The 125,024-nt window shown below is 45.8% G+C and overlaps 4 protein-coding genes and 1 long non-coding RNA gene across 11 annotated transcripts; 2 read left to right on the forward strand and 3 right to left on the reverse strand.

The window, feature by feature from the left end:
• The first annotated feature begins 38,628 nt into the window (after positions 1-38,628).
• NRGN (neurogranin) lies at positions 38,629-45,597 on the forward strand. The gene is made up of 4 exons (XM_044258115.1): positions 38,629-38,815; positions 43,877-44,103; positions 44,361-44,378; positions 44,781-45,597. Exons 1-2 carry the CDS (start codon positions 38,801-38,803, stop codon positions 44,096-44,098), a joined length of 237 nt encoding a protein of 78 aa, XP_044114050.1. The 5' UTR covers positions 38,629-38,800; the 3' UTR covers positions 44,099-44,103; positions 44,361-44,378; positions 44,781-45,597.
• A 263-nt stretch (positions 45,598-45,860) lies between these two features.
• On the reverse strand, positions 45,861-51,732 carry VSIG2 (V-set and immunoglobulin domain containing 2). Its single transcript, XM_044258114.1, is given in 8 exon segments — positions 45,861-46,046; positions 46,919-47,063; positions 47,179-47,298; positions 48,220-48,378; positions 49,181-49,388; positions 49,985-50,148; positions 50,704-50,988; positions 50,991-51,732. Coding segments are annotated over 8 exon segments (1,332 nt in total). The 5' UTR covers positions 51,109-51,732; the 3' UTR covers positions 45,861-45,913.
• Positions 51,733-51,944: 212 nt separating this feature from the next.
• Positions 51,945-60,367, reverse strand: ESAM (endothelial cell adhesion molecule). The gene is made up of 7 exons (XM_044258116.1): positions 60,239-60,367; positions 56,482-56,669; positions 55,243-55,444; positions 54,891-55,046; positions 53,378-53,500; positions 52,995-53,121; positions 51,945-52,756 (listed from the first exon to the last, which is right to left on the reverse strand). The coding sequence occupies exons 1-7, from the start codon at positions 60,306-60,308 to the stop codon at positions 52,441-52,443; spliced, it is 1,182 nt and encodes a 393-aa protein (XP_044114051.1). The 5' UTR covers positions 60,309-60,367; the 3' UTR covers positions 51,945-52,440.
• Positions 60,368-64,629: 4,262 nt separating this feature from the next.
• MSANTD2 (Myb/SANT DNA binding domain containing 2) lies at positions 64,630-97,011 on the reverse strand. 7 transcript variants are annotated; one of them, XM_044258119.1, is made up of 4 exons: positions 96,314-97,011; positions 73,001-73,256; positions 71,346-71,406; positions 64,630-66,163 (listed from the first exon to the last, which is right to left on the reverse strand). In XM_044258119.1, exons 1-4 carry the CDS (start codon positions 96,821-96,823, stop codon positions 65,311-65,313), a joined length of 1,680 nt encoding a protein of 559 aa, XP_044114054.1. In that variant the 5' UTR covers positions 96,824-97,011; the 3' UTR covers positions 64,630-65,310. The 7 variants fall into 7 exon arrangements, with proteins under 7 accessions (XP_044114054.1, XP_044114055.1, XP_044114056.1 ...); XM_044258120.1 differs by having other exon boundaries at positions 73,001-73,100; positions 96,314-96,850; XM_044258121.1 differs by lacking the exon at positions 96,314-97,011 and adding an exon at positions 75,791-77,994 and having other exon boundaries at positions 73,001-73,100.
• Positions 97,012-98,647: 1,636 nt separating this feature from the next.
• LOC122912402 lies at positions 98,648-113,453 on the forward strand. Its single transcript, XR_006385615.1, has 3 exons — positions 98,648-98,808; positions 100,799-100,857; positions 113,071-113,453. It is a non-coding gene; the product is annotated as an uncharacterized LOC122912402 (long non-coding RNA).
• Positions 113,454-125,024: the final 11,571 nt, after the last annotated feature.

Here is a 125,024-nt window from a genome sequence, read left to right on the forward strand (position 1 = left end):
TTCTCGTGGCAGTCACAGAAGCACAAGCAGGAAAAGCCAACGCATAATATCTCAAGCTTTTGCCCATATTACTTCCCCTGACATCCCACTGACCAAAGAAAACCACTTGACTGAGCCCAAAGTCAAGAGGTGAGAAAATACACTGCTCACCACGCAACCGTAGCAAAGTCCTTATATATGCATAACACCACTACAGGGTAATGAAGAACTATGAAGGATCAATAATTTAATCTACCACAGTCTGCTCTCTTGGTTATAACTATTCACATCCCTTTCAAATATACACAAAATGATTCACTCCTATTCCCAAGACCTTTAAAAGATCCATCAAATTCTTGAAATTCTAGACCTATAACAGGTCCAGATATGCCTGTTCTTGAGCCTATGGATTAAAAAAGCAAGTTTCTTCTTCTCATACACCCAGCATGCAACAAATGATGGACAGAGACAATATAACCACAAAAATATACTCTTAGTCAAAAAATAAGACAATGGGAGTGAAGAGGAGTCACTGGTCCATAACAATTATGAAATCCCATTGAGTGAAGATTGTTAGGTTCCTATATTTGGGAAAAGGTGATAATTTTCCATGATTAAGCACAGGTTCTCCTCTTCAAGTATAACTTTCCAGTCTATTCACCTAACTCTTGGTTCTTCAGTCTAGAAAATTATCCTTTTCCCATCATCTTCCTTAGTCACTGGTAAAGGGCATTGGCAAAACGTCTTTCTTTTTTTTTTTTTTTAAAGATTTATTTATTTATTTGAGAGAGAGAGACAGTGAGAGAGAGCATGAGCGAGGAGAAGGTCAGAGAGCGAAGCAGACTCCCCATGGAGCTGGGAGCCTGATGTGGGACTCGATCCCGGGACTCCAGGATCACGGCCTGAGCCGAAGGCAGTCGTCCAACCAACTGAGCCACCCAGGCGTCCCGGCAAAACGTCTTTCTTGGTGAATAAGTGAATTTCTTTTCTTTTTTTTTCCCCAAGATTTTGTTTATCTATTTGACAGACAAATCACAAATAGGCAGAGAAGCAGGCAGAGAGAGAGGAGGAAGCAGGCTCCCTGCTGAGCAGAGAGCCTAATGTGGGGCTCGATCCCAGGACCCTGGGATCATGACCTGAGCCAAAAGCAGAGGCTTTAACCCACTGAGCCACCCAGGCACCCCGATAAGTGAATTTCTGAACCTGATTCCTGCTTGTAGAAAATTGAGAACCCAAATTTTTTTTTCCAATTTATTTATTTTCAGAAAGAACCCAAATTTTTGTTCACATCTTGCACATCGTTATCTCCCTTAGTTGTTGGAAATACTTTTGCCAATAGACTTTTCTTAAAAACTTTTTGCAAGTTTTTTGTGCTTGACTCTAATCAACTTCAGAAGCCAAAAGCTGAACCTATCATTTCTTTCAAGATATGCCTCCCCCGCTCTAGATTTAATTATATTAAAAGGAATGCAGAATTGGAACCAATATATCAATATACTAAAGCCTCATTACTGTCACAACCATTAGTCTCCCTACTTCCACCATTTTCCCTTTTCAACACAACAGCCAGAATGTCCTATCGTAGTTTAAGTCATACCTTGTCATGCCTCTGCTTGAAATTTCCAATTACTTCTCATCTCACTCAGAGTAAAAGCTAAAGTATCCATAAGAGTCTATGAAGTTGTTATTGTTATTGTTTTTTAAGATTTTATTTATTTATTTGACAGAGAGAGAGAGATCACAAGTAGGCAGAGAGGCAAAAGAAGGTTCCCTGCTGACCAGAGAGCCCGATGCGGGGCTCGATCCCAGGACCGACCCCAAGATCATGACCTGAGCTGAAGGCAGAGGCTTAACCCACTGAGCCACCCAGACACCCCAGTCTACAAATTTTTACACAGATCTTGCCACCCGTTATCTCTCTACTCCTTTCCCTTATCAACTTTTCTCCATGTTTCTGAACATCATCTAATGAATATATCTTGTGTACTGCCCTCTTCCTCCTACTAAAATGTATGTTCCATGAGGACAGAGGTTTGCCTCGTTCCTCTATTACATGCAGCAGGAAAGAGTGAAATGTTTCTAGTGGCTCACACAGAAGTGGGAGGAGAAAGAAGAGATATTTATCTTCTTCCATCAAATTAGCTCTGATTGGGTAATACACCCATCCCTGGATAAACCACTGAGACCAGGGAAAAAAGGATATGCTAATTGGCTCATCAGAACCTGCTCCTGGGAGTAGAGGGTCAATTTTGCCCAAAAAAACCTGGTTGAAGTTCAGGGAAGCTTGAAGTGCCTTCTAGGAGATAGAGTAATATTGTCAGGAAGAAGGGATAAGGGAAGCTGGGCAAGCAACCAACAAATAGCCACCAGGATGATTTAATCACCACATGGCTTCACATTACACTGTGCTGTACAGTCAATTATTTGCCAAAACACTAGGAAAGTATCAAAAATGACAGGGAAAACTTAAAAACAACAGATGAGGGGCTAACAAACATGGAGGGAATCTGAGCCACCCAGGCGCCCCTCATAAAACAGTCTTAAGAACACCATACCTAATTTAAAAAAATAATAACAAATAATAATAATTAAAATTAAAAAAAAAAAAACACTGTACCTATTTAAAAGGAGTTTCTGGGGGCGCCTGGGTGGCTCAGTGGGTTAAGCCTCTGCCTTCGGCTTGGGTCATGATCTCAGGGTCCTGGGATCGAGCCCCACATCGGGCTCTCTGCTCAGTGGGGAGCCTGCTTCCCCCTCTCTCTGCCTGCCTCTCTGCCTGCTTGTGATCTCTGTCTGTCAAATAAATAAATAAAATCTTTAAATAAATAAATAAATATAAATAAATAAAAGGAGTTTTTGTCAAGATCATCAGCCGGTCCGTTTTAGTAAACATAAGTCCAGCATAAGAATCTGGAGGGGGGTACCTGGGTGGCTCAGTGGGTTAAAGCCTCTGCCTTCGGCTCAGGTCATGGTCCCAGGGTCCTGGGATCGAGCCCCATGTCGGGCTCTCTGCTCCGCGGGAGCCTGCTTCCTCCTCTCTCTCTGCCTACCTCTCTGCCTACTTGTGATCTCTGTCTGTCAAATAAATTTAAAAAATTAAAAAAAAAAAAAAAAAAAGAATCTGGAGGGACGGGCTCCCTGTTGCACTGTAATATGGAGCTCAGTCAGTGTCTGTGAGTGAGAGATGAGGCCGAGATAAGAGCCTGAATCGTTGCTGCTGTTCTGTCTCTAAACAGGACACCATCCCCCTCTTTTTTTTTTTTTCTAAGATTTTATTTATTTATTTGACCGACAGAGATCACAAGTGGGCAGAGAGGCAGGCAGAGAGAGAGGAGGAAGCAGGCTCCCTGCTGAGCAGAGAGCCCTAGGCGGGGCTTGATCCCAGGACCCTGGGACCATGACCCGAGCTGAAGGCAGAGGTTTTAACCCACTGAGCCACCCAGGTGCCCCCACCATCCACTTTTGTTGCTGGTCTTAGAGCAAACAACAGTGACTTCCCTAATTTCTCAGTAAAAGTAACCCAGTAGTTTCTCTATACCTCAAGCTAACTTGAGTTTTCTAATATATGGAAGCATTTCAGCAGGTATCATATTTTCTCCAAACTGGGTTTTGTCCTATGAAATTATTTCCATGTTCTTGTTTTATGGGAGAGAAGGGAGGTTATAAGAACCAGTACTAATTTTCTACATGGAGCTCTCTTGGCCTGAAGATATTTCTAAAGAGCAGGGTAAAATATATGACTAGGACTTTGGCTCTTTGCTTTTAGTCCTATTTTCCCTCTCCCATCTGCAATGAACATATCTGTAATGAACATATAATGACCCATTTTATATGAATTTATGATGGGGACAAACTTCTATCCAATCGGAAGAGCTTTTTACAAACATAGCTACTGGGGTTGACAATCACTTACATCTGTGAAGCTCTCAGAAAAGAGTGGACATGAAAAATGCGATACTTCAGAACATAAAAAATATTTTTGTGAGTGAAATATGCTTGGGAGTACACAATCCCTGTTGTATAGAGACAACATATAAAAGTCTGCTGGATGGTGATGTTATTGTAACAAAAATCACAAAAGCTTCCACATTCATTACCAAATACCTTGGCACAGGATTGTCAGCACTCCACAATCAAGAGATCACCACAGGAAGGAATATGCTATCCCCGGGGGATCAGAGATCATGGAAAAGGTACGAAAGTCTGCTGTCCTTCTATCCCTGAAAACACCTGTCTCAGAGGCTTCAACCAAAAACTAAAGCATTTTATTCCACTGAAATTATAGTATTAAGAAGCAAGGCTCAGTTTGATAAACCAGGCATTAAGCCAATTTTGGAAGCTGCCAGAAAGACTTGTTTTTGAAATCCTCGAGATAATTGAAAACATGCTTGCCTGGAGACGTAAGCAATTAGAAGGGGAACATGATCAGTGACTGCTATCCCCTCGATGAGTTTAGAGGTACCTGCTTTTAGATTGTTCGAGTCTTGTAGTGAAGGCTGTGGTTTGCTGCCCACGCTTCCCCCTCCCTCACCACAGGTTTTCAGGACTAAAGGCTACTTCCGTTCTAGAAAACACTGTCAGCATTAGGGAGCTGTTTCCTGCTTGGTCGCACCCTCCCTGGAGACAGTTTGCATCTAACGACTACAGCAGTCCAGGGACATGGCCCCTTGCCTCCGAGTGAGACCTCTGTGCAGGGCACGCCCAGGTCTCAGCCATACCATTGGCTGAGCCTCTGTTGCAACTTTAGCCCAGTTCAACATCCTCTTCCATCCGGTCCTGCTTCCTAACAATCCTTACAGCTATTGTTCAGTAAACCACCTCTGCTCAAACTCTCAAAACCATCAGTCTCAGAAACCATTTCCAAGGAACCTGACCGTTAACTCAAAAGTCTCTGACATACTGGCACGTATATAAACTCTTGACTTCCTCTACTGTCATCTGTATGAAAATTCAATGATGGGCATACTAGCTGATCAGGGGCTAATCTATAATGGAAAAATATGCATTTCTACTTCTTCTCTAAATGAATTATAATTACCAAACTTCCAAATAATGATACTATAATACGGAACTATGTTTCCTCCAAAATTCGTGTGTGGAGGCCCTAACCATCAATGTGATTGTATGAGATATGAGACCTTTGGGAGATACTTCGGTTTAGATAAAGTAATGAAAGCAGGGTCTTCATGGTGAAATTAGTGCCCTAATAAGAGGAGACCTCAGAGCTATCTCTCTCTCTCTGCTCCCCACCCCCACCTTCTATCCATTATAATGGAAGTGATAATGAGGGCTTAGGACTTATTGATTAATTATCAGGTATTATAATGGGAAAATATGGCAATGGTCATTTAACTGCCACTTTGTGCCTCATATCAGATTTTTCTGGGGTCAGCCTTTTCTTGACTATCAAGTATCACCTCTACCTTCCCATTAGCACCTAGCTTTTCTCTTTGATTTCTGCCCTTCACCAACATGGACAAAAAGTTGAACCATCTCTAGAGGTAAGTCCAGATTGGCTTAAGCCAAGTAGCACCTTCTATGATTGTTTCAGACCAGACACATGATTTAGGCCCATCGGATTAGGTGAGCAGCTATCAACTGGGGGTGATCTCACCCTCCAGGAGACTTCTAGCAATGTCTGGACCCATCTTGCTTGTCCCAGTCCAAGGTGGAGAGGAATGATACTGATATCTAACAGGTAGAAGCCAGAGATGCTTCTTACATCCTACAATGCTCAAGATAGACGCCCTCCTCAACAAAGAATTATAGCCCAAATGTCACTGAGAAAGGCATAAAAACTCGTTAGCTGTAACGAGAATAAACTTTAGAATAAAGCTGACAGGGGTGCCTGAGTGGCTCAGTGGGTTAAAGCCTCTGCCTTCGGCTCGGGTCATGGTCTCAGGGTCCTGGGATCGATCCCCGTGTCAGGCTCTCTGCTCGGCGGGGAACCTACGTCCCCCTCTCTCTCTGCCTACTTGTGATTTCTGTCTGTCAAATAAATAAAATCTTTAAAAAAGAATAAAGCTGACATAGTAGGAAGTAGGTCAAAAAGACAGAAAGATACTGTATCTGGTCACTGACCTACTCGATGATCTGCTGAAGTTCAAGGCTTCAGCCTTGTATGATCCTATTAATCCCCTTTATTTATTTTTTTTAACTTTTTAGTAATCCCCTTTATTTCTAATAATTTTTGGCTATAACTGATATTCTTCTAAACGCATCACTCTTGCCTAAAAGAATAGGAAGGAGAAATGCAGACATGAAGATAAAGGGAAAAAGAGCGAAGAACTCAAGATAGGGACTGAAGAGATCAGCTGCGAGAGCCAGATAGGCAGAGAAACACAATATGCTGCTGTCCATCAGCTAGGGCTGATGACCCACCAGTTGGGATTTACTGGAATTAATACTGTAGAGGATGAAAGTACATAAATCATGATCCTTTCTTCAAGGGAACATAGAGATTTATCAAAAAGATAAGACCTACAAAGAATACAGGAAAGATAGAAGGATTTTTAGAATGTAACACAAAAAGCACACCCCATAAAAGAAACATCTGATAAATATGATCACATTAAAATTTAAACTTTCATATATCAAAAAACACCATAAGCAAAGTGAAAAACACAGCACAGAATGAGAGGAGATATTTGCAATTCAAAATGCATAAAATTAACAAAGGGTTAGTATCCAGAATATAACTTCTACTCAATATAAAAACTTTGCATGGGAATGGCACACTGAATTCCTGATAGTGATTATTGTGGAGAATGGAAGAGAATAGGATTGAAGAAGGGGGTCAAAACGATCTCAAGTATATACATGCTTTATTTCTTAAAAACAAAACAAAACAAAACCAAACCTAGAGTAAGACAATGAATGAATACAAATAAGATAATTTAATAAAGCTCGGTAGTAGGAACATGCATGTTTTTTATATTAGCTTCTATTCTTACCTCTATGTTTCAGATACATTTGCCGAAAAAGTTAAGAGTTCCTGCAAATCATTAAGGAAAAAAATTAGGGAAATGGGCAAATATATGAACAGAAAAGGAAATCCAGTTCGAGTAAACATATGAAAAAAAGATGCACCTCCCCCTCACTAAGGGAAATGCAGATTAAACAATGGTCAGATGCAATTTCTCATTCAGAGGTTGGCAAAACTTAAAAGTAGATGATGTACAAGCACTTGAACTCATCCTGCTTTTGGGAATGCACGCACATTGGACCATTAGCAAATCAACTTGTTGACACTAAGCCTACTTGTTAATGTTTATGGAGGTTGGTATTTGATACACCATGTTTCTCCTTTGCCAGCTGATCTCTTTTAAGCTCTGACAATAAGGCCCATTCAGGAGAAACTTCAAGGCTAGTGGAGGAGGATGGCACATGTCTCCTTTCTTTCTTTCTTTCTTCTTTCTTCTTTCTTTCTTTCTTTTTTCTTTTTTCTTTTTTTTTTTTTTAAAGATTTTATTTATTTATTTGACAGAGACAGATCACAAGTAGGAAGAGAGGCAGGCAGAGAGAGAGGGAAGCAGGCTCCCTTCTGAGCAGAGAGCCCGATGTGGGACTTGATCCCAGGACCCTGAGATCATGACCTGAGCCGAAGGCAGCGGCCCAACCCACTGAGCCACCCAGGTGCCCCTCTTTCTTTCTTTTTTCAAGATATTACTGATTTATTTGGGAGAGAGACACAAGCACAAGTGGGGGGAGGGGTGGAGGGAGAGGGAAGAGCAGATTACCCGCAGAGCAGGGAACCCAACACGGAGCTCCATTTCTGGACCCCAAGATCATGACCTGAGCCAGAGGCAGATACTTAACCAACTGAGCCACCCAGGTGCCCTGGCATGTGTTCTTTTCAGTTTAACTTCTCCTTGGCTTCTGTGCCTGTTGCTATCCTTCAAGGCTGCTGCTTCCTCCCCCCAGGGCAAAAGTTCTGAAGCAACTGAATGGAGCTTTCCAGGACTCCTAGCTGGCCTCACCGTGTGGGCTCAGAGACACCCGCTCCAGCCAAGTGTTCTTCCTCAGATGCCTGAGTTTCAGCTCCGGGAGGCCTTTCATTAAGTTTCTAACTTGTAGTCATTCTGACTTCCTCTCTTTGTTCTGCAGGCCTAAGAGCGGTAGCTGCTTCCCACAATTTCTATTCCCCTAACAGATAAGTTTTCTATTCTAGCTTTTTAGGTAACAATTCTTTATACTTCATTAACAATTCTTTATATTAAATTCTATTAAAATAAGTATAGTAGTTTTTAATCCCCTAATTAAATTGTGACTAATTTGGATGGGAAGAAAAATATCAGATTTTTTTTGCACTTAGAATGGTGGATTGGAGACTTCTGGATTAAGATGGAAGACTGAACACATGCATCCAATTCTATGTCATCCAGAAACTCCATTAAAGCAACAGCAAATGAATTTTTTGTTTTGTTTTGTTTTTCCTAATTTTTTTAAAAGATTTTATTTATTTATTTGACATAGAGAGAGAGAGAGACAACGAGAGAGGGAACACAAGCAGGGGGAGTGGGAGAGGAAGGAGCAGGCTCCCCACTGGGCAGAGAACTTGATGTGGGGCTGGATCCCAGGACCCCAGGATCATGACCTGAGCCGAAAGCAGATGCCCAACAACTGAGCCACCCAGGTGCACTCCTAATTTTATTTTTTAGTTTTATAGCATTGCCATTGTTTTTTAAAATCTTTTGTTTTTTAAAAATCTTTTATTTTTTATTAACATATAATGTACCCCAGGCCCCAGGGGTACAGGTCTGTGAATTGCCAGGTTTACAAACTTCACTGCAGCAAATGAATTTTTTTAATGAAAACATAGTGCATTGGGAACTGAGACAAAATTAACAAGTTTTGGAAACTGGAAACCAGATTCAGAAGAACTGAAAGAGCCAAATCCCAAACCCAATGTGAGGAAGACTGAGAATTAAGACAATTTGCACCACAAAATTCATAAAAGTCACAGAAATTGGCAGTACCAATTAAGTTAGCACAGGATCTAGAGGTGAAAGGGAAAAGGCTAAATAAAACCGAGTAAAAGCTATTTGAGAAGAAACTAGATCCTCAGGTTCTTTTTCCCACTCCATGCCACTAGGAACCTACCCCAACCCCTATTCTAGCCGAAACCTAGAGGTTTACAGTTCAGAGAGAATAGAACAGCCTCCAGACCAGAAGCTACCAGGACCACTGGAGGACAGAGACACTATGCCCAAAGAGGACTATAAGGTGACCATGTGCATACTGAATTGTGAATCCAGAGATTTCCAGCCTTCTTTCCCGATCATTCCACCCCCAGCCCAGAAAACATGTAGAAAGATCCTATCCTTCCACAGGAGATTGGAAGGTCCTTCTCTGAAGACTCTGACTGAAATAATTGACATTAGGAGTTCTCAACAAACAACCCATCAAATCACTTTGACACTCATAGACTATCCACATGAAAGAGAGTATGATCCAACCAGTTTTCCAGTTCCTCATTCTTGACTAAAACCATTCTTGATCAGCCAAGGATTATGAGACATAGAGGGTAGGCAAAGCCTCTAACATAGAAACAGACTTTTAAAATTAAATTAAATTAACTTTTCCAACAGACTATACAGGGAGAAGAAATCTCAAAAAATAGATATATCATGATATTCTCAGGGAGGAAGATATTACATTCCATTTTTACATTCCATTTTTAAAAAGAAGAAGCATTCAGATAATTTTTTTTAAAGATTTTATTTATTTATTTGACAGACAGAGATCACAAGTAGGCAGAGAGGCAGTCAGAGATAGAGAGGAGGAAACTGGCTCCCCGCTGAGCAGAGAGCCTGACAGTGGGGCTCGATCCCAGAACCGCGGGATCATGACCTGAGCTGAAGGCAGAGGCTATAACCCACTGAGCCACCCAGGCGCCCCACATTCAGATAATTTTAATGAGATGCTTAGAAATATCAAATTTGGGGCACATGGGTGGCTCAGTGGGTTAAAACCTCTGCCTTCAGCTCGGGTCATGGTCCCAGGGTCCTGGGATCAAGCCCCGCCTAGGGCTCTCTGCTCAGCGGGGAGCTTGCTCCCCCTCTCTTTCTCTGCCTGCCTCTCTGCCTTCTTGTGACCTCTCTCTCTCTCTCTCTCTCTCTCTCTGTCAAATAAATAAAATCTTTTTAAAAAAAAAAGAAATATCAAATTTGGTGGTAGAATTTCAAAACTCAATGAAGTTTGGCACTTCCTCAAAAACTTAAACATAGAATTGCCATATGACCCAGCAACTCCATCTCTAGGTACATAGCCAAAAGACTTAAAAACATATGTCTTCACCAAAACTTGTACATAAATGTCCACAGCATTATGCAGAGTAGCCCAACAGTGGAAATGACCCAAATGTCCAACAACCAATTGGTGGGTAAAGAAGATGTGGTATATCCATACAACAGTATATTATTCTGTCATAAAAAGGAATGAAGTATTAGGGTGCCTCAGTGGCTCAGTTGGTTAAGCGTCTGAATCTTAATTTCAGCTCAGGTCATGATCTCAGGAGCCATGGGATCAAGCCCTGCATCAGGCTCTATGCTCCAGGGGGAGACTACTTGAGATTCTCTCCCTCTCCCTCTACCCCACCCCGCTCATTCTCTCTCTCTCTCCCTCTCTCTCTCTCCTCTAATAAATAAATCTTTAAAACAAAGAGGAATAAAATTGTATTACTAAATGCTAAAACATGGATGAGACTTAAAAGAAAATAACTATGCTAATTGAAAGAAGCCAGACACAAAAGGCCACGTGTTGTATAATTCCATTTTTATGAAATGTCCAGAATAGGTAAATTTATAAAAATAGAGACTAGGTTAATGATTTCCAAAGGATGGGAGTAGGAGGGAATTGGGATTAACTGCTAAGAGGTACACCAAATGTTAGAAATGTCCTAATCGGGCGCCTGGGTGGCTCAGTGGGTTAAAGCCTCTACCTTCGGCTCAGGTCATGATCCCAGGGTCCTGGGATCAAGCCCCACATCAGGCTCTCTGCTCAGCAGGGAGCCTGCTTCCCTCTCTCTCTCTCTACTTGCCTCTCTGCCTACTTGTGATCTCTGTCTGTCAAATAAAGAAATAAAATCTTAAAAAAAAAAAAAAAAGAAAAAGAAATGTCTTGATCTTGGGATGTTAGAAATGTCCTGGAATTTGATAGTGGTGATTGTTATACAACATAGTGTATATACTAAGAATCACTGAAGCATGCACTTTAAAGTAGTGAATCATATATTTTGAGAGGCATATCTCAATTTTAAATAGTATTAAAATAAAATTCAACAGAAGGATTGAAGGAAAAGTTTGGGGAAATCTCTGAGAAAGACAAAGATGGAAAATAGGAGAAAATTAGAAATTTAGGGGAAAAGGGAGGAGGGTAGCTCTGGCAGCTAGAGGAGCTATGCTGATTCTCACTGTAGGTCTATAGAATAGTTGGACCAACTCTGTTCCACATGTCTCTCATCCTCCTTGGGCTAGTATATATATACTTCTGTCATGGTGATGAAAGAAGCTCATAAGAATATACAAAAACAGGGGCACCTGGGTGGCTCAGTGGGTTAAGCCTCTGCCTTCGGCTCAGGTCATGATCTCAGGGTCTTGGGATCAAGCCCCACATCAGGCTCTCTGCTCAACGGGGAGCCTGCTTCCCCCTCCCCCACCCCGCCACCTGCCTCTCTGCCTACTTGTGATCTTTCTCTCTGTCAAATACAAAAATAAAACCTTAAAAAAAAAAAAAAAAAGAATATACAAAAACAAGTAGGAGGTGCCAGGGTGGCTCAGCCGGTTAAGCATCTGCTTCAGCCCAGGTCATGATCTCGGGGTCCTGGGATAGAACCCTACATCAGGCTCCCTGCTCAGCAGGGAGTCTGTTTCTCCCTCTCCCTCTGCTCCTCCCCCTCCTCATGCACATGCATGTGCTCTCTCACTCTCTCTCTCAAATAAATAAATAAATTTTTTAAACCCCAAAAATGGGGTCACCTGGGTGGCTCAGTGGGTTAAAGCCTCTGCCTTCGGCTCAGGTCATGATCCCAGGGTCCTGGGATCAAGCCCCACATCAGGCTCTCTGCTCAGCAGGGAGCCTGCTTCCCTCTCTCTCTCTCTACTTGCCTCTCTGCCTACTTGTGATCTCTGTCTGTCAAATAAAGAAATAAAATCTTAAAAAAAAAAAGTGTGATTCCTCTTAAGGCCTAAGCTTGGAGCTGGCATCCTCACTTCCACTCACATGTCATTGACCAAAAAGTCACATGAGTCCAAAGACAGGAGGCAAGGAAGTACGCTCCACCCCTAATGAGGACCCAAAGGGTATGGACAGAGATAGGGATGAAGAATTGAGCTGTACTCAATCTAGCATCCCCACACTAAGCTTTTTAATAGTCACTTTATTAAACCCACCTCAGTGACATGTGAGTATGCCACATGTTTCCTGCTAGGCTCTAAACTGATGTAAGAATAGATATCAGGAAGGACCCAGAAAACATCTCCCCAAACCAGAATTCTGATATCCTATTGCTCTTGTCGTTGTAAAGCACAGGACTAACCTCCCTACCAGGAGAAAATGGAATACTGGTAATCTATTCTAATAATGGCATCCAGTGGCATCACAGTGACTCAACTTAGCCTACAAGGTGGTGAGGAATGAAGTGCAGGTGGAGGACAATGGAAATCAAGTCACCGTGGCACTTAGTCTCCATGGTGACAATCGTGATTATAAAGAGGGTGGTGTTGGCTGGCTGCTTCCGATGACTCCCCCGAGAGTAAACAATGAAAAGGACATACTGAAAGCCTCTTAATACCCAACTCAGAACCAGGTAGACGATCAGAAAGTGTGTATGGTAGCTCTAAAGGACTCCATCTCTTGTAATCTCTGAATTGATACGGGTGAAGACCAAGTCTAGAAAATAATTATAGAGGTTACAGAGTTGCAACCCAATTAAATACTCAAATCCTTCAGTTTCAGTCTCGTAGACTAAGCTGAGGGTGCTGATGGGAAGCAAGTGGAGCCCCAAGACAAGGGATGGACACATTTATGTAGACATGATGACAAGATGGGACTAAGATCTTGGCTGTTCAAAACTCGCTAAACCTCCCTGAATGTCCTGCAGTCCTTTCCCCATGAATAAAAACTTTTCAATGACGGCACCAAGGAAATTCAGTTCCCCTCGGGACTCCCCTCCTCTACCCTCATGGCTTCCAGATCCTTGAGGAAAGTTAAAGAACAGCACCTTTCAGACTGTAAAGTACCAGCCCTAGGCCCTGAGGGAAGAGACCATACACCAAAAGAGCTGCAGGACTTCGGGAGTCTGAGGAGCATGTATTTAAGGGGATTCTAAGTTTGTTAGACCAAGGAGAACACACCTTAACTTGATTACCTAAATTTTTGAAAATGAATGCACAACTGGGAATGAAGATTTAGCATTAAGGTTTGAGCACTTGGGAAGTGGCATTACTAGACAAGTAAGTTGGCCAATCTCAACTATAAGCTACAGCCAGTAAGATCAAAATGTCAGAACTTCCCTGGCATATACAGATGGAGGAAGAAGTCTAAATGCTACAGAATATGAGAATGTTAAGATGAATATGTTCTATGCAACCTGTTCACCACCCCCTATCCTATTCCCCCAGAGGATACTCTATTCTTCAGAGCATTAAGAAATAGCTGAATTAAATTAATCCTAAAACCTGAAATACCCTCTTATATCACTAACCAGAGCGTGTTTATGAAAGTCGGGTAAAAGATGGAGTTTTTGTCCAAGTCCAGCGAGACCATAGATCGAGGTCAGGTTCTAGGTCTTAGAAGGTATATTTTGAAAAGATATACTCAGTAACTGGAAGAATCTTCATCATGGTTCCCTGACCCCTAGAGGCTGAGGTCTATTACGACCAGAAGGGAAAACCAAGTAGAAGGCCCTAGAACTGCCCTACCTCAACCCACTTCCCCCCCTGCCACAACAGTAATCCAAAAGCAAATCCAGCATCCTGAAAGAATTACAGAGTTAGAGCCACCATTAAAATTTGAAAGAGGCAGAGGTGTGATTCCAATCACATCTCCATTTAACTTCCTCACTGGCTCTTGCAAAAGCCAGATGGTCCTGGAGAATAGCTATAGATTATCACACACTTAATCAGTGCTGCCATTTACAGCCAGCTCTGCATGTGGTTACTTTGTTGGAATAACACAACAGAGCCCTTGGAAGCTGGTATACAGATACTAAATTAGCAAATTCTCCCCCACTCTCCATTCCTATCACCAAAACTAATCAGAAGCAATTTGACTTCATGTGGCAAGGACAACAATATACTTTCACTGTTAATGTTCCTGCTCTTTGTCATGGTCTTGGAGACACCTCAATTAAACATCATACTAATCCCTTACACTCTTACCATATTCAAGGGTTTACCACATCAGTGAAGTTCCTAAGGATTTAGTGGTCTAGCGCATGTCAAGATATACTCTCTAAAGGAAAAGACAGGGGCGCCTGGGTGGCTCAGTGGGTTGAAGCCTCTGCCTTCTGCTGGGGTCATGATCCCAGAGTACTGGGATTGAGCCCCGCATTGGGCTCCCTGCTCGGCGGGGAGCCTGCTTCCTCCTCTCTCTCTGCCTGCTTCTCTGCCTACTTGTGGTCTCCGTCTCTCAAATAAATAAATAAAATCTTTTAAAAAGTATATAAATAAAGGAAAAGACAATTGATTGCATTTACCCATTAAAAAAGAGGCACACTGGGCACCTGGTTTGCTCAGCCATTAGGCATCTGCCTATGGCTCAGTTCCTGATCTCAGGATCCTGGGATGGAGCCCTGCATCTCGCTCCTGCTCAGCAGGAAGCCTGCTTCTCCCTCTTCCGATCCCCCTGCTTGTGTTCTCTCTCTTGCTGTCCTTCTCTCTGTGTCAAATAAGAAGATAAAATCTTTAAAAAATAAAAAACAAAAATAATAGGAAATTTTAAAAAGAGGCACAATATTCAGCAGGACTCTCGATTTTAGCAGCAACCTATAGTACCTATGAGTGGGTTTCTCCTACTCATTTATCAGGAAACTCCAAATAAGGCTGTCGGTTTTGAACTAGGTCTAAACAAGGAAAGACTTTGCAATAGGTTGCTGAACAAAATACTTCCACTTTTAATTAATTGTATAGGGCAATGCTGAATACCGGTAAGAGAATGGGGCCCATGGGGCACCCTCCACACAGATTACTTCGCACAGCTATGGTCAAGGATGGTTTCTTCAGGGAAGAAGAGGTATGGGATCATATGTTGGAGAAGCATGAGTCCATTTCAGTCATGGAAAACAGCTAAAAGGCTTGTGTATTTCCATTTAGCTTTGTTTCAGAAAACCCAGTCTCTGGAAGAAGTATCATTTCTACATTGGAGAGGTCACATGAAGTTCAGAGTTTCCTATCCTCTGGTGACACAGTCAGGATTAGGAATCATGGGCTTGCTTCTACCCAAGTTCCTTGAAACCCCAGTGTAATAGTACGAGTGTTTTAAAGTAAGTCTCTGCCCTTGGTGCGGGGACACCATCTCTGTTGATATGCCCAACACCGGGAGGTGACCCAAAATGGGGGAAATGAGTGCAATACCCCTGGGTAAATCTTCACCAAGATAGTGGCTACGGCCTCTCCTACCCGATATATTTATTCAAGGATGATTTTTTAAAATTGTTTTCCATTCTATATCGACCACAGTCCGTAGAAGGACAGACTCCTTCCTGGAACCAGCCCGAGGCTGTCTTAGAGGTGGTTTCTCTCTGGAACTTTTCCTTAAGGGTCCCCAAATCGGCCGTGAGGCCGGAGGGAAGGGGAGGAGCAGGATGGGTGCCCTGTCTGGTTCTGCCTTCCCTCTGGCGTTGGCGGGGTTGGAAATCAGCTGCACAGTGCCCGCAGCGCCCTGACCCTCGGACTCCAGGGGAGGCCAGGGAGCAGCCAGAGAATCATGGGTCTCATTGGCGAGGCCAGCAAAAAGGAATCTTGAGACCCCAGCTGCCGCCCATGCCCGGCACCGATGTGCCCACGCCCCCGTCTCTCGGGGAGAGAAACTATGTCAGAAGCAGGCGTCTGCCACTCAGTCCTGTGATGGCTGAGGAGGCGGGCCAGGGCGTAGTAAATATCTGGCAGCCCCAGCAGCTTCATCCAGTGGGGATGAAGAAGCGAAGGATGCAGAGAGCATCATGGAGGCCCAGGCAGGCCCGAGCATAGTTCTCGCTCCTGCTCCCGGGGAGAAAGAAACAGGCCGCAGAACACCTGCCTGCCGCCGGCGCAGCTCCCCTCCTCCCGCGGCAGGCGTGCAGCCCCGCGCCGGGGGCCCGGCACCCGCGACGAGCGCAGCGCCGAGGCGTGGGGACAGCTGGGGGTGGCGGCGGCGCGCCCACTCGGGCGGCGGCGCCCTTGGTGCGGGGAGCCGAGATGCTGCCGGGGGAGTGGCAGGCGGCGTCATGATTTGTTGCTCCCCAACCGCACGGTTGTTAGCGGTGGTGTTTTCATTGCCGCGGTTTAGCGCTTGCCAGCGCCTCGCCGCCCCCGGCGGTGCTCGCGGGCTCTCGGGCCCCGAGAACCTCGGCCCCCCCGGCTGGCCTCCCGCTTCCTCCTCCTCTCCCTTCGCGTCCCCCGCGCCGGTCTCCGTCCCCGGGAGCGTGCCCCCGACGAGGGGGCTGGCTTCAGGCTAAGGTACTAATTGTATTAGCGAAAATGGCAAATACACATTCTTCCCATCTGGCAGCACAAAAGGAGAGGCTGTGGGAATGCAATTACCCACTACAGGAGAGAGTAAAATATTTGTCAGGTTTAGCAATGAAATTAATATCCCCAATTACTAGAACTTCACTAATGAGATGAATAAGAATTGCCTTTCCTAGTTGCAAAAGGAAGAACCTGTCGCATAAAACCCTGTGTGCAGGGTGGGTTTTTTTTTTTCCTTTTCTTCTTTTCTTTTCTTTTCTTTTTTTTTTTTTTTTTTTTCCCCTCTTGCAGGAAATCTCTTGCCATTGAGACAGGCTTTCTCCCTGGCTGAGGATTCAGGGTTGTGAAGCTGGAGATGATGTTCTGATTGTTGGTGACGCACACCCTGACATTACAAACTGGGGTTGTGTGTAGGGGGGTACGTCCATCTGGAGCCTGTGCTCCCGGGACTCCAGAGGGCTCTGGACAAGTCCCAGACCTGCATGACAAGATGGCCAAGCCCCCCACGCATTCCGGGCCCACCCAGTCACTTTGGCATGCCACCTGTGCGCCTTCCAGGTCGGCTGCAACAAATGGTTGTAGCCAGATATTTCTGTAATTTCCGACATTTTTTTTCCTTCATGAAATTTGTATATAGCAAAAGCTGGGTTTGCTTTAGGCAGAACATATGCTTCATATTTATTGGAATAAGTTTTCTGGTTCCTTAGCATTCTGTTCACTGATATTCCGTATGTTAAAAATATCTCCACTTTTTCCCCTGATACTCAGTAGTAGGCAGCCACAGTTTTCCTCTATAGTTTTTCTTGGTAGAAACCAGAATCTGTTCTCCACCGCCCGGGGGAGTATTCTATACCTTAGGACAGGGATGACCTGATTTCCCACCCATGAAGAGAAATACGATTTTCTTACTCTCGGCCAGTCTCACGGATAAGGATATCAGGCAGCTTGGTTCCGGGGAGCGAAGAGCCTGATTTTAGAAAGGAAAAAGCTAAGACCAAACTCTTTGCCTGTCACTTAGGGGTTCTGGAATTCTGATTCCTCTCGCAGGTCTGTAGGGTGTTCCGTGTAGGAAGCTCAAAGAAGAGGATATGAACACTTCAAGGAGTGGGGGACTCAAGGAGATTGCAAATAAACTCAGCAGGGGCACCCTTCCCGGGAGGAGTGGGCTATCATCCCTTTGGGACCTCACACGCTGAGCCCATGGCTGTAACCAACTCTGTGATTTCCCAGAGGTCCAATGGGGAGGCCATCTTCCTCTCTGAGTCCCTGGGAGCCACAGGGAACTACCATTTCTGCAATGGTAAATTACAGCGGTGGTAAATTTCAGCAATGGGAAATTGATTTTTATGACAACTCCAGCAATAAGTGAATAAGTGAATAAGCCAGAACTATCCTCACTTGAAAAAAAACACTTTTTGGAGTTAAGATGGTAAAATCAATATCCAAACTCATGTGTGTGTGTGTGTATACACACACATAATATACACATTATATACACACACATAATGTGTGTGTGTGTTTGAGAGAGGGGGAGAGAGAAACAGAGAAAAAGACAGCCAGAGAGACAGACAGAGAGACAGACAGAGATGCAGAGAGAGACAGAGACGGAGAGAATGAGATGGTTGGGTGGGGTTGGGGGAAGAGGGAAGAACAAACCATTCCTTAGAGCAGCCCGAGTTGAATATGTCTCTCATGTGCTGAGAGAATGGATAGAGGATGGAGTTGTCAAGGCCAAGGCTATTCATCTACTGGCCCCAACAGCCCCTCGGACACCTCTTGGGAAGACCCTCTCCCTCAAAACCCATTCACACGGATGCCTGCAACTTGTTGCCTTGTATGAGCCAGGAAGCTGTCCAGGGCTGTCCAGAGCTACATGTCATTGGCTTCGTAGGCCCACTAGCAAATTAGGTGCCCAACCCGGACCCTGACCTCTCTTCTCTGGGCCCAGCCTCAAAAAGATTCTATAAGCAGACCAGACTCACAAACTCATTATGTTTCTAATATTCTTTTGTAAGCTGATGCTCTTTCATTTAAAATGCCTTTTCTAAAATAAACAGCATATTCGTTCACTCACCCAACACCTGTTTGCTGAGTCCCTGCTCTACCAGTTGCTGGAGACACAATGGGGACATAGAGTCACAACCTCAGATCAATCCGTAAAAACCGGTTCAATCCATAATATAGGCAAACTAATTTTTGCATGTGGGAGAACTACATCCCGAGCTCCATCTTGGACTACCTGGAAAATAGCATTCCTTGCCTTGGCAATAGCAGTTGGAACTCCCACCTGGTCCCTAAGCAACTGCAACCGTAAGTAAGAAGTGCAGAAGCCAGTATGTGCTGCATCCCGACTGTATGTCTGGCTGCGCTAACACTTTACATACGTCTACGGGATATGGCTCTCTGAGACAGACACAATTGCTCTCATTTTACCAATAAAGCATCCAACTCTCAGGAGCCAAGTGAAGTTGCTTAAGGTCATACAGTTAATGACTAAGCTGGAATTCGAGCCCAGGCTGCTGCCACCAAAGCCCATGTTCCTTCTTCTGGTCATCAGCAGACTGCCTCAGTTCGGCTTTTGGCCCAGAAAGGTAGGGCAGCTTGGAAAGGTGTGGCCGGAAGGTACCCTTCCAGGGCTCTGACCACGGAGGGCCACGGGGCCACGGGGCCATGGGGAAGTAGAGCGTACAGATGTATACATGATTTCTCTATCGAAATCAAGCTCTGACAACACCAGCCACCTTCCCTGGCATGGCTTGTCACTGTTATGTGCCCAGCCACCTATCCTGGAATCCTCCAGACTGACGATACATGCAAGTTCCCAAGACTCAGCTGGAACTAAGAACCCTTTCCTTCCACGATGTTTTCTGAGGGGGATGCTGCTGAAGACAGGCAGGAGGAAGCCAGAGACTGAGTAATGGAAGAGTTGCTTATGTAATACGAAACCACCCAGTCTGGGCCACATGGACCTCTCTGGGAGTCAGGGAGCCCGAATTCCAGAGTTCTGTTCCAAGATCTACAGAGCATGGACCTGTCCCCTTGAGCAAATCGCCCACACCTTCCCCCATTTTCCACCACGTAACCTTGATGTGGGGGGTGAAGGGGAAGGAATGCTCTTCCTCCCATTTCCCACTGAGAGGCCCCCAGGAATGCCTGCAGCACTGGGAGCTGTGTGGCAATTTGAGAGACATCCTTTTCTCTCTAACCCCCAGCCAAAGCCTCTTGCCTCCAGATGCTAACTTTTCCACCGTACTCCCCAGCGGGCATGGCCCCATTTGTCTCTCAAATGTCTTTAGATTTATTTGACACACCTAAGATGCCTTCTCCCCCAGGGCCCCCGTCAGGGTGATCGTGGCTTCTAATTATCAAGCTGTGTGCAAAGGAACACCAACAGCAGTTTCGACTTAAAATGGAATGAGTCTCGGCCTGGATACCTGTTTTCTCATCATCCCTTCTACCACTAATGAGATCTCTGTCTTGGGAAAGTCACGTACGTGTCTGGAAGTCAGTTTCTTCATTTGTAACAGAAGAGGATCAAGTTGGCTGTCTCTAAGAGTCTTGGTAGTTTCCTGGCTTTGATCCCCTTACCTAGGAATCGCAATCATCTTCTACAGGTTATCCTCCACGTCCTGAAAGTTCACCTTACGTCACTCTGCTTTTACGAAAGATGTACAATAACGACACCTGTCTTCACTCACTGAAAGAAATCCAGAGGGGATTTCCGCTTTTATGACAGAAGGTGAAAAGTGAAAATAGTGTTCGGGGTGTGTTTGTCCCAAAGAGGCAATGTGCACACCCGCTCCCCCAAACAGTGAGAACGGCCCCACCAGAGCTTTGACCTGTGACTGTGAGCACCTGTGCTTGATCTTGTTTTATTTCGTGCATCCAAGAGGCACCCTAAGATATCAGAAAGGCCTGAGAAAGTTTATTTTGAGCGTCTGCAACTGTTAAAAAATTTTCCATATAAATTGATGGTAATCGGTTCTTCACTTTATATCATTTTGATTTAGGAACGATTTCAGAGGAATGCTCCACTTTTGGGTAGCAGGGGAAACCTTACTTCCTTTGATTTCATAACCTTAGGAGTGACAAGACTCCATGGGTTGATTAAAATGGACACATAGGAACATGCCCACAAATCGAGGCCCTTCCCCAGTCATGTGCCTACTTGGTCCCCTAGTGTCAGGTTCTGAGAAGCACCATTCCAACCACTGCCATCATATGTCTTCACTCCAACTGCCGCCCATCCCACCCTGGCACCTGCTCCCCAGAACCTTTGCCCCCATCCACTTCCTGGAGAGTTTCTTCTGCATGGCAGGTGGCTGCCCACCAGACAGCCGCTGTCTGAAGTTAGAGGGCCGAGCTGGAAGAGGACACTCGCTCCTTGCCCAGCCACCGCATCCCAGCTTCAGGACAGCTTTGCTCTGCTCCACACGCCCTGCGTGGGTTCGCTCCTGTTGCTAGGAGAACCTGACCATTTGCATTTCCTGCTGTTTTTATTTTAGATTAGCAGCCGCACTGCTGCAAGAACACAGGGTATTTTAAGAAAGACAGAAAAGGGAAGGGTGAGGGAACACCTAGCAAGGGACCTCCTTCCCCAAGGGGGCCGAGGCACTCAGACCAAGGGGACACCCATCCCAGACCCCGGCCCCACCCAGGCCTTTGGCTTCCTCCCCCCTGGACAGCAAAACCTCCCCGTCCTGACACCATCACGAGCACCTACCTGCCAGCCATACAGGAACAAAACAACAGCCTTCTTCCAGCACGAGATTGAGCCGTGTACTCAACCGAATGCACACAGAGCACCGGTCTCGCCATCTTTAAACAAACAGCCATACAGGAACAAAACAACAGCCTTCTTCCAGCGCGAGATTGAGCCGTGTACTCAACAGAATGCACACAGAGCACCGGTCTCGCCATCTTTAAACAAACAGGTAAAAACACTTCTAGATTCCCATAGGGATTTCCAACTCTGTCAAAATACCTCATCTCCAAAGAGGGCACACGTTTCTTCCTTTCCCTTGCCCCTTCTCCCCAGGCCTGCCTTAAAGACGGAGGCTTGGCTTTTCCTTCAAGGCCTCCCAGAAATCAGTGTTACCCCTCTCCTTTAGGGTTCCTGACCCCAATTCCAATGGTGGGGGTTGAAGAGCAGGCCCACACACGCTACACCAAGTAATTCTCAGAGAGGCTGCTGGTGTCTGAGAATTCAATTCTGACACCAACTACCTAGAGATAACATCAGGTTATCCTGTGGTTAAAGGTTCAGTCCTACAAGATGCTCCCCATCCCCCCACTTCAGATGTGAGTCACAAGCCCGAGGCTGACACCTTTGCTTCTGACCAACCAGCTACAGATTGGAGGCTCTAACAACCTCCTCCTTAGACTTAATGAATATGCTAGAACAGCTCACAGAACTCCTGGAAACGCTCACTTACATTTACCAGTGTATAAAAGGGTGTGACAAAGGATGTAAATCAGCAGCCAAATGAAGAGATGCATAGCGTGAGTGAGTTCGTGAACAAAGGAGTTCTGTCCTCCTGGAGTTTAGGGCCCCACTCGGCTGCATGTAGGGGCATTCTGGTTCCCCAAGTATGGAAGCTTCCCTAAAAAGAACCCAAATACTGTCCTCTTGGTTTTAATGGAGGCTTTATTACACAGTCATAATTGGCTAAGCATTGCCTATTGTCCAATTCAACCTCCAGCCCCTTTCCCCAGAAGTTGGGGGAAGGAGTCTGAAAGTTCCAATCACAAGGTTGGTCCTTCTGGCAACCAGCCCCCAAACTTGGGTGGGGTCCAAAAGTCAGCTGTATTAGTAATAAAATACCCATTATACCCATTTCACCTTCATGGCTCTGAAATGTTTTCAGAAACTGTACATGAAGAACAAATATATCTGATGAATACATTTTGGTCATCTGAATTATATATATATATATCTTATAAATTATATTGAATCTTCCAAGATCCCCTGTTGTTTAATTAATCTCTCCCTCCCCCTTCTAAAAATAACCTGCATCTTCTCACCCTTACTTTTGTTTCAGATCAGGAATCTATTCTCCTGTCTTACCCTCTAGACTGTTGAACTCCCAGAAGCCAGTATCTTTGCAATTTGTTTAATCCCCTTCTTAATTCTAAATTATCTGTTCGCAATAGATGTTCATTAACACTTTCAAAATGTGTTCATCCCCGTCAAACAGGTATCAAGCCCTACTAGGACTTGCAACATCCTAAGTAATCATGAAGCATTCTCTATCATTTAGGAGCTCTTGGCCTAATGGAGGAAAACAAGTCAACAATTTTAAACAAGGTGATGAATGATGTAATAAAGATAGGTCCAGGGGGCGCCTGGGTGGCTCAGTGGGTTAAAGCCTCTGCCTTCGGCTCAGGTCATGATCCCAGGGTCCTGGGATCGAGCCCCGCATCGGGCTCTCTGCTTAGCAGGGAGCCTGCTTCCTCTTCCCTCTCTCTCTGCCTACTTGTGATCTCTATCTGTCAAATAAAATAAATAAAATCTTTAAAAAAAAAAAAAAAAAAAAGATAGGTCCAGAACTGCAACGAGTTTCCTGAGGCGGGGGTGAGGGTCGGATATGGGCAAGGGGAGTCAGGAACGGTTTCATGGAGCTTACTCTTGAAGAGGGATCAACGTTCATCATGGAAAGACCACTTCCATTAGGAAGAGCATGTACAAAGGTTCAAAGACTAAAATAAATAAATAGGATTGAATTGAATATACAAACCAGGTACTCAACAAATGGAATCTCTCACTGGCCCAGTTCACTTCTCTGACACTCGTGTCCCAGACTCATCCCTTTTGGCGTCTTCCCTCAAAAAGTAAGAACTTTGGGGGACCTCAGTGGCTCAGTGGGTTAAGCCTCTGCCTTCAGCTCAGGTCATGATCTCAGGGTCCTGGGATTGAGTGCCGCATAGGGCTCTCTGCTCAGCAGCGAGTCTGCTTCTCCCCTCTCTCTCTGCCTGCCTCTCTGCCTACTTGTGATCTCTCTTTCTGTATTAAATAAATAAATAGAGTCTTTAAAAAAAGAAAAAGAAAAGAAAAGAAAAGTAACAATGTCTTCCTTCTCCTCAGCCACCTATTCCAGGTTGTGGGGAACAAAGTGCTGCCAGAAAGAAGATAATTACGAGAGACCAAACAAAGCTGTTCCTAGACACATACCACAAAGCCTCCAGTGAGCCACATTCTTCAGGGGAACAAGAACCGGGGTAGTTAGCTTCCTTTCAAATAGCCATCCTTATCGGAGGCTGATCCTGCCCACCTCATGTGGGACCACCGGCCACTGAAGATCCAGCTGTCCACTCTGGAGTGGCTGAGGGGACTCCATCTGAACAAAGGAGGCACCTGGATTTTCAGTCTGTTTCTATAAGCATCTTTGTCTGGGCAGTGGGCATGGAACCCTTGGCCAGATGGCAACATCTCCTCCCCCAAAGCTGAGATTCTTGACCTTTTGTGAGACAGAGCCTGCTGCAGAAATTTCTAGGGGTCTGCCACTCTCTCCTTTTTCTTATTAACAGAAACACTAATTTTATATGGAGCTGCAACATGGTCAGTTAAAAGACCGTATTTCCCAGCCTCTCCTGCAGGTGGGTGTGGCCAGTAAATTGGAGGTGAACTTCTGGGATAGCTTACTAATAGGGGGACAGAAGACTGGAGCGGATCTTTTCTGACCTCTCTGCCCACCCCAGCTTTCTCCTGCTCCCTATCCAGAAGATAGATGCTCAGCTAAGGCTCTAGCAGCCATCTTGAGCTTTGAGGTGACCTCAAAGGCAGATACCACACACTGAGGATGACTCTGTTGAACATCACACCAGCCCTGATGGAAATTCACTACTGCCCCGCAAAAGCCTTTTACGCATGCACACATAGTTTTGCAACTATGCAAAACACCTGCATTTTCAGGGTTTTGTGAACCCTGTAACCAATGCATGGACCCCAGGACCCTTGCTTTAGACTCCTGGGGAGAGCCAGCTCTACCACAGTTGTTAGATCATGATTGTTAAAGTAGGGGGAGCCTAGGAGGGTGTTGTGACCACGTCCTCTGTAACCTGCAAGCCCTCTACTTCCTTCTCCAATTCCAGCACCAATACCTCAGCTGCCTCATTCCTCTTACCAGCTCTAAGGCAGGCCTCCCCACACCCCCCCGCATCGCCCCCTCCTCCCCTCATTCCCTCCCCACCTATTCTGCCTGGGCTCCCAATCCCACTGCAAAGTCTCGGTATACCAGCAAGGAAATGAGCATTTGTGTTGGGATAAAAAGCGACACTGCTCCGCTCTCCCTGTCATTCTGCTTTTAATTAATATTTAACCTCTGAGACTGTGCCGCAGACAGAAGTGGCGGGAGAACACAGCCTGGGCTGATTCTCCCTCTCAGCACTGCCTCCCCGACTCCCAGCCTCACTCCCCGCATCTCAGGGCCCAGAGGGTCCAACAGGAAGTGACGACGACAAGGCGCACCAGGGGACACCCCCGGAGGATACCCTCGATGATATTATATGGATTTGCTCCCTCGGATCTCCCATCCAAACAACACTTCTGCGACTGGAACTCGGAACTGCTCCCTGGTGCCCGGAGCTAGACCCAGGCGTGGCCTGCCCAGAAGGATGAAGAGACAGGCAAGGGGGAAAGAAAAGCAATGCAAATGTGCCCCTCAACAGATTATATTTAATGCACTATTTTTAGTTGCCTTCAATCCCTCGGGGCTGTCAGGGCGGTTGCAGCCCCACTCCCCCGGGGAGAGGAAATGACAGGCATTATTACCCAGCCCAGAACACTGGTGCAGTGCGTGGTGGGTGGGGGAGGTGCTGCCTTGCCAGCTCCAAAATTTGGGAACTTTACTTCCAACGGGAAATTGAGGACACCCAGAGAGATCAGGCTCCACACAGAAGGGCCCACAGGACCCCCTCCTCCGTCTCCAGCCAGATGCCAGACCATCCCCAAATACGCGTCCACTGGGCCCGGACCAGGAGTGTGGGAGTCTCCTCAGTCCTCAAGTGTCTCGAAAACTAGGTTATACAACATCCCTCACTGCCAAGTTCTTCCTTCTCTCTAATCTTAGCCCTGCCTTCGGTCTAAGCCCATTTCCCCTTGCTCTGCATGCAGAGGCAAAGGAGGACAGCTGGTCGCCATCCCCCACCGGGGAGCCCTTCTTTGTCTTGAAGAAAATGATTCAGTTTCCTCTCGGCCTTCTCCTCTCCAACCTGAGTCATCTCCAGCGCCTTTAACCTTTCCGCACATGTCATGTTTTTTCGCTGATCTCCTAGTCACTCTTCTAACCCTGCTCTGGTTACATATCCAGCTTCCTCCTTGGAACCTGAACAGAGGCTGGGCCTTCGCCAGGGAGCACCTGAAGGTCAACTTCAATGGAAGAACTTAGCGCATACTGTCTCCGAGAAGTTGTCTGATTGTCCTCGTTATCGTGCCTCTCCACAAGACCAAACCCCGCTTACAGGTTTCACCCTTTCCTTCTGGAACCTCCCTCTCCCTCCTCTGCACCCAGCCAAGTCCAAAGCTCGTAAGAAGCGACACATACATTTTCATTGTGGTTTAGGTCTAAATGAGATGCACATATAACATTTTTTTGGCCAAGGAGTTATCCTTTGCTTTGTAAATTACCCAGGGGCATCTAAGTGATAGCTTTTACTGTTGTTGTGTGTGCCAGACCCCTGGAAAATGCTTGCTTTTTTAGCCGTAGCAATGCAAACCACAGCATTGTCTTATAATCATTCAACCCACAAACACTGACCGAGTTCCTGCTGTATTTCAGGCACCATGCTAGATCCTGAGATGTCAAAACGAAAGGCCAAATTCTGGCTCTACAGGCCTTTGCAGCCTAGTGAGGAAGACAAAACATGAGCAATTCCCAGGCTGTGTGGCAGCCACTAAAAAAACCATTACATAGGGTGCCTTGGTGGCTCAGTGGGTTAAGCCGCTGCCTTCAGCTCAGGTCATGATCTCAGGGTCCTGGGATCGAGTCCCGCATCGGGCTCTCTGCTCAGCAGGGAGCCTGCTCCCTCCTCTCTCTCTCTGCCTGCCTCTCTGCCTACTTATAATCTCTCTCTGTCAAATAAATAAATAAAATCTTTAAAAAAACAAAAACAAAAACAAAAACATTACATATCCTCCAGGCACAGAGAAGGAGGGACTGACCACAATTCTTTGCTGTCTATGATTACACCTTGTTAGGTTTTGGTGTGACCGTGCTTGTGACTGCCAGCACCCCGGCCAAAGGTTGGCTGAGTTTGTGTTGTCCACAAGTATTGGTCAGCAACATGGGCACATACCCAAGAAGGACTGTGCAGAATACCTGCACAAAATTTGCTATGTGTATGCAGAGGAGGAAAAGGTCTCTCTTTCTTTTGTTGTTTCTGACCTGTCTGCAGCCTTCTCACCAATCTGAGGGTAAAGATAACACAGAGAAACTCTGAGGGAACCATGGTTGGAAAATGGAAAGGATAACAGTAACCTACAATAGGATTCCAAGCCCCTGGGTCCAGACATGACAACCCAGTCAAGCGGCCCACTAATTCCTTATTTTTGTTTCAGCTAGGAACTCCAAAGGAAGCAGAAGCCTGAAAAGAGCCCGCAGTACAAAGATGGAGTCTCCTGGAGTGGAGCTGAGGGGTAGAAGGTCGTTGCCCAGTGTGCAGATTTGGGGTAATTTTTCCTGATGGCTCCATGACTCTAATAGGTCAAGGAGAAACTCATCTAGGGAAGAGAGGTGGCCAGGCAATGGCGTAGCTTTGGAGTGAAGCGATCTCCAGTAGAATCGTAGCTCTTCTGCCCACCAGCTGTGTGACCTTGTTCCAGTTGCTTCACCTCTCTTTCCCCACAAGTTCCTTGACTATAAAACATGGATAATTGTAATTGCTTCCCTGGAGTATTACTAGCATGACCTGACTTCATGTACTGAATTGGGCCTACACTCCTCGGTCAGCCTGGTCAAGAACAACTCCTTTTCTTTGGTGGAAATGTTCTTCCCTACTCTAACCAAATGGTTCTGGAGGGGACGTCAATCATAGAATCCAGCTGGCCACCTGGTTGTGCAACAGCTGGGTCAGTTTTAGTTCGTCCTCCCAACCACAGGGATTGGGGTAGGGATGAGCATGTGGCCCGAGCGAGTCTGGTTCATCAGACACTTCTCCCAGGAATGTTTAAGTTATTATTAATGAAATTGGGATTGAAGAATGATATTTCCCTTTAATTTCAAGACTGTAATGGTTTAAGTTCAGATCTGCCTGCAGCCACAGTTCCAGTATGATGAGGAGGGCAGCATTATGCAGAATGAAGCAAAGACAAGAAATTAAAAGGCAAGAGGAGAATCTTTTTAATATTTTATATTCCTGGAATGGTGTTCCTGAAGCTCCCCCTCTGTCCTTGCAGTGAACTTATGCTCATGCTAATGGAAACTGGGTTTCTATCCCTTACAACCAAAAGAGTCTTGATCAGTACAATATGTGATGCCCTTGGTATAAAGCAGATGGCACATAATAAATGCTCAAAATAAATATTTGGCACAGAAAATGCTCCAGGAAAATGATTTGAGACCTTTCAGACTTATGACATGTCTACTTTACTTTCAGGCAAATTCAAAAGTTCTTGCAGGGGCGTCTGGGTGGCTCAGTGGGTTAAAGCCTCTGCTATCGGCTCAGGTCATGATCCCGGGGTCCTGGGATCGAGCCCCGCATCGGGCTCTCTGCTCAACAGGGAGCCTGCTTCCTCCTCTCTCTCTGCCTGTCTCTCAGCCTACTTGTGATCTCTGTCAAATAAGTAAATAAAATCTTTAAAAAAAAAATTCTCGGGGTGCCTGGGTGGCTCAGTGGGTTAAAGCTTCTGCTATCGGCTCAGGTCATGATCTCAGGGTCCTGGGATCGAGCCCCCACATCGGGCTCTCTGCTCAGCAGGGAGCCTGCTTCCTCCTCTCTCTCTGCCTGCCTCTCTGCCTGCTTGTGATCTCTCTGTCAAATAAATAAGTAAAATCTTTAAAAAAAAAAAAGTTCTTGCATATAGGTACTGGTTTATAATAATCATAATAAGTGCCCTCACAGTGTGCCCAAGGTTTCTGCTTCTAGGGGCAAAGCATCCCCTTGTAGTGGTTAAAAGTAATCCCACTTTTATTTTTTTTTTTTTAGATTTTTTTATTTATTTACTTGACAGACAGAGATCACAAGTAGGCAGAGAGGCAGGCAGAGGAGGAGGGGGAAGCAGGCTCCCTGTGGAGCAGGGAGCCCGACGCAGAACTCGATTCCAGGACCCTGGGATCATGACCTGAGCCAAAGGCAGAGGCTTTAACCCACTGAGCCACCCAGGTGCCAAAAGTAATGCCCACTTTTAAGGAGACATGCCTTCATTAGCCGAAGAACTGGTAGAGAACCTTCATCCTCAGGATATCTAATTAGCCCTTCAGAATATCAGCTCGACTAGACAGGCCCCTCCATGCGGACCACACGGACTGTGCAGCGAGGATGGAGGAGAGCAGAGGAGAGAAGTACGCTCTGAAAGAGCTCTGAAGGCTGCACAAACAGAGATTCTGGATGAATATCTGCTCTGCCTTGAATCTTTCTCTTTCCAGCTCTAACCTTGGAAGGTTTTATTTTTACCAAAAGTGGGGGGACCTCGCTTCGCTGTATGGTCTGATAAGGTTAATCCTAAGTCCCTTGAATAAACTCATATGTTAACGACTTCTCCCTACCAAACCAAACCAGTGGCCTGTCGGGTGGACGAAGGCCAGCCTGTTGCTGCCATTTATGAGGAATCGAGGGTCTAACCTGGAACTTTTTAAAAACCAGCACAGATCATCCATCTCGCTAGAGATAAAATGCCTGAACCCATCCAGTCCTCATCTGTCTCTGGGTTCTTGTCTCTGTCTTAAAGGAATTTTCCTTAATTGTCAGTAATTCTAATTATAGCAAACCCACACACCAGTCATGGGACAACTGAGAGGTTTGATGTGGTAGCAATGCCGTGAGGCCAGGGACAAAGGCTTTGAGCGTGACTACAGGAACTATAAATGGTCACTTAGAATCCTACAACGGTTCCTTTAATTAAGCAGAGCCAATCCAGGACAACCGATTAGGAAGTCAAGCTGCACGAGATCACGTACACTTGTGCCTGAATTACTAGCTATTTTAACTTAGAATTTTCAGGTCTGTCATCAAAGAATCCCTGGAAATAACCTGCGCATGCAGTCTTCCTCTTGTCAACGACAGGTGCCCTGATCTGCACTTGAACCTCTCTTTATTATGATGTCATCTTAGGGATTCATTTGTGTAAATCACAGACAGTTTGAATGACAATGGCTTGAATATAAAGGAAGTACTTTTCCTCGTGATTTCAGTATTTGACTTGCTGCATGGTCGAAAGCTAGCGGATACCGCTCTGTATTTAAGGTCTGTATTTAAGGCAGAAAGAAGGGGGCTGGTGGTGCCAGCTGCATCTGCCTCCTCCTCTCGGGAAAGCAAAAGCTTTCCCAGAAGATTTCTCAGCAGAAATTTGCTTATATCTCATTGGCCATATCTGCCTCTTGTGACCAGCCCTAGCTGTCATAAAAGCTGAAGTAGAAACAGGCTGAGACTGATTATGGCACAAAGTCAGGTCCGGACCCATGACTGCTCCCAACAAAACTGCCGTTCTGTTAGCAAGCAAGAAGGGGGAAATGCGTAGATATTGGCTAGGAAATCAACAGCGTCTGCCATGATGGTTTTAGTAAGATCTATACACATCCTCACATAGTATCCCAAATGTGGAACTTTCCTACTGTTATGATCTGACATATGTTTAACAAATCATAACATAGCATAGCTCCGTGACGCTCTTCCCAGTAGAAAAAAAAAAGCGCTCTCTCTTTTTTAAGGACTAGGCTTTATACTCTTTTGCTTCTGAGGAATAGCTACGTCATAGGATTGTGTCTACGGTATAGAACTTGGGCTCTGTCTTCGAAGTATTTGTGAACACTGAACACCTGTAGAAAGACTACTTAAAGACCTTAAGGCTTCAGGGTCAAAAGGACAGGATGGTTTTACCTGGCATGCCTTCTGTCTAAGCAACAGGAACATTTCCACTAACAACCCAGTCCCAAAACAGCTCATGTTCCAGCACTCCCCACTCACCCCACTCCAACACACAATCCCACGGCAGGCAAAGCAAAAATAACAAAAGTGTACCAACCCCAAATAACTACCAGTGCTTACCTCGTTAAACTTAAATGCTCCGCCCAAATTACAGAATAACAAAAGCTTGTAGTTAATAATCCTTTACTTTCAGTGCTTCGATCTGGCCAAAGAGAAAAAAAAATTCAAGCAAAGCAACATCACTGTCCAACGTTAGAGACAGGGTTAAGCTAAGTAGAGCTACTCTCATTTTTACATTAGGAAAGACATTTGAACCAACGACAAAATTCCTGTGTTATCTAATTTCAGGGGTATGTGACATGTCTTTCATGTTGGGTGATGCCTTTGAGGAAGCTTTCTCCTGCAGATGGTCTGCCACCCAGGCTTTTCAATGGCTGAATTCTAATATCTGCTCCCCCATATCTTGGCCCCAACAGATGACAGTCTGCTAGGGAAATTCTGTCAATGTCTCCATCCTTTGGAAGTTTATGGTTAAGAGACCTTTCCATACTAACACTTACTGTTCTCACAGGAGCTCAAATGGAGATTCAGTAGAAGATGATCTTTGGTAACAGCATCTCTAGCCACGTGGCTGATCTGTACTGGCTTAAGGAAAGTGAAGGTGGTAGGCCCTTAATTCCTTATAAATGGGAGTGGCTGGCTGGTCTTCATCTACCTATCAGACCCCTGGATTGGCCTGGGAGGCAGGAAACATTAACATATAAACTTACTCAAGAGAATTGGGATCAACCATGGTCTGACCACTCAACAAAAGAAACATCCCCCTTAAAAAAAATAATAACAGGGGCACCTGGGTGGCTCAGTGGGTTAAAGCCTCTGCCTTCGGCTCAGGTCATGATCTCAGGGTCCTGGGATCAAGCCCCGCATCGGGCTCTCTGCTCAGCAGGGAGTCTGCTTCCTCCTCTCTCTCTGCCTGCCTCTTCACCTACTTGTGATCTCTGTCTGTGAAATAAATAAATAAAATCTTTAAAAATAATAATAATAACAAAACTCTCTAAGGTTATCAATGGGAAGAGAATCTCTCCATGGAACAGAGCAACAAGACCACACAGTTGGACTCTCACCTGCTGAGGGACATTTCCTTGTAAGATACCCCACAAACAGCGGCTGCCACCAAGTTGGCTCTTCCACCTTGGCCTCCCCTGAGACTGTGGATAGACCTCTTCCTTAAATATCCCCTTTCATAGCTCAGACAAGGTTGAAATGCTTAACCAAGATAAAGGAAAGAAATAATAAAACAGAAATAGAAACACAAAACTCAATAAACTGCTTTACAGGCATGGCTCCTTCCCAAGCTCTTAGGCCCTTCTCATGCTCCATCTCTCATGCTGTTCCCATAAAATGGCCACCTCAGCATGGACTTCTGAGGAGCACAGGGGTCTATGTCTCAGCTCCTCAGAATGGAAGGCCTAACACTGAATCTCAGAGAAGTGAAGAGTTGCCTCCCTCTTTAAGGCCCGCCCACTGAGTGCTTGCTGAAAACACACGTGGCCTCTAAGAAATTTGATCATGCCTGATCACAGAAATATGCACTTTTTTCTTTTCCACTTATTTCCTTTTTTTTTTTTTTAATTTTATTTATTCATTTGAGAGAGAGAGAGTGAGAGCATGGCAGGGGGAGGGGCAGAGGGAAAGGGAGAAGCAGGCTCCCTGCCAAGGAAGGAGCCTGATGCAGGGCTGGATCCCAGGACCCCAGGATCACAACCTGAGCCAAAAGCAGACGTCCAAGCAACTGAGCCACCAGGCCCTCCCCACCTTTTTTCCCTGTGATGGTATGATTCATTCAGCCTTTCCTCATTCAATCATTCAAACAATGTTTACTGGGTATCCACTATGTCCCAGACACTGCATGAAGGCTACAGTGGTAAAGAAAACAGTCTCGTCCCTTTCCTTAGGGGGCTTCCAGGCTAATGGACATACACTTTAAAAATAAGTATTAAAGTGTTTGTATGTTTCAAGGACACATACTTAAATGTTTATAAACGAAATGGTAATAGGGGAAATCATAAGGAATACAGGTTATATGAGTTCAGTGACATGCTGGGAATTATTGAACGTGGGTAATGGGTACAGCAGGGTTCACTATGTATTACTTAATTTCTGCAAGAGTTTCAAGTTCCTAAAATAAGACAAAGGTTAAAAAAAAAAAAAAGTACATTGCTAGATGCCAGATGAATGAGAGCCCTGGCCAGCGGATCCAGATCAAAACCAGCCCTCCAGGCTCTCGGATTAAACAGTGTGAACATGAAGAAAGGGAAGGCTAGGATCCTCGCCTCATACACAGGCTCCAAGAGATGCGCATTCTGAATGATTTTAGAGGGTCTCCATCTCCAGGATGAGAGTTTATTCTTTCTGCCCTGAGGTAGACAATGACAAGGAGAATGGCCTCAGCCTCCCTTGACGCATATTGCTAGTGGAATCAAGAATGTCTTTTATCTGAATATCTGGCTGAACCACAAAAATAAGGGTCCATAAATGGACTAAAATATTAGGTGAGAATTACACCTCATCTAAGTCTTTTTATAAAAACTAATTCAAACAGACATTTTTCTGGACCCAAATTGGGGTAGTTATCAGGTTTATGCTGGAGTTTGTCATTAAAATATTATCAAGACGGTTGTTCCCTTGTTGTAAGAATGGTTGTGTTGGTCCAATGTTTACAGATGGCATGTGTAGGCCCAGAAGGTACACACACCATCACTAGCTGTGATTCATAAGGAAAGGTGGGGAAGCAAACTGAGGAAAGGGAAGTGGAGTGGAACAAAACAAGTAGACAATTGGGGCAATTGAGGAACAGGGAGAAAACCACATCCGGGACTTTGAACCACAATAGCCCGGAGAACAAGGGGGTGGAGGTGAAAAAAGCAGCCTCCGGCCACAGCAGGAGGAGCATGGCCTTGAGCAGGAACACGCACACATTTACAGCATACCTACAGGTCCTGGAGGGTTTCAAGATGTTGCCATAGGTAAAATCAGGACGCTGAGCTTCAAACATAAAACCTCGCTGGGGTAGGGGTCCCTGGGTGGCTCAGTCAGTTAAGCCTCCTACTCTTGATCTCAGCTCAGGTCTTGATCTCAGAATCCTGAGTTCATGCCTGCATGGGGCGTTGATCCTACTAAAAACAAAACAAAAAACATCCTTGTGAGTGGCAGGGAGGAGATGGGGATTGCTGTCCTCAGCGCCTTTCTGGACCAGGATAGCTTAAGCACAGAGACACTAAATGCAGTGCATGGCTCACATTTACTCCTGCCTAAGATGTCCTTCTGCCCATCTCTATCCCCCTCATCCAGAAATCCTTCCTGGATCATCCCAATTCTCAATCATTTCTCCCACACCTCAACTCCCATAACGCTTACTCTGCATCATTCATTTGGCATCTACTATTTATTACTTAAATTTATCTCATATATATACACAAGTAGACACATATACACGTCTATATCTATATATACATGCACACATATACATATGTACTTTCATCATCAGACTGTTGGAGCCAAGAGAGAAGAGACTATGTCTGATTTGCTAACCACTAGAGCGCCCACTCCCAGGAGCCCACTGCAAGGTCTAGGTGTTGCACAGAGCAGCTTAGAGGTCAAAACACAGAATTCAAAGTTAGAACTCCTGCGTTTTAGCCCTCGTTCTGCAATTCACCTGAGGGCTAATTCTAGATAAGTCATTTAGCCTCTCTAGGTCTTACTTTGTCCTCAGGAGAAGGGGTTTAATATACCAATACTTTCCCATGCAGTTCTCATGAGCACCAAATTAAATCGTGAATTTGGTAGCACTTTGGAAAGCTCTATTCCAATGTAGAATAATATTATTATTCTGCTCTGAGTTTTGATCTAGAGTTTTCCCTTGAATGACGATATAAGCTTGGGCAAGTTCTTCAGCCTTTTTGCTCCTTCCTCTGTAAATAGGAAACATATGGCCAAAGTCACAAGTTTGTTGTAAGAATGAAATGGAAGCGCAGAGCTGATGTGGTGAACACAACACAGGACCCTCAGGAGTGCTGGATCCTTCCGCTGTCTTTCCAAGTATCTTAAACCCTCTCTGTTGTGTCCCTAGGAGTCCCCCACACACAACAGAAGTTTTAAGAAGTATTTTCTCTTCTGGGTAGTGCTACTTATGATCGTGATACTGCTGATGATTGCTACCAACTCTAGGTGAGGAGCACTCAAGGGTCAGCGAATGCCCAGCAACCCCGATTTGAATGCACCCCTTGAGCCATCCACGGTGCTTTCTTCTCCCCTCCTTTAGGATGGGTGGGGTAACGGTGGGAGGAGGCCTCCAGTCTGGCAGAGGCCCCTTTAAAAATGTACCCGGGCTCCTCCTCTGCCAACCAAGTTGCTAAAAATACTACTACAGCAAAAGCTGAAATATTTGCAGAGAAAACTGAATTTCCTGCTACCCCCACCCCCTCCATTCAAATGGGTGAAATCCTGACCTAAGAAACCCCCAGATCAGCTCCACCAGAGGCATCGGCCTCCGACTTTCCACCCCCATCTTATCATGGAGTCCCTCTGTGGGCTTGAGCTGGGATGTTATGTTCAGAAAATGCCCACTCCAAGGAAGGGAAGCCGCAAGTATTGGCAAATAGCTTGCCATGTGCCTTGGCTTTTCTCTCTGCTTACGAGGACCAACTCTCTCCAAATCCCCCACCATCTGTCCCCAGATAGAACCGTATCGGACCCCAGAATCTTCCCACTAATCCATCCTTTATCTTTTTTTTTTTTTTTTTTTTGTCTCAAATCTCTTCCTCTGCTGGCCTTGGCTTTGGCTTTGTGCCCCTCCCCTGCCATGCTCCCTGATGGATGCAGCCCCCCTCCCCTACATGACCAGGTTCCCTCTCTAACCTGGCCCTCCAGAGTTCACCTCCTTTCCAGGCTGCCAGTTCCTCTCCTTCAGTAACTGTGGGGGCCGCAGAGTTTATGAAATTCGAAGAAGCACGGAGGACAGCTACAGGGCTCAAGTCCAGCTGGTTAAAGGTGACCCTCCAAAAGATGACCTTGGCACCCAGGTCCTCAGCCAGGCAGATAGTCTAGTCCCTCAAGGGGAGTGTCATCTGGTACTCCTCTGCCAAGCTCCTGAGCTTTGCAGAGTGAGGCAGCCTGCTCCTTAAAGCAACCAGACCCAGACATTCCACACAGCTCCTGTCCCTTCTCCTTGCTCATCTATTTGAGCAGGGGCTCAGAATTCCACCCAGCCCAACTTGCTGGCGAACCCTCAGCACCTAGTCCAAAAGAGGAGGTCCTCGCCAAGAAAGCCTCAAGCATGCCCTTGATACATGATGGCAAAGGGGTCCACTGTCATGCATATCTTTGGATATCAGTGGGTGGCAACGAGCCCACAGTTTGTGTCTCTGTGGATATGTGAGCAGGGCTTGTTTATGTGCCTCTGGGTCCGCGCGTGTGTCATTTAAATGAGGCTGTACATGTAGCTGCTTCTTCCTCTGGATTATTTGAGTTGTGTCTGTCTTCTGATTCCCATCTCTGTTTTCCTGTCCGTCTACCTTTTCCTTACCTTGGAGACTGCCCATCCCCCACGGCAAGCTCAGTGGCCAGTTCTGCGTGGGCGCCTCAAGTGGGCTGTTGCTGAAATGCTTGTTTTGAGGATAGAACTGACAGTTGCCATTTCTGCTCTCCCATGGGCCCGCCAGGGTTCAGAGACGCCCTCACCCCACACAAGGGTGGCTTTTAGGAAGAGGGAAGGACTGTGCTGCCTGTGTGGGAGTTTAGGGGTGCATGTTGTAAAGAGAACCCCCCCTTCAGCTCTGACCAGCAGGAAGAAGGGCCCAGAGGCAGCGCAGCCTGCAGAGGGATGTTGCCTAGCAACTTGGGAGACTTTACTGCAAACTCGCTAAATCCCGAATTCCTCAGCTCTAATTTGGGAAGAGAAAAGCAGAGTCCAGGCCTGATATCCATTCTGTCCCCAATTTCCTCCTTCCTTTTCGCCTCTGGATTCTAGATTTGAAGTCCAACAGGAACTGGCATAAGCTAAGGCCCCAGGATGTGCCCATCATTTAGGCAAGGGGCTGAGTTCCCAGGACATCCTGCCATTTGGTGGAGGTGGGGGGATAGAGCATGTGCCAGAGACAGATTGGGGAACAGATTTTCAGTTACAAGGGTGGGTGGGTCCCAAACATGCTGGGAGAGACACCCCGATACCCCAAGCCCTGGAATCCCAGCCAGCATCCAACCCAATTTGGGGTACCAAGCTGACTAACCCTGTTCCCACCATGAGTGGCCACCAGAATTTCCCTCCCACTCATTTTCCCTTTGCCAAGCAAAGCCTGTAGCCCAGTCAGGTAGGAAGCATGCAACAGCCATGCTGTGACTGGCCAGGGGCTGTGGCTTCACTGCAGTGCTCTTTCAGGATCCCCTGTCCCAAGCAGAGCCACAGGACACTGTCCCCTCCTTGCTCTGTTTCTGCTCTGCTCCTCCTTGCTCAGCCTGCCTGAGCAGCCTTCCCTCTTCTGGGACCTTAGCTGACAGAGACTCTATTTTCCTCAGATGTGGCCTACCCTATCCACTTAACACAGCATGCAGCCAGCTCTTACACCCTGACGGGCTGGGGGGCCCTGGTCACCACAGATGCTGCTGCTCCACCATGCCTGTCCCATATCTCCCTTTTCCAGCCTCTCACAAAGCCCACATCCTTCCTCCACCATGGACCCCAAAAGACAACGATTTTTTTGTATTTCCCAATACTAGGGTTTCAGGTATTTTTCTTCTTCCCAGGGACAAGGTAAGAGTGGCCAGTTTTATGTTTTATTTTGAAGCAATGGATCAAGGTTAGGGAGGGTTGCCTGGGTGGCTCAGCAGGTTGAGCAAGAGACTCTTAGTTTTGGCTCAGGTCATGAACTCGGGGTGATGGGATCAGCCCCTCATCGTGGCCCCACCCCGCTCTTAGCAAGCAGTAGGCTTGTCCCTCTCCCTCTGCTCCTCCCCACCCTTGCTCTCTCTCTCTCTCTCTTTTTGTCTCTCTCTATATCTAAAATAAATTAATTTTTTAAAAGACATTAGGGAGATTCTGGTCTGCGGAGTGGGAGGGAAGAGTATCTCTCCCAAGTTAGTATCTATGCATAAATACATACATTAGATAGATGGTAGATAGATAGTTAGATAATAGGTAATGGGGACATCGCAGGTAGGGTGATTACCCACCTGTGTAGGCGGCGCACTGTCTGCATTTATCTGCACAGCGTGTGTACAAGGTCTATACAGTTATTTTTTTCAGGTCGTATCTGTAGAGTCTGGATGTAGCAGTGCGCGGTTTAGCCAGCCGGGCAGGGCCACCTATGCATATGTGGGGCTTGTGAGCTTTTGTGTTTAATGTGTACTCACCCTCAGGTTCTGTACTGACAGCTTTCTTGATTCCCTAGCAGAGCGAGGATGGGACTTCTTAAACGCACGTCTTAGGGGGCTTTTCTTTGAGGACTGGCGGGGGTGAGGGGGGGAGGAGTTAGAGGGAGCCATATTTGGGACTCTAAGTTGTGGAAATGTGGGGAGATGGGTGAGGGGTGCGTGGTTTTCCACATATGGGTGGGAGGGGTGTTGTGCCCAGATGTGAGTGTGTTTGTGCCCGGGATGTCGGGGCCTCCTTCTGCCTGCGGCGGCGTACATCTGCCTGGCAGTCTGCCGCCTCAGCAAACAAGGGGGTTGAATTTGGGAGGCTGGGGTGTGTAGGAGGAATGGATGGAAGTGTGTAGGCGGAGGGGTTGGGGCAGGAGCGGGAGCGAGGCGGAGGGAGCAGGGAGGGGGCGTGGTCCTCCCTGCAGAATCCCCGCCCGCCCTGCCCGAGGCTTCTCCTGATTGGCTTCTCCACCGAAGGGCTCAGGTTACATTCGCGAGCGGAGCGGAGCGCGGGAGAGAGGACCCGAGAGCAGAGCGGCTGCTTCGGCGCTGGTCAGCGGGCACCCCAAGGCCCCAGAGTCCCCACCCAGCACCACACAGACCCCACCCCCGCCCTGCGCCAGCCTGTACCCCAGCCAAGGACCCCCAACACCAGCATGGACTGCTGCACCGTAAGTTAGAGGGCCGGGGGGACCGGCACTCAGCTTGATCTGGGGCAAGGGGCTCCCAAGAACCCCCTGGAGGGAGAGTAAGGGATGGAAGTGCATTTGAGGGTGCTGAAGACCGAGGAGCAATAAGGGGTGCCTGCTGAGACGTGGGTGGTGGGTGGTGGAAGGTACCCGCCTGACTTGGAAGCCCTAGGAAAAATGCTCCCTAACTCGCGGGGGCGTCTGGACGCCCATCCGCCAGGCAGTCCAGGTTGGACCGGGGACTCTGCAGGGCTCCGCAGCTGCGAAGCTGCAGGTTAGACGAGAAGAGGAACTTCCCCCAGAGAGACGCTGTAAACTGTAGCGAAGCTGCGGCGACTCCTTTCGGTCTCCTTTCCCCTAGCTTTCGCCTTCACCCATTCCCCATCCCACTGCCGCCGCCGTGGGTGGGCAGACAGCATGATCTCCGTGACCCTCGTGCACTGTACAGCGCAAGGCCGGAGGTTGGGGGGACAGTCAGTTCATATTGGTTAGCTTAGGACTGATGATGGGCAGCAGAGAGCCTAGTCAGTGTGGTTCTGGGGAGGGCTTGGCCCGTCCCCCAACGCCTTCTAGCCCCGGAGGGGGCTGGGTGAAGTGACCGCGAGAGAGCCCTGCTGGCGAGGCAAGGAAGTGTCTGCAATTTGTCAGCGCCCACACGGAGACCTGGATGCTGCGAGTGCCTGATGCCAAAGTAGGTTGCTGTTAAGGTGACTTGGGTATGAGAGCGCCTGGCCCAGGACCTGGCTCCTTGCACACTAGAGGAGTACAGTGATCATACATATATCAAATGTGTTTATTTTTAATTTTAATTACTATTTATTTATAGCCCCTACATATGAAGAAAGGCTACTCCAAAGTCCTTGCATTCTTTGTCATTCAGTCAACCAGGCTAAAGATACCAGAGGTTATGACTTTACCTGCTCCCCACCCTCCACCTTATGGCTTACAAAAGAAAAAAAAAAAAAAAAAAGGTGAGGGGGCGCCTGGGTGGCTCAGTGGGTTAAGCCTCTGCCTTTGGCTCAGGTCATGATCTCAGGATCCTGGGATCGAGCCCCACATAGGGCTCTTTGCTCAGCAGGGAGCCTGCTCCCCCCACCTCTCTGTCTGCCTCTCTGCCTACTTGTGATCTCTCTCTGTCAAATAAATAAATAAAATCTTAAAAAAAAAAAAAGTGGGGTTTGGAAGGAAAGAATAACCCAGTTTATAAGAGGTGAAACTTCCGGGGTGCCTGGGTGGCTCAGTGGGTTAAAGCGTCTGCCTTCGGCTCAGGTCATGATCCCAGGGTCCTGGGATTGAGCCCCGCATCGGGCTTTCTGCTCAGCGGGAAGCCTGCCTCCTCCTCTCTCTCCACCTGCCTCTCTGCCTACTTGTGATCTCTGTCTGTCAAATAAATAAATAAAATCTTAAAAAAAAAATAAGAGGTGAAACTTCCCTATGTCTGGGTACCAAGAGGCAGAAAGAACTTAGAGGTGAATCATTGTGGTTGTTATTATGATTTTGATTCATTAACATCAATAATATTGGTCAATTTGTGATTGTTTACCATGTGTCTGACTTTATATTTAATCATCAAAACAACCCTGTGAGACCATGTCCCAGATCTGCAGGGCTAAAGGACTAAGCAAGAGACAGCACCATGGTCAGATTGTGTGGGGCGGGGGAGATAAGAAAAAAGAGAAGAGGTGCAGGGGCAGATGGCCCCGGGCAGAGAGCTGGTACAAGGCTGGGACTGAGCATCTTCCTACCCCATCCCCATTCTGTGGAGGTGCACTGAGAGCTGGAAGGGACCTGGGACACGCAGAGAACAGAGTGCATCTGGGGTCTAGAGGCAGGACTGTCTTTTTTCTTTTTTTTTTTAAAGTAAGCTCTATGCCCAACCCCCTCAATGTCAACCCCCTCTTGCATGAGCCAGCCGGTTACCCCAAGGCAGAGCCCTCTTTATCTTTCATTCTGGGGCTCTCCTTGCTGACCATCTGACCTGGTATATGGTAAACACTTACTCCTGCCTTATTTCCTTCTTTCCCCTTGGTAAGGAGGCTCAAACAGAAATGGGAAGAAAACAGTTTTTTGTTGTTGTTGTTTTTTAAGACGCAGAGCTGCTGATTCAAATGTACCAGTTGCTGATTTACACAGTCACATATATATGACTTCCCTCCATTCACTTAATATGAAAAGCAAAGAGACATTTTTTTGGATCCCAATCCTTTCTTTTACTTAGTCTGGTTGACTTGGTCTAACTGAACTCCTAGAAATAATTACCTGCCCTGAGGCTTCTGAATCCCATCCCAATTAGTTAGCTCTGTGGCCTTGGTTAAGTTACAAAATGTCTCTGAGGCTGTTTTTGATCTCTGAAGTGGGGATTAAGTGAGGTAATGTGTGCAAAGCACAGGGCCTAGCCATATAGTAAGCAATAGGCAGGGATAATTTTCTTAAAAGATTTTATTTATTTATTTATTTATTTGAGAGAGAGATAATGCAAGAATGAGGTGAGGAGCAGAGGGAGAAGCAGACTCCCCACTGAGCAATGAGCCCTATGCAGGTCTCAGTCCTGGGACGTCAGGATCATGACCTAAGCCAAAGGCAGATGCTTAACTGACCGAGCCACGAGCCATGCAGGCACCCAGACAGGGATAATTCTTAAGGCCTTTAGGATTGGGGACCTAAAGGATTTATCCCTCTAGGCCAAGTTCCAGTTGCAGCTGAAGAAATTGAGACACCCCCCCCCCCCCGGTGAAGTGGTATGCCCACTTGGGACCAGAAGTCATGGTTCCTGTTTGACCCTCTAGAGCACATTCCCACCTCTGGTTCATACGGAGCTCTCAGGCTTTGCAAGGCACCAGCCCAGAGCCGTGACCCTGCCTGGATTCCATTTAATCTCTCTCTGGCTCTGCCTGTGGACAGGCCACTTAGCAGCTCTGCCCTGAGAATTAAGCTGGAGGGAGAAGAAGCTGCTCTGGGGGAGGAGCAGTGTGTTGGGTAGCTCTGCCTGTTGTTCCAGGTTTCCATTCTGGATCTGGCTGAGGTGGGTAGAGATAGCAGGTTGGCCACAGCATGGTTGGGGAAGAGACCCCTTCCTCCATAGCTGCTGGCCAAGGATAGGTGGGTCAGGGATGGGTTGGTTGGTTGGTTTTAAATCACTGTTCCCTAAGGATATTCCAAGAGAGACGTGAGCTCTGAGAATCAAGGAACTCGAAAGAGCTGTTTCTGATTACAGATGGAGAATAAGAGGTCAGAGAGAGAGAGAGAGAGAGAGAGCTAGACCTGCAGAAGACAAAAAGAATACCAATCCCGTCTACAACCATATTGGCTCTTAATAACTCTGTTTAACTGCATTTAAATCAGTTGTGGGCATCTTGAGCACAAATGGCAGAACTGTGAAGTTTAGCATTGTGAAGTATGATTTTTAAAGAAGTAGAAGTCCTTGGGTGGGGGTGGGGGGGATAAAGACAATGCCCAGAAACCAGAGGGTCAGATCAAAAGAGAAATACCTTTTTAACTCCAGTAACCATCTACATCCCAACCCACATTAGTGCTTTGCATAATATTAAACAAGAAAGGGGCTCAGAGACTGAGGCCCTCTCCATTCCAGAGCCTTACCTCTAAAATCAATACCATCAAGTCCCTAACCTTTGCTTATCTCAGCTAGGGTAGGCTGTGGGAGACAGAAACCTGAAGCCTGGGGGTGGATATGATTATTATAGGCTTATCCATATGAAATTGAATTTTGGGGGTTTTTTTGGCCAACAGAAACAACTATTTCATATCAACTTATTGATTAAAAGAATCATCATAATCGCTACCATTTATTGAGCAACTAGATTGTGCCAGACAGTGGATGTATATCATGCTGTTTATTCTTCCTCACAACCCATAGAGTAGATACGATGATTTTGATTGCAAGTGAAGGAGCTGAGACAAGAAAGCATTAGGTAACAAGAGGAAGAGCTTGGCTCATTTTCTTGACTGCCTTTGCTTATCCTACTGAATAGGGGTTGAAGATATACTCTAGACTCTGACACGCAAGGGTAAGAATCTTAGGTCCACTATTAACTATCTGTATGACTTCATGCAAGGTTTATAAACACTTGAATCATCAGTTTTATTAGAGGTAAGCTAGGATGACAATAAAAGGTGCGTCATAGCTTTGCCGGGACTAAATAAAATAATGTCTGTAAAACATTGTGTTACTGTGCCTGGAACAAGAGAAGTACTTAATGGATAGCTATTGTCATAACGCCTTTCTTCTGGAGCACACAACACCAAGGGCTTCTTGCTCCTCCTTATCTTTCCTTTGTCCTTTTTTGGAGTGAAGCCTTTTCTCTGTAGCTTCTCCCAGACCACCTCCTCTCTGCTGTTTTGAGTACCTCCAGGGGAGCACTGGAAAAGGAAGAATCACTGGCAAAGCAGTCTCTGGGCCCCTAACCCTAGGTGGAGGGAGGCTGATTTACCAGGGGTTAGCCCCACCTTCACCCTAATTCCAGCTTTGATCCCTGTTGTGATCTTACTTAGGGAAGGGACTGGCCTGATCCTTCTACACCCTGTCCCAGGGAATCCTGGACTCAGAAGGGGCCCTTCTGAGCTGGAGGCACCCTCTGAGGACGTGGGAGGAGCAGCCACGTCCAGGAGTCCCTGCCGCTGTTTACTTTGTTCCTCCCAGCCCACCCAACATCAGCTCCGCTGCTCTCCAGCTCAGCGGATGGTGATGGACCCTTCCCTCACTTAGGGCTATTTGGCTGTCTTGTACCCCATTCCACCGTGCACGACTCTTTCCCGAGCTGGAAACCCAGCTGTTCACCTGACCCTGACCCTGACCCTAACTTTTTGCTTGCCTCTCTCCAGAAGGGACACACACACACACACACAGAGCAGCGTGCACGGCCCTTGCTCAGCTATTAATCCACGCCCGTAGCTCCCCTCTCTGCGCTTCCCACTCGCGCGAGGGGGGGTCCCCCTCATCCCGGGCCCCCCACGGCTCTACTCCTATCCCACTCTCGAGGGGTCTCAGCCCAGTCACCCCACGAGTACCCCCTGCCCCGCCCCCAGGAGAGCGCGTGCTCCAAGCCGGACGACGACATCCTAGACATCCCGCTGGACGATCCTGGCGCCAACGCAGCCGCTGCCAAAATCCAGGCGAGTTTCCGGGGCCACATGGCGCGGAAGAAGATAAAGAGTGGAGAGCGCGGCCGGAAGGGCCCGGGCCACGGGGGAACGGGCGGAGCTGGGGGCGCCCGGGGAGGCGCGGGCGGCGGCCCCAGCGGAGACTAGACCAGGTGAGGCGGGCAGGGAGCGGCGGGCGGCAGGTTCCCCCCTTCCCAAGCCTGGGGCCTGCTGAGAGCGGCCCCGGCTCCCCCCACGAAGGAACCCGAAGACTCCGAGCGGGCTGCGGGGTGGAGAGAAAGCTAAGGGTGGGCGACTCACATCCGAGACCTGGGGTGGGTGGCCGGGAGGAGGCTGAGGGCGCTGCGGGTCCCGAGAGCTCACCTGTTCCTTTCTCTCCTCCCTCCCTTCTGCCCCGCCCTGGACGAAGAACTGAGCATTTTCAAAGGTAATGAATACGACTCGGAAGCGGGTGGGAGGCCTGAGGTTGGGGGGGAGAGGAAAGGACCAAATCCCCCACCCTTCCCTCTGTCCGCCCTCACCCCCTCCCAGCCTGCGGGTTTTCTGATACATCAGGACGCCTGAGGCTGCGACAGGGACACACCTGGACCAACACAGAAACGCAGCCACCCGCGTTTGTCTGCACAAACCCGGCCTGAGGCTATAAACACAGTGCGGCGCACACACGCACTGGCCGCGGGCTTGTTTTGGCTCAGTGGCTCGCGTGGGGGTTCTGGGTGACCAGGGCCCCCTGGCGCTCGCCGCCCCGGTGTCCTGGTTCAGGAAGGGAGAAGGAAGGGGGAGAGGAAGTCCCGGGGAGGGCAGGTGCTCAGACCTTCTCTGTCCTCAGTTGCCGAGGAGAGATGGATGCCGCGTCCCCTTCGCAGTGACGAGACTTCCCTGCAGTGTTTGTGATCCTCTCCTTCCCACCAGCCTGCCAGCTTCAGGAGCCCTCCCTGCGTCCCCAGAGACCCCCTCTCCCAGGCAGGCTCCGTCGAGGAGTCGCTAAGTCCGTGCCCTTTTAGTTAGCCCTCCAGTCTAATATGGTCCCTATTCGCCCTTCCTTCCCACCCAAGCCCCAAACCCCGCGCTCTCATATCTTCCTTCTTTTGCTTCTCGCCCACCTCTGACCGCACCCCGCATGCAGCTCTGCCTCCGCAGCCTCCGTGCACTTCCCTGCGCGCACTGCGGAGGGCGCCCTAAGCGTCGCCCAAGTACACTCTTAAAAAAAAAAAAAAAGAAAGAAAGAAAGAAAAGTCCTTTCGTTCTGTACTCAGATAAAGGGGGCGCTCTGCGTGTTCGTGCTGTTCGCGCCCCAGCCTAGCCCCAGAACTTTGGCTCTGGGGTGAGGAGAGAGGGAAAGAGGGTTTTTATGGTGTTAAATACCTCCTGTTCCGATCGTGAGGGAAAGTACCAAGTAACCTATTTCGCACCCCAGCCCACGTCTGCCTGTAATCTGCTTCCCCTCTCCAGCTCTCCTGTTGTTTATGCAAACGCCAATCGCCTGGGAGGCTCGGTAGGAGGAGTCTTCCGCGGCCCCGCCCCCGCCCCGCTAGCCCCGCCCCCCGCCGGGCTCCTGGGGCTGTGGCCCGAAGGATTTTTATCTCCGTGTGTGCATGTGACCGTGCTGGGTTGGAATGTGAACAATAAAGAGGAATGTCCAAGTATTCAGAGGGTGCCGGAGGGAAGGGAGTTTGGGTGCACAAGGCCATCACCTGAAGCTTGAGCAAATTTCACTTGAAATTTGAGGCGAGGAGGGGGAGAATAGGGGAAGAGGACCTTGTTAGAACCTACTTTCTTGGAGCCAACCAGACTTCCCACCTACAGCACCTCCTCTAGGACTCCAAGCCCATTCCATCTTCTACTGGTGATATTCTTTGTGCCGCCTAGAGGAATTTGCTATGCCGGCAGAAAGAAGAGCGAGACAATATGGTGCCCAAAGGCTTTAATTCTTGATACTCCCCCGCAAGGATGAGGGGGTGATCAGACAACCATAGGGAGCTTGGACTTGGTGGTCGTCACACTGTTGGCAGAGGGGGGCCTCTCCAGGAGCCCTTTGCTAGAATCCGCTCTCACGGATGTTTGCTCAGAAATCCCAGGCGCAGTGGCATCCTCCCTGATAGATAGAAGAAAATTTTTTAGTGAAGGCTGGGGGTATCCCTCAAGGGACCCCCACCAATTCTCTATCCTAAAGACTTGAGATTTTTTTTAAAGATTTTATTTATTTATTTGACAGAGAGATCACAAGTAGGCAGAGAGAGGAGGAAGCAGGCTCCCTGCTGAGCAGAGAGCCCGATGTGGGACTCGATCCCAGGACCCTGAGATCATGACCTGAGCCGAAGGCAGAGGCTTAACCCACTGAGCCACCCAGGTGCCCAAGACTTGAGATTTTTACTGTGCGTGACAATCATCTGTGGAATTTGGGTTGAAATGAAGATTCCATGCCCCATCACGTGTGCGCGGGAACACACACACACACACACACACTGCTTCAGGAGGGATATAGGAAGTAGCCAGAATCTGAATGTTTAAGAAGCCCCTGGTGTTTTTTGTTCAGATAATCTGAAGACCACACGTGGTGAAATATTGCTCTGAGCCCTCTTCTGGACCCCACGACTGACCGCTCACATGGGTGACCAAGGCAGCTTTTCCCACACAGAACTAAACTCAGTTGAAGTCTCAGGACAAATGCAACTCTTGTATATCTATACGAAAAGGCCTTAAAAACTGAAAATTCTTTTAAGTATGAGGAGGGTGAGGGAAGCCATGAACCAAGTCCTCCACCCTGTGCCTTGCTCACACGCAAGTGCACTTGCTGTACCTGCCACCCCCACCACCAAATCCCAGAGCTGAGCAGCACTCCTTACCCCCAAACAACTTGAAAGATGTCAGAGTTTGAGGGCTGAAGTCACCTACTCATAACCCAAGCCCTTTTCTCCTTTTCCCCTTTTCTGTGACACCCCTCCCCCGCCCAACCCTCCTGCTCACCGAATGTCACTACCCCCATATGTCTCCTTGGGTTTCTTCCTCCTCTCTTTCTGGAACTTTATCAGGCAGAACACAGCGACTGACAGGAACAGCACACCCAGGAGCACCCCAATCACAGCCCCAGCCATTCGGCCTTTGGATGGGTCTAAAGGGCACACAAGGAACTCAGAGGAGCAGACCTTCCTTGCCCCTGCTCAGATGTCTCATGCAGCCTTCCCAGCCTGGGCCTGCCAGCCAGACCTCTGCCCAGCATAGCCTACCAGTCACAGAGAGGGTCAGCTCACAGGACGCACTGCCCATCTGGTTGGTGGCCACACAGCGGTAGGTTCCAGAATTGGTCAGGGAGAGATTGGTGAGAATGAGCTGGCCAGACACCTCATCTGGAGGGTAAAGAGGAAGGGTTCCATCATTCATTCAACTCACAGGGAGCGCCTACTATGATGAAAGCATATTTCATTTCATCCTTACCACAATCCTGTCAGGAAGGGACTAATCTCCTTTATTAGGGGGGACGGTGGCTCTGAGAAGGAAAGTAATCATTTGAGGCGACCCAGAAAGGAAGTGCCAAAGCCACTGCCACTTCTGTGCTCTTTCCACCCTGCAACGCTGCCTTTTCAGGGGAGAGGGAGAGGGCACATTCACAGAATCGGAGTGAGATGCTTACTGGCTGATAGCAGGTTCCTGACTGGGATGGAGGGAAGGCTTGATTGCTAGAAATGGTATCTTCTGGGGTGACCCAAAGCTCCCCCAAATGTTTCACTAAGCTGCTTACCCTCCCTTTAGAAGGCAGAACACACACCAGATGATCTGGGGGGCTCTCTGTATTGATAAAGGAGTGTGCTGGAGCTGGGGTAAGGGACAGGGCACTGGAACAAGCATGAGAAGGCTGAGAATCCAAGGCTCTTACCCATTTCTCTGGTTCCTCCCAAGACACTGACTAAATGATTCAAGCCCCTCCTCGCTACTCTGTCTCAGCTTCCTCTCTGGGAAGCTTGGAAGTGATCCACGACCCTTAAGAAATCCTCAAAAGTGGGAATCATAAAAGACCCCCCTCATCTTCCACTGTCTTCCAACATCCCAGGAGTGCATGTAACGAGAAATCCTTCCAGGAGCACAGAGCTACAGATGGCAGGAAGACAGATAGGAGGGAACAATACAGACACCAGGAAAGAAGAGGGAAAGGTATAGCCGTCTGTCTCGGACCCACAGGCACAGAACTGAGAAGTGAGGGGACATGGAGTTTAGAGAGCAGATTTGCCCAGGACCTCAGACCCCTCTTGCCGGGTGCCCCAGGCCCTTACCTTGCACCATGCCGCCAGGAGAAGGTGTAGGGGAAGATCCAAGGTGTACCCAGTTGTACACTGGCCGGGGGGCTCCCTGGGAAGAGCTGCATTTCAGTGCAGCAGAGCCCCCCACAGAGGTCTGACCACTCTTACTGCACAAGGGACTACTAGGGGGCACTGCAAAAATCAAAGAAAGTACCTTAGCCATCTTTTAGCTCTGCCCTGCCTCCCCATTAAGTGCTAGATTTCCTGCTCTGGCACTCCCACCAAATAGTAGTCCACTTCTGTCCACATTCCACATTTCCCCAGGAAATGATTGCCACTACTGGAAATTCTGATTGCTAGAAAATTTTTCTTCATGTTGAGCCATAATCTGTGTTAATATAATATCTACCCATTTGGTCCCAATTTCTGCTCACAAAGAGAAATGAAAACTCTCTCCTCCATAGGACAAGCCTTCAGATACTTGAAAGCAGTTTTAACACACCTCCTAAGTTCTCACTTTTCCATCTAGACATCCCCAGACTCTTTAGTAGTTCCTGTCTGCTCATCTCTGAGCAGGTTCTGGGTTGGAGTGAGCTGGAAACTCTGCACAGAAGGTTGGTGCCTAGTAACAGGGGCCCTTTTTCCTTTCATGGCCACTCCCTTTCTCTGCCACTGACCTAAGGAGAGACAGAATCTGAGCTACAAATGGGACGTCCCCCCCAAAGATAGGGTTATTGGGGGGCATAACTCAGATCTATATATGGGAAAGGCTTTCTCTTGAATCTTTTGTGACTAGGAACTGAGGGAGGAGTCTTCTTCCTCCATCTTTGTGGAGGATGGAGTACTTTGGGAAGGATGTATTTCCCCTTGGGGTCCCCAGTGCAGTGTGTGCTTGGGGTAGAAATAGGGGGTCTGGGGGGCAGGGAGGATTTAGCCGGACCAGTGCAATCTTTCAGGGTACACGGGTGGCTGCTGGGTCCCCAGCCTGCCTTACCAAGCACAGTAAGGTTGATTAGCCCCAACCCATTGGTGTAGAAATCTGGAGGGTTGTTAACTTGGCAGAGGTAAGTTCCGGTGTCTGAGGGGTCGACATCAGTCAGTTTCAGGGTGGCCACCCCTCCTGTGGGGGGGTTCTGAAGTAGGCTGGCCCTCTTTGCCTTAGAACCAGTTGGATACAGATGGCCATTGGTAAAGTACAGAATCTGGGGAGAAGCAGAAGACACACATACGTGTTTTTTTCTGCCTGGTGTCAACTCTACAGTCCTTTTTCGAAAGCAGGTATAAGAAGGTATTAGGGGCCCCTCTTTTTATACCAGACAGGGAAGCTAATGCTCTGAAGCCAGAACAAGCAAGGTCTATCTGTTCCCAAATACCGTCCCTTTCCCAAGTGCTAAATGAACTAGTTTTACTGCTTTCAGCTAAGCATGGGTCTCAATTTGCAGGGATTGGGGGGCCAGGGGAGTGGATTAACGCAAACACTCCTGGAAGGGACATCATTTGATCTTACTAACAATCACCAAAGCTGAGTGTCAGTGGGCTTATTAACTGAAACAGAGATAGGAGAGTTGCTTGTAGGAGTTAGGGGAGAGAGGGAGAGAGCTTGGATATACAGAGCCATATATGGGGTTTGGAGTCATGCAGACTGTGGTCCTAAGAACATCTAGAAAGAGACCACTCATTTTTTTCATCCAAGCATCCTGGGTTTGCTGATCCCCAAACCCAGCCTCTCTGACCAGCACCCTCATCCTGGGAGGGCCCTCTGTTCCAGCCTCTCCCAGCCACCCCCACTCCAGCTCACGGGATGGGACTCCGAGATGGGCTTCCCAGCCTGCACAAAGCTCCACTCCAGGGCGAAGTTGTCTCCCACCGACGTGCTGTAGCTGCAGATCAGCTCTGCGGTCTTGCCCGCGGGGGTGCTCAGGGGTTCGGCCGGGACCTTCACCTCCACGGCTAGCCCGGGGCCTGCGGGACGAAGAGGGACGGGAGGCCGGCGGGAGAAGCGCTCGCGCGGCGCCAGGCCCGGGGCTGGGGTGGAGTGGAGGCCCGGCCCCAAATCCCGGTGGGGGTGTGGGGGTCTGGCCCAACATGCGGCTTCCAAGGCCCAGGGTTGGGTAGGGGGCCTCCCTCCCTCCTCCTGAGCTCAGCTCCCGGCCCTCAATCACTCCCTTCTCGAAACCTGAGGTTTCCGGAGGGAGGAGCACACGTCTAGGCAGGGTTTTTGTGGGTAAAAGGACCGAGACTGGGCCAGGTATGAGGGTGTGTTTGTCAGGGAAAGGAAAACAATAGTCCGGTGGTGGTTAAACCCTGCCGGGGAGGCCGCACTTGCCCACAGGTTTTCGTGACTGTGTCTTTCACCCGCCCGCCCGGCCTTCGACGCCCTCTCCCCATCCCGCCCGCAGCACCCCTGCCCCCCCCCCCCGCGGGACTGAGCCCGCTCCCCACCCGCAGCCGGGAGGCCAGGCCTCTGCCCCCAGCTCACCACCCCCACCCCACCACCCCCGCCCCCTGCCTCCTCACCGCCCAGGCAGACGAAGCCCAGCAGGGCTCCGCAGAGGATGGGCCCCAGAAGCCGGGCCATGTCCGAGTCCAGCTGCCTGGGGGTCGGTCTGGGCATCTGGATCTGGGCGAGGGAAGGCAGCACCCAAAGGGCAGCCTCCTTGTGCAGGGCAGCAGCGAGACTGGCTATCTCAGAGCAAACAAGGGGAGAGGCCGCTGCCCTCAGGTAAGGAAATGCTCCTCCCTCCTCCAGCCCCAATACTGGAATCATCCTAGCCTCACTCCCTTCTTCCTTCCTCTTCCCCCGTTTCTGAAACTGTCAGGTCCTGAGGAAAAGAGCAGGGCTTGGGTGGGCACCTCATGGGAAAGGATCAGATCTGGAGTGATCTGTAAACAAAGAGTGGCCCCGGAAGAAGAGGGAGGCATTTTAATAACCTGAGTTGGCAAGTGGACATCACTACTTTGGTGTTCCAGAGCATGAGCCCAGGCAGAAGACCCTTTCTGACCCCTTCAGAGAGTCTTATTCTTCCTAGCCCTTCTTTTGTCTGAGATCCTTCTTTGGCACCTTTATCAGGCTTGCTGAGGTAGGAGTCTCCCATGGAAACCACAGCCCCCTCCCCACTCTCTGTCTCGGCACTCCTTGTCTGGGCAGAGAAACTGAGTCTTGGAGGAGACCCCACCCTTGACAGGACAGGGGTGGCAGAATTGGAGCACGGGCCTACATCCTGTCCTATGTCCAACTTTCCCTCACTGCACTGGAGGGCAGGATGTGTATGTTAAGGACTCAGTGGTCTGGGAGAGGGAGGAACAAGTCAGGTTTCACCCTCCTACCCTTAAGAGGAAGCTGGAGATTAAGAGCACCGACACCCCAAGTCTGTGAGCACCCTTAGCAGGAAAGGCACCAGGTTTCAACCCTTTCCTGCTCCGAGTGGGTTAGGGTCTTCCTGGCCCCAGACTTTTTGGGCCCTCCCCATGATACCTGAGAGCTAATGACCCTTTTATTTATTTTTAAGATTTATTTATTTTAGATAGAGAACGAGCAGGAGGGGCAGAGGGAGAGGAAGAGAAAATCCCTGGCAGACTCTGGAGCTCGATCTCAGGACCCTGAGATCACAACCCTGAGATCAGGATCTGAGCCTCAACCAGTGGCACCACCCAGGCGCCCCCACAAATGACCCTTTTATTGACTCTAGAAGAGCTGTTCCAGGAAGTTGTGTGGAAAAGCCCTCCAGGGTTTGAAAAGGCAAATGACTGACTAGTACTTTTCATACAAACACAATGCATCTTTATTGAAATTTGCAAAATAAAAACAAAAACACACATTTCAAGTTAGTTTAAAAAAATACTTTCCCTATCCCCTGTCCCAACAAAACCCAACCAAGACAGCAGGACAGGTTATAGGAATGCAGGGAGCTGAAGTGGGAGTGACTGTGCTGTTAGATAGGGAGGAGTACAGATGGAGGGGGCCTGGAGGACTCACTGGACAGCAGTCCTCACCCAGACCAGCGTTCCCTGCCGTCATAGGGAGGACTGGGGAAGGGGGTGGGCGCGCTTCCTAACCTGAGGTCCACTTCCTCTTCTTCTACCTCCTGACGTTTGGATCTTAACTGAGACTCAGTTTTCCCATAGTAGAGAAAGATGTGGGTGGAGGACTGGGCGTCTGGAAGGTGGTCCCCCAAGACTCAGGCCTCTGAGCTAGGGCTGACCCTTACAGGAAGGAGAGAAACCAGATGGCTTGGGCAATAAGTGGCTGGACCATCACACCAGAGACCCAGCCTGACTCTGGGCGGGCACCATTACAGGGACAGCACCCATGCGGCTCAGAGCGGAGGAAGAGACTCCACCGGGGCTGGGGGATATTGGCTGAGGTTGGGCCCCATCTGTCCTGGGCAACCTGGGTGAGGGCAGGACCTGACTGGAGAGGCTGAGCGTGGGGGTCAGTGCACCAGGCCTGGGAGGACCTTGGGGCTGCCGGAGGGCTCGTGCTGAGGTGACAGAGGAAAGGGTCCCGTTCTTGGAGATTGTGTCTGAGCCCTTGGGCCAAGGCAGGGTCCGGGGAGCAGTGGCATCCTCCCTAGTGATCAAAGAAGTGATTAAGAGGTCAGAAGCTGGAGTGGGGAAGAAGGGAGGATTTCTACCTGCTTTGTCTTATTCCCTGCTCAGACACCGTTTCACTCTCCCCTCCCTTAAAGTTCCCCCAATGGAATGAAGTTTCAGTCACTGCCCACCTTTCCCTTAGATGACAGCGGCCTGAACACCCAGCCAAGGGAAGCTTGGAGAACTCCACTGGGGCAAAGACCAGATACACTTACTTGATATCATTGGCCGGCTCCTCTAGGGCCTTGCTTCGGCGTTGGTACAAGAGGACCAGCCCAGCCAGCAGCCCCAGTCCAACCAGAGTGCCCACAACAGCTCCAGCAACAACCGTAGGCCCTGGCCCTGGAAAAGCCTTGGTGTCAGGGGCAGACATCCAGGGGAGACACTGGTCCCCACCCCCTCCAATCCCTCTACCCCACTGCAGCCATAAACATTTTTTTCTTCTTCCTGTCAAGCAGAAAATGCAGTGACCAGACATTTGTAGAAACATTTGTCCTGTTAACAGTGAGAGGCCTCAGCAGGAGGCCTCCTCTCCTCTTGCAACCCCACCCCCACCGTTGTCCAATCTTCTCCTTAACCACACTTACCCCTCACTGACCTGTGCTCACTTCCAAGGTCACATTGCACTGGGCACTGCCCACCTCATTGTGGGCCCTGCAGATATAGACTCCAGACATGGGACTGGAAAGGTTTCTGAGGCTTAAGGATCCACGGATGGCATCTGCGGACACAATTGGGCCATCAGTCCAGGGACCCTTTTTCCCACTGGAAAAAATTCTGTCCCTTCTGGAATGTCCTCTCTGACTCTCTGGGAGACTCATCTGTCTGTTCCCTCACAGTGGTAAAAGTTGTGACAACCATCATGCTGCTAACTCGATGACCCTCCCCATTTCCACAGGTCAGTGTCCCTGATTGAGATCTAAAAAGATTCCAAGAGGAACTGGTGCCCAGAAAAACCCAAGCACCATGTTTGCTTTTATTTCCGATTGGTGGTGTGGTGAGAAAGAACACACACAGTAGGCTAGGAATCAGAAAACCTGACGTCCAGAATAGGACATGTGACTTTAAACAGGTTACTTGCTATCCCTGGGTCCCAACTTTTTGATCTGTAAAAGGGGTAATATGACCTCCTTGATGGTGTTGAAAGGATTATATGAAATAATATTTATTACAGTTAAAGTTTATTGGCCACTTACTCTATGTCAGAGACTAAGTTCCTTACCTGAACTAACTTGCGAAAATTTCACAACAAACCTATGAGCTTGAGCACTATTTAAAAAATACAAATGATTTTTGTGGCACCTGGGTGGCTCAGTTAGTCATGCAGCTGCCTTCGGCTCAGGCCATGATCCCAAGGGTCTGGGATCTAGTCCCTCATGGGGCTCCCTGCTTAGCAGAGAGTCTGCTTCTCCCTCTCCCTCTCCCTGCTCCTCTGCCTACTTGTGCTCTTTATCTCTCTGTCAAATAAATAAATAAAATCTTTTAAAAAATACAAATAATTTTTATTATAAAAATGGTCAAATGAAAAGTAGAAAGAGGGACAAAATGAAATTCCACATACCCATGTAGTTTGCCAACATTTTGCTATACTTACTTCATTTCCCTCTTTTTGTGAGACACTTAAAAATAAATGCTCACCATAAGTCCCCAAAAAATAAGGGCATCGACTACATAACTATAATACCACGGCCACATCTGCTAAGTTAATAATCCTTTAACGGAATTATCTAATACCTAATAATAATTATCTAATTATCCATATTGAAAATGTCCCAGTTGTCCCAAAACATTTTTTATAATTAGTGGGTTCAAATCAGGGCTATGACACCCCGTTTTACAAATGGAAGCACAGAGCCAAGTACAGCTAGTACACGACAGAGCTGGAATTTTAATGCAGATTATCTAGCTCAAGAGCCTCTTCAGTGACACAAGTATACAGCGTGTGAAAGCCCCCAACACAGAGCCTGCACCTGCTGGGTCCTCTTTTTCCATCCCTTCTCCCCACTCCCTTCTTCAGCCCAGAATTTTGCAGCACGACCTCCCCTTTCACCCCAGTCCCTCTGGTGCCTCTCATCTTTCCCTCCCCCAGCCACAGTCTCAAGTTCCCTCACCTAAAGCTGGTGCAAAGAAAACCTGGGCGGATGGGGGTGCCCTCTCCCACTGGTACTGGGCAGCTGGCTTACTCCTCGGGGACTGGCAGCTCAGGGTCACATTGGTCCCCACACGGGGCACACCCAGGAGACCACAGGATGGAGGAGCTGGAGGAACTGAAGCAGGGAGACAGGTTAAAAGCTCAACCCCAGGGAACAAACATATCCCTCCCACCCACCCCAACACACCCTCCCCACTTCTGTCACTCTGTCTGCCTCCTCTAACGTTTACACTCAGCCCTTTGGGAGACAGACCTGCTTGGGCTCCCATGGGGCTGGGGAAGGTGTTGCCAAGTGTGTGCTTTTCACTCACCCAGCACACTGAGTTCTAAAGTTTTGCTGCTATGGCTCCTTTTGATGCCTTGGTGGTCTTGAACATTCACAGAGCAGCGGTAGGACCCAGAGTCTTTCTCCTGGAGGTCCTGCAGCCGCAGTGACACGTTCTGGGAAGGCATGGAGTAGACCAGGGATACCCCATTTTTGCTTGACGTGGTCCCACTGATGTATGCCAGCACCTGGTGTGGGACACAATGCCTCCCCGTTATTTCGTGTGTGCCCTGTGCCCACAGGTTCAGCTAATCCCCCCTCCCCCAAACTGGCAGTCTTCAAGTGCTTCTCCCCTGCACTCACCTCCTCTGACCCGTCCCAGCTCCCCATTCCCCCACTGTCTCCCTCCCCTCTCTCTCCCTGCCCCTGGGTCCTCTTCCCCAGGACAGTTCTTGATCCCGTATGCTTAGTCTCTTCATTTCCCTCTTGGGGTGTTTAGAAAGGTGGTACGATGGGTGAGGGATAATGTAAACAGAAGGTATTTATGAAAGAAACTTAGATTACAGGGGGTAGGTCAAAGATTTTTTTTTAATCTTTTTATAATCTTCTTCTTGAAGATGTCCCCCCTTCCCCATTTATAAATTCAGGCTCTGTGAAACCCTGGATGTACCCCTGCAATCTAGATTTCTCTCATATGTACTCCTATTTATCAAATGACCTCTAGAAAATACTTTCCAGAGCCTTGGGAGAGCCCAAGCAAATAAGGGGCTCTGAAAATGAAGTTTCATTGGCTTCCGGGTAAATAACCTCTGAGAAGAAATCTGATATCAGGAAAGAGGGTAGATGTGAGGTTGGGAAAGGAGACTGCCCCTGTAGGGGCAGTGGGACGGATTCAGGAAAAGAAGTGGACTGTGACAGCGCCCGGAAGCACAAAGAAGGTGAAAATAGGAAGATGCTCAGCTTTTTCAAGTTGTGAGAAACTTGCCTTAACCCTTCCCTGGTCCTCAAACCCCAATCCTCGCTGCCCCTCCCCCGAAGCAAAGCAAAATGCCTTTCCACTTTCCTGTTTTTTGTGTCCTGGATTTCTAGGGTAAGTTGGGGAAAAGAAAATTCTTTGGGGGCCTCCAAGGTCAGAGCAAAAATTGAGCTGGTGAGGAGGACCTTACTTTTTCCCGAATATTCCTTCCCCATCCCCCACCCCTGGCCAACCCTCCCGCTCTGGCCACTTCTTCCCCACGCTCAGCCACAGCGTGTAGCCTCCAGTTGAGATGCAGCCCTCCCTCACCTGGTTCAGATCCTTCCCTTCTTGCTCCAAGAACCACATCACCGTGAGCAACTCCCACCGCTGGGACGAAGATACCTGTCCTTGCACAGTGTACCACGCTGGGAGCACCACTTCTGATCCTTCCACTGCCTTCAACCTGGTGAGGCCAGAGGGCACGTGCAGCTCCAGCTGGGCCTGTGAGGGGGACGCTGGGGACAAGAGCACAGAGGCATGAGCTCGGAGGACTGGCTCCTGGCTCCTCCGCCTCCGCATCTTGCCCAGCGCAGCGGGAGGATCTCTGCCCCAGCAGAGAGATGGGGGAGTTGGGGATAGAATGCTGAAGGAAGACTCCGGCAGAGTCCCACCTCTGTAGGCCTCGAGGCCCAGGGACTGCTGACCTAGTGTCCTGCTTTCATCAGAACGTATTCTCCGTAATCTCTGCCTGCCTGTGGGTTCCTAACAGAGGTAGGGACCCATTTCTGTGCATTTATTTGTACCCAGAGGAGCAGATTTCAGAGCACCAAGAAGAGGGGGCTGATTTCCACAGCGAGGGGAGAGGAAGATCTCTAAGAGGAAGGGCGTGTTGAATACTTTTAATCTTCACTTCATGTAGCCCACTTGCTCCCTCAATTTCACCCGGGAGGGAGCCAAGAGGACGTAGCGACGCTGGTCAGGATCGCAAGCGTTCCCCGCTCCGGCTTCTCAACCCGACGGGTGGAGGGGGTTGGGAGGCCGCCAGATTAGCGATTAACCCGCGGCTCCTTCTGAACTAACAGCTCCGAGAGAGAGACCAGAGCCGCTCAGCGCTCCAGCTGACCGACTGACCGCCGCGCTCCCCCGCCTCTCGCTCCGTCCCGACCCAGGCCTGCCCTGGGAAAGCAGAGAGTAGAGGCCCAGAAAGGGGCCCTTTGGGGGTCCAGGCGATCTAGGAGGGTCCTATGATGTCGTAGGAAATCCCGGGCAGAACTGGAACACGAACGAGGGCCCCCTGGCAGTCAAGTACAAATCTGCGTGTGTTTGGCATTCAGGAGGTGGACCGGGGTGTCGGTTTCGAGAAGAGGACAGTGGAACCAGTGCTTGCTGATGACGTCCAGAAACATTCACTTTTTGCCCTTCTGAGAGGCAATGGAGCAGCGGAATCCTAAGCCCTTGGGAGGAATAACCTTGGGCTTGTACCGGCCAGGCCCCAGGAGGCTAGCCACCGTAGCCCCTGGCCTCCGCACTCTGAGTCCGAGACGCCATCTCCGCGTGATGACCAGGCGACCAAGGCGCGGACAGAGGCCGCACGCAGGCCGGGCTTTCCGCCCTCCTGGAGCCGGGCTGCAGGCCCCTAAGGGTCCCGGCGCGGATCCGGCCAGGATGCGAGCCACCCCCACGGCTTTCCGCCTGCGCGTCTTTCCAGAACCCCCACCCCTATTCCTTGGCTTTCGCAGCACCCCCCTATCCATTTCCTGGCGGGTCCCTGCGGGCTGGGCAGGAAACTTGTGCCCGGTGATAAGCCAGAAGACAATGACCGGGGCGCCGCTGGACCGGAGGTTCTACAGGAGAAAACAAACTCTGCCTCAAGGAGTCCGACTCCCCCCTGGGGACCCACACGGACCCGGCCCGCACGCGGGTCTCGGGAGGCCAGGACTACAGGAGGCCTGCGGGCGGTGCCGGATCTCCCCCGGCCTTTCTGCAGCGCACTCCCGAGAGACCGCAAACAGTTCCCGTCGGGAAACCTGCCTGGGGCCCCGGAGACGCTCGAGCTTCCTTCGCCGCAGGTGCCCCCAGCGACCTCCCCCAGGTCCTGCATTGACCTTTTTTCACTGCGAAAGGTGGCGGCGGTAAAAGAGCTAGTGATGGACACACTGGGGTCTAGGCAAAGGCTCCCTGTCCTACGCCCCAGTGGGAAATTAAGAGCTGAAACTAGGGCACCGTCAGGCCTGGGTGTCCACGGCAGCAGAAGCCCCTTTTCGCTGGCAGGGTCCGCGGTACCACAGGCAGAGGACAACCGAGTGGTTGGGTCCTAGTGAAGGACACAGGAACAGGCCAAGAAAGGGACCCTTCTGGCCCACTCCGAGACCAGAGTGATGGAGCCGGCAAGGCCCAAAGAAGCACAAAAAATGGGCCTGCTCCCCGAGGCTACTATTTTTAGTCTCCTTTTCTCTGAGAAACTCCCCCTGCGGGCTTCTCACGCCCCAGGGGCAGCAGCCAGCACAGAGCCACCGAGGATCGAGGAGCGTGGAGCTGCCGGGCCTCCCTGACAGCCCAGTGCCTCCCTGACAGCCCAGTGCCTCGGAGTCCAGCAGAGCTGGTGCCTGCCCCCGGGCCCTGGGCCCTAGTGCCAGTTAACTCTTGAGTGGCTGGTGGAGGTCAGCAACCCCCTGGGCCGCCTGGTAGGGAGGTTGGGCCTGGGCTGTCCTTGAGAAAACTAAGGGCCAGAGTTAGGATAGGAAAAGGAGAAGTTGCAGGAGGGTGCAGACACTGCCCAATCAAGGAACTGGGACTTGTCTCCCTTGCTTGGCAAAAGCCCCAGCAGAGAGATGGGGGAGTTGGGGATAGAATGCAGAAGGGAAAGGGGTGCTGAGGTTGCCGTTGGGAGAAGGCAGCCAAGAAGTGAAGGGATCTGGAGCAGGCCCACTGAGCCTACAGGGACAGAAAACTGTCCAGGCTTTGGTGTAGCGGGTGCGCTGCTCGGAGTCCTCTGTCTAGGGACCCTAATCACTTCATGCCCCAACACTCTTGCAGCACAAATCAGGCTAAAGGGGGCATGGGTGAGAGTTAGCTGGTCCCTGTCTCTGTCCCCATCACTGTGGATGAATTTCACTCTGTCTCTCTGTATCTGTGACTTCCAACCTGAGTGAAATGAGTTAAATTTGACCTTGACAAACTCACCCTTCACCCTTCTGGAGATCCTTGAAAAGAGATGGCAAGACAGCCCCAGAGGAAGACGCTTACAATGGGTTTAGTTCTTGCTGGGCCCTTACTCTTCAGATGTCACAATGGACCATCCCCAGCTCCCGAGAGCTCCTGGAGACTTCAGCACTCCTTGAACACTTGCTCCAAGGAAGCGCCCTTCTTCTCTGACTCTTTGAGGAAACTTCTATTTCCTTTGTCCGGTTAGCTCTGGGAACCAATGGGGGTGGTGGACCTCATGGGGGGGGTCACAATTCTGCTCCTTTAGGCATTCAAACCCCTCCCCCGTTTCCTGTGTCCCAAGTGACCTCACGGTCAAACTTTTGGGGCACCTCCCTTTATTCCCAGGGCAGGAAGCTGGAGGGGGGAGAGTGAGGATCTGGACTGGGGAATTGATGTGAAGTGCGTTTGCCAAGCCTGGGATCCAGGGGATTCCTGGGGTTCTTACATATCAGCTCCTGTGTGGGGTGGGGGACATAAGGGGGCTGGAGTTAAGTCCTTAAGCTCTTTAGCCTGTGTCTCATCTAGCCGCTCAGCTCATCTGGCCCTGCTGGGTGGAGGTGGGAGGTGCTGGTGAGAAATGGTTCGCACAACTCCCAGAGAGGTCTACCCACACAGATGCCCTGACCCTCTCTCCAACCCGGCAGAGTCCACACCCAAAGTGGTAGTTGTCGGGACACAGCGGAGATAGAAGTCAACCCCAGCCAGTGATGCCCTGGGTGGGTAGAGGGGGGAGGGAGTGTGGGGGAGGAGGGCAAGAGTCAGAGGGGGGTGGCCCCATCCATCCATTTCCTTCATCAGTGCCCAAGACCACCTCCCTCAGGGTCAGATTCATCCCATTTCCCGTCTCAAGCTCCCTCCCGGAGCACGTTTCACTCACCGAGGGTACTCAGCCCCAGGAACAAAAACCGCAGCAAGCTGGTCGCAGGGGGCCTGGGCAGGGAAACCATGGCACTCCCTGGCCCCGACGGAGTAAGGGGCGCCGGCTCCGGGACACACCGAGCGACAGGTGCTGAGGCGGGTAGGCAGCTGGGGCGGACGCAGGAGTCGGGCCACTGACACCGAGGGCGGCTCTAGCCAGAATCTGTGCGCGTGTGTCCCGCCGGCAGGGTGGGGACCGACGGGGACGGCGGGGCGGGGCGTTCGAGGGGGCGGAGAGGTCGCGGTCTTCCCGGGCGGGGCGTGCGGGTGACCCGCCACCAGGGGGTGGGGGGGGGCGGCTCCCGCGCTCCGACGGCCGGATCTCGCGGCCTCCACCCTGGCAGGACGCAGGGTGGGGTCCGGTAAGTCTCGGTGCCCCCACAGCCGGCCGGGGGGCCAGGGGAAAAGGGAAGGGGCTTGAACTCCCACACTGGGGTCATACCCTTCCCCCTCCGCCGCGGGGGTGGGGGGGAAGACGGGGAACCGAGGGAGGTTTGGGGAACTCTCCGACGTCCAGGAGCCGCCCGCACCCCTGACACCTGAGCCGGCCGAGAGTCTGGCCACCGCTCCGAGCTTGGGGGTACCGCGCCCTCCGCCTAAGCGGGGTGGTCTTCCTGATGGAGGAAGAGAGGGGCTGCGTTGTCCCGGAGCCACTGGGCTTCCGCAGGCTGTGGGGCGGAGCGGCGGGAGGGGGCCCGGTTCTCCGGAACCGGACGGGGAAGAGATGCGGCCCAGCCCGCCTCCGCCCAGCCCCCCAGGGGCCCCCACTGTCTGCTCCGGGGAAGGCCCAGAGCCGCGCCGGCCGGGGCGTGCGGGGACCGTCTGCACCTGCGGGCGGCGGAGAGGGGCTCTCAGCACGTCCTCGGAAACTCCCTAAAACCCAGGCCCCAGGTCACTGGGTCTTGTGTCTCAGCTCCCGAGCAGGGAAAGGACCGGCTTAAGAAAGCCTTAGGAGCTAAGCAGGAAACTGAGGCAACAGGAGCCCGGCTCCCAGCGAAAAGAATGGGTTATGGGCCTTATGCTGATTGGGGAGGTGGGGGCGGCTGTGGGAAGAAAGACCCGACAAAGCCCCCCGTTTCTTTATCCCCGTATCTTCGCTGCCCCCCATCCGTCGTCAGGCCGGCTCTGATCCTTTAATTCCCGGGACCAGCTCTCGTTCGCTGTGAATTTAATTTAACCGTCTCCCCCGCACCCCCCCAACCTCCTGTTGGTCCAAAGGCACCTCTGCGCCCTCTGGCGGCCGCAGCTGCGCCACAGCCGGGCTTGCACCTGTTCTTGCTTCTCAGTCCAACAGCCCAAATACAGTTTCTTCAAACATTGGGGCACAGCTTAACCACCGAGCAAAGGTCACCTGCGGCAAAAAGCATAACAACCAATTCTTGGCGCTGCCTGCTCTGGGTGGCAGTTGACAGGGAAGAAAAGCAGCCAGGCCTCCGATTCCATTTATTCCACACAGTCCCGCTCTGTTTTAACACCGGGTGTGGTCCGGGCGCCTGCGTGGAACGTCTTTTTCTACAGAGTTGCCCCACACACCCTGTAGGATGCCTCTGCCTCGTGTGACTTGCCTGACTGCTCTTCAAATACCTGCCATGCAGTGGCTTCCGAGAAATGCCTATGCAAACACTAGACCGCTCATGCAACCCTGGAATCCAGTACTTGGCAGCTGAGAGGCAGCAAAGGCAACAGAAAGAGATAACTGCGAATCTCATACCCTTATGAAGGGCCTGCAAACTTGGATTGTCAAGGAGAGAGAGAGGGTGTGTGTGTGTGTGTGTGTACTTGGGGGCTGTTGGTTTAGTTTTTCTATTCTGTCACACTCAAATTTTCCTTTAGTTTATGCTGCAAACCACCTCCTGTAAACATTCCTCCTTCATTTCCAGACTAGGGTTAAGTTACACCAAATCAGTAACTCCTTCCAAGAAAGGTAGTACCAAGTCTATTGGTTGTATCCCAAGAACGCCGAAGCATCTAATTACATGGGCTGTGCTCACTCCTACCAAGTGCTATATATTCACTCTCTGTACATACACACACACACACACACACACACATTTTCTCACTCTCTCTAGCTAACTTCTTTGGAAAGTAGATCCCAAATAATATCTTCTCCATGTAACACAGGGGCCATCCTGTTAGGACTCTTTCAATGCCCTCGCCCCAACCAAAAGATCTTCCATTCTAACTCCTATTCCAATCACTTCTTTCCACTGACCCTGGGTCAGTCAAAGTGACAGAAATTAGCAGAGTGGCTCCGTTCCTTTCTGAAAGTTTTGCCAGGATGCCTTTTAGGATGAACACGGCTGTCTACCCTTGTGTAAAATGAGAATGTTAGCAGATAACCCATGAGTGGCCTGGGGACTGCTTCCATAAACGGATTGAATGAGAGAGCTAAGTTCATGGTTTCCTATGTTAGGAGACATGCAGGTCACTAGTGTTTCTTCCAATCGTACTTCATCTCATTTCTCAAAGCATGAACATAGTGTCTCCATCCCCCTTGACTCAGTTCTAAGGCTTCATTAAGGTCATTAAGGTTCATGTTTTTTTTTTTTATCTTTAATAATGCTCAAATTAGTTAAATGATACCCTCCTACCCTCTCCTCAAGATTGTTCTGGCCAGAGAAACTGGATATTCAGTTATCAGCAAGCTTTCCATTTCCAAGCTTTCCTTTCCTTTCCAAGCTTCCATTTCCCAGTCTATTTTGTCCTCTTGCCCCTACTCTCACTCATCCCATGCTGAGTGGTAAAAACACACTGATTCTTGGATCCAGCCAGCCTTGGTCCTCTTCTCCATGCTGCCCATGGTGCTCTAGTAATGCCCCCTTCTCAGTAATGTTGGGTAGATCTGAAATACCCTCACAAAATGGTCCCCCAGCTTAAGTAACTCAACAGCAACAGAAAGCGGGATAGAAAAAAATGCACGAAGCATGTTGGTTTTGGGTTTGGTTGGCGGCAAGGTTTGGGGGGGATGCCGTATGCTACTCCTGGTAATGCTTTTTCCTGCAGCATTTAGCATTGAGTGTTAAGAAATTACTGCTAAAAGATGGTCTGTAATTCCAAGTTCCAAAGAAGAGCAAAGTCAGGAGAATTTCCTAAGGCCCATACATGTCAACTGTGCCCAGAGAGAAGAGGTGCTACACTTAAATTCCAAGAATATTTATATTCTCCCTGAACTAGCATCCACTTATATTTTTGTTTGTTTGTTTTATTAAGTAAGCTCTACACCCAATGTGGAACGTGAACTCACAACCCTGAGATCAAGAGTCACATGCTCTACCAAGTGAGCCAGCCAGGGGCCCCAACTAGCATCCGTTTTTAGCAACAGTCAACTCCTTAGACTAAAATACATTAAATAAGACATTAATAAAATCATCCCATTGATTATAAGCTTTCTAGCCATCAGAATATAAGCGTCAGCCAACCAAGAGGTATCAGGATGAGAAAATCACTGATTTAAGGCTATTCAGGTTGTAGGAAGAAGACTTTTTTTTTTATCAATATGCAATTTTAAAGACTTTTTATTTATTTATTTGAGAGAGAGAGAGAGTGAGAGAGAGCATGAGCGAGGAGAAGGTCAGAGAGCGAAGCAGACTCCCCATGGAGCTGGGAGCCTGATGCGGGACTCGATCCCGGGACTCCAGGATCACGCCCTGAGCCGAAGGCAGTCGTCCAACCAACTGAGCCACCCAGGCGTCCCGCAATTTTATATTTAATAGTATAAAAAAAGATGGGCGAAATTATAGCTCTTACCTGGATTTGCAGTCCATCTAAAGGAGAGCACCTGAGACACGTTGGGGGAATCATTGAAGATACACCATCAAGCTAACAAGTCCCGGCCATGAGACCAAAGTGATCTTTGCCTGCCCTTCCAGTAAACTAGCTGTTAGCCAAAAGCGCTAACCTCTAAGTGGAGTGTTCGTTAGTTGATGCCAAGAAATCCCTGAGCAAGGAAGCTGCCTTCCTAATGGGCAGATAGGAAGCTTTATTGTGGATCACTTAAAAAAAAAATGTTTCTGTTATATTTTCTGTTTTATAAACAGCATGATGACAATAATTCCCCACGTACACTCTTTGAGAGAGTGGCCCCTGCTGACTGAGCATTAAAATGAAGAAGGAGAATCTCTTGCAAATTCACGTACGTAGGGTCAGAAGGAATATCCCATTTTTCAAAAAGAAATATAAAATGCAACATCCAGTGACTTTGGTGCTCTGACAAATAATGACATTGGTCAGCGGGGTGCAGAGAGTGAAGATATCCTGCTCCCTTTGTTCTGTATGTTGTGAGCAGCGAAGTCTGCATAGGTCATACCACCGGTGTGCCTACGCCCTGCTACAAAAAAGCTCAAACAGTGCTCCAAGAGGCCAAGAATTACTTTAATAATTTTTTTTTAAAAAGTTCAAATGGCAACACAACCGTAAAGTTGGTACATCACAGAAACAAAGGTCTTTGCAGGCAACACTGATTGGGAATAGCAAAACACTTGGCTGGTGAAAAAAATGAAACTCTAAATTATATACAATAGTAGCTAAGGGTGATATTGAAAAACAGTCTTATTTACTGTGACTCGCGATTTAACTTGCCATTATCTATTGCTTATTTATTCAGGGTTGTAAATAATACTTATATAGAGACATAGAGATGTGTAAAAATGAAACATTGTGAAAAAAATACAATTTTTCAATTTCATATGAAACTCAAAGTATAAGTTTTGTCCAATATGGAATGTACCTACATTTGTTTATATTAGGGCTCTAAAATCCATTTAAAAATTGTCTTTTTGTTTTTAAAAAAAGAACAGCTGACCCACCATGCAAGTTCGCTGTGTATCTTGTTTGCTCAAAATGAGCATTTTCAGGTGAGGTCTGTTTTTTCTGCCCAAAGTCTGGTATAATTCAGTTGCAGTTGTACTGGCCCAACTGTGGAAAGAGTTTCCGTGAAGAGTCTGATGGCAGCATCTGGATAAGGGGGCAGTCTCGGGAATGCAGAGTAGAGAAGAGGGAGGTAAGAGCCCAAATCCTTATGAAGGATGATGTTCAGTTGTTAAATTTTAAGGGATATCCAATGGCTTTTTCCAGGCACTCAACTAAAGAGCCGGCGGAAAGAAAATCCCTCTCTACTTCTACGAATTTGATATAGATAGATTTGGGGGAGACTCCGGGATCCACAATACAGTTCTGGGACAAAAACCCATTAATACCAACCCAATCTTTGCTGAAGGTTTTGGTATTTGCTTGGAAATGTAAAAATAAGCATTGCTGGAGAGTCCTAACCTCAGCAATCCCGAGGTAGCAATAGATTATTCGGGTGGGTTCAATTTCCACCTGTAACGAGGCTTGCGCCGAGAGGGTCTCCAAGTCAACCCGGCCCTCCTTTCCCGGGTCCAGAGAATGTCGCTCCAGGTGTGGAGACGGGGGCCTCTCCATACATTCTTCATAGCCAATGGCATAAAGGCCTGGACTTTTAGGAATGCCTCCCGGTAATAAATACTGAACCACGTTCCCCCCAGTTGGTTTGGAATGGGCAATGGGTATCCAGTCAATTTCCATGTGCAGCTCCAAGCACCGAGCTTCACTAATGGTGATCTCTAAAAACTTGTAGTAAACATTTTTCCAGTTCATTTTCTGCACACGGGTCATAATGATCCGTCCCTCGGGCTTCTCGGAGTTGAAGTATTCCCGCAGTCGCTTGCCGAGGGGCACCTGGGAGCTGATCTCAGCATAATGGTAACGAATATCCTCTTTCCAACGGGTGTTATAACCGATTCCAAAAATGGCCAGTTTGTTAGAAAGATGAAGCCTTGAAAAGTCCGTCCAGCTCTGAAACAGTTCCCATTTCAATTGTACTGATTCCAAAATCTGGACGATATTTTGCATGATGTCTCTCTTCCTAGAAAGGGAAATACAAAGTCAGATTCTTCAGGTGTCTAGCTCAGCACGGCGCACCAGCACTTTCTGCAGTGATGCAAATGTTCTAATCTGTGCTGTCCAATATGGTGGCCATTAGCACTTAAGATGTGATCAGTGTGAGTGACATATGAAATTTTTAGTTATAATTTAAAATTATGTTTAAATAGACATGTTGGGGCGCGTGGGTGGCTCAGGCATTAAGCACCTGCCTTCGGCTCAGGTCACAATCCCAGAGTTCTGGGAACGAGCCCCGTATTGGGCTCCCTGCTCAGCAGGAAACCTGCTTCTCTCTCTGCTCACTCCCCGTTCTGGTGCTCCCTCTATTGCAGTCTCTTTCTCTGTCAAATAAATAAATAAAATCTTAAGAATAAATAAATAAATAAATAAATAGCCACATGTGACTAGGGGCTACCATACTGGACAGTGCAGGCCAAGATGAGCATAGTATTAAAATCTGAGAAACACTCTTTCCTAGGAAATTTCTAGCAATTAATGATAAAGTGCTTTCCATTACTTCTATAGTCTGGCTATATTAAACTTAGTAAAATTGATATGTAAGTCCCTGGGGTTTTAGAAACCCAAATCAAGAATTTAGAATTTTTTAACTTATTAATCAATTCCAGTACAGTCAACACACATTGTTATATTGGTTTCAGACGAACCATCCTGGAACTCAAGACCTCCACACGAGCTCCTAATGACTGGTGCACTCCTCCATCCCTGGCCCCCATTTCCCCCTCTGGGAGTCATCAGTTTGTTCTCTATAGTTAAAGAGTCTATTTCTTGCTTTGTCTCTCTCTTTTCCCTTTGCTTGTTTTGATTCTTAAATTCTACAGATGAGTGAAATCATATGGTATCTCTCTTTCTTTCTTTTTTTTTTTTTTTTAAAGATTTTATTTATTTATTTGAGAGAGAGACAGTGAGAAAGAGCATGAGCGAGGAGAAGGTCAGAGAGTGAAGCAGACTCCCCATGGAGCTGGGAGCCTGATGTGGGACTCGATCCCGGGACTCCAGGATCACGCCCTGAGCCGAAGGCAGTCGTCCAACCAACTGCGCCACCCAGGCGTCCCGGTATCTCTCTTTCTCTGGCTGGTTTATAAAGTGGCTATTTCTATGCATAGACTGGCTTTCCAATCTAAGTACCAAAGGCAGGAGAAGGGTGCTCTATTCAAAATGGCATCCTGCATCACTTAAAATAATGAAGAGCTTAATTTCTAACCCGGAAGTTTTTAGAGTTCAGTAATTTTGGCCCATATGTGTTTGCTGTAGGAAATGCACAACCAATTATGTCTAATGGCCTGATGCAGAAACAAAATGATATCTTCTTCCGGTTGTCTGAAACTCATACTACTCCCAAATGTCAAAGAATTGTCAGTTAATCACAGAATTAAGATCTGAGAATTCAGATGGAAAAAGTCTACATCAAACTTAGAAGGGAAAATGAATGGGGACTATTGCTCAAGGGGAGCAAAAGTATAGAAATTATTTCAATTTGGATTTGGAGAGTTAACAGAGTAAGGCTGAACGTGCTGGGAAGTTTTTGTTTCAGATGCTGCTTAACTCCTAAAACCAGAACTGATACTTTACGATAATTCATGCACTATATATGAGCACATGTAATTACAAGTTTGTTTCTCAGGTATGGCAAAGACTTTGACATTGAAAGATGGAAGTCTGTTAAATGTTAATTTAGTAACAATCTATTACAGTCTACATGGTCATAGGTTTAAGCTACAAAAATACTCAATGACCACCCTTATGTACGATCGAACGCAGGCAAAGAGAAGAGAGTGTACAACTTCTTGGAAGGAGACAATGCTTGAAAGTTTCCTATTAAATCCTTGTATCTTCTAGGGGAAGAGTCTGGGGAACAAACTGGGGAACCTCCCACGTACTCATTCTCCGTCTGTCCTCTTACTCTCTTTGGCGTTCTCTGCAAGATGACAAAATGCTAAGATTTTGTCGCCTGCTGCTTCTCGAAGCCAGAGACTGCCCTAGACTTATCTTCCACTCTTTAGTTTGTCATGGAAATTCTCAGGTATTGGAGTGGCCAACTCGATAAAATCACTGCATTCCTTGAGAACTGTTCCTTCTCAGAGTACACAAAGGCACTCCGTGATCATTCATATTCAGCTTGGTGCTCGGAAGGTAAAGATAGAGGACTGTGTGTCTGCATGAATGCTGAAAGAAAACCTCTCTTATACAGCCACCATCCTTCCTTGTCCTCCTTTGAAATGCTACAGTGATCTCAAGGACCAGGCTAAGGAGCTGGGATGGTGGAGGGCAGAGATTTTCGTCGATTCTGCTCACTGATCAACATCCCAGTGCCTGCCATGAAGTAGGCTCTTGGCAAATATCTGTCAACTAAATGAGCAGTTAGGTGACTCTACTTTATGGATGAAGGATGGCGCATATATATATATATATATTTTAGATTTAATTTATTTATTTGACAGAGAGAGATCATAAGTAGGCAGAGAGGCAGGCAGAGAGAGAGAGAGGAGGAAGCAGGCTCCCTGCCGAGCAGAGAGCCGGATGCGGGACTCAATCCCAGGACCCTGAGATCATGACCTGAGCCGAAGGCAGCGGCTTAACCCACTGAGCCACCAGGCGCCCCGATTTTTTCTTTAAGAGAGGTTTTTTTTTTTTTTAAGATTATTTATGACACAGAGAGAGACAGAGAGAAAGCCCAAGCAAGGGGAGCAGCAGGCACAGGGAGAGGGAGAAGCAGGCTCCCCAAGGATCAGGGAGCCTGACACAGGGCTCGATCCCAGGAACCCAGGATCATGACCTGAGCCGAAGGCAGTTGCTTAATCAACTGAGCCAGCCAGGCACCCTGAAGGTTGGTATGTTTTAACTACACACTATGTCCACTATCTTGGGCTCATCCCACTTATACTTGGAGAAAAACATATCCAATGCCCAGATGAAGTTATTTTACTCAGCATTGTCTTAGCCTTAAATCGTCCATAAGGAATAGTTCTGAGGAAACTTGCACTGGAAAATAAATGGCCTATTAGGAACCACTTTAAAGCTTCTCACTGTGTGAGCTAAAACCTGGAGCAGAGGCAGCAAAGTGGTCCATTTCTACAGAACCTGCTGATCTGATGTCTGGAGATCCCTGGGCCTAAGACTCATCACATATTCAAAACTACGGAACACAGTAAAAATGAGACCCAGTTATTTAAATGGCTCCAGAGAAGGGTCTATTTTAGTTCCTGATTTCTGAAATTCCAACCACGGGAAAAGTGCAGATGGTAGGGACACCCATTCTGTGAGGTCTGAGTTCATCACCAGTTAGGTCACCTGGGCCTCTCCTCAAGGTCCCAAGCAGTTGAAAGGGAGAGATGGGACATTTTAGTAAAGGAGAGACAATGGCCTTTTTGGAGACTCAGGGCCTGAAGGGATGAACTAGTAAAATGCATTTTTAAAAAATATTCAACATCAAAGTTTCCCTTCCTTTGGGACATTCTGATGTCCCAACTGGAAAACAGACCTACTTCCCAACAAGAAACAGCCTCAAGCTTACTGACTTGAGTCATAAACTTCTTTGTTGAGGCGTGGGGAGTGGTTATAATTTTGAGAAATAATTCTTTTTTTTTTTTTTTTAAGATTTTATTTATTTATTTGACAGACAGAGATCACAAGTAGGCAGAGAGGCAGGCAGAGAGAGAGGAAGGGAAGCAGGCTCCCCACTGAGCAGAGAGCCCGATGCGGGGCTGGATCCCAGGACTCTGGGATCATGACCTGAGCTGAAGGCAGAGGCTCCAACCCACTGAGCCACCCAGGCGCCCTGAGGAATAATTCTTGATCCCTAAACTTTCACCCTTTCCCCTGACAGGGGAGCAACTGATACTGGGAATTCTTTTGTTCTACAGATACTCTGAAAAAGACAGAAGCATTTGCAAAGTGGGTGGTGGTGGTGGTGGTTAGCTCTGTGAAAACAAGTTTCCTTTTTATATTGCTTGTTGCTTATCACAGCTCTTTCCATCTCACCTATTCCCCCTTTGTCCACCGTCCCCTCAAACACCAAGTTCACATGTGCACAATGAAGTACAGAAGGAAAAAAATGGGTGCTATCAGGGTTTCTGGATGACCAGATTGAAAAAAAAAAAAATGGCATTCCTCTACTTTCCCCCTAAATTGATCTTTTAATATATTTATTTCATAGACTTAGTGAGGGACTTCCTTAAAGTTAATTTAAAGAACCACAGGGGGCGCCTGGGTGGCTCAGTGGGTTAAGCCGCTGCCTTCGGCTCGGGTCATGATCTCGGGGTCCTGGGATCGAGTCCCGTGTCGGGCTCTTTGCTCGGCGGGGAGCCTGCTTCCTCCTCTCTCTCTCTCTGCCTGCCTCTCTGCCTACCTGTGATCTCTCTCTGTCAAAAAAAAAATCTTAAAAAAAAAAAAATAATAAAGAACCACAGGGACGCCTGGGTGGCTCAGCCATTAAGCGTCTGCCTTCGGCTCAGGTCATGATCCCAGGGTTCTGGGATCGAGCCCCACATTGGGCTGCTTGCTCAGCACGAAGCCTGCTTCTCCCTTTCCCACTCCCCTTGCTTGTGTTCCCTCTCTTGCTGTCTCTCTGTCAAATAAATAAATAAAATCTTTAAAAATAAATAAATAAAAGAACTACAAACATAGCATCACCGAAACTCAGAGTCCTGTGGTCTCCTAACAGAAGACAGAACTGAACTGACGTAGCCAGCAGAAGGACCCCTGCCCGGGATTCCATCTTTCGTCTGTCAATGTCTAGGAGCTTGCTTCTTGATCCCCACAGTGTAATATCATAAGGCATGCAAGTGCCCCTCTGGCCTTTCTGGCATCACAGCCGACCCCAGATTAACTCAGGGCCCTGCAAGTCATCTCTGTACCGTAATGAAACACCTACCTACATAGCCACATTCGAGTACAGGCAAACACCATCGACACACTTGTTTTTGTGCTAACACATTTATTTCTTCATGTCGTATACAAAATTCTCAGTGTAGATTAACTACTGGCAAACGTAAGCTAAACAGATGAGACACTGTGAATACAACTGCTCCCTCAATGGTATGGCTGTATTTTCCATACATGTCTAATGACAGCAGTGACTTTCTATGTCTTCCCAACGGTCATTAAATTTAGGTTAATATACTTTGTAGAAAGAAGCATCTACTTACTGTGCCTCTTCAGAAGACTCTTGTTTTATTTTTAATGTTCTCTTTGTGACAGGTATTTCATCTGAAAAGCAAGGTTTTTGAAACAAATTATATTTTTCCAAGTAGCATACATTTAGGTAGAGAAGTAACCGTGTTTACTGTTCATTTCATACTTTGAATGCAAGGCTGTAATTCCAGTGTCAAACACTGTCCAATGCCAGATTTATAAATATAACTCTTATATAATGAGATGCATACATTTATATGCAAGATCAGAAACCAGCTCTACAAGTATAAAATTCTTCAAGGTCACCAGTGGATTTCTAGCTAGGAGCTTAAAGCTTAATTTCACGGCAAACATGATTTTTAAAGAAACGAGAATGAAAAATGATTCTCTTCTACTCAGATTTTCTATGTAGATTTTACAAAGCAATTATTCTTCCAATATCACGATCAATATACTCTGCATGTTATTTTTTCTCAAAGGTTTGGGTGGAACTTAACTCTCTAGGGCAAAACCCGAGTAATGGGATGCCAAAGCTATTTAGACCTTATTACCGTTTAGAAATTAAAGGGTGGCGATAACTTGGCATCGGCCCTTTTTAGTCTCCCAATCTTTAAGTTTCTCGCATTGTGTTAATCTTATAGTTTTATAGCCTCTTTCTTCTCTCCTTTTCCCTTCCAATATTTGAGAGATTAAAAAATATAGCATTTGTAAGAGATAATAGCATTTAATCCTTTTTCTTTTGAAATTAGCATTTCTCTATCATCAGGAATTCTGTAACACCGGGCCTGTGGACTTTTATCGTGAGCTAAGGAGGCACATTTACAATGCCAATCCTACTTACGCTTCCTTAGAGGCTACCTGAGCAGCTCACTGGGTAGTCAGAACGTTTACTTAGAAGTGAACACTCATCACATAACTTGTTACTGAACCACACTGCCTGCACCAGAAACTGGGTTCGGACTTCCAAATTATGAAAGCCCAAACTGGAGCAATTGTTGCAAAAACAACTACATATACCTCTTTTTCAATGAGGCCATCCCAGTTTGAAATCGATGGCCAAGAGTTTTGTTTTCCATTTTTAATGCTAATCTAAATCATTCCAGCTACTGCTTGGATGGGATTCTTAGTGAATTCTGAAGGAGTATGATCACTGATAAAATTCAAACATCAGCTCTTTTCAATATAAACAGGCTTCTTTTTTGTTGTTCAGACTAAAGTCTAGCTGGGGACCTTTTCCAATTCATAAGTAGAAAAGTATTTGGGATAAAGCAAGGAAAAGATAGTCATGTCCAGAGAAGTTGCACCAAAGAGTTAATACTCCTGGCAGCTGTCTTAGAACTCAGGAGGGGCAGGATATTTTAAATTGCACAGTATTTCACTTGTCCCTGATTAGGAATTCTGCATCTTTAGGAATTTTGTTTGTAGCCTCATCCAAATGATTCACACCAAGCTCTAGCTGGCAATTAAGGGCCAAAACAACGATGCCCATGTTGCCCCAAGGAGGCTGGCCATGTGCCTTGTGTGGACAGTGGGAGCAGCACCAGAGGCTAGGACAGCGACTAAGGGTGGGTGCACATATGAAGGGGTACACACACACACACACACACGCGCACGCGCGCGCACACATGCACACACACACGTTAAATATCATATGTATCGGCTTTCTTACCCAATTCCTGATCTGTTGGATAGCCATGGAGATCCTGACTGTGGTTTCCCCAGTCCTCCTGTGAATACTCCTCCATAGTGCTGCCATCTGACTCCAGCTCCTGGTACAAGCCACTACTGTTAATAAGTACAGGCTGGCAGGGCTGAGCATCCCATCCTCCCTGACCAAACACCTGTTCCAACTGTTCAAATGTGTAACTGCTCTTTCTTTTCCCAACACCATGTTCTTTCACCCGACTGTAACACCTGCGAAGGGTCTAAGACACAAAGTCTTTTGTTATTCCTTTAAAGCTGTACTTCCTCTTCCAGGTACGGACCACAGATATTAATTACTATTAGACAGACACAGACAGACAAACATAGACACATTGTTACAGGAATGCTAGATTTCAAATTCATTATTATATTAGAAAAAAAACTAATTTAGCATTTACTCAAACATGTTATAATTCAAACAATTATTTTGCAATTAATCATCCATTAAACAACAAGAAACATTACAACATTATTGCATGTACCCCATACATATATTTTTATACCCCCACCCTCCCCTTAAAAAGAATAAGAAAAAAAAAAAAAGAAAACAAGAAATACCAGCCAGCCAATAGGATGCACACCTGCCACAGAAGAGAAAAGAGCTGCTATTGTGCCCAGAATTTGGAAAAAGTGAGGGAAGGGAGGACAGAAAGAAGAATTTCCCAAAGCAAAGAATATAACCTTCCTTACTCCTAAGAAGGAAAACAGGGTCAAAACAATTATCTAAATGAATCAGCTAGTAAAACATATTACTTACGAAGTCCATAGTCCTTAACTAACTTACTCTATCTTTAAGGAGGTTGCTAAAATTTGAAAGAGGTCAAACTGATTATGCTACAGATCCCCCGTCTCAAACACCAACCATCCAGAAACAATACACTCATTCCTACATCAAAAGATTAGCCAGTACTCATCAATTCAACCAACACAAACTGCCAGCTAAAACCAACAAAGAAGGCCAATAATTTCCTTTTTGGGGGGGACGGGGGCGGGGAGGAGGTGGACAGGGTATCATTTTACTTCCTTTTCTGCCTTGTGCCACACAGCAAATAAAAATCACTATGTGAGTCCACAGAGAAAACCCGGACGATTTTATTATCTTGCACAACACTTTCATTTTCTTCATGGTCTTTCAATGCATACTTCTGATCATTAGCCCTGCTTCCTTAACTCTGTCTTACATGTTTTAAAGGATAAATCAAGGACTTAGTCCCAGCATCCACATTTAGTTCAGTTCTATCCAGTGTCTATCTCATCTCTGCTGCTTTTGTTCCTTCAAACCTCCCTTCTCCTTGACTGGATTTCACTCAGAATTTTCTTGAGACAGACAAGATCCTTTTTCCCTGATGGCTCTCAAATACTTTCTGACTCAACTCTACAAAACCCGTTCACCTCAGACTTAATGTAAACATGTTAGCCAGACTATAGGTTTCTCCTAAATGTGAGATTACTTTCCATAAGCCAATATGTCACATATTCTCACCAAACTGAAACAACTCTTAATAATCTTTACAGAACCTCCAAGAAAGTTCCGCATCTTTAAATCACAGTTGACAAACGACAAGACAATGTCAAATACTTTGCAGATCTGTCCTTTGAGACCAGAAATCCAGATGGGCAAAAGGAATAATCAAAGCAGGACACACAGGATGATCTTCCTCAGACATAAACAGAGCAGTGAGCAGTCTCCCCATCAGAAAACCAGCCAGCCTACCCCCTGCATAAGCACCTGCCTCTCCCCGCCTCTTTCTAGAGATCTCTTCTGGTGCCTCCAATGATGCCTTAAAAAACTGAGGTTTCTGATTAATACACTCTTTAAAAAAGTGTTCCCTCTCTTTTTCTTTGTAAAAGATAGTCACAACTACATAACACAGAACTATCTAGAAAAAAATCAGGGAGGAACTTGGGAAATGTGTCACAGGGCAACCCTTCCAATGGAAGGAGACAAATGCCTGCAGCAGATCTCATTTGACTTTCTATATACTCCCCTTTCCCAGTGCCCTCTGCCCTCCTTGCAGGGATTGGAATTTGAATTGCAAACATCTCCTGCCAATTTATTTTTATCTCACAATGTCTTGTTTCTGCCTCCAAGAACACCCCAACCACTCTTTTCAACTCCTCCAAAGACCGTACATGGAGAGTCCCGGCCATGTCCCTTTCACCCTTCCAAGGCCATAAATGGAGATGCCACCACTCACTCCTTACTGGCTGCCTAGAGAAAAGCACGCAGCACACAGAAGAGCCCAGTGGGATCTGTCACTGAGGGTTATTTCAGAAGTCAAGGAATAAAATGGATGCTCCTTTGAAGAAAGTTGCCAGCCTTCTCAGGATGTGATATGGGCATAAAGCAAAGCCACCAATTGTTGACTATATACATGATGGGAAACCACAGAAAAGATTGGCTTTCTTTGAAACCACCAAATTGAGCCTACAATTTTACTTGGCTTAAATAACTGTGAATAAGGAAACTAGTAATATCTAATGATTTTAGAGACCGAAGAATAGTCAGGATACATTCTATATTTCATCAAAAAAGGCTAAGAGATCTTGCCACCTCTTTCTTCATAGTGTACTTCTGTAATACACTTTAATAGTGTAATGTGCTGATATGTAAAATATCTATCAGGGGCCTGCAGGAAAAATGTTTCGTAATTCCTAAATCCATATGATAGGAATTTGATATGTTGAAATCATGTTAAAAAGATTTCCAGATTGACTTTAACTCTCTCAAGACATAAGTACACATAAGAGGTACCTTCTGAGTTCAGTAAAAGATCCACAGATCCAAGGAGAGGCTGTTTGAATAGGGACACATCAACTAAGATAGAAAAAAAAAAAAAAAAGTGAGAACTCAAACATGAACTTGACCACCACTACAGGAGACACTGGAATTCAGTGGAACTGCAGGGACTTTAGAAATGGATAAAAGGAGCATATGGAGACCTTCTAATCAGAAAAAGTTACACTTCCCACACTCTAAATGATGAACCAAAGCAGGCAATTAAATAACTGTGTGTCTGTGTCAACAGTCCTAAATAAGCCAACTTAAAAACCTACTCTCAATCTGAGATTAAGAGAATGCTCCAGCATCTAGGAAAAACAAAGTCTCACCTCCCATTTCAGACAGCCATGCCAAACCCAACAAGAATCTCAGTTTAGCTTTCTTGGAAGGCCATTTCCTACCCAACGCAAATACCCACCTCACTGCCCTTCCTTCTTTCTTTAGCTCACTAGTTTTAGAAATGTATGGGAAATTAACCTCTAACTTTTTTTTTTTTTTTTTTAAATTATGATCTCGGAGAGGGAGTGGGGGCAGGGAAAGAATTTGCTTAAAATTATTAAAGACCAGTCTATTCACAATGGAGAAGAGTAACACTTTCCTTATTACTAGAAATTTCCTCATAAATCAATATACAATCTCCCCTCTGGGGAAGAGGAGTGAGATAATACTGTATCTTGAACAAAGTCAGAGGGATAGAGGTCAGGAGGAGTCAAGAAAATCTGGAAAGAAGAACTAAAGGAGAGGTAACAACTTGATCAGGTGGTCAAATCAGAAGAGTCTGGAGGTATTCGGTTTGGAAGAAACGCCAAGTGGTTAATGACTCCAACAGGAAAAGAACCAGAGAAAAGGCTTGAAAGATTGTCCCATTACCAAAGCAGGGAGGAAAGTAAGATGGCTGACAACCGATCATTTATAGACAGAGGGAAAGTTTCGCCAAAGTTTAAGACTGGAGTGAAAGGAAATCAGAGAATAAAGATGACATTCATTGTGGATGAATGTAAGAAGGGTCTACGGGGGAGGGGGTGCGGGTAAACAAAGGCAGGAGTTCTAGATTGGCAGGATTGGGGGTTTAACGGCAGCAATGCAGAGAAAGACCCAGGGTTACAGTACACGTAACATTAAATACAGTGCACAATGCAGCTATCTTGCCAAAGTAAGTAAATCCAGTATTGGGTTGTATAAGCAGAGGAATCACATGTAAGCTATGAAGGTGGCTCTTCCTCTCTATTCAGCACCGGTGAGGCCACAGCTGGAGCACAGCATTCAGTTCTGGGCATCGAACCAGCTACAAGAGAGGGAAATTGCAGAGTTCAGAAAAGGGCAAACAAAATAATGAAAGGCTTGGAAAATAAGATCTACAAGTAGGGCCAGTGGTTTCATCAAAGCCCTTCCTGACATCACATGAGCTACTTTGGGGGTAAAAAATAAGGTGTCTTTCACTTCTGTGTCCTCCAATTCCTCCTTTGACTTTCAGGAAGCGGGAGGAATTGAATTCTTCCCTGCTACGGCAAAGCAGGAAGCAAACTAAATAATCATATGGGCATATGCCAACCAATTCTGCTACTGGCTCAATCATTGTCTCACAATTTGCCCCATTTCATACAATCATAAAATAATCACCATGACAAAACCACTGTTCTAACCAAACTAACTATAGGTGGGACAGGGTATGTAATAAGGAGGAATGGAAATAAGGCATAATAGCCACATAAATGTGTCATTTAGGAAACAATGGCATGATCCATCTAAGATGTCGGATGAAAAACAAAGTCAAACTGCGAGGCAGGACAGCTTAGTTGTAATAGCAGGAAACAATGTTATAAGAAAACACAAGCAGTGAAACAGATTTTCAAATGTAGTTGTGGAACTGGGAACACTAGAAATGGATTACATAGTTGATCTTAACCCTCTAGCAACTAAATAGGATAAATTTGAGATGTTTTAAACCCAAATGGATGTTTAAACCCAAATGGTTACTTATAAAGAACATACTTATTTGCAGTCAGAGTCTTAAAAATCACATGTTCTATTCCACAAAAGATAGGGGAAATTATCCTGGGGGCAAATCGCCAAACTAATCGTTTATAAAAGTGTTAAAAATAATACCTCAGCCTAAGCACACATGAGTTTTGAAGCAAAAAGGTCTTTGTAAAATACATCTATCTTCTTCCTTTAAAGTTACTGCTTTAGGGCACCTGGGTGGCTCAGTGGGTTAAGCGTCAGCCTTTGGCTCAAGTCATGACCTGAGGGATCGAGCCCCACATTGGGCTCCCTGCTCAGCAGGGAGTCTGCTTCTCCCTTGTGCCTCCCTCCCACCCCCACCCCCCTTGTGCTCACTCTCTCTCTCAAATAAATAAATAAAATCTTTCTAAAAAAGTTATTGCTGTAGTGTAACTGTTACAGCAAGCTGCTCTTAGTTAATGAGGCAACAACAAAACCACTGAGTTTCTTCCAGTATCTTTTAGAGAAACTCAAAAGTTCTTTGTTTTAGTTGCTTACTGGGAGCACAAAAGGTGGGGGAAAACAAAAAACAAACAAACCCCGAAACAGGAGACATAAGCAAATAAACACATTTCTGCATACAGTAAGAAAGATATTATAAGTACAGCATATATTACTACAAATGCATGTCTATTACACAGAACTATAACTAATGATTAGGAAGTCACTCAAGGTGAAATCCATCTGGGGGCTTGCAGAAGTTTTACTACCTGTTTTCTTAGGTTTTCCATCAAAATCTGGCAAGTGCATTTGCCAATCACCCAAACGCTTTAAAATCAACCCCAAACCCCAACAGATCAAAACCAAGACCAAAAATACATCACTTTCACACTCTCCCACTTCTTAGCACTACAGAGGAGGTTTTGGCAAGTGAAAGATCTTTCTATTCTTAAATTTCTCTTTTCCTTTTCCTCTCCAGAACAGAGGTTCTTAACTTTTTTGGGTCATGGATCCCCTCCCCAGAAAAACGCACATATGAAATTGTTTCATACAATTTCAAGAGGAACATGGACTCTGAAAGCCCATACAAGAATCTTGGGTTAAAAAGCTGTTCTATACCACGGTGTTGTTTCTTCCATCAAAAAATAGAATGGGTATTAGTCAGAAGCCCTAAAATAAGGTAGGTTTAATTTGGGTATTAGGTATTACAAGAAAGATTGGGACAACCAGTTAAAGTACAATTTAACCAATTTGCTCCGTATCCTGCTCCTTTAGATAAAGCAGCATTAATATTTCCTTTAAAAGATAAATTGGCCAAATTCCCCTGCTTTTTGAAAGAAGCAATTCCTAGCAGTAAAAACATACAAGGATATCAATTTACTCATCACAAAAATGTAGGACTTTTCTCCCACCTGCTAGAGAAGAAATCTTTTTCCAAGGTGGTAATTAGGCAATATTAAATGATTCATAAATTATACTAATTATTAATTGAATCACATAATATGTGATTATTCATTATCTGATTCACTTATCATTACAGATGCTACATAAATTACCTAAGGTAACAACTTACAACAGGGAAGTTCACAGATCTAGAAACAAGTGTAGTAAGTCTTAACTACTTTCCTTAGTAGTCACAATGGCTAAGCTCTAGCATCCTCCCATTTTAATACTGCCTAAAGACCAAAGGGTCTCAAAGAAATTGGCAATGTCTACACTAATTTGTCCTTAACCCGATGGGACTAAGTCTGATCTATTATTCTGCTGGAATTGTTCATATCATGGTTGGCAGTGTCTTAATTACTAAGAAGAATGACCCTCAAACTTTGTCCTTAAGTCATTTGAACACTTGATACTTTGTGTCTATATCACTATCCTTGCCAGATAATCTGTTTGGTAAAACTTTCTATAATACACTGATTGACAGCAGGTGGGGGGAGCTGCCCATGGAACCAGGTTCCATCTTCTAAAATATTATAGATGTTTTGAATGGAAAAGAACCTCAGAAATCATGTAGTCCACCTTCCTCACTTACCAACTGAGGAGACAAGGACCCAAGAGAAGTAAGTATTCCTTCGAAAGGGATTTGGGTGGGGGAAGGGGAGGTACCAAATGCAAATATGAATGTTCCCTAAGAGAACTATTCCCTTAGATCATAAAAACTCTGGGAGGTAGAGATTATGTCTGCCTAGTTCACGATTTCCATGTGCCCAGAATAGTGCCTATCACATAAGGGTTCAATAAATATATTTATTAAGTAAATGAATCAAGGTAATTTTCACATTGTAAATCACTTGCAAGAAGAGCAATTTTTTTCTTAGCGGAGAAAATCAGGAAACTCATTGTATAACCACGGTTTTGTATTATATGTATAGAATCAATAAATCCAAGGTAGCTAAGGCTCCGCGTTGAAAAAAGCAGGAGCAGAAAAGGGTATGACACATAGATACAGTTATAATTAGCAAAGCAAATTCCCTTTGTAACAAAGGGAATAGCTGCAGAGGGCAAGGGCTATTTTAACAATATCTACCATGCTTGCTGTTATGGTTTCCTTTGGGTGGGGGAGGGGTCCACCCACCAAATAGGACTCTGTTGCTCTGTCCAAATTTGATCATTTCTTATGCCTTACACATTAAATAAATAAAATATTCAAGGATATAAAGTACAGTTCTGTCAAAGATAGAAAAGGAAAAAAGACTCAATTGTTTCCTGGATTCTGATAGGGCCAGACAGAAGAAGGACCACCAAAAACCAAGAGATCTTACCTCTCTGGAGCCCCAGTTTCTGTGGGGAACTGGCCAGGATTGGATTTTTTTTCAGCTTGCGCCACATTCCAACTCTGGCTACGAGTGACTCACTTTTGTGTCTATAACTGGTCAGTCCTGGCTTCAGGAGGGAGAGACTCTTCAGGAGATTTTTAATCCTCAGTGAGCATCGGCTCCCCTACGTTTTCTAGGTTTCTCCATGCTAGCAGGTGAGGGTCTTGTCCATTCAGATTATGAAGAAGAAAAACCCTCAAGGAGGGCAATAGTAACTGCTGAAAACACATCTTCCATTGCTCAAGGAACTATGTTCACAGGACTATCCATTTTCAATTCTATACTGTAGGTAAGTCATGCGGGTGTTCATACAGTATCTCGTCTTGGCAGCAACACCGTATAAGGGAACCTAGGAAGTGTGGTGGTCATGTTTAAGGGCTTCTTTGGGATACGAGAATCCTTCTAGGCATGAAATCCTCAAGTGCTGCTCTATTGAGAACAAGACTGGTCAAAAAATTAGGGCTTCCTGAACTACTGAACTCTTTTGGACATAGCAGCTACAGAGAGTTACAGCCATCAAAGACGGTCACATACCACTCTTTGTCTAGAACTTCCTCCCCATCTAAATGGGGGAAAATCAGTTGTTTGGGAAAGAATTCACCTGGATTAGGTTATTTTCACCTGCCCTCCTCCATCAGTTCTGAAGTTGTATTAGCATCTCTGTTAAATCTTTTTCTCAGTACTTCACACCCTGGGGCAGAACCTCAAAGGACATTCAGATGATATTTAAAATGTTAACTTTTGTGAGTATGTGAGAACTAAAAAAAAGAAAGAAAGAAAGAAAGAAAACATATTCAAGAGAGTTATCTAAAATATTTCTAGGATAGCAGGGGAAAACCATTCATCTGTAAAGGCCTCCCACACAAACATCCTGCATTGGACACTAATTGGTCCATAATTACGAACTAGACACACACACACACACACACTCTTACAAAAACACCTCACACAGCTTTAGCATTACAATTGTTGTTGTACTGCTTCCCAAACACAGGGTACTTCCTGCTAGTAATGAGACCAGTGTTTAAAAGGAAAATGGTGCAAAGCAATTCTCCCCCCACCAAAAATACAGTAAGCCACCTTACTCCTTTCATGTGAACCATGAAAGGTTTGTATATATTTTCTTACCAAGAACTATCATCTATGATGCAAAGATAATCTATACTACAAATCCTTTCCCTTAGTAAATTTGGCATATTTGGTTGTGACGTCTAGACAAAATCATCTAAAAAGCAAGGTTATTAGAAATCCCCCATCATGGTATCTGGGTACAAGCATTAGTCTTGACTGAATCTGGGACAAGATTCAGGCAATTGTTCTTAAAAGGGTAAATATTGAATTAAAGTTGAACTCTGAGTAACACGGATTTGAACTACAAGGGTCCACTTATACATGAAATTTTTTTTACAAATACATGACTGTAAATGTATTTTCTCTTACGATTTTCTTAATATTTTTCTTTAGCTTATTTTATTGTAAGAATACAGTACATTAATATATATACAAAATATGTCAATCGACTCTTCATATTATCACAAGTCTTCTTGTCAACAGTAAGTTGTTAATAGTTAGGTTTTTGGGGAGTCAAAAGTTACACCCAGACTTCTGACTGCACAAGGGGGTGGTGTCCCTAATCCCCATGTTGTTCAGGGGTCAATGTACTTCAAAAAGTGGGGTTTTTCTTTTGCATTCCCATGGTGTAAACTACAGATCATAAACACATGCACAGAACACATCTTCATATGCTGACAAATACCTTTTCAATGAAAGCCCTGAAAATAAGCATGTTTTAAGTTTATGCATTTGTCCTTTGGCAACCTGAACTTATTTAGGAAGTTGTTAGAAAGAAATACAAGCAATCATAACACTTTCTATAGCTCATTTGGTAGCATTTTTATATTTTACTCTTACCTTTATGAGGCTTGCTAAAAGCAATAGCCATATGAAAAATGCAGCCTACAAAAATCAAACCATTTTCCATATGCGGCTCAATGTCCCATGCAATGAAGGTAAAAACCATTAACTACCATTATTCTCAGTGCCTACTGTATGCTGAGATTTGGGCTAAGCAGTTTATATTTATTATTCCTAATGTTTACTTTAATGCTAAAAGAGAGGGTCCCAGGAAACAGTCTCAGGAGCCAGGGCAGCAGTCTTACGGAGGAGAGCTCTTGAGAATGCCTATGAGAGACTGACTGGAACAGGGTTGGGGAGACAAACAGGTTGTAACAGAGGCCTCAGCTAACCTAAAGTGAGGTGAGGGAACTGGGATGGGCCTTCAGAGTTGTCCTGAACTGGGGCAAGGAGGCTGTATCTTTGTATTTCAGCACTGGCCAGCCATTGGATTCAGGCTGCCCCTGGAGAAGGAGCCTAACCTTGGGAGAGACAGCTAGCTCCCTTGGGCAAAGAGAACTTCCTTCCAGGAATTCACCAGGAAGCCATGACCAGTCATTGCTCCAAGCAGCCTGTGGTGGGGGGGTGGGGGGTTTGGGAGGTGGGGGGATGGGGGTAGACTGACTAGTGTCTCACTCCTGGAGGAGGGTCTGGGGAGTGTATCACAAGTATATGAAAGACACGTGATACATCCCTATTTAACTGAATAGAGAACTAAGGGCAAGGTAAGAGCTTATCCAAGGTCTCTATCAGAGCCTCGTTCACGCAGATAAGGATTCAAACCTAGGACCCGGTATTCCTCTCTTCAGCAGACATGGAAAAGTAAAGAAAATCACTATTTACCTTTCTGCCATAGTTGCCAGAAGTTCATAACAGAGCTCATTTTAATATTTAGTGGAAGTAACCATATTTACTTGGGTTACTCCCTGCACTGATTTCTTATTTTCTATTTTTAGCTTTCTTCCTATGCATATTTACTTTGTTTGACCCATTTACATTATGTATTACAAACAGCTCATCTCATCCTCATCGTCTCTAAGAGACCATTTACACATTAGGTGAGTGACAGCAGGCTTAGGTAATGAACACTTCATGGCCTCCTTTTGGTAACCCACATCCTTACCTGCTTTCACTGCCAAAAAGTAATTCTACTTTGTAAATTCCTTCTGCAGTTCAAACTTAACTTCCTTTAAGAGGAGTTGGTAGTTCAATAAATACCATCATTTATATAAAGATCTGAGTGAACTGAGTCTTTGACAATAAGACTATTTGTGTTTCAACACCTGTTGTAAACTCTTCCTTGGGTCTTCCAAGTCAAATGTTTTTCACTGTGCTTATAATCTTAGGACACCATGAATTACCTGCAAGAATTTTTAAAACGTGTGTTTTCCATGTTAAGTAACATATATGAGCATAATAACATCCATGTTGCTATGTGTCTTTGCTATTGCATTTGTTTATGATCACACTGTTGCCAAAAACAGTTAAACTGTCAACATTTTTTAAAATGTGGGCTGATGATTCATAAAGGGGTTAACATAAACAAGTGGTTAAGAGCATGGATACAGACTGCTCAGCCCCACTTCACCAGCTGCTAGCTTTGTGACTTTACGTGAATTCATCTCACTGTGCCTCAATTTCTCCATCTGTTAGCTGGGGCTAATAATAGTACCTCTATCATAGAATTGTTGAGTGTTCAATGAAAAAATACAGCGCACTTAAAATAGTATCTACTGAATAGCTTGTCCTCAATAAATGTTAGCCATTCTAACAAAAATGATAGTCACACCACATAGAGACCACTTATAAATAAAGGTTAGTTCAAATAGAAAAAGATAGCCTCAAAGTTTTATCACAACGCACATGGTAAGAATAACAAATCGTAGCAGTCTGTATCAGAATCTTTCTGGAAAGCAAGTTTCCGCTAAACCACATCACCCAAGGTTAAAGGAATGCTAGCTTGATTTTCTGATTCTTAGTTTTATTGGTATTTTAAAGTTATTTTTGTTTGATAACATGTGACATCAGCAAGTGTTATACCTAAATTTAGGTTTGTTACATATTAAGTAACATTGTTGCATAAACATGCTTTAGATTATTCAAGTTTCAGAAACACCAGCCTATACTAGCATAGCTTCTTTAACTTTTTGCTTGTCTTTCCTCTTTATATATATAAACCAATCATCTAACTATTTTCAAAGGTCTGTAGTCTTGGCGAGAATATGGTGACTAACACGGACATATAAAGAAAAGGGGAGAAAAAGAATCCTAACTAACTACAGGAATAGGCCTTACTCATCGAGCAACCTGCTTACAAGAAGCAGTAGGCAGAATAGCATGAATCAAATAAGTATGAATGACCCATATATTTTCTTGGAGTTTAATGGAACAAAGAGCATGTGGATCTCTCATTCTTTTTTTGGTGCATGAAAATTTACTGGAATTAAAATCATGGAGCACACCTGGGTGGCTCAGTCGGTTAAGCATCTGACTCTTGGATTTGGCTAGGTCCTGATCTCATGGCTTGTGAGATGGAGCCCTGCTTCAGGCTTCAGGGTCTGTGCTCAGTGAGAGTCTGCTTGGATATTCTCTCCCTCTGTGCCTTCCCTGTCCTCCCGCACCCCCACCCCCCCCTCTCAAATAAGTAAATCTTTTTTTTTTTTTAAATTAGATTCACCACTTTTTGCAAAATAAAATTTCACAGATATAGAATTATGCTAAAATGAAGTTAAAGTATCTCCACTGATTTTGCTTAATTTTATACTGTGGTTGTATATCACCATATAAAGGAGAAATACTCTTTTATACTGTTCAAAAACAGGCACACCTCTGATCCCTCAAAGTCCAACTATTACCCCTGTCTCCTAATTTGCAAAAGAGAGAAGGGACATTACCTGGTTATGCAAAAGACTGAGTAAGGGTGTTCATTATCTAATGACTGAATGAATATGAACAATGTTGTAGCTTGCTGCTTCATGGGGCAAACTTCAGTGACAACTGGACATATCACAATAAAAAGGTCTCATATAAAACCATATACTCATTCTTAATACAGAAAAGGCAAACTGAACCTCTATGACTAACATGCAATGAAAGATAAGAGTCAAACATTCCAAGGCACCTGGCTGGCTCAGTCAGCAGAGCATGACTCTAGATCTCCAGGAGTTCAAGCCCCAGTCAGGCATGGAGCCTACTTAAAAAAAAAAGAAAGAAAAGAAAAAGAAAAAAAGCCCAAACATTGTAAGGTCAATAAGGTTGATACCTAGTAATATATTTGATCGGCCTTCTTTCTATTGTGCTAATTGTTTTGAATTGCATTATTTTAAATATCATATTGGTTTCTATCAGAATGTAAGCTCTTTGAAAGGGGTTTTCTTCGATTTTGTCCATTGATACATTTCCAGCACCTAAATCAACGCCTGGCATGCAGAAGCAGCTCAGAAGATTTTTTGCTAAATGAATGAATGAATGAATGAATAAAACTTCCTTAATATTTTATATGGCAACTGAGAGATCAAATATAAGGTGAGATTTTCTTTGACCTACCACACACTCTTCTTTCTAAATCATAAACCAGCTCCTTCCATTTAGAGAAAGTATCTGTAAATTTAAAATAATAATAATAAAAGCAGTTTTTGATAGATACGAACTTTATTCTGATTTTATTAATATCGATTACAAACATAATTGACTTATTAGAATAAATGAAATCTGAAGGTAGATATTAGAGAAACAATATTGTGAGTTTCAAAAATTCAGGCTATTACAACAAAATAGTCTTACATAGGCTGAGAATATGCAACTAGAAAACAAATCTAAGTAAATAACTTCCATTCTATTGTATTGATTTATATTGAATGAAGTATTACTTGGTAGCTCAAAATACGTAATTTATGAATACAGCCAAGAACACATATATAAAAATAAAATAATGGCTGTTATTCCTAAAATATCTGAGAATAAACACAGATTTATATTTTACTAAGGAATAACAATACATCCCACTAAGTGACAAGATAACACTTGCTTGATTAGTGCCAAGAAAAAAAAAAAGGATTTCCATTGGCTCTCAAGGACTCTCTCAGCCACAATAGGTAAGAATTAAAACATTTAAATACATGCCTTATTCCAATACCCATTTTCCAGTGATTCAGAACAGCAGGGGGAAGACTCCGCATAGATTACAAACTCCAGATAATTTGTAACATATGCATACGAGGCACAGATTTGCATTCACTCCAGAACACTGAATGAAGTTTTTGCGATGGTCATTAGCAGGCGGACGACCAAACTGCATGAACCCACCACAGAAATAAGATAAAAGAGAACCTGATAATCATAGCAATCCTAACAATCAACTGTTTCAAATCTACAGCTTTGTGGTACTGGTCTTTGTTTTTCAAAGTCAAGACATTTTTCCTCCCATATTTAAACCTTTTTAAACATTACATAGATATAACCTTCGAAAAGGAGAGGGGAGGAGCTGCTATTCTACCTGATATGAGCATACTTCAGAGGGCCTGTAGGACAATTAACATCTGAAATTGGAGATGGAACTTTTAGTTGTTGCCCTCTGGTAACGTTAGAAAAAGGAGGGGGGGAAAAAAAGGGCAGGATCATCAGTTCTAAAGCTCAGGGAGATGAGAATCCAAGAGTCTAGAATATATCCTCAAGGTAACACAGAGCTATGCTAAAATGGTGTTTTAGTTGGATCTCACTGGTTCTAGAACCAACTCTAAAAACGTAGGTTATGAGGCACTGTGATGATCTCTGAGGCTATGACAAAGATCCCGTGTAAGCTGGTAGAAGCTGTGTGTGGGGTTAAGATCTATCATACCCTAGAGATTAGAATTTTCAGATTTCCCAAACAAGCCCTGCTGACTTGGGTATATCTGAAATCTACTGTCTTCTCTGTTTTCATAACCATTGTTTTATTGCACTTCTAGTCCAGCTTACTGCAAAAAGCCTCTGAATGATCTGAGCTTCTGGTTTATGTCTCCAGTCTCATTTCGTATCACTGCCTACCTCCTTCCACCCTCTTTCCACCAACCCTAGACTTCAGCTATCTAGAATTACACAGCGTAAAACATTTCACCAGAATATCTGGGATGTGACCTGTTCCAAATTATGATGTTTCTGAAGTTCTGATAACCTTTAATCTAAGAGCACAATGACTGGAAATATCTTGATCTCACCTCAGTATCTTCTCATCTTTTATCTAACTGCAGGTTATAGCCCATTAGTGAGCTGGGTTGGGAAATCCGAATTTCAGTAGGTTGTGATCACCTTTCTGCTATTTCTGGGGCGCCTGGGTGGTTCAGTGGGTTAAAGCCTCTGCCTTTGGCTCAGGTCCTGATCCCAGGGACCTAGGATCAAGCCCTGCATCTGGCTCTCTGCTCAGCAGGGAGCCTGCTTCCCTTCTCTGCCTGCTTCTCTGCCTACTTGTGATCTGTCAAATAAATAAATAAATAAATCTTTTAAAAAATTAAAAAATTTTAAAAAAAGACCACCAAGGCATCAAAAGGAGCCACAGCAGCAAAACCTTAGAACTCAGTGTGCTGGGTGAGTGAAAAGCACACACTTGGCAACACCTTCCCCAGCTCCATGGGAGCCCAGGCAGGTCTGTCTCCCAAAGGGCTGATGAGTGTAAACGTTAGAGGAGGCAGACAGAGTGACAGAAGGGGGAGGGTGTGTTGGGGGTGGGTGGGAAGGATCTGTTTGTCCCCTGGGGTTGAGCTTTTAACCTGTCTCCCTGCTTCAGTTCCTCCAGCTCCTCCATTCTGTGGTCTCCTGGGTGTGCCCCGTGTAGGGACCAATGTGACCCTGAGCTGCCAGTCCCCGAGGAGTAAGCCAGCTGCCCAGTACCAGTGGGAGCGGGCACCCCAATCCGCCCAGGTTTTCTTTGCACCAGCTTTAGGTGAGGGAACTTGAGACTGTGGCTGGGGGAGGGAAAGATGAGAGGCACCAGAGGGACTGGGGTGAAAGGGGAGGTTGTGCTGCAAAGTAGAGGTGGTAGAGGAGGAGGAGGAGGACGATGCAGGGAGTGGACTGGGGAAAGGGAGCCTACCAGAGGACAATGTGTTGGGTGCTTTCAGATACTATATACTTGTGACACTCAAGAGGACATAAGGCCTAGTGGATTCGGAGCTAGGATACTTTTGCTCACATTTAACAGAACATACCAGAGTATACTGTACATCGTTAACTAGAGAGTCATTTTGTGGATTAAATAAAGGAATGTCTGTGAAACACTTTCAACAGTGAACAGCACGTGGCAAATGTTATATAAATCTTAGCTATAATCATTATAATTTTGTGAAAGGGTTTCAGTTACACATATGTATCATGGAAATATTAGGCCACAGGGTAAAATATTTGCCTTCTTATTGTATGTTCAGAAGATGTACTGCTTTGGGAGCACCTAGGTGGCTCAGTGGGTTAAAGCATCTGCCTTCAGCTCAGGCCACGATCCCAGGGTCCTGGGATGGAGCCCTGCATCAGGCTCTCTGCTCAGCAGGGAGTCGGCTTCCTCCTCTCTCTCTCTCTCTCTCTCTCTCTCCCTGCCTGCCTCTCTGCCTACTTGTGATCTCTGTCAAATAAATAAATAAAATCTTTTAAAAATTTAATTAAAAAAAAAAAAAAGATGTACTGCTTCGGTTTTTCTTTCCAGTATATAAGAATGAGATATATAACATGGGGCGCCTGGGTGGCTCAGTGGGTTAAGCCTCTGCTCAGGTCATGATCCCAGGGTCCTGGGATGGAGCCCCACATCGGGCTCTCTGCTCCACAGGGAGCCTGCTTCCCCCTCCTCCTCTGCCTGCCTCTCTACCTACTTGCGTTCTCTCTTTCTCTCTCTCTCTCTCTCTGTCAAATAAATAAATAAAATCTTTAAAAAAAAAAAAAAGAATGAGGTATATAACAGACATTTGCACAACTATAATCCAACACTATAAAAAGGTTACTCATCAACACATAAAATTGTCTAGAATTGGTATGTGTAAATTACTATTATTCCAAAACTACCTGCTCTTCACTTTTCTTGGTTCTTTAGTCATTTGTACATTCTAAGTCCTACCTTCACCAGTACCATGCCCTATGGCAAACTGTTCCTCAACTGAAAAGCATGACTTTTTATGAGACTGACGCACTATCCACTGTGCTAGCAAGGCACCTGAAAGCCATGCATTTTTTCTTAACAACTTATCACTTAAAAATTTTTTGGAACTATAGCATTTAGATGTTTCCAGTTTATGATTCATGAACAAATTATATTTTACTATATTTGCAGTTTGCACTGTCCTAGGTTCTGCTGTTTCTGGCCTTTTACCCCAACCGCTCATCTCTCTCTACTTTCTTCTGCTCAGTCTGGTCCCACTTTACCTCCAAGAGCCACCTCCTGAGAGTCTATGATGACATGCCTTTCCTGTGTGAGTCCAAAGCACCGTGAACATAATGCCAATGTGCTGACAGACCTTACTCACAACACCATCACTGGTGCTTTCATAGTCTGACTCCTTCACTGGAAGGTGACACTTGATGGTGGATAGTACCCTGCTGCACGTCTAGAACCTTCCATGCAAGGTACTCAAATATTTGTGAGTGAATAATTAAAAAAAAAAAAAAAGTTAAGTGCCTAGTTCAGACTTTAGTATTTAAAGAAACCCTGTGATCTGTCAGTTGAGTCTGATGAAAGAGAATGGGCAAGATCTCCAAATCTTCCCACGGATTCTTGCATTCTAGCCAAGAGTTAAGCTCCAAAAGTTTCTCCTGCTTCCTAAGGGCAGTGGACTCCAAGGGCCCAGTCCCACTATATCTGCCAAGAAAGATATCAGAAAGATGCTCAGAGTTCTAAAGCAATGGCCTCCCACTGGGGTATCTTCTACTCTTTCTTAAATGATTAATGAAGGCCCCTTAAAACCTTAAGGGATTCCTGGCATTCCCAGTCTAGGTCCTTATTTTTTAGGTGTAAAGTTTGGCCCCTTAATTTAGAATAACCAAAGCAAAATAGGTTAGTGATACTGTATCTTTACACGTACCTTTACATCTTTAAATGTAAGTGGAACACTGTCTGATCATCAACATTTTCAAGATACATTTGATAAAAATCTACAGATATGAATTTTGTGTGGATTTTTCTGATTCAGAGTACATTACTGAGTAAATTTATAGCTAATCTGCATCTTATTCACCTCATTCTAGATTTCCTATTTCCTATATCCTATTAACTTCTGCAGACTTTCATATAGAATGAAAAAGTTTTAATGTCAGCTTTAAAATTCTTGGGAGTACATAAACAAAAAAGCTTAAATACCATTGTTCCAAAGCTGTTCTGGCCAATACAACAGCCAGTGGCTACACACATATGGCTATTTCAATTAATTAAAATTAAATTAATTAATAATCAAATAAAATTTAAAATTCAGTCACAGTAGCCACATTTCAAGTATTCCATAACCAGCTGTGGGTAGTGGCTACTGCATAGTGACTGATGGACAGTGCAGACAATAAGACACTCATATCACAGAAAGTTCTATCAGACGGTATCATCATAGAGAACCAAGAATAGGACAAACTTTGCCTAAGCCACCTGAGGTTAAAACACATTATTCCTTGCACTAAAAGCTTTTCCTCCCTAGTTCAGTGGACCATTTTTCTTGACTTCTTGATAGAAGTTACTTTACTCCTGAGCAGAAGTAAAGTAAGAGGGAGGACAAGAAAAACGAACTTTGTGCTTCCCCTAAAAGTTTGAGTATGTAGCTAAGAGAACTGTTTCATAAAACAGACTTCTTTAGGACTCTAAATAACAACTTTTTACTTACACTGTTCAATATGGTAGCCACTAACTACATGTGGCACTTATAATTTAAAATTAAAATAATTTAAGGGGTGCCCGGATGGCTCAGTCGGTTAAGCATCTGACTCTTAATTTCGGCTCGGGTCATGATCTCAAGGTCATGAGATAGAGGGCTATGTCAAGCTCTGTGCTCAGCGTGGAGCCTGTTTGTCCATCCCCTTCTGTTCCTGCCCCACTCACTCGATCTCTAAAATGAATAAAATATTTTTTAAAAGATTAAATTATTTAAAACAAAATATAACTTAAAATTCCATTCCTCAGACACACTAATCACATTCCAATGTCTCAAGAGCCACAAGTGACTGGTGGCTATCACAGTGAACTGCGTTCGACATAGAACATTTCCATCACCACAGAAAGTTTTATTAAATAGCACTGTACTATGTGCTTTTGAAGTTCTTTTTTCCTTTTACACATCCTCTTAATGAAGGATCCATAATAATTTCACTCCAGTCTTCACTAGATTTCCCAAAATGCCAAGAAATAAGCTTGGAAGCCTCTTCCTCCTAAGTTTTAACATGTGCTTGTTAGATGCTTACCTCCTAAACGGAAAGACTGTAAGAGTACGTTCAGTAGTCTAAGATGGTCTATTCTCTAAAGATACACATCAAGCCTCTATCAGATTCACATGCAGACAAGCATTCTGGAACACACAAGCTTCTGGGTGACAGTGGCAAGGGAACAACAAAAAAGGAATATGTCGAAAAATGGAAGCAAACAAATCTGACTAAATCCTTCTTACAAACTATTTGAGCCATACTCCATATTTCTTGGAAATCTTTCAATGATAGTACAGAGGTACCATCTTGGCTGCAAACATCAGAGGAAAGTCCTCAGAGATGGGTGGAGGCTATGACAATGCTTATGCAGGGACAAAGATATCTTCTGGCTCCATGTCACTTTACCCTAGTGGTTCTGGCAAACAAATAATGACAAAGCTTGAGAGCCAGAAGTGAAAGACCAAATGTACTATATGTTATTTGTCTGCTAAAGTACGAAATTTGTTCTAAAGGTTATGACAATGACTGATGAATAAATCTTAGAAATATCCCTGAAGAAACTGATCATTTTGTTGGCTAGGCAGAAGACTCCCGACCACTTTTAAATTTGTCTTATGAGCAACCCGTACTGATCCAGCAAAAAAAAAGCTTTTTAGGTCATACAACACCTTGCATTTCATCTTGAGGCAGAGCTAGAAGTACACATCTGTTTCAAAGACATAAAGCCAACTCTCAAGAGGCAAATTTTTGGAGAACACCCAAAAATATGGGACTTGAGAATGAGTTTTGCAGTGCATCAGATTAACTGACTGAAGTGTGAATACAGCATCTGGCCCCGAAGTGAATGCTTTAATGAATGCCAAGTCTAGATAGATCTTTCAACTACTACAGTATGGACTGTGATGAGATCTCTCCCTCCTTTGAAGTCATCGCATTTATTGTCTGCTTTAGTCATATGACACTTAATCAAATACTGCATCACATACCAGCCCTTGTGTTGTAGAGCTTTTTAACTCTTTGCTGCGTGTACACAGACTTCAAATACACTGGAAGCTCTTGGGCTGTATATTACAATTTTTAAAAATTTATCCTAACATCTAGCATACAGCCCTGCACATAGAAAGCACTCAAGTATTTGTGGATGGAGAGAGGGAGAAAAGTACTCTAGAGGAAGAGAAAAATCATGCAAGGACCAGACAGAAAACCACCTTATTATGTGTTTATCTGACTCTAAAATTAGAGTGGACAATGGAATTGTTAGTGAACAAATTTCCCTCTGGCAAACAAAAAAAGCAACAAAATTTCAGAACCAAACAATCTGTGGAGTAAGGCAGTCTCAAACACACCCATTTCATTGAAAGGACTGAATAAATACCAGTAACTGGACATGTCAGACTTCAAAATGAAGCCCTTTACAGCAATAAACAATGTTTCTACGTGACTTTAAGCTAAAATCTTGTGCACTTAGAAATAGACATTTTCACTTGGATGGTATTCAAAAATAGTACTCTGGTAGCAAAATCCAAGAGTTATTAATTTCAAAATTTACAATTTCAATAGACAGGAAATCTAAAACACAGTCCAGAAAAAGGTAGTGATATGCTTTCAGTTTATTCAGGAAGATGGCCAGGGAAGAGCTACCACTCAGCTTTCTGATGCCTTCTTGTGATGAGATTAACACGCTGAAACTAGGATTAAAGTAAAGTTTCATGGAAAAACCGAAGTTACTGTATATCTCTTCCCTCCTTTCAAATTTACAAGAAATCATTTACGGAGTTTTCATAATTGAGTTTTAATAAATATTCCAGATACATTCAGCCAGAAATTTAACTGACACAAATGATATTCCTTCCCTGAGAACCTTTGACATGAGCTCACATTTAAGTGAGCACATTCGTCTGTCGAGTAAGTTCCTTATGTTCCGTATCATCTGTACCACTTCTTTTCTATTTTACAAAATCTAAAGCAAAAAGGATGGTTGAATTTGTTTTTGCAGTTCTCATCAAGGCAATAAAGTTAAAGAAGAGATTTCTGAACCACACATGGCATTTTTGAAACTAGGATCTAAAGATCTGTTTTCAGGGATTTGAGATTCCCTGACGATATTTTTAAGGTTGCATTATTTTCATAAACATATTCTGGATTACTTGGACATCCACCTCATAACTGGGTAAGGCTATGATTTCAGTGACAACATTTGCTTCTATGCTTAACATTACATTTAACCTAAGTCTTCTGGAGGGACAGAGCTTAGTTTTCAATGCAAAATTTTTCAAACAGGGTTTCAAAGTCTATCTTTGGATTAAAGCTTGAATAACACTAATCTAGATTTCTATACGTTTCAAAATTCTCCTTTTAGACTTTATTTGGTAAATTTAATAAATACGTATCCAGTGACTATTATGTGCTAGACCCTGGAGATACATTACTGAATAAGAGAAACCAGAACTTGCCTTATGGTACTTATAATTCTGGCAGGAAAGACCAACATTCTTATAATGAAGTAATTGGTTCCTTGGTTGAAATCACTTAACAAGTAGAGAAAACACACACACACACACACACACACACACAGAGTTATCTGTCCCCTTCATCAACTACAACTGTTGATCAGAGAATCCATTATCATCAACATATTTTCCAAATATTCTAAGAGGTTGAGGTCAATTTGGTCTTACCTGTTTGAAAACAGGCAACTGACCCTCTTTTTAAAAATTCTTCAGAGAAGCCTAATCTCCTGTTCCTGCTTTAGGTTATGCTTCTCATAACGAGACAAAGATGCAACCCAACTAGATATTTCCTGGTTACTTGAGAAACAATTTTATGGAGGGATTTCTATTCAGTGAGGTTTTGACAGCACAACACTTTTTCCATTTGGGAAGTTTCTATGGGCAAAATCGATCAAGCTGAAACCGTTACAAATGCCTAAGTACACTTCTAAAGTCAAGAAAAGCTGATGGGTGGATGCTAATCAGCACAGTGCAAAAACGCTTCCAAAAATTTAACCCTGATGACCTTGAAACTGAACTTATAACTATTCTTTAATACAAAAATGAAACAGTGGCTACTATTAGGTACTATTTTAGTCCTGTCTATAAGCAATTATTTTAATGACATCTTATTAATTGGGGAGGAGGGGCAGGGAAGAGGGGACAAAAGAAGACCTAAAGGTACATGTTATCAAGTAAACCAACTCAATTTTGTAATTGAGAAATGAGTGCCAAATTCCTTGAACAATAGTAAGTTTGAAATATCTGTTTCTGACCCAAATTTTCTAAGAAACATTACCCCAGCATGAACACTACTTGAGCCAAGATCTCCTCAACTTGGGAACAATCTCTGATTTTAGTGTGATTGCGATTGTTCTCACTGGATTTTTACCCCCAAAGAGCTCTGAAAAAGTGTCAACCCTATCAGAAAAGAAGTACACACATAACTTTGACATTTAACAAGAAGTAGTTCATTGAAAACTGGGAGAAAGAATCCTAACAGAATGTTTTAGCAGACACTATGATGAGGGAACTAGCTTACCTATAAAACCACTCCCTAGCTGCCAATAATACAAATCTGAAAGCCTAGATTAAAAGTCACTAGAAACAGCGAAAAGATAACCTGGCTGGTGATAAAAATTTCTAGCCCAAATTAAGCCTCTGTAGTTAAACATTCAGATACACAAAGATAGCCAGATGCACAATGAGAGCTGTACTTGTCACCACATCCGGCAAAATAACTAAAGCAGGGAAAAACTGGCTTTCGTGAAGGAGCTTAGTCAGAAACATAGCAGGGCCTCAAGCCAATCTAACTCTGGAGGCATCGACACTCCACAAATTCCAGACCAACTCTCAGCCAGGCTAACTTTAATTGCGCCCCTAACTCCACGATAACGATACACTATCTGACTGCAATCAAGCCTTTCCAATTCTCCAAAGCATCTCAAGTCTTATTCGTCCTTCGAAGCTCAAGTTAGAAGCAAGGCGACTGACACAAAGGCCAGTCGTCCAAAGGCGCTTTTTGCATGGCTCTGCACAGCCACTCATTTGAAAATTCCTAAACTGGGGGCTCACCGGCCCCCCTCTTCTACCCTTCCTCAATCCCGCCCCGGCCGGTAAGCCTCTGCCTGGGAACCCCTCGGCCTGGAACAAAGCGAGGGGCCCCGGCGGTGGGGGCGAGAGGCGCCAGCGACACGGGGACTGCCGCACAGCGCACAATGAGAAACTACCAACTTCAGAGCGCAGGAACATCCTCAATTGGCAAGAAAGAGGGGCGGCGGCAGGCACGCCCAACTTCAAACTCAGGAAACCTACGGGCTGGCGGCCATCTGGAAAAAAGCCCCCTTCCCAGGGAGAGAAGAAAAAGGCGGAGGAGATGCGAATCGCCCACCGGGCCCCGGAGGGGAGCCCTGCGCTCAGACCGGCCCCCGCCCCCGAGGCCCGCTTCCCCGCCTTCTCTCTGCCTCTGGTTCGCTGCCCCAGGCCGGGCGGCCGGTTACCTTGATGCGCTCCCGGCACTGGGACGGGGTCCGCTCGTAGCCCAGCTCGGCCAGGGCCCGGGACACGCGCTCGTACATGGCTGGCCCAGGGGCCTTGCTGCCGAACACCGTGCCGGCTCCCTCCAGCTGCTGGTACCGCGCCTCCACCAGCCGCTCGTTGCCCCATACTGCGATGAGCGCGTTCGTCTCGGCCGGCGTCCACGACATGCCCCGGCAGGCAGCGGCGGCGGCTGCCGCAGCCCCGCCACCGCCGCCACCAGGGGAGAAGGAGACCGAGGACGAGGCGGCGCTGCGGCCCCCCAGCCCCAGCCCGAGACCCCCGGACGCCGCTGCCCCCGAGCCCGCTGCACTGCCCGGCCCGAGCGGGGAGGCACCCCGAGGCGTGGAAGGGTCGGACAGCGATGGATTTCCGTCGCTCAGGCCACCAGGAGAAGCCGGGGAGAGCACCTCCATCTTCGGGATTTTTAGCGGCGAGTTGGCGGGCAGCTCCGAGCCACAGGGCGCAGCCATCTTCCAAGCGGCCGCCGCTGCACCGCCCGGAAGTGACGCGCCCGCGCATCCGGCCGCCGCGGTCTCCGGGGCTGCCCTCGGGCCTGGCTCGCCTGTGGGCGGGCGGCTTCGGGCTCCTGCTGCCGAGCGGGCGCTGTCGGCTCCCCCAGGCCTCTCTCCGCGAGCCCTACCGCGCCGCGCGCTCCTCTCCCGGGGCGAGGGGCGGGGGTGAGGCGCGCCGAAGCCCCGAGCTGAGGAGAAGGGTGGGGGCATGAGGGCGCTGGTGTGAGGAACAGATTGGAGCCTTCCCACTTCCTCTCCAATCTCAGCCCCCGGGAGGAGGGGTGAGGCCCGCGAGGGGGCCAGGAGTTAAGGAGGACTTGACCATTTCGCTCGCTCGCTCTCGCTCCTCTCTCCCTCCTCTCAGCGTCTCCTCCCTCCAAGCTGGCCTCGGGGTGCAGAGGCTGACGTCCAGGGCGGGGACTGGGGAAAGCTGCGGAGGGTATATCCAGGAAGGGCCAAGGCTGAAGGAGTGCATTTCTGGGGGAGGCTTTAAAAAAGCAGTTGTGGACTGGGGTTAGAGTTGGTAGCTGTGGCTTTTCAAGAAATCCAGGCGCATTATTTGAAGAACAGCAACTTTGACTCCAGTTAAGATGTGTTCTCCAGTTAGCCTGGGTAACTCTGACGGTCTGTAGAAGAATGAGATGTCATTATCGCGTTTCTGATTTGTAGCTTAAATATGTTACAAACTCCGGAGCCCGGCAGAAAAGGTACTTTCCGGTACCATTCCCCATCCTCCTAATTTGGAAGTTGCATCATTTTCCTACTATAGTTCACACTCTGGAGTGTAAGGAGATTGAAAAAAAAGACTGTCTCTGGCAACTCTTGTGACCTCTAGTAATTAGTTTATTAACCGTTACTGAATACTCTTCCAAATGCTGCAATTTAATCAACATTAGCACGCCAAATCCAATACATAGCTGAAAGGTATTTCAATACTCTTGAAAGCCAAAACTCTTAATTGTTTATCTTGGATCCTTAACTTAAAAGCCTCAGTGGACCTTCTTTCAAATATGAATAAACCATGCGATATTTTTAAAGCAAATATACATTAGTCTGGTTTTTTTTTTTAATAGATCTGAGGTCAGCTACATTTAAATTCAGAATCACCCGAGAGAGAGAGATGGTTAGAAAGCCAAAAAGAATAAGCAATAGGGATGAAGTAGAGGGTCTGTATTTCACATTACAATGCCACCATAGTTTTAAATTACCAGTATGAGGAATCAAAGAAGTTCCAGAATTTATGCCATCGTTTCCTCTTTTTCTAAGAAAAAGATATAGGCAGCACCTTAGTTAAGAGTATGGATTCTAGGGTTGCCTGGGTGGCTCAGTGGGTTACTCAGCTGCCTTCAGCTCAGCTCAATGGCTCCAGAGTCCCGGATGGAGTCCCACATCTGGCTCCCTGCTCAGCAGGAGTCTGCTTCTTCTTCACCCTCCGCCTCTCTCTGCCTCCCCTGCTCTCTCGCTCTCTCTCAAATAAATAAATAGAATCTTAAAAAAAAAAAAGAGAGAGAGAGAGAGAAAGAAAGTATGGATTCTAGAGTCGATGCCTGGCTTCAAATTCCAGATCAGTAACCTCAGCCAATTTATTTAAGCAATCTCTCAGTACTTTGGTTTCTTCTTTTATAAAGTGAGGATGACCTGACAGCATTGTTGTGAGTAAATGGGTTAATACAGTTAATTCTCTTAGAATGGTGTCTGTTTCATAGTAAACATTGTATGAGCTATTACCTCATTTTGGCTATGCAGTAGTCCCATCTTCTGTGTGGTTTCACTTTCAGGGTTTCAATTACCAGTGCCAAAAACAGTCGCGAAAGCAAATAATTCTCTGATCTATGGTCCAGAAGGTCAGCAGTAGCCTGAGGCTACTTCACCATGCCTCTGTCATTTGGCGCTCATCATCTCATCATGTAGGCAATTTATCATCCCATGTCATCCCAAGAAGGGTGAGTACAGTACAATAATATATTTTGGTAGAGAGGAACCACATTCATATAACTTTCATTACAACACATTGCTATAAGTGGTCTATTATTGTCATTAATCTCTAAACATGCCTAATTTATAAATTAAACTTTATCATATCTATGTATGCATAGGGCAGAGCATAGTACATGTAGAGTTGGGGACTGTGTGCACTTTCAGACATCCGCGGGGGTCTTGGAACAATCCCCTATGGATAAGGAGGACTATTGTACTTTTAGTTAATAGAGAATCTTTCCTTTGTCGCTTTCCATCACTAGTTTCCACTGTCTTCACTGTCAGCTTTTTTAAGGGCTCTGGTGGCATCTCAAACACCTGTCAAAGCACAATTCACTCTCATTCAGCCCAACAGTAAGTTTGTTTTTTTTTTTAATAAGATCAGAGACTCTGAAGAGTTTTAATATCTCTGCTTATCCTGCTCTCATTTTCCCACAAGCCTGAAAAAGATCCTCCCTCCTCCTATTGTTAATTCTGGATGATTCTCAAATCAACTCTGACTCATGCAGGAAGCTTTCCTAGATAAAGTGGGTTGACTGGGAAGTCTCCCTTCCCACAAACTTCTGTTTCTAGACATTATTTCTCTATACCCCCCCTTTATTCCCACACTCATCAGTCTATCCAATGAGAAAAAGTATCAAAAATAAAATTTCCAGTAATATCCTGAGGTTAAAATTAATTCAATAACATAAAAGCTATTAATATGTACTACACAGTGTGGAGACATTGCTATATAGGCAACCTGCATCACGTGCTTGTCTTGTTGGCTTAGCATGGCTGATTCTGGCTTCCAGGGGCTGTGTGATGGACTTGTTCAAGGCTTCATAGTTCAATCAGAATGTATGGAATGTGTTTGAAGTACTGTACCTTTTTTTGTGTATTCAAATGATAGCATAAGTAGATTAAAACCTACTTGAGAGATAATGTGCACAATGTCTCAAAATAATGTGCAAAGGAATACAGAACAATACATGGTAATTGACCTATAAACTGTCAAGTCCTCGGGACACCTGGGTGGCTCAGTTGGTTGGGCAGCTGCCTTCGGCTCAGGTCATGATCCCGCCGTCCTAGGACCGAGTCCCACTTTGGGCTCCTTGCTCAGCAGGGAGCCTGCCTCTCCCTCTGCCTCTGCCTGCCACTCTGTCTGCCTGTGCTCACTCTCTCTGACAAATAAATAAATAAAATCTTAGAAAAAAAACAACAACCTGTCAAGTCCTCCCTTTAATTGTATACCTCTCTTTTCTACTTCCTCCACAATCTGTGCCCAGAATTTCTCAGCTTTTCTCTCCCTTTTTTCCTTCATTGATTTTCTTCCCCATGCAGTATCTTTTATTCCCATGACTTATTCATCCCATAACTGGAAGCCTCTTCCACTCCACCTTCACCTGTTTTGCCCATTTCCCCACCTCTCTCCCCTCTGGCAACCACTTTGTTTTCTGTATTGACGAGTCTGTTTCTGCTTTTTGTTTGTTTGCTTGCTTTGTTTCTTGGAGTCCACATATATATGAAATCATATGCCATTTGTCTTTCTCTGTCTGACTTGTTTCACTTAGCATGAGACTGTCTAGATCCATCCATGTTGTCACAAAGGGCAAGATCTCATTTTTTTTTTTTTTTTGGCCGAGTAATGTCCATTTTATATATATTTACCACCTCTTCTTTATCCATTCATCTGTTGATGGTACCTCAGGTTGCTTCCGTATCTTGGCTATTGTAAATAATGCTTCAATAAACATAGAGGTGTATATGCTTCAAATTAGTGTTTCCTTTTCTCTTTGGGTAAACATCCTATGTAAAATTACTGGATTTTATGGTATTTCTACTTTTAATTATTTGAAGAAACTCCACACTGTTTTTGACAGTGGTTATACCAATTTATGTTCCACCAGTTGTGTATGAGGGTTCCTTTTTCTCCACATCCCCACCAACACTTATTTCTTGTCTTTTTTGTTTTAGCCATCCAGGCAGGTATAAGGTGTTATCTCATCGTGGTTTTGATTTCCATTTCCCTGATGGTGAGTGATGTTAAACATCCTTTCATGTGTCTGTTGGCCATCTGTATGTCTTCTTTGGAAAAATGTCTGTTCAGGTTCTTTGCGCAATTTAAAAATATATATATTTATTTGAGGGAGAGAGAGAGCATGCCAGAGCAGGGGGAAGGGCAGAGGGAGTAGAAAGGAGAGAATCCCAAGCAGGCCACCTGCTGAACACAGAACCTGTAGCAGGGCTCAATCTCACAACCCCGAGATCATGACCAGAGCCAAAATCAAGAGTCAGAGACTCAATTGACTGAGCCACCCAGGAGCCCTTCCTCTGCCCATATTTTAATGGGGTTATTTGTGTTTTTTTGGTGTTGAGTTGTAGAAGTTCTTTTTATGGTCTGGATATTAACTCTTTATTGGATATATCATTTGCAAATATCTTTTCCCACTGGGTAGGTTGCCTTTTTATTTTATTGATGGTTTCCTTCACTGTGCAAAAGCTTTTTATTTTGATGTAGACCCAGGAGTTTGTTTTTGCTTTTGTTTCTCTTACCTTTGGAGATATATCTAGAAAAATGTTATGGCTGATGTCAAAGAGATTACTGCCTGTGTTCTATACTAGGAGTTTGATGGTCTCACATTTAGGTCCTTCATCCATTTTGAGTTTATTTTTGTGTACAGTGAAAGAAAGTGGTCCCGTTTCTGTCTTTTGCATGTGGCTGTCCTGTTTTCCCAGCACCATTTGTTGAAGAGACTGTGCGTATCTTCTGTGTCCAGTGCTTGTATTGCCGACTTTTCTAGGAAGCGTCTCTTAACCAGCTGGACAGAAGCCCTCTGTCTAATACCCACTCCTACAATTTAGCGCTCTACTTTAATGTGTTCTGTTTCCAAAGCTTCGCTAATTCTGTTGTACACTCTCTTGCTGTGTTTTTATGACTGTCGGTGTGTTTGTTGCTTCAGCTTTTTTTCCCCTTCACGTTCCACATCAAGTCCTGTTACCTCCACCTCCAAAATATTTCCTAAATCTGATTACTTGTCAGCTCTAGTCCAAGCCTCCATCATGTCTTTACTGGACAACTGGACTTCCTGCTTGTATACTAGCCCACTGATGTGGTAGACAAGGTGAATTTGGTTTTATACAACCTTTTGCTTGTGAAATATAACATGAATATAGAGGAGTACATGAAACATATGTGTACAACTATTACATGTCTTATTATAATGTACAATTACTACTATATGGTTTATTTATTTTATGGTTTATTATTATGTGGTTTATTTAGAAAGCAAACACTACATAGTCACCCTCCAGGTCAGAGAAATAGAAACACTCCAGAAGCTCTGCCCCATAATCCCTGCCCTGTGTTAATTCCTATCTCCCTTTTAATGATAACCACTATACTGACTTGTCTTTCTTTATAGTGTTATCACGGGATCATGCTTTGCTAAAAGTTTTCCCTGGTTTTGATTTTTTTTGGTAAGCAAAATCGCATGTAGTCTGTATCTCCCTTCTTTCATTCAATATTATGTTTTTAATTAAGATTCATCTATTCCATATGAAGCTACAGTTTATTCATCTTTGTTGTTGTAAAATACTCTTATTTTATGACTATGTCACATTTTATTTATCCATCCTCCTGTTGAATTTTTGGGTTGTCTCTAATTTAGGATATTATGAATAATGCTGCTACAAACATTCTTGTACATGTCTCCCAGCGCATATGTGCAAGAGTATATGCCTTCTTCCCTCTCTCTCTCCCTCCCTCCTTCCCTTCTTGTCTTCCTTCTTTCCATGTGGATACCCAATTATTCTAACTCCATTTTCTGAAAAGACCATCCTTTCCCTCCTGCTCTTGCAATGCTATCTTTGACATAAAGCAAGTGTCCATATGTGCATGGGTCTGTTTCTGGGCTCTTTAGTTACATTGGTCTATTTGTCTATTTTTCTGTGTTCCTTGCAGCACAATAATGAGTCACCCTGGCTTTATAATAAGTCTTATGTCAAGTAGAGAAAGTCCTTCCTCCTCCTCTTCCTTTTCCTCCTCCTCCTCCTTTTTCAAGAGTGATTTGCTATTCTTGATCCTTAATATTTCCATATATATTTTAGAATTAGCTTGTCAGGTTCTACAGAAAAAGCTGTGGGTATTTTGACTGGTATTGCACTGAATCTGTGGGCCACCATGAGAAAAACTGACATCTTTGTAAGACTTACAGTCCTTGGAAATGATATCTCTTAGAATATTTCCTTGGGAAGGTACCCCTTCATTAGTCTTTAGTTTCTCTTTAAGGTTTTATAGTTTTCTACAAAAAGATTTTATGCATTTTATTGCACTTATCCATAGGTAGTTGGTGTATTTTTTTAACACTCTTGTAAATGGTGTCATCTCATACATTTTATTTTCTAATTGTTTTTGCTGATATAAAAAAATATAACTGATTCTTGCATGTTTATTTTATATCTAGTAATCTTGCTGAAACAGTCTTTTAAAATTGTAAATGACTGCACATCATTTCTTTGCTAAAAACTCACCAATATCTTCCTACTGTAGAAATATAATCCAAACTCATTGCAGCGACTGTGGTGGTTTTAAAACATATTCGCACATTATTTGACATCGTCCAACAAGAAGCTTAGTCTATGTCCTCTCCCTTTGACCTGGGTGAATCTTTGTGACTCCCTCAATGAATCAGACATAGGGGAATGACACTGTGTGATTTTTCAAGGCTTTTCAAGATTTCAAGATACCCTGAAGCTTCTGCCAGTTTCTCTGGATATACTTGCTCTGAGAACCTGTAGCCGCCTTATAAGAAATTGGCTACCCTACACCTATGTAGAAACCATCTATCTATAGAGTGAAAGCCAAGGGGCCAGAAATGTTCCAGCCTCCAGTTGATTGTCCACATAGCCAGATATGTGAATGAAGAAGCTTTGAAGTAATCCTTGTCTCAGCCACCATCTGACTGTGTACACATGCGAGAGCTTTAGCAAGAGCTGCCTTCCTGGCCCCAGCATGCCCAGATTCATGGGCAAAATTCATGATTGTTGGTCTGTGCCATTGATTTTTAGGGTGTTTTGTTAAGCAGTGATAGGTCATGAGAACAATGGTCTCCAAGGCCCTTTTTACTGCTCGGCCTACCTTCTGCACCAACCTCATCTCCCACCTCAGGCACATTCCAGCCACACCGGCATTGTATGTGTGCTATCAAACAAGTCAAGCTTATTTCTGTTTGGGGGCCTTTAGAGTTATCATAGGTCCTTGTCTTAGAACAATTTTAACCCTTCAAGTGACAGCCTCCTTCTTATAATCCATCTCCTCAGATGTTACCTCCCCAGAGAAGCCATTAGTGCCTCTCTTATGACATTACCATTTTATTTTATCAATACACATTTTCCAAAATCATTTACTTATGCACATTTTTCTTTCATGTATTTATCATCTGTTCCCCCCCAAATGTAAGCTGTTTGAATCCAAGTAGTGTCCAATTTATTTGCTTCTAATAGAGCCAGCACATAGAATGGTGCCAGGCAGGCTTTCACCATCAATGAAGATGGAGTAACAGAGACCAATACCCTCCTATCTTAAATAACTAGAAAACTAGACAAAATATATGAAATAATGGATTTCAAGACAATGGTTTCAACCTCTTACAAATCTAGCAAAAATCATCATATGAATGCTTATGACAGCCTTAGTCATAATTGCCCAAATCAGGAAGCAACCAAGAAGTCCTTCAACGGGTGAATGGAAAAACCAATAATAAAGGTAAATGAGCTATCAATCCATGGAAAGACACAGAGGAATGTGTATTGCTAAGTGAGAGAAGCCAGTCTGAAAAGCTACATGATTCCAGCTATATGATGTTTTGGAAAAGGCAAAGCTATGGAGACATACAGAAAGAACAGTGGTTGCCAGAGGCTGGGCAGGAGGGAGGGAGGGACGGAGGAAGAGAGAGGTGGAGCACAGATTTTTAGAGCCATGAAAATACTCTGTATGATACTGGCATACGTGTAGATAGATACTGACCTTACTCATTTGTCAAAATCCCTACAGCTTGACAATAGAGAGAGCAGATGCTAATGTGAACTATGGCCTTTAATTAATAATAACATATGAAGGGTGCCTGGGTGGCTTACGTAGTCCATTAAACGTCTGCCTTCGGCTCAGGTTATGATCTCAGGGTCCTGAGATCGAGCCCCCCCCCCAGCAGATTTCCTGCTGGGGTGTGGGGAGTATGCTTCTCACTGTCTCCCTGTGCATTCCCTTTCTCTCTCTCTCTCTCTCAAGTAAATAAATAAAATCTTAAATAATAATAATAATGTATCAGTAGCAGTTCCTCAGTTGTAACAAATATACCACAGGAAAATAAGGTGTTAGTAATAGGAGCAGCGGCAGGGTGGGAAGGTCTCCATACTTTCTGTTCAATTTTTCTTTTCTTTTTTTTTTTTTTAAAGATTTTATTTATTTGTTTGACAGACAGAGATCACAAGTAGGCAGAGAGGCAGGCAGAGATAGAGAGAGGAGGAAGCAGGCTCCCTGTGGAGCAGAGAGCCCGATGCAAGGCTCAATCCCAGGACCCTGGGATCATGACCTGAGCCGAAGGCAGAGGCTTTAACCCACTGAGCCACCCAGGCAACCCTCTGTTCAATTTTTCTATGAACCTAAAGCTGCTCTAAGAAAAAAGGTTTCTTAGTAATTTGTTGAAAAATAAGCTTCCATTATAATATATTAATTTTTAAAGGGCTGAAATAATACGCAACAGGTTTTAATACTGGTAATACCTAATTCCGGTTTTCATTTTGTTGTTGATCTTTGTCTTCTCAAAAAGAAATGATGGTTTTGTGATATTTGAGAAAACAAAAAAATTCAGTTATTTTTTTCTTTGTTATTTTTTAATGAATTTGTTTATTTGAGTGTGGTTGACACACAATGTTACATTAGTTTCAGAGGTACAAAGGAGTGATTCCACAAGCTTAAGCATTATGCTCTGCTCACCACAAGTGTAGCTACCATCTGTTGCAAAACAACACTGTTACAATACGATTGACTATATTCCTTATGCTGTGTCTCTTATTCCCATAACTTACTCATTCCATACCTAGAAGCCTGTATTCCCCATTCCCCTTCCCTCATTTTGCCCATCCTTCTACCCCTCCTCCCCTCTGGCAATGATCAAGCTGTTCTTTGTTCTTTCTTCCTTTTAAGACCCAGTTATTTTAAAAAAGTATTTGAAGAAGTAATGCAACCGTTTCCCCTCTCTCCCATTGCTATAGCACTTGTGGGACAGGGTAACACTGAAGGCGTACTGTGTCAATTTTGTTTCCAAATGGGGATAGAAGGCCTAGCTCTTAGGAAATTCTGGAGCATAGGTAAGATAATGATGAAGTTCCCTTAATGAAAGATAGCTGCTAAGGAAGGTCTCTCAGTCCCCAGCCCTGACCCAGACCAGCAGTGACAGCCTTGCCATCTCTATCTGACTCGAGACTATAGGGACTAACCTCATGCCCTTTTTCCTGTTTAAGTCACTCCACATGGGAAGCCCAGGAATACAAGGGCATCTTAAATGCATTCGAAATTAATAACGCTGGGATTCTGTAAATTCTCTTCTCTGATTTTGTTACCCACCCCTTCAAACTCCTGTGTCCTCTGGTGTTTGTGATCAGTGGTAAGAAAAACTCCCTAATGTCCTTGGTTTCCTCTCTGAGCCTTCTTCTTTTTTTTTTTTTTTCTTTTTCTTTTTTTTTTTTCCAATTTATTTATTTTCAGAAAAACAGTATTCATTATTTTTTCACAACACTCAGTGCTCCATGCAAGCTGTGCCCTCTATAATACCCACCACCTGGTACCCCAACCTCCCACCCCCCCCGCCACTTCAAACCCCTCAGATTGTTTTTCAGAGTCCACAGTCTCTCATGGTTCATCCTCTCTGAGCCTTCTTTATACCTTCCTGCTCTAACTCAACCGTAGCTCTCCATAGCTTCCCACTTCAGCCCTTTAAGTGAGGGCTGTTCCTTTCCATTCACTTATTACTTTCTGTCTTTATAGTACTCATTGTCAAAATTACAATCCTGTTTAAATCCAACTGTCTGCCTATGCACCTTGCACCATATAACCATATAACCACTGCTGGTGGTTGGAGAAATACACCAATCAGGCTGACTGGTTTGCTTCTCAATCAAATGCTGATTGCTGACCTCAAGTGGCCCCTTGATATGCTTGAGCAATCATTTCATTTCTCTCATTCATTCTCTCACTCTCCTGTATGACTACATTATTCAATGTCTTTGTTTGTCTCATATTAAATATTTGTGAGGAAGGGATCCAATTCCCCCCCCCCTTTTTTTTTTTTTGCATCTGGATATCCATTTGTCTCAGCACTATTTGTGGGAACTACTATTTGCTCCCAATCTAATTGTCTTGCCTACCCCCTGTCGAATATCAATTGACTGTAAATGTGAGATTTATTTCTAGATTCTCAATTCTACTCCACTGATCTACATATCAATCACTTTGACATAAGCACTCTGTCTTCATTATTGTAGCTTTATAATAAGTTTTGAAATTGTGAAGAGTGAGTCTTCCAATGTTAGTCTCACTCGAGATTGTTTTGGCTACTCTGAGCCCCTTGTGTCCTTATGAATTTTAGCATCAGCTTGTTAATTTGTGCTCCCCGCCCTCCCCCCCCAAAAAACCAGCAAAGATTTGATAGGGATTGCATTGGTCTGTACATCAGTTTGCCATCTTAGCAATATTAAATCTTCCAATCAATGAATAAAGAATATCTTTCCATTTATCAAAGTCTTCTTTAATTCCTTTCAACAATTTTTTTGGTTTTCAGAGTATAAGTTTTATACATATTGGGGGTTAAATATACCCTAGTAGTTTATTCTTTTTGAATAAACTACTAAAAGAAAACAATCATTTTCTTTTTTTTTTTAATAAGATTTTTATTTATTTATTTGACAGACAGAGGTCACACGTAGGCAGAGAGGCAGGCAGAGAGAGAGGAAGGGAAACAGGCTCCCCGCTGAGCGGAGAGTCAGACATGGGGCTCAATCCCAGGACCCTGAGACCATGACCCGAGCCGAAGCAGAGGCTTAACCTACTGAGCCACCCAGGTGCCCCTGAATAGGATTGTTTTCTTAATTTCATTTTCAAATTGTTCATTGCCAGTGTCTAGAAATTCTATTGATGTATGTGATTGATTTTGTAGCTGGCAGCCTTGTTGAACTTGTTTAGTCTGATAATTTTTTAGTGAATTCTTTACGGTTTTCCACAAACAAGATCGAGTCATCTAAAAACATATTTGGCAGTACACGGCTGGCTCAGTCACTGGAACATTCAACTCTTGATCTTGAGGTTGTGAGTTCAAGTCCCACATTGGATGTGGAGATTATTTAAAAAAAAATATTTAGGGGCGCCTGAATGGCTGATTCAGTTAAGCAGCTGCCTTCAGCTCAGGTCATGATCCCAGGGTCCTGGGATCGAGCCCCACATGGGGCTCTGTGCTCCGCAGGGAGCCTGCTTCCCTCCCCGGCCCCCACCACCTGCTTCTCTGCCTATTTATGATCTCTGTCAAATAAATAAATAAAATCTTAAAAAAAAATAGAGATGTTTTCACTCTTCCTTTCCAATCTGAATGTCTTTTACTTCATTTTCTCACCGAATTACTTTGGCTAGAACCTCCAGTACAGTGTGGAAGGGGCTAGAGTGGCTATCCTTGTCTCATTTGTGATCATAAGGGGAAAAGCATTCAGTCTTCCACCATTAATAATGATGTTAGCTCTGAGTTTTGGTAGATGTCCTTTATCGAGTTAAGGACATTCTGTACTATTCCTAGTTTGTTGAGTGTTTTTATCATGAAAGGATGCTGGTTGAATATTGTCAAAGAACTTTTTCAGCCTCTATTGAGATGATCATGTATGTGATTTTTGTCTTTTCTCCATTGATATAATGAATTATGTTAATTGACTTTCAGGTCTTTAAACAACTTTGCCTTTGGGGGAATAAATCCCTTGGTTATGAGTTATAATTTCTTCTATATGTTGTTGGATTCAGTTTATAAGGTTTTTTTTGTTTTTGTTTTTTTTTGCTTTTTTTGTTTGTTTTTTGTGTGGTTTTTTTTTTGTTTGTTTTTTGTTTTGTTTGTTTGTTTTTAGGATTTTTACATCTATATTCACACTGGACAGTCAGGCTTCACTGATTGCCAGCTGATTTCTCTCTGTTTTCTATTATGAAGTGAGGCCCACATTGCCCCACAGTGGGAACCAGTTAAGTCTGGTCCTCTTTGCAGGCATAGTTGGTTTTTTGTGGTTTTTGTTTGTTTGTTTTGTTTTTTAAGATTTTATTGAGTAATCGCTACACCCAGGCACCTCTACAGCTGGGCACCCCTGCAGGGGTAGTTTCTGAGGTAAGCTTTGGAGGTTTGTCCTCACTCCAGAAGTGCTATTCTTAGCTGACTCTTTCCCCACTTCTCTCTGGTAAACTTATCAGCCTACAGTTTAGTTTCTTGTCCTCATGGAGCTACCAACTTTTTCATTGCTTACCACCTAAACCTCCATTGTTTTTAAGAGTGCCTTTAGGCTTGAACTTCCTGCACTCTGTTCCATATAAAGTCAGTTCACTTGGTGAAGGCCTTGGCACTCTTATGGCTTACCTTTTCCCTGGGCCAAATCTTTGCACTTATGCGTTAGAGCTGGTGGCAGGGACAGCTCTAACTGTCTAGGTCCAAGTATCTCAGAGTGACCTGCCTCTCCAGGGCACAGGGTCAGGGTCATAACCATCTGGTCTTCTTGGCTTACCTCTGGCCAAGTGGAGCCTCTGTTCTACGAGTGAACTGAGCTGAGAGAGATTGGGCTCCCAGTATTCTAGGCCTGTCATGCCTGGGTAAAGCCTCTGACCTATGAATGGGGGCTCAGGGAAAGAAGAGAGATTCCAACCTTTTGGCAACATATCCCTGGCATTTAATGTCTGCAACACAGAGTTGGGAGGTCTGGAACATTCTGGTGGCCACCATGCACAGGGAAATAACACAGTCTATGATGGGGACCTGGGGTTTGGGGAGTTTGGGCCTTGTCTTCAAGGCCACTGCTGCCATGCTGAGTTTCCATCAAGCTGAGATGGGAGAGTGGTCAAGAGAGGCAGGGGGTTGTGGCTGAGGTGCCACAGACTCTCGTTCAAACAGATCTGATAAACTGTTCTTGAATAAATATTTCTTCTTTTGCTATTTGCCCCTAGGACAATTTCCAGAAACTGAAAGGTTTTTTTTTTTTTTTTTAAAGAAATAATTTTCACTTGTTATGGCTCTTTCATGGGAGAGAAGAACCACAGAGTTCCTCACACTACCATTCCAGAAGCCATCCTCTCTCTCCTTCCCTCTCAAGAGTGTTGTCAGTACTTCCTGTTCAAATCCTGTCTCCTTCCTCCTGCTCCCTGCCAACCTCTTTCTTGAACCAACTCTAAGCAGGCTCTGACGCTCCATGGACTCAATGAAACCACTCTTGTCAAGGGCACCGTTGCCCTCCTTGTTGCTGTATCCTGTAGGTGGAGTCTCATTTTCATCCTACTTGACCTGCCAGCAGTATTTGACACAATCAATCCCGTCTCCCACCTTCGGATGTTTTCATCACTTTGCGTTCAGAACACAACACTCCCCTGCTTCCTGGTTTTCCTCCCACCGCCTTCACTGTTCCCCCTCAGTCTCCTTTGCTGGTGTCTCAGAACCAGTCCTTGGACCACTTGTCCTTCTTATCTGCACTCATTTCCTTCGTGATCTCCTTCAGTCTCACAGTTTTCAGTAATTCCGCATAGGCTGGTGGCTCTCAAAAGTAGCATCTCCAGGCCAGGCCTCTCTTCCAAGCCACACACTCATGTAATGCGCTGCCTGACTGACATTTCCATGCGGTCACGTGATGGGCTTCTCACACTGTGTGTACAAAACAGCTCCTGATCGTCCCCTCCAAACCTGTTCCTTCCAGGCTTCCTCATCTTCCCCGTTGCTCAGCCTCAGAAGGATGGTACTGTCATTGACTCTTTCTCACTCTGTGTCCAAGCTATCCACCGGACTTGTTAGGTCTACCTTCAAAATTACTCAAAATATCACTTCCTGCAGCTTCCACCACTGTTCCGGGCCACTAGTATCTCTTGCCTAGATGATTTTAAGAACTGTTTGCGTGGTCTTCCTGCTTCCATTCCATTACCTGTCTGACTTCATCTCTTTTTGCAGCCTCCAACTCCAGTCACACTGGCTTCCTTGCTGTTTCTAGAATATACAAAGCACGTGGGTGAGTGTCTGGGGTTGGCAGTAGCTTGCCTATTACCACACATTAATGCCAGGAGTGAAGCACGTTCTTGAAGACACTAAAGGTTGTATTTGGAACGCTCTCACTTCTAGATTCTGCCATATGCATCTCTTCCTCTGACTGGCTCTAATTCGTATCCTTTCATTATAATAAAACTACAATAATAAGTCTTGAGTTCTGGGAATCATTCTAGCAAATTATTGAACCTGATGGTGGTCATGAGAGCCCCCTAATTTGTAGCCAGCCAATCTGAAGGTGGACCTAGGTGTCCCCAAAGTTGCAGCAAGTACCTGGAGTCTTGGACTCACTTGGCAGCCTGAGGACTCCACTTAACCTCAAGTTTGGCTACTCATGATGGTGTTAGAAGAGTTTAGGCAGGAGTATCAGTATCTCGGCTTGGGAAAGATAGTGGTGTCCTACAGGCAACAGTGGTTAAGTTTACTGAGATTCCACATCCTGTGTTAGATCCTGGATGGCATCTAGAACCTCTAGGTAAACATCATAACACCATATATTTTTATATCTTACCTTTTCAAATTGCTTTCATATTTGAGCCTCAAAACAGGTAGTGTCACCCTCCTTTTACAGGTGAAGAAACTGAAGTGAAGGGGGAAATACTCGCGCAAAGTCATTAGACTCAAACACAGGTGTTCTGCTTCATTGCAGAGGTCTTCACACTGGGACCCACAAACTGCAGAAGTGGGCTACATCACTTGCACAGGGGGGTATCTTTATGATCAGTTCTCCTTTAACACCTTGTAGGAAACTGAAGGCAACTGGGTCCTTCCAGACAGGACTCAGGATTCTCTCCCACCTATGTGATCTTCTTTGGGGACAGCGAGATTTAGGAGAAAATATCTAAGAACCTGGGTCTTCTCCAGTTAAACAACGACATATTGATCTCCTCCTACGAATGGCCCTCCCCAAGAGAGAAAATTTGTTACCGTCAGAAAGACCCAAATTGAGTATGTTAGGAATCTTTTATTTCAGAGACTTAAGAGAACCTGTCCCAGAGTTGGTATCCAAGTCTCCAACTACTAACATATGCAAGTTCTCAAAGGCTTTGAAAGATGATAAGTCATGCCTACAAACCAAATGGCAAACATATGACTAGCTGCTTTCAAGAAAATACAATTGGCTCTCAGGAAAATATGTCCAATCTCACTCATCATACGCCAAATACAAATTAAAACTACAAGAAGATTTCATTTTTATCTGTCAGGTTGGCAGAAAAAGTAATTTGGAAAATACATTGTGTTGTACGATCTGGAGAACCCTCATCTGGCATCATACAGTGCTGGTGAGGTTAAAAATTCGTCTCACCTCTGGGAAGGGTGACTTGGCAATATTTCACCAATAGGTATTTGCATTTGACTCACCGAGTTCAATTCTAGGAATTCTAAAGATGTATCCACGTGTTAACTATGAAGATGTCTGCTGTAGGCTGAAAAGCATGGTCACAGTATTTCATAACTCTTTCCACTAAGAGATGAGTCTTTCCTGGACTCCTTACATCTGGGATGGTCCTGTGGCTTGCAGAAGTGATGCTGTTCCAGAGCCTAACCTCTGGATGGTCCTGTGGCTTGCAGAAGTGATGCTGTTCCAGAGCCTAACCTCAAGAGGCTTGTAACTTCCACTCTCATGCTCTTGGAATTCTGCCCTTGGACCAGTTGGTGGTTAGAAGCTGGAAAAACCCCAAAAAGGCTGTTAGCAAAGACTGGAGGAATGGTGGACAAACAGTTGCTGGAGGCTGGGAATGCAGTGAGAAAATCGTTATCAGAGGCCAAAGGGGGAGACAACTCATGTTATGTGGTGATGCAATTATTGGCAAAATGTTGCCTGTGAAAACTTGAAAGCTAGAAAATGTACCTCATAGCCTTTTTAAAAAATATGATTCAGGAGATGTCCAGACAGAATGTTAAAAGTGCCACTTTGGCTTCTTCTAGCTGCGTAACAATGGACAAGAAGAGAGAGAGGAGCAACAGAAGGAACTATGAAACTTAGAAGATTCTAGAGGACATCTAGAAGCCCAAGGATTTGCTGGTTTGGAAAATGTAACTCTTGCCCCAGTTCTCCCATCTGGTAAAAATCTCTCGAAGTGAAAAATCAAACCAGGGGTATGGCTGTAAGGACCCTTGTTCAGACCCCTGAATAATTTAAGTAATGCCTAAAGGACTGTTTCAAGTACAGCTTTTGAGATCTTAAGGATATTTTCTCACAGCAGCCTCAAATCATTGCCCCAAAGACCATATATATAACACAGAACACCATGAAGCTCCCCTATTTTGATGGCATTATGTTAATTGGATCACTGGAATACCAGAGGGGAACGAATAAATCCTAAATGATTGGGGCGGGGTGGGGGAGGTGGGCAGTCTACTATATCAGTGAAGGTTTTAGGAGACCAGTTGTCTGAAGAATCCCAAGACATCCACACCACTTTTGAGGACAAGTACCTTGCTTTTCCTACCACTCAGAGATCCAGTACTGGGTAGACCTCTTCAGACTTTGGTGATATATACACATTTAGGAATACTGCTCCCATCTGTCTATAAAGTAACAAGTTTTGACGGGGAGCCAGAGAAAGACTAGATGCTGCAACAGGTTCTGGTTGCAGTTTAAGTGGCCTTGCTGCTTGGGTCACAGGACTAGTAGATTCCAGAGTGCTGTTTGTCATGGGTGTCCATGCCACTCAGTGTCTGGCAAGCTCCATTAGGAAATCTGCCGTATAGACCTTTAAGGGCTCTGCTGCACCTCCATTCTTTTTAATGTTCCCAGCAGCAGATCTTAACCAATGCTGGATAGAAAATTGGTAAATAAATATCCTGGCTTCCTTGCTCCTCACATGGTATAACTCCGAGATGTGTCCTGTGCCATCTCCCAGAGCTCCCTGATGGGATTACCGACTTCCTTCCTTTCTCTCCCACACTTCTAGTTTCCTACCGGTATTCTATCTCTGAAATTAGCTCCTTGCCCTCCCTCTGGAAGGACCCCACCTAATGGACCAACAATTTAGAACATCTTTGACTCTTTCTCGAAACAGAGCTTTTTTCCAGAATAGAAAGTTCCTATGATGCAAGACCCTGGTTTACTGATGGTTCAGTGGGCTTTCTGCTGTTCTGCTGGTCCATTCATACTCTGTCAGGTGAAGCTTGGCCGGAACCCACCGGAAGCCACAGGAGTGAACTAGACAGGCTTCTATGGTCATGGAGCTTCGGATCTGGAGATACGAAGAGCTTTCATTCACTGATGCTTTCTAGTAGACAGAATACGAAGCATTTCCCATGCATTATCTTTTTCAAAGATAATGTAAATGTAATAATGTAAAGATAATGTAAATGTAAAGCCTCACTTTACAATGAAGTTAGCCTATGCTCAGACAAGTTCCTTACCCCAAATCTTATCACTGGTAAGTGGTGGATCTCCACCCTAGACCAGAGACTGTCTGATGCCAGCTTATGCCTTTACTGCTTTCCTTATTGCAGTTCCCTTATGTCAGTTCCGCCATTTGCTAGAAAATGTATCTTTTCAAGGCAGAGTAAGACCCTCTGCCCACCTCCACTTTTTGTCTCTCCTCCTGCCTTAAAAAGGATTAGACACTGGATTAAGCACTGGTTGCAGAGATTTGGGACAAGAAACAAGGGACAGGAATAGAATGGCAGGAGGTCCTACTGCAACTGGGAACTGTTAACAAGTTCCCACAACTCCTTCAAACTGCATCTCTCTGCTAGATAACTTGGGCTTTTCAAGATGTGGGGGAAAGCTCCATTTTCGTCCCTTATGTAGGCAATGGAAATTCCTTTAAATGATTAATTGAAAGAAGACAGAACCAAGTTGGTGTACATACATATGCTATAAAGGCTGTTAAAGGGAGCAATGGGAAAAAACAATTATAAATTAATTTCAAAGACCAAATGTTGGTTTGAATGAGTCTAGATATTTGCCTTGATCAACACTAGCTCAGTAAAAATTAGGGGTTTTGGTCTGTTTTGCTTTGTTTTTTGAGTCTAATTTCCTGGTATGAGAGTCAAGAAGATAGGACATTCCATAAGTGTTACAGATGTGAACCCACTTCCATTTATTGGTGGCCTTAGATGGCCTATAACCAGGGCATAACCTTCCAGGTAAACATTTAACTTTGGAGAATTAGTACAAGATGCTTCACTAACTTCTAAAGTTATTCTTCCCTCACATGAACACTATCCCATTAGATTTGTAGCACCTTTTAAAAAAAGATTTATTTATTTATTTATTTATTTGACACAGAGAGAGAGAGAGAGTAGGCAGAGAGGCCTGGCAAGAGAGAGGGAGGGAAGCAGGCTCCCTGCTGAGCAGAGAGCCCAGTGCCATGCGGGGCTCAATCCCAGGACCCTGAGATCATGACCTGAGCTGAAGGCAGAGGCTTAACCCACTGAGCCACCCAGGTGCCCCTGGTTTGTAGCTTTTAAGTCCATCTACTCAGATACAGGTGTGAATAAATTCACATATATTATTTCACTGTGTGATGGTTTACCTAAGGCCTTCCTAGTGCAAACGGGGTTGTTAAATTTGCATCTCAAATTAGTTTCTGCTAACTGAGCAACTAAAGCAAATTCCTTTGTGGAAAAAAGTTTCCAAGCATGACCTGGTAATTGTTTTAATGGATTTTCAATGAAGGGTGAAGTGCTATGCAATGTGCCCCAAAGGCATTCCATAAATACGTTTTGAGTGACTCTGTTCACCCACATAGAGCGCACACACATACACACACACACAACAAATGTGTACTATTTAAATAATACTTTTTCTCCATAGTCTCTGTATTTACCACCCATATCCATTAATATTGAAGGTGAACAAGGGAGCTGGGCCCACAGCAGAGAACTGACTAGTGAAGAACTCTGGGCAGGGGAGCTTTGCTTAGTTTGAGACCCTCAGTGTGTACCTGGGATCTGAGCACTCCCAAATGAAGGAGAAGCCCTCATGTTGATCAACTGAGAGACTTAAGGACCCCTGCAGGCTAACAGGATAATATCCCACCTGTGTTAGAGAGCCTGATACTGGTATATACAGTTTCCTGTTTTCTATGTAAGGAGTAGATCTGCTCTGACCTTGGCGTTGGGGTGGATACTACTATATTCTCAGTATCTGCTGTTCCCACACCAGAGATGAGATGTATAAAACAAAAACTTTCATTAGGTCCTGCTGTGAGAGATACATACATATATCCTTTTTAAAAAAAGATTTTTTTTTTAAAGATTTTATTTATTTATTTGTCAGAGAGAGAGGGTGAGAGAGCGAGCACAGGCAGACAGAGAGGCAGGCAGAGGCAGAGGGAGAAGCAGGCTCCCTGCCAAGCAAGGAGCCCGATGCGGGACTCGATCCCAGGACGCTGGGATCATGACCTGAGCCGAAGGCGGCTGCTTAACCAACTGAGCCACCCAGGTGTCCCTAAAAAAAGATTTTATTTATTTATTTGAGAGAGCAAAAGAGAGCACAAGCAGGGGGAGGGGCAGAGGGAGAGGGAGAAGCAGGCTCCCCACTGAGCAGCGAGCCCTATGAGGGCCTCCATCCCAAGACCCTGGGTTCATGACCTGAGCTGAAGGTAGACATTTAATCCACTGAACCACCCAGGCTCCCCACATATGTATATTCTTGTTGTAAGTGTGTATCTCTTGCTTTAGTTATTGTAGGATTTAGGTTTTGTTGACTATTGAGTATCATCTGAGGCTCACCATCATTTGGGGTGTAAGAGAGGCCATACAAGTGTCCATTAGATTGCAAGCTGGAATTTCATTAGAAGGCCCCTGAGCAGATTCTAGGGTTAGAATAAAACTTGTTTTCTTTTTTTTGCTGTTTGTTTGTTTGTTTGAAAAAAGTTCAATATGAGCAACAGAATAAAGCACTCTCGGATGGTAGGAAAGAGAGGAGTACCTCCCCAACAATGGCCAGGAGAAGGAAGCCAGACAATGTGCCTATAAAGTGGTTTAGGGCTGCTACGTGTCTTTATGGTACCAGAAACCTCATTTCCTCTAAAAACAAAAACAAAAAACCACATTCTTTGTATTTTTCTTAGTTAAGTAACCCATTTTCTTACATCTGCGACAAGGTGTACATCTTTCCCAGGAGGAAAAACTGGAACGTCTCATTGATCCCTTTCTGACTGTTAAGGAAGCTCAGGGAATCTCTCAGGTACCCTGGCAGCAGTTACAAAGGTATTTACAAGCAACTGCTCTCCTGCCTCAATTCCCAAGTCTTCTAAGTAGAGAAACACCCTTTTTGTCCTAGCTCTGATTTGAAAAAAGTTTGTTTAGGCCCGGCTTCAAATAAATGTAGGGTTATTCACATTCCTGAGGAAAGGTCTGCCACCTGGTGGTAAGAAGTGAAATGCCACTTGCTTGACTCCTCCAGTCTCCCTCCTTTCCTCCTTCCTCCCTCTTTCCTTCTCCCCTTTCCTCTCCTTCACTCCCTTCTTCCCTCCCTACTCCCACTCTGTCCATCCTTCCCTCCGTCCCTCTGTCAATTCAATGTTTGCAAATCCATGCTCAGTTTCTGGCTTAAGTCTTGCTTGCCACATGCCAAAGGCTTCTAACCGATGATAAAGATGCTGACACCTCAGAGAGAATTTTTTGGGCAAATATCTGGAATTTGAACACCTTAAATCAACTTTAAATTGTTTCAGAACAGCTGGGAGGAGGAGAGTGAAGAGGAGGGGACTTATAAGTGTTAAGTTTCTCCTAAAGAGAGAGAAAAAAGCATAATTGATTTATTCATACACATTCACTGATTCACTACTGAGTACGAAAAAACCTGTGCTAATTAGTTTGCAAATAGAAACATATATGACAGCACCCCTGCTCCTCTAATGACAAAGAGATGAACAGATGACCAAACTAGGTTGGGAATATAAATTAGGGTCATTCTTGCTTCCATTTTTAAGGTGGAAGAAAGCGCAGAATCGTTACAGTCCATTAGGGGGAGTGCTAAGTCCCCAGGAAAGTCACAGGCACTGCGCTAATTCCAAACCATGCCCACAATTCCTTGGGGACTTAGCCTATCTCTCCCTTACAGAGAAAGGAGACCCCAGTATCCTTGGGAGCTTGAACTGCCAGTAACCATTTCCAGTACCACAAGTACAATATTTCAGTATTCAGCCCCTACTTTTGCTTCCCATCTTCTCGTCTCAAAGTATGGTCCCAAGCATCAGCATTGTCATCACCTGGAAAACTTCTAGAAATGCAGATTCTCATACCCTACCACAGACCCACTGAATCAGAAGCTGGTAGTGTTTTAATGAGCCCTCTGGGCATTCTGATGCAAGTTAAAGTCTGAGAATCATTGGTCTAGTAAACCATCTGGGCATGGACCAGGGAGACCAGTGAGAGTGGAAGGGAGGAAAAGAGCAATGGATCCTACAAGCCACTCAGAGTGAGCCCCACAGGGTTAGAGAAGGCAGAGGGGCAGCCACAAGGAGGGACCACAGAGTCATTGTAGAGGTTTCTGCCAACTGAGGTTGGAGTCTGTGTTGTGGACACTAGCCCCCAAATTTACTCTATGTCAGATTGGTTATGGTACCATGACCTTCATGCTGGAAACTTCATGGACTCCTCCTTCAATTCGTGCTGCTTTAGAGAGGGAGCCCAGACCCTGTCGGGCCAGGCAGGCTGACCCAAGGCTGTGCCCACCCCTACCCAGGCTCAGCTCCAAGTCTCTTCACTCTCCCAGGTCCACGGAAGGCCCACTGGGTAGCTCGTGGCAGTGTGGTATAGTGGTAAGCCCTCTCCCGCAACTCCTGCCACCCCAACACACAGACACACTAGTGTGGGGATGCCTGCATTGAATGCTAACTCCACCACACTCTTGGGGCATTCTGCAGGCTGCTCCCTATGTTGAATGGAGAGAATACTACCTACTAAAGGAAGTGCTATTTAAAGGTACAGTATTGTTGTATATATAGTACTCAGGGCAGGCTTTGGTCCTTTACTCTGTGTGTGTGTTGCTGTCTTTTCCCAGTCTCACCCCCCCCCCCGCCGCCCCCGCCCCGGACTCCCCTCACCATCCTGTCTGCCTGTGCCTCCTGACCTGGCATTTCCTGCACAAAATGAGCACCTGATTAAAAAGAGTAGAAAGAACAACTGAAGCCTGCTTCTGCTATTTTTCCTCATTTCCCTGGAGCTGCTGGCAGAAAAGTGGCAGTTCAGAGCCAGGGGTGCAGACTTTGCTTGTCTCTTCTGAAAAAAAAAACAAAACGAAACGAAACAAAACAAAACAAAACAAAACAAAAACACTTTTTCTTTTAAAGGGGAAAAAGGAATAAGCTGATTTGGGCATCTCCCTGACCTCCATTCCTCCCCACACGTGGGCACACAAAGAGCCCAAGTGCCGGTGTGAGTCGGGGGACAGGCTCCGTGTGTCCGCAGTCCCGGGTCACCTCGGGCCAGGTGCTGGTAACTCAGCTGCACACTGGAAGATGGGGCCTGGAAGGGGCACGGAGCCCCCCACACCCCGCCCCGCCCACCTCCCCAGGCTGGGTGACTGTCAGGCCACATCTGCTCCAAATTTATAGCTGCTCCTCCGGCCGCCGCCGTCCTCTCCACGGCCTCTTTACCAAGTGCAGCCCCAGCTGAGACCCCTCCCGCGGGGAGAGAAAGGACACACCCGCGTCGGCCCCGGGCTGGGGGCGGGGAGCAGGTGTGAAGCGGGGGTCGCAGCCGCGCGCGCGGTCACCCTCCACCGCACCGCGGAGACCCGACCTCACTCTAACGTGCACACAATGGCGCGGGGGCCAGGAGCTCATTACCGGGACCGGCCGGGGAGCGGCTGATGAAAGAGGTGGGAGCAGGGGCGAACCGCTGCCCGACCACTGCGCGCAAACCCCTGCGCGCTCGCGAGGGCGGAGGGGCGAGGTCTGCACCGAGTACGCTGGTCTAGCGGCGGCCTGGAGCGACCCTCGCCAAACGCCTACAGAGGGTGCCAAGCTGGGCCCCCAGGGCCGAGCGGGGGGAGGAGCCAAGGGACAAAAAGATGCCTGCGGGCTGGGGAGGGCCGGGACTCTTCAGGGAGCACCTCCCTGTAGGCGTCTCCCGCCTCCCTCGACCCCCAACCCGCCGCGCACGGGTCCGCTGATTGCCTATTGTCCGTAGCCCCTCCACCCCCGCCCGGCGCCCAGTGTCCCGGCCCCGCAGCCTCCCCTTGCTCTGGGCTCGCGTAAATCTTTCTCCCAGCCCGCCCCTTCGGCTCTAAATGAGCAGTTAGCGCCGCACGCACGTGCCCGGGGAAGGGTCGTCCACTGCGGAGGGAGAAGTGGGGGTGGAGGCAGGAGGGGATGCAGCCAGAAGAGACTGCACGCGCACACACACGCGCGCGTACACACACACACACACACACACACAGCCTGGGTCCAACACTGTCCCTCACGCGTGTCTGTGGATAAGGGGTCTTCCCTCACTCTCCACATTGACAGCCGTCTTCTCTAAGCCGAACTGCTCCGAGGAGACTCCCGCCTTTTATTTTTATTTTTTCCTGGGCAGTGGATGCCTTTGTCTGGGTTCTGGAACGCAGAGGTAGAAGGTGGGAGGTCGGCCAGTTGTTGTGTGCACCTTTAAGGTTGAGGTGAAACAGTGGGAAGAGGCCGGGATAGAAGGGCGCAGGCAGGGAGGGGTTTTAAGGAAGCCTGCTAGGGTGTGACCGCTCCTAACTTCCAGCTCCACACATCATCATCCCGTGTGTCTTTGGTCTCAGGGAACTCGTCCTAGTGTTTATGGCTCTTTTTAATGTTCCTCTCTACATACCATCACGTCTTCTCTGGGAGATGGGCACCTCTGGGAAAGGAGCTGAAAAGGGACCAGAAAAAGATTTGGGAAAATGAGGTCTAGTAATAAAGGTTCTCACCACTGATGGTTTCGATCATGGGCAATTTACAGGTGAATGGAACCACACAACCTGGCTGCCCACGAACCCAGGGGAGGCAACAGACCTTTTGGCCCAGAAAGTATTTTTTAAAATCAGTGTGTATATATATGTATGCATGCATGCGTGTGTGTATGTATATATATATGCACATATATAGAGTCTATTTTATAGATATATAACATTCTATTGTGGATAAGAGTATATTGTGGATAATAAACATTCAAAATTAGAGAGAATAATAGAATGAAGCCCTGTGTATCTATCACCCAGACTGAGCACTTAACATTCAAAGGCATTCCTGTCATTTATACCCCCATTCTCCACTCAGGATTTGGAAGCAAATCTTGGAAATCATATTTCTTCTGTAAATATTTCAATATAGTTCTAAAAAGTAAGGACTTGTTTAGTAGTGTAATGACGATACCATTATCAACCATGTATCATTATATATAATCAATGTTCAAACTCCCTCAATTGTCTCAATTATTTGTCTTCTTGGTATTGTTTTTCAGATTAGAATCCAAATGAATCTGTCCAGGGCAATGGCTCTTTTAACCTGATGTTCACTGCTTAATCTCTTTTTCCCCCCTTGCAATTTGTTTGTTGAAAAACTGGGTCATTTGTTCTGTAGAATTTTCCACAGTCTGGATTTTGTTGAATGTATCCCCATGGTGCCATTTAACATGTTCTTCTGCCCCTATATTTTCTGTAAATTGGTTGCTAGATATAGAAGCTAGATCAATTAATGTCTGATTTTTTTTTGCATAAATTCTTCATAGGCAATACTGTTTGTCCCCAGAGCAAATGGCTCCTTGTGTCATGGTGTTGTTGTTGTTGTTATATTAACAACCAGCAATGATCATTGCCTAGACCCATTATTTCATTAGGCTTTGCCAAATTGTGACATTCTAATTCTGTGATTCCTTCTTCAGTTATTATCTGGAATACTTTAGAGAAGTAGTTGATTACTTAGCATGCTCTGAAGGGGAGCAATGACTTAAAATTTATATATATATATATATAATTATGATTTCATGGATTTCAATACATGTGATGTATTTTACACCAACTATGTTTTGATTGCATGGGCGTTTTTAAATTAGGAGATACCATATTAAAAATACTGAGCTCTGGCTTGTCCTGTAGATGATCTGTCAAGCCCGAGACCCTTTCTGGCCTGGCTGGAGTAGCCTGTGGTTGAAGGGGACTGCCCTCAGTGGGCATTTGTTCTCGCCCTGGTCTGCTTAGATCTTTTTTTTTTTAAAATCTTCCTGGACCCTGTAGGTTTGAGTTTGTAAGCCTGATTAAACCCATGTTTCATCTTACAGATGAGAGAACTGATGAAGTAAATTATTTACCTGGGACTAGCAGATAAACTTCCCATGAGGGGAGAAGTATCTGGACTCTGACTTCCCTCCAATCTGAAATGAGTCAGACACCTTGGAATACCTCAGTATCATATTCCTCCCAATTCCCAAAACCTTTGCAGAGGAAACTTGGGAAATATTTGAAACACCCCCCCCCCATTTCTGCTCCCACACCCACTCAGTCCCCTTGCTTGCTAATTGGCCTTCCTGCCTCCATTCCTGTCTCCCTCCAAATCATCTTCCTCGCTGGAAAAGAGGTTTTCCAAAACAGGAGTCTAACCATGTCCCCGTCTGGCTGTAAAATGCTTCTGTAACTCCTCATTGCCTTTAGGTTAAAACTAATCTACCTTCTCTCCATAGCGTACAAGGCCCCTATTCACCTGGGTCTTACCACATCTGCCTCCTTTTCTCCTGCTGTCCCCTGGTCTGGACCCTGTCCTTCAACTGGATCAAATTACCCACACGCAGAGCTCTGCGCACACACAGTGCAGTCTAGCGTTGGTCCTCTGTATTTGCCGTTTGATTCTTTAGGTACCACTCCTTCACCAGCTAACTCCCACTTAGAGCTGAAGTCCCGCTTCAAGCTTTGATCCTCTTAGGAAAACCTTTCCAGGCAGGCCACAGCTGCATTCCATTGTCCCGCTCTGCTCTAATGCGGTGTCCTGTGCTCCTTTTAAGAACCTCCCCTTGCCATGGTGGGTTTTTGGTGTTGCTTTTTCAAGTTGGACTGGATTTTTTTCTTTTGTCCCTCCTGGATGGTTTGGAAAGTCCCTGAAGTCACTGCGTCTATGTGTCCAACGTCCCAAACCACAGCACACTGCGGGCGCTCAGCGAGGATGTGATGAGTAAATGAAATTAAACGAGAGAGATGAAGGTTGGTGGGGGTTTTGGGGACAGAAGTTCCCCCTTCCCTCGTAGGGAGACTTCATGCAAATGACAGGTCCGTAGTAGACTCACTGGACAGATGCCGCGGAGACGCTGGCCGCTACCTGGGGCCGATGCAGCATCCTAGGCACCGAGCCCGGTTATCTGCTGCCCTGGCTGGGTCACGACCCAGGACCTACCTGGGCTTGGCCATCCTCGGGCTGGTGTGTGTGCGCACACCACGGGGCAGTGTGTGTGCGAGAGCGCGCGTCGCCCACCCCGCCTCCTCCCGCTGGGAGGATAATTAAAGCACCAAACGGTGAAGCTGGCGGGCAGCGTTCCCGGGGGCGCATTTCATCGGGGCTGATTAATGAGGCCGGGGAGTTAATGAGGAGAAAGCTAAACGGAGAGAGCGGAGCAGCGGAAGCCGTCTCGGAGGCCCTGGAGGGGGCTCTCCGAAGGCATCTCCCGCCCTTTCTTTTCGGGAGAGGCTTAGCGCAAACCACATGGTGCCCCTGGCTCCCGCCAGCGCCTCCGGCCCGGGGAGAGGAGGGGTCGCCGCCGCCGCCGCGGGCTGGCCGCAGTGGGGAGCTCGCTTCTCCTTCCTCTGCTTGGGCCTACCCTGGCTAAGCAGAAAGAGAGCCTGCCCTCCCCGTCTACAGCACAACAGAGGACCTCGGAAGATCAATCTTTTCTTTTCACGTTGAGGAACGTCGTCAGGCAGAAGTCCCAGACCACCTGCAGACTTCGTTCCCACCCGCACGAAGAGCCCGCTCTGCCCTTACCAACCGAGGGACCTTAAACGAATTCCTAGTCATTTGGGCCTCAGTTGCTGCGTCTGTCAAATTGGGTCACGCTCCTTACGTCCCCCCCCAAATGGCTAACCTCGACTGAGAACTTAGTATAAGCCAGACCCTAGTCTAAGCTTTAGGCATGCCTAATCCCATTTACGGTTCCCAGCAACTCTAGGAAGTAGGCTCTGTTACAATCATCTGTGTTCCACAGATAAGGACACCAAGGCAGGTAATACGGCACCACTGGCCCAAGGTCACCGTCCTAAATGAACAGTAGGGCTGGCAAGTAAATCTATCGTGGGACTTGGGAACCCGTGTCCTGAAGCAGGAAGTGATGGTGCAAGTTCACAGGATGGTTGTAAGGATCTAATCCTCTGACTCCGGAAGGACTTTGAAAACTGTAAAATGCTAAGCAAAACTGAGAAGAAGCCACTATGATAGGAATTTTTTCGTTGCCAGTTTTGAACCCAGGGTGGAGAGGAAGCAGTGAGGGATGGAGCCCCTGACACAGAGAGAGAGAACAGACAGTATGATGGTCTCCCCAGCAGTCTGCGGCCTTGTGTTCTAACATACACAGATAGAGAAGAGCAGAAAATGACCTCTGCCTGAACCCCTCCTACCTACCCTCCATGCACACCCTTCTGTGGTCACCAGAAGTGCTCTCTGTGTCCCCACACCAAGTGTTCTCTGTGTCCCCACGAGTGGCATAGGAGTAGTGGCCTCACTTTTCAAGGGTAGAGCACAGAGCAGAGGGGGCTGGACTCAGAAGAACCATGTTCCAGCATGGATTTGCCCTTGACCAGCCATGTGGACCTGGCTGGGTGGCTTGAGGACTCCAGGCCTGCCCACTGGGAATGAGAACTGCCAAACCTATTTCATGGGGCTGATGGGAAAGGACAGTCACGAAGCTCTGCCTCAAAGAGCCCTTGTAACTTGATGTGCTCTGTATCTGGAAATGGTTGGAAGGAAAGTCCAGGTCCCTTC

Source organism: Neovison vison, chromosome 7 (assembly GCF_020171115.1).
Source record: "Neovison vison isolate M4711 chromosome 7, ASM_NN_V1, whole genome shotgun sequence".
Classification (NCBI taxonomy): Eukaryota; Metazoa; Chordata; class Mammalia; order Carnivora; family Mustelidae; genus Neogale; species Neogale vison.

Coding starts and splice junctions, on each gene's coding strand:
- ESAM (XM_044258116.1), bottom strand. CDS start 60,308: ATGGTTTCCCTGCCCAGGCCCCCTGCGACCAGCTTGCTGCGGTTTTTG. Junction 55,445..56,481: donor AAGGGAAGGATCTGAACCAG/GTGAGGGAGGGC, acceptor GTCCCACACCAG/GTGCTGGCATACATCAGTGG. Junction 53,122..53,377: donor GACCTTGGAAGTGAGCACAG/GTCAGTGAGGGG, acceptor AGGCTTTTCCAG/GGCCAGGGCCTACGGTTGTT.
- MSANTD2 (XM_044258119.1), bottom strand. CDS start 96,823: ATGGCTGCGCCCTGTGGCTCGGAGCTGCCCGCCAACTCGCCGCTAAAA. Junction 73,257..96,313: donor AGTGCCGGGAGCGCATCAAG/GTAACCGGCCGC, acceptor TTTGTGTCTTAG/ACCCTTCGCAGGTGTTACAG. Junction 66,164..71,345: donor GAGTCTTCTGAAGAGGCACA/GTAAGTAGATGC, acceptor TTCCCTTTCTAG/GAAGAGAGACATCATGCAAA.